The sequence below is a fragment of the Oncorhynchus mykiss genome, chromosome 17 (genome assembly GCF_013265735.2).
Source record: "Oncorhynchus mykiss isolate Arlee chromosome 17, USDA_OmykA_1.1, whole genome shotgun sequence".
Taxonomy (NCBI): domain Eukaryota; kingdom Metazoa; phylum Chordata; class Actinopteri; order Salmoniformes; family Salmonidae; genus Oncorhynchus; species Oncorhynchus mykiss.
In genome coordinates, this window is record NC_048581.1 from 21,071,437 (window position 1) to 21,187,476 (window position 116,040).

At 43.1% G+C, this 116,040-nt stretch overlaps 6 protein-coding genes across 16 annotated transcripts in view; 2 read left to right on the plus strand and 4 right to left on the minus strand.

Moving 5' to 3' along the window:
• LOC118940355 (filaggrin-2-like) overlaps nt 1–6,971 on the plus strand; it is a 10,493-nt gene extending 3,522 nt beyond the window's left edge. For both annotated transcript variants that reach the window (XM_036949329.1, XM_036949330.1), the window contains exon 2: nt 3,287–6,971. In XM_036949329.1, coding sequence (XP_036805224.1) covers nt 3,580–5,235 — 1,656 coding nt within the window. In that variant the 5' untranslated portion in view covers nt 3,287–3,579 and the 3' untranslated portion in view covers nt 5,236–6,971. The remainder of the gene's footprint in view (nt 1–3,286) is intronic.
• Nucleotides 6,972–31,680: 24,709 nt separating this feature from the next.
• Nucleotides 31,681–50,629, minus strand: LOC110487281 (ral guanine nucleotide dissociation stimulator-like 1). Of its 3 annotated transcripts, none has more exons than XM_036949333.1 (19): nt 50,461–50,629; nt 49,868–50,014; nt 48,086–48,296; nt 42,764–42,934; nt 42,432–42,580; nt 41,136–41,180; nt 40,873–41,042; nt 40,507–40,661; nt 40,128–40,415; nt 39,857–39,960; nt 39,574–39,658; nt 38,118–38,186; nt 37,088–37,174; nt 36,850–36,882; nt 36,527–36,744; nt 35,789–35,894; nt 35,235–35,507; nt 34,920–35,034; nt 31,681–34,689 (listed from the first exon to the last, which is right to left on the minus strand). In XM_036949333.1, the coding sequence occupies exons 3-19, from the start codon at nt 48,263–48,265 to the stop codon at nt 34,535–34,537; spliced, it is 2,403 nt and encodes an 800-aa protein (XP_036805228.1). In that variant the 5' UTR covers nt 48,266–48,296; nt 49,868–50,014; nt 50,461–50,629; the 3' UTR covers nt 31,681–34,534. The 3 variants fall into 3 exon arrangements, with proteins under 3 accessions (XP_036805228.1, XP_036805227.1, XP_036805229.1); XM_036949332.1 differs by having other exon boundaries at nt 35,789–35,897; XM_036949334.1 differs by lacking the exons at nt 48,086–48,296; nt 49,868–50,014; nt 50,461–50,629 and adding an exon at nt 45,378–45,762 and having other exon boundaries at nt 35,789–35,897.
• A 6,115-nt stretch (nt 50,630–56,744) lies between these two features.
• LOC110485685 (coiled-coil domain-containing protein 151) lies at nt 56,745–66,917 on the minus strand. Of its 2 annotated transcripts, XM_036949342.1 has the most exons (14): nt 66,652–66,917; nt 65,985–66,106; nt 65,685–65,762; nt 65,371–65,550; nt 65,155–65,190; nt 64,906–65,007; nt 64,598–64,723; nt 63,426–63,548; nt 60,941–61,087; nt 60,426–60,586; nt 59,982–60,138; nt 59,685–59,834; nt 58,592–58,676; nt 56,745–58,497 (listed from the first exon to the last, which is right to left on the minus strand). In XM_036949342.1, exons 1-14 carry the CDS (start codon nt 66,728–66,730, stop codon nt 58,367–58,369), a joined length of 1,677 nt encoding a protein of 558 aa, XP_036805237.1. In that variant the 5' UTR covers nt 66,731–66,917; the 3' UTR covers nt 56,745–58,366. The 2 variants fall into 2 exon arrangements, with proteins under 2 accessions (XP_036805237.1, XP_036805238.1); XM_036949343.1 differs by lacking the exon at nt 65,155–65,190.
• A 111-nt stretch (nt 66,918–67,028) lies between these two features.
• On the minus strand, nt 67,029–91,430 carry LOC110485676 (choline transporter-like protein 2). 6 transcript variants are annotated; one of them, XM_036949337.1, is made up of 22 exons: nt 91,397–91,430; nt 90,919–90,991; nt 82,887–82,935; nt 82,680–82,753; nt 82,203–82,287; nt 80,031–80,232; nt 79,880–79,940; nt 79,619–79,745; nt 77,881–77,964; nt 75,678–75,790; nt 75,143–75,274; nt 74,354–74,546; nt 73,922–74,006; nt 73,452–73,714; nt 73,140–73,234; nt 72,838–72,941; nt 72,323–72,396; nt 72,042–72,112; nt 71,827–71,915; nt 71,498–71,582; nt 70,696–71,247; nt 68,819–68,954 (listed from the first exon to the last, which is right to left on the minus strand). In XM_036949337.1, the coding sequence occupies exons 2-21, from the start codon at nt 90,959–90,961 to the stop codon at nt 70,745–70,747; spliced, it is 2,532 nt and encodes an 843-aa protein (XP_036805232.1). In that variant the 5' UTR covers nt 90,962–90,991; nt 91,397–91,430; the 3' UTR covers nt 68,819–68,954; nt 70,696–70,744. The 6 variants fall into 6 exon arrangements, with proteins under 6 accessions (XP_036805234.1, XP_036805235.1, XP_036805232.1 ...); XM_036949335.1 differs by lacking the exon at nt 91,397–91,430 and adding an exon at nt 91,093–91,306; XM_036949339.1 differs by lacking the exons at nt 70,696–71,247; nt 91,397–91,430 and adding an exon at nt 91,093–91,111 and having other exon boundaries at nt 67,029–68,954.
• A 5,201-nt stretch (nt 91,431–96,631) lies between these two features.
• LOC110485681 (glutaryl-CoA dehydrogenase, mitochondrial) lies at nt 96,632–102,203 on the plus strand. Its single transcript, XM_036949344.1, has 12 exons — nt 96,632–96,793; nt 97,271–97,389; nt 97,522–97,557; nt 97,767–97,907; nt 98,441–98,503; nt 98,625–98,795; nt 99,389–99,518; nt 100,183–100,399; nt 100,628–100,731; nt 100,952–101,077; nt 101,282–101,442; nt 101,933–102,203. Exons 2-12 carry the CDS (start codon nt 97,281–97,283, stop codon nt 102,004–102,006), a joined length of 1,332 nt encoding a protein of 443 aa, XP_036805239.1. The 5' UTR covers nt 96,632–96,793; nt 97,271–97,280; the 3' UTR covers nt 102,007–102,203.
• A 532-nt stretch (nt 102,204–102,735) lies between these two features.
• On the minus strand, nt 102,736–106,930 carry LOC118940356. 2 transcript variants are annotated; one of them, XM_036949349.1, is made up of 5 exons: nt 106,548–106,930; nt 105,966–106,048; nt 105,731–105,852; nt 105,408–105,522; nt 102,736–103,314 (listed from the first exon to the last, which is right to left on the minus strand). In XM_036949349.1, exons 2-5 carry the CDS (start codon nt 106,038–106,040, stop codon nt 103,117–103,119), a joined length of 510 nt encoding a protein of 169 aa, XP_036805244.1. In that variant the 5' UTR covers nt 106,041–106,048; nt 106,548–106,930; the 3' UTR covers nt 102,736–103,116. The 2 variants fall into 2 exon arrangements, with proteins under 2 accessions (XP_036805244.1, XP_036805243.1); XM_036949348.1 differs by having other exon boundaries at nt 106,780–106,922.
• Nucleotides 106,931–116,040: the final 9,110 nt, after the last annotated feature.

Genomic DNA, 116,040 nt, shown 5'->3' on the forward strand with positions numbered 1-116,040 from the left:
CAATCACCAGGGGTTTTATAATCCGATTTTGCGCTGCTGACGTAGGCTATTCAAGTTTTTTTTTAAATGTTTTTTACAACGTACCGCAGTGTCTGTAAAATTCCTTTAATGTCGTGTCCACCAATTGAATTCATCTAAGCCCTTCTCGTCAGCCTTCCTCCCCAATACCCCTTCTCTATCACTCTATTTTTAGAGCGCTCTGTAATCCCTCCCCCCTATCCATTTTCCTCCCTCTCCAGCTCTATTTACCTATTTTATGGCACGCAGTCAAAGGCAGAGAGCAAGCTCTTTTTTAAATCAAATCACATTCATTTGTCACGTGCGCCGGATAGAACTTTACCATGAAATGCTTACTTATGAGCCATTTCCCAACGATGCAGAGTAATAAAAAAACACAAGGAATCAAATACACAAGAATGAAGCTATATACAGGGAGTACCAGTACCATATCAATGAGGTAGAGGAAAATGCGCAGCGCTCCGTTTTTAGGTCAGTGGGACACGCAATGGCGCTCTCTCTCTCTCTCTCCCTTCTTTTGATCGATGAGTGGAAACATTGTGACATTCCTGACATTCTAGTTTTCTGTTTTCCCTCGCTACTTTGTTTCTAAAACATACTACACCCTCTAGTATTGTGTCTGGGCGAAAACCAAAACCGAGACAGAGAAAGAGATGGCTCATGTGGTGGCTGTGGTGATTCTTTGGGGGAAAGAAAGACAGCAGAGCAAAATATGAGGGAATTCCTATTTGGCTGTCTCCCACTGTGAAAAAAAGACAGAGAAAAGTGTCCTGGAAGGTGTAACCACTAAAAATATTATGCAAATGAAGAAAGGAGGAAGGGAGCTGCCACTGTGAGAAAGATATACTGTAAACTAGTATTATTATGTCATAAAATGGTCATACTCTAGATTGTTATGATGAGGTTGAAGCTAGGTCAAGTTGTTATGATGAGGTTGAGACTAGATCTATATTGTTATGAAGTTGAGACTAGGTCAGGTTGTTATGACAAGGTTGATACCAGGTCAGGTTGTTATGATGAGGTTGAGACTAGGTCAGGTTGTTATGAGGAGGTTGAGACTAGGTCAGGTTGTTATGACAAGGTTGAGACTAGGTCAGGTTGTTATGATGAGGTTGAGACTAGGTCAGGTTGTTATGATGAGGTTGATACTAGGTCAGGTTGTTATGACAAGGTTGAGACTAGGTCAGCTTGTGTAACCCAGACAAGCTCTATAGCCAAATGAAGTGGCTAGAAAGTACTCTACTTGGGCTGAGTTCAGTTAGTGTGTCAGTGACAGACGGAGTAGAGACAGCTTTAGATCAGATCCCAAAAATAAAACCAAACCTTATTTAGTCTTACTTGAGCTATTGTTAGATATAGTGGTGGTAGCCTGATAGTGGTAGCAAAGACCAGAAATTAACAGATTAAATACCTAACATTAGAAACAATTTTGAATCTATAGAAAAAGAGATAAGATAACAATATCTGACCAAAAGCTTCTGTTACTGATCTACAGGTTTTCCTGTTTGACTAAAATTTGAATCAATAAGACAGCAACCAATCAGAACAGGCATTCATGATTACCTCAGCGCTCTGTTTGATCTGTTATCAGAATCACAAACGGCAACGGACTCTGTCAATGTTTTGACTGATGCAGTCTTGTTGGCTCAGGGAGTTGCTTCAGAAAAAATAATGAACTAGTAATTGTAGCACAGTAATGACCTAGATAGATTATTACGTTGAATCCTCGCAGATCTGTTTTTCTAGTGGAGAAATAGAACATCTAGATAGGACACACTGCCCTGTTAAGTGATGCATAATTAATGTCTCTGAATCGTCAGCGCAACAGATCTAGAATTAGCGCATTTACGTTATGTAACATCTCGATGAGTCAACTGAACTGCTTATTTAGCAACACCACCGACCGATGTTGGTGACTTGTGAGAAAAGGGGATGTTGAGCAATGTTTCCCGTCGGTAGGGGCACAGAATGCACTCGATACATACTAACTAACTGTGGTTGTGTAATACCTGGCAGGCTCTCTAGCTGGCATTTTATAAAGGAAAAGAGACCTTGGCTCTCTCCTCTGGTGCCGTTGGGGAATCACAGCCAGTTGAATAACAAGTCATATGTCAGCTTCAGGACATCAGCCCACTGTTATGACACAGCAATAAGTCACAAGTTAGTGATTCTTTGAGTTGACCTCTTTGATGGATTATTGTAGACAATTGTGCCATAAGAGACCAGTGTGACCTCATAGCTACATTTAAAAAATATCCCGCCTGGCAACTGATAAAGGTTATAGAGGGACATTATTAGAGGTCGATACATAGATGGTTTGCGCTCCTTCCCTTTCTCCCTCCCTGAATGCCCGTCGCTCAGTAACCGCAGCCCTGGCACTAGGTCAGACTGGCCCTCTTATGTGACTGTCTGGTGCAGCGCTGTTACACAACACTGTACAGAGAGCACTTTAGACACTGCAGCTCAGAACCTCCCTTACCCACACAACCCGCCTATTTGTTTTATTTTATTTAACCTTTATTTAACTTGGCAAGTCAGTTAAGAACAAATTCTTACTTGCAATGACGGTCTACCGGGTTAACAGTGGGTTAACTGCCTTGTTCAGGGGCAGAACGACAGATTTTTACCTTGTTAGCTCGGGGATTCAATCCAGCAACCTTTCGGTTACTGGCCCAATGCTCTAGGCTACCTGCCGCCTAGCAGCCTCTGAGCAGAGTTGACCTATATCCCTGTGAGTGGAGTGGAAAGGGTACCGGTCGTGCTGCTGCCTTACTCACCCTCCCTCTCTGTATACCCCCAGGCTGGCCCACCTCAATACCCCGCCTTCTCCTCCACAGAACTCCAATAAGGGTTACGTCTAGCAAAGGAAAGTCCTTTTGAGTATGAGGGATTGTGAAAGGTGATCAAAAGGAATGTTCAGATTCAAATCCAAGATGAAACATTTTCTTACATAATGTTATGATTATGTCATAGTAGCTCGTATACTTTCTGGGCACAAGCAAATGGTGACATGCCAGTGTATGAGTGATGGCAGATCCATTGCAGTTTGGATCAAGTGTCAGATTCGCAGTTATGAAGTCATGTGAACTCAAGAATACCCTGAACTAATCACATTATGAGTTTCTAGGACTGTATGTTCTGTCTCGATCATCACCACTGTACAGTAACATTGAAATACATTGAATGCCTAATGTATGTCACAGTGGGAAGGCATAGTATTTATGGTAACTAATGAATGTTCTCTCTCTTATTCTCTCTCTTTCTATAGTGTGTTTCCTCGTGAGCGATCCCAGCCTACAAGAAAAAGTCTTCCAGTAGACCAACTGACCTACTTCACTTCTGCATCCTAGAGACTTCAAGGATTACAGAAGAACCTACTTTGAAACTCACATTTCACAAAACTTTGTCACGTAATTTAACCAATGAGGTTCAGCCTTAGAGAAGCACAAATACCTCACCCTGAGTTTTTCACAGATCCTGCGACTTAAAAGAGAAAGTTAATACAAATAAGTTATCTCTCCAGCGAACTTTCGTCCTCTCCCTTACCCCCATTTGGCCTTAATGCCAGATCACCAATCTGGTCAAAAGGACTCAACAATGGAAAGCCTGAATCTTCACTTTGCATCTCCCAACAACAACAACGACCTGGACATAGACACATACTCTAACTACAGCGAGAGCCTCCCGCCACTGTCTCCCAGACCCGGTGACGATGATGTCCCGCGCCGCCAGACCAAAGGCGGCTCAAAGAACAGCATGTCCAGCCGTCGCAAACGGGAGTTCATCTCCGACGAAAAGAAGGACGCCTCCTACTGGGAGAAGCGGCGCAAGAACAACGAGGCGGCCAAGCGTTCCAGAGAGAAGAGGAGGATGAACGACATGGTGCTGGAGAACCGTGTGATGGCGCTGAATGATGAGAACAGCCGTCTGAAGACGGAACTCCTGCAGCTGAAGCTTCGCTTCGGCCTCATCAGCACTGCTTCCTACATGGAGAAGAGCCAGCAGCTCTCCAACAGCGGAAACGGACAGTCCAGTGCTGGTAACCCCTACTTCTCCAGTAGCGGGTACTCCAGTGCCTGTGGTAACACTCTGCTGAACTCCGACTCGTCCGAAGCAGAACAGTCCACCAGAGGGGAACGCCACACCCCACTCCCAAAATACTCCCCAAGAGGATCCCTCTCCGACGGGTGCATGTCTGACGACTCTTCCAGCCCTGAGCCCATGGGCTATGAGATCAAGATGGAGTCCAACGACACTGACATGGATGCTGGTCTCCCCAGTGGGATCTCCTTCAACGGTGGCCACCAACACAGGTCCCAAGAGGCTGACTGTGCCATGGACTTCCACCACAACCACCAGAACAACTACCGCCAGGAGTCTGCCAGCCCAGCACCCCAGCAGGTAGCGGCCCCAGCCCAGAGGAGTGTGATCCAGATGTACCGCTCCCCCAGCTCCTCCTATATGGAGAGCCAGAACCAGAGGCAAGCAGAGGACATGGAACAACAACAGTCGCAGGTCCAACAAAGCAGACAGTCCGAGAACACAGAGACCATCACAGAGGAAGTCCAAAGGTACCGAGCCCGTGAGGAGCAGCAAAGACATCAGGAGACACAGAGAAGCCAGTACAGCCCTTATCAGACCCAAGATGGCGGCCACAAGGAAGGAATCGCACCAGAGCTCCTCCACCACAGTAGAGAAGAAGGCAACAAGTCAAGCCACTCCTCCAACCAGCACCACATCAACAACGCCTATCTCAGTACCCTGGATGAGGAGGAGCCCCCAGTGCTCACTTACGAGGGCGGCCCCAGGGCCGGAGAGGGCTTCTACACAGAGTCCCACTCTGGGAAAGACACTTCGTCCAGTGATGGTGATCAAAGGAGCTCAGACAAAGAAGGTGGTTCCACTACCGATGACGAGTCACCGTCATCTTCCTCTTCCGAGGTCGGAAGCTACAACCAGAGGGCGACATCACAGATGTCGGTGCCACAGAGTCAGAGTGGAGACGATCAGGCCACCTACCTGCCCCACAAGCTCCGCCTGAAATACAGAGCGCTGTCCAATCAGGGGGAGGTGCCAAACAGAAGCCCCACCTCCTCCACATCCCCCCCGCCCTCTCATCCCCAGCATCCCTACCTGGCCCTGCCTAGCAACCACCAACATGGCGGCCATAGCAATGGGGAAAACAAAGAGGCAGGGAACGAGTCAGAATTCTGCTAGCAGTGGGAAGCAAGAGAAAGAGAGGAGGTGTGGAAGGAATGCAAAAAGGGATGCAGCGCAGGGAGGAAGAATAAGAGGTGTGAATAAGGGAGCACCAAAGACTCTTTGAGATACTGCGACCAACAACCAACCTCAGCTTTGCTTCATCATCAGGTGTCTCGCTCCTTTTCACCTACCACTATGCCAACAGACACTCCTCTTCGATGATGATGATAATAATAACAAGGACAGTCAAAGTGATGTTCACAATCACCACTGACAGATTCAAAAGACTTGGTTCACTGTGTCACCATGTTTTTATATGGACCCTTCCCTCACTCCATCCATTTATCCAATCCATGAACAATGATAATAATAGATCACTTATTGGTTCAGCAAATGTGGTGGAGTGAAAAGAATGAGGGGAATGGAATGGATGGAACTCACATTTTCTTTCCTTCGGGAAAAGACAAACATCACATCACAATGGAAGGTTAGAATGAACGTTGAAATGGAAGGCTGTTTTCAGGCTCTGGTTTGAACTCTCAAGTGGCCAATTGCTTTGTGGGTGGTAAGGCATTCTGGGAACATTCCCATGACCAAAGAAACACGTCCAACCCCCCTGACAATGAGTTCCATTCTTCCTCCCCACCAACAAAACAGCTGTACCAGTTTCCGTTACTCCCTAAACACCTATCCCTGCTTTATGCAGAATAGGAAACCCAATCATTTTTCAAGCACTTGGATTGTAAATAACTGTGATATAGAAAATGTACATATATTTAAATATATTTTACAGAGAAAAAAATGAAAAACAACAAAAAATAACAAGGAGAAATGGAAGTGGAAAAAGAAAAGCTATCAGTTTGTCCTTGTGAGAAAGTTTTTGTACAGTCCGTTCTCAATGTCAATGAAATGCCTCAAGTTGTTTTCTTAAAAAATGTCTGTATGAACCACCGCTGCAAGAAACTCTTTCTTTTAGATTCCATGTCACTAGGAAATGCCTGGAGCAACCTACCGTCAATTGACCTTTTACTGACCTCTTACACACACACACACACACACACACAGAAAGCCCCTGTTAAGGCCAGTTACGAACATATCACAAGACTACACACTACACTTTTTGAACGGTAAAACCATGAATACAAAAGCACATTGCAATCCAGAGCTCAACAAATTCTCAATTCATTAGACTTACTGATCATAGGAATCAAGTAGTAATTGCACTTGAGAAGCAATGGGGGAAACGACTCTCTTCTCACTCAAAGGTGCCTCTACTTTTCATAGGTCAAAAGAACCAATCCCCAATCTTGGCCTTTACATTGAGTTGCTTTATCAGCTGTGGATCATACAGGCTGTACTAGTTAAACGTCTCACATCCACGTGCCTGCCTACTGGCCGTTCTGTATAAATGTATAGTTCTCTATCTCTCTTGGATACTGTTATTATTATTATTTTATTATTATTTTCTATTTGATTCAGTTCTTTTGGGGGGTTATTGTGTGTTTTTTCCGTCCCCTTGTATCTTCCTGATTGTGATGCTGTAATGTATGTATTTTACCCATGTCCTGATCCCTTGACATTTGTACTCTGTGATATTGTTCAACGTTTGTGGTTTGCCGGATGGTTAAGGAAAATGATTTTCCAGAAATGGGTAATGCAATGGTTATAATGACAACAACTCATTCTGATTGTTGAAAGATTGAAAACCTTGAAAAATAAAAGGATGTTGAAAAAAACATAAATTAAAAGTATTATTTCGTGTGATTTTCTTTAACTTTTGTTGCGCTCTTTCTGGTCTAATGGTGAAACATAATTCACACACATGATAAAATGGTCATAAATGGAACACCGGTGAAATTGAGGGGGAAAAAATATATTTCAATCAAGTTGGCAGATGACTTATGCAGTTTAAAAGTAGACATACATTATATGACATATAAAACATAAACATGTAGAAAACTCCCCAAAATATGATCTATTACAGGACACATCTTAGCACAGAACACACTGATCATTACGACTCTGTCCTGTACTCCTATAAACACAGCTACAACGCTGCAACATAAATAACTTCAGTATTTTAGTGTTCCTCCCCTCTTCTCCTCTGTCCCTTCCTCCCTTCGTCCAGTACTGTACCGAACGAAACTTTTAAAACGAGGCCGTCAAAATCTACACAGATACAAACACAAATAGCTTCAGTATTCTAGTGTTCCCCATCTCCTCTCCTTCTTTCCTCTCCTTCCTCCCTCCCAACTTTCCTGGCAAAGAGGATTAATAGTAATGTGAGGAGCATCAGTGTGACACACAAGCACACTGTGTCCCAACGGCCAGAAATACACAAACACACACACACACACACACACACACACACACACACACACACACACACACACACACATACACACATACACACACACACACACTGTGTCCCAACGGCCATGCCAGTTAGGGCACCGGAATCTAACATCCATGACGTAACCGTGGTGACCTACTTAGTCATGTCATAAACTCTAAACTCCACCAACGGACACACACACACAAGCCGCCGGGCAGCAGAGTCCTGAGTACAACAAATAAACACACACTAAGCTACTACACACTCTCACACTCTAGTCAGTAATCACATAATGGGTGAGAGGCTTTTGCTCCTCAACATTTTGCGGAAAACTTTTGGGTTCAGTTTATATAATAGTGTGGCTACAGTGTGTCATCTGTCTCTTGATAAACTAATATGCCTAACACAGTTATAATGTTGTACACTATAGGCCCAGGCTTCCTGTTATGGAAATATCCATGTAAACTCATTTGGAAATAGTATAAAGCTTGTCTCTAAATAGATGAACCTTTTACTGCATTGGGTTAAATCAGGGTCACACATGGTGTTTCTTTTCTTGAAACAAAAGTACACACCTCACACACATGGTTATGGGCTCAAAAACAAGAAGACACCTGTACCATGTCAGACACACAGTTGAAATGTATTACATTTGGAGTTTGCATCCCAATATTACATATCACAGAAGACTGAAACATGACAAAAACCGTTTGACATAGAAACACCGGATTTTCGGCTGCGTTTAAAAAATAATGTTTATGAACTATGAAAAATATGAATAACATTCCACCCATGACGCCACTAAGGTCATTTGACTGCAGGAAAGGGCTACTACATGTAATTCACACATCTTACAAAGTTACATAATATATATTTTTACAGTAGGTTTAGGCTGTTATGGAAATGTCCACACAATCAATCTCATGAGAGAATAAACTAATTTGTCACAGTTTATATTTATAATCACTGCATCAGCTATAATATAAAGCTGTGTCTCTTTGTAAAGAAATACATCTACAGAATGAGACTGTCCACAGAGCCCTGTAATCAGGAGTTATTACTGTAAACTCATTGGTCTCAGGTCAGGTTGTACAAGGTATGTCTCTTGATAAAAACTAATATGTCTAGTAAAGTCCTATATATCTACACCTACTTATACACATACACCCTATATAATGTACTGCATACATACATATGTGGTGTATGTGGTATATGTCGTGTATATACTGTACAGTATATAGGGTAGGTGTAGATTTTTTGCCCCCTGTTACATCATGATTAGATTTCTTGTATACGATCGTTAAGGGTCACTAGCTCTGAAACAGTAACGGCTTTTACGTGACCGACTGGGATCCGTCCCAGAATGCATCCCACCACGACGCGGATAACAAATTATATAACAGCTTGGAAGAAGAAAATGCCTCTAGAGGAATTTGAGTCGGTTGGCACCTCAGTTGGAACATGCTGTCGATGTAAGAAATAGCACAAGCGCTTCCTTTCACTGGGATGTCAGGAACAAGATGATATTTCACAGCATGGTTACGTGATAAACGTTATAAATAGACTGTTAGCAATTATGAGTAAGTCATCAGTAAATGATGTACAATAATATCAATCAAACATTGTCAAAAGCCACAAGTCACTTTGTTGCGGTGGTAACATTTCAAAGTATTCTTACATGATGAGAATAACAGTGACCAGCTCGTATTTATAGGTTCTGCTGTTCATCATTCATTACCTGAAATAATATAAATGAAACAGTCCAAGTGCCATTCACAAGTCAATTTAGAATCAATCTATTGGGAATATGGTAATATATACCCTAAAAGGTGTATTACATATTACATTCTATAACAAGCCTTGAACATAATTACAATAATCAAATCATTACGTAATAAGCAAACATGTAAATGCAAGTCATTGACTAACCACCACAATCATTAACCATTCATTTCCTGTAATAAAAAGAATAACATCCCTCCGTCTTCCTCCATCTTCTATCAGTGAATCTATAGATATAGTAGAGAGATTAAGACATAATGGTGTTCTGTGCATCAGTTCAGGAACACAGACACCCTGTTGCTGGTGATTAGTTACCAGACAGCTATGGGCTCCATCCTAGCTTGTACATTTCCCCTCTGGCTGGGCTTATAGACGTTGCCACGGCAGCCAGTCAGTCATAGCAAGGCTTTGTCCCAAATGGTATCATATTCCCTATATAGTCCATATATTTCTGGTCAAAAGGAGTGCACTATATAGGAAATAGAGTGCCGTTTGGGACGTGCTCATGGTGACATTCCGTAGAAAACCGCAGTGCTTTGTGTATGTAAGTATAGATAGACTCTACCGGTTCACTTCCCTTCTCTCTCCCTCTTTCCCCCCCATCGCTCCCCCTCTTTTTTTCAACCCTTTTTTTTCTAAAGCTGTAGTATGCAGAAGCTTGCGAAAGCAGCTCAATGGAAAAGTAGGTCATTAGGGAGGGGCAGAGAGGAGGATGAGGGTTGAGGGAAGAGAAGGGGAATTCAGAGTGAGTGGAGAGGGAGGGAGGGAGGTTACGTCACATGCCTCTGCAGTGTCAACTCGGACAAACTCATCAACGCACCCGCACGCGCACGCACGCGCGCACACGTACGCGCACATGCACGCACACGCACACACATCAGTGACTCAACCCCTATTAAACGCAGCCTCCTCACATTGTACATAGACAAATCACTATGGGTGAAACTACCTAATGCTAGAGGCCACAGACCTTGTTGACTTCCTGCTATTGTTACTGACGTAACTTCAGCTGAAGTAAAAGCAAAACAAAATGTGGGAGTCTTTGATGTTCACACTGATACCATCTGATAAGCTTGTGCATGTTTTGTGTGCACATTTTGATTAGGCTTGAAGGAAAGACATTTGAGCGGTTTGAGGCTAGGGGCAAAAGGTTGTAAGGAGTGCCACCATTTTGGTGCAAAGACATGTCATCATTGTAGAACAGGCAGGTTGACGTTTATTGTCGTGAGTCTTGTCCTGGAGTAAGAACCGAGCAATTTCCCATTAGATAGACAATTTTGACTTTGCAACTGATTATTTTTTGCTTTTTGGTCTTAATTTAAAGTTAGGGTTAGGCATTAGGGTTAACAGTGTGGTTACGGTTAGATTTAAAATCAGATTTTGTGGCTGTGCCAGCTAGTGACCACTCTGCAGAGCTGCCTCCAGAACAAGATTCATGGCAAAAAACAGTAACCTGTGTAGAACAGCCACAGGTGGGATTTGAAATGTTTGCCATGACCAGTAGCAGGAAATAAGGTAATAGGCCTACCAGTGTCCCGCCCTGTTACCCTGGGATACGCAGCACTAGAACACTGTTTTCTTTCATCAAGGAAGATTCTATTCTGCTATTCTATTATACTCTCTCTCACACACACACACACACACACACACACACACACACACACACACACACACACGTACACATGCACACGCACACACACACACACACACACATACACATACACATACACATACACATACACATACACACACGCACACGCACACGCACACACACTCACTCACACACACACACACACACACACACACACACACATACACATACACACACACACACACACACACAGGTGTACAGTAGCCTATAATATAGCATTAGTGGCCCTGGTGTGGTTTCTGGGCTCCCGGTCTACCCAACTTCCTGTCTGGAAATACAGTTTAATACCGTAGAACACAGTGTAGCTGACTGTAGGTTGTGTGTGTGTGTGTGTGTGTGTGTGTGTGTGTGTGTGTGTGTGTGTGTGTGTGTGTGTGTGTGTGTGTGTGTGAGTGACTGCAGAGTGTATAGAGATCCACCCCTCGGCGAAGTGAAGCCAATGCAATGGGTCTGGGTCTGGGTCTGAGCCTGTCGTGAATAACACAACCCAGAGTTACATAACCACCACTCTGATGCTGGATGTAGGTCAGAGGGGAGGGAGGGATGGAATGAGGAGGGAGGGAGGGAGGCAGGGAGGAAAAACACAGAGTGTTAACACTGTATGTTGGTGAGTGAGTGAGTATGGAGGGGGTGAGGGAGTTTGTGAGTGCATATGCATCTTGGGTTTCTACATGTTGTCTGGGTGTGACTCAATGCAGTAAAGTAAATCAACCACAAGTAAATTCTGTACTCTGTTCTATCTCTCATATTTCCCTCCTTCTAATCTAAACCAAAGCGTGTTCTCTCAAATCAACAATCTTTGCCACTGCCTCATCTTACATGTGACGGGTGTATGTTACGCAATAGTTACTTCTTTCCACAAACAACCTTTTCCACTCTCATCTGGCTGTCAGGTCATTAGGCTGTCAGGTCATCAGGCTGTCAGGTCATCAATTAATCAATCAATCAATTAATCAATCAAATGTATTTATAAAGCCCTTTTTGCATCAGCAGATGTCACAAAGTGCTTATACAGAAACCCAGCCTAAAACCCCAAAGAGCAAGCAATGCAGATGTAGAAAACTCCCTAGAAATGCAGGAACCTAGGAAGAAACCTAGAGAGGAACCAGGCTCTGAGGGGTGACCAGTCCTCTTCTGGCTGTGCCGGGTGGAGATTATAAGAGTACAACCAGTAATAATCATAGTGGTTATAGAGGGTGCAACAGGTCAGCACCTCAGGAGGAAATGTCAGGTGGATTTTCATAGCCAAGCATTCAGAGGTCGAGACAGCAGGTGCGGTAGGGAGGGACGGAGGGGGTTCAAAAACAGCAGTTCCGGGACAAGGTAGCACGTCTGGTAAACAGGTCAGGGTTCCATAGCTGCAGGCAGAACAGCAGAAACTGGGTTAGTAGCACGACTACTAACTGGGGACGGTGACAGCCAAGAGGACTGGGGACGGGGACAGCCAAGAGGACTGGGGACGGGGACAGCCAAGAGTCGTCAGGCCAGGCATGGTCCTAGGGCTCAGGTCCTCCAGGAGGGGAGAGAGAGAGAGATGGGAGAAGTAGAGGGACCATAATTAAATTCACACAGGACACCAGATAAGACAGGAGAATTACATCTGATAGGACAGACTGACCTTAGCCCCCCAGCACATAGACTATCGCAGCAGAGGCTGAGGCGGGGGACATGTTGCTAGTCATTTCCTCCTGGGTCCTAATGGTTCTACTGGTTAGAGAGAGGGACATGTCAACATGACTCAATTATTCAATCAAACGGATAGGAAACAAACTTTACAGTGATAGGAGAGGAACACTGTGGAACTGTTTTGTATACTGAGCCAGAATGAGTGAATTCATTTGTAGTACCATTCCTTGCTGGCAAACGTTCAACTTTTATAAATTGTATGATTTACAACAAGTTAAAACATCCCGAAACCCTTAGTTGCTTAGTTCCACATCCTGCTAATTTCCAATCTACTAACTTTTGTAAAAGCTTTATTTTCTAATTGTAGCACATACGCTTCAGTATTAAAACATCAGGTCCTGGTCAAAAGTAGTGTATTGGAAAGGGAATCGGGGGGCATTTGGGACAAACTCTTGGTGTAGTGTAGATGTGGGTCAGGGAGGGTTGGGGTTGTTGTTGTGTAGAAATAGAGACATGCCTCTCTAACATGCTTGGCTACATGCCTGACTGCTGAGCAGTTCAGCTTACCCCTGTCTGCTGCCTAGCACCACCCATCTCCCCAAACAGTTCTCTGTAACAGTTAGGTTAGATGGCTACACTCTTAGAAAGAAGGTGCTACCTAGAACCTAAAAATGGTTCTTAGGCTATCCCGTAGGATAACCCTTTGAAGAACCATTTTTGGTTCCATGTAGAAGCCTTTACACAGAGGGTTGGAACCAAAGCGGGTTCTAACTGGAACCAAAAACGGTTCTCCTATTAGCTAACAAACCCTTTTGTAACCCTTTTTTCTAAGAGTGTAGGTGTGTGTCTGGGGGTGTTAGTGTGAGTAGATGTATGAAAACAGCCAGTATAAGCCTTACCACAACCAATACTGATAGAAAGGAGGAGAGAGAGAGAGAGACAGAGAAGGAGAAACAGAAAGAGAGAATGAAGGAAACTAAGGGAGAGAGGGAGATGGAAAGGGAAATAGAGAGAGGGAGAGAGAGGGAGAGAGAGGGGTAGAGAGGTACAGTAGAGGAAGAGAGAGAGAAAGAGAGGTAGCGGTAGCGGTAAGTCGAGGGACAGAGAGAGATAGGGAAAGAGAGAGGAAGCGGGAGAGAGAGAGAGGGAGAGAGGGAGAGAGAGGGGTAGAGAGATAGCGTCTCATAAAAGCATTAAGGAGGGTAAGGCCTTGGGGGAGGGAGGGGCAAGGGGATATGAAGGGAGAGGGAGGAGGAGGGGGGGATCGAAGTGCTCAGTGAAATGTAGGTCAATCTTGGCCCTTCACACACAAACACTCCTTCAGATCCTAAATTGACCTTACAGTCGACAGATCTCCACGGATGTCTATTACATTAAGGGAAAGAAAGGGGGAAGAGGGGGAGAAAAGAGGGAGGAGTAGGGAGGGAAGAAAGACTTTAACCAGGCAACCCTCATCAGGCCTTACATTTTATCGGAGATGGAGAGGAAATAATTTGCTGTGACACTATGGACATAATGTGGAAACACTAAAAGCAGCACGCCAGACTAAAAATCATTTTGACTCTAACACTTTCAACTTAATGTGGGAGTGGGATCAAAAAGGACAGCAGGTGGCAGAACCAGAGTCTGCAAAAATAGAACTAGGGGAATAGGAAGTAGGCCACTGGGCTAACTGCTGGGCTGTGTGTGTGTGTGTGTGTGTGTGTGTGTGTGTGTGTGTGTGTGTGTGTGTGTGTGTGTGTGTGTGTGTGTGTGTGTGTGTGTGTGTGTGTGTGTGTGTGTGTGTGTGTGTGTGTGTGTGTGTGTGTGTGTGTGTGTGTGTAGTATGTCATGGAGAGGCACTAACACCATCCTAGGTATGTTGGCATTTACAGATCCAACACATGATACTCACACTATGCCCATTCCATGCCTACTGCCTCTAGGACTGCCAATCAACTGTATGTTCTACTCTGTCACTACAGCAGGAAAGTGTATAGAGAATGACCCAGCTATCTCATTCCAAACATTGATCTGTGTTTTTACGTTTTTGGAACATATTACTATTATATGTTTGTACCATATCCGTTGGCCTATACCAGGTTCTCCAATCCTGTTCCTGGAGAGTTAACCTCCTGTAGGTTCTCTTCAACCCCAGTTGTAACTAACCTGATTCAGCTTTTCAACCAGCTAATTATTATAATCATGTGTGCTAGATTTGGGTTGGAGTGAAAACCTACAGGATGGTAGCTCTCCAGGAACAGGGTTGGAGAGCCCTGGCATATACACTGAGTGTACAAAACAGTAAGAACACCAGTCTCAACGTCAACAGTGAAGAGGCGACTCCGGGATGCTGGCCTTCTAGGCAGAGTTCCTCTGTCCAGTGTCTGTGTTCTTTTGCCCATCTAAGTATTTTCTTTTTATTGGCCAGTCTGAGATATGGCTTTTTCTTTGCATCTGCCTAGAAGGCCAGCATCCTGGAGTTTCCTCTTCACTGTTGACGGTGAGACTGGTGTTCTGCGGGTACTATTTAATGAAGCTGCCAGTTGAGGACTTGTGAAGCGTCTGTTTCTCAAATTAGACATTCTATTGTACTTGTCCCCTTGCTCAGTTGTGCACCGGGGCCTCCCACTCCCCTTTCTATTCTGGTTAGAGCCTGTTTGCGCTGTTCTGTGAAGGGAGTAGTACACAGCGTTGTACGAGATCTTCAGTTTCTTGGCAAATTCTCCTATGGAATAGCCTTCATTTCACAGAACAAGAATAGACTGACGAGTTTCAGAAGAAAGTTATTTGTTTCTGGCCATTTTGAGCCTGTAATCAAACCCACAAATGCTAATGCTCCAGATACTCAACTAGTCTAACGAAGGCCAGTTTCATTGCTTCTTTAATCAGAACAACAATTTTCAGCTGTGCTAACATAATTGCAAAAGGGTTTTCTAATGATCAATTAGCCTTTTAAAATGATAAACTTGGATCAGCTAACACAACGTACCATTGGAACACAGGAGTGATGGTTGCTGATAATGGCCGTCTGTACGCCTATGTAGATATTCCATTAATGTGCTTTTCTGTTAAAAACAAGGACATTTCTAAGTGACGCCAAACTTTTGAATGGTAGTGTATATGTTTACATTACTTATTTGATTGATTTCCCACCATTTTATAAGTCAGAACACAGCAATCCATACCTTCCAAGGACCATGTAAACGTCCCCTGTCTAATAAACTTGTATTTGCCTCCCTCTGGTGGCCGACTACATCATTACATCCATTTCTATCACTTCACTGCAATGTTACTTCAAAGGGGTGATCCTTAGATAAACATTTATCCAGCTTGACAGCACAGACATGGCAGAGCAGTCTTTCATAGCTCTACGAGAAACAATGCCACCTACGAACTTCCTTAAACTTAAAATAAGTAAATAAGTAATTTTGTGTGGAAGTCAAACAATTGCTTTATGTCGGCGGCAGAACGACAAAATCGAGACATTTACATAGCCCTTCTCCTCTTGTCTATAGGAGGAAAGAACGCTGTTTAAATGGCCCAAATGTTGATTTAGACTTTCACAAATTTGATAGAATTTGACTATCACTAATGTGATGTGTGTTTGGTAAAGTAATAAACAAGGTAGATGTAGATGTTTTAAAACAGATTAGAACTATATATGGACATATTATAAAGGATGAAAAGGCTTATTCATTCACAATGTTTTTCTAATATCATATCATCATATTTCTATGCTTTATGGTACTTTTATTGTGTACTAGATCATATGGGTTGAAAAGTGTTTTTTTTCTGAGACAAACAATCCCAGTTGAAAGCCAAGGGGGGACACTAATTCTTTAATAAAATATTGCCCTCTTGCTAGATTGATGACTAAAACCATAGCGAAACAGTGCAAAAGGGCTGGTTTCCTCCCCTTCATCTACACTGATTGAAGTGGATTTAACAAGTGACATCAATGAGCTTTCTCCTGGATTCACCTGGTCAGTCTATGTCATGCTCTTAATGTTTTGTACAGTCACTATATATGCCCATATGACTCAATCTGCTGTATATTGTCAATAATAACCCACATATCTGCTGTAGTTATGTATTACACAATTGTAATGTGTAGATATAAATATGTATTTAGGTCTGTAATGTATTGCATTTCCATTGGCCTATATACAGTATATTTGTATGTACAGTAACAGTATGACCCCATTCCAATATCTACACTAGCATATTCATTTGAATGAAGCAATGTATTGGGCATGCTGCTGCATGCATTTTAAGTGGCATGCTAGTGTGAAGACAGGAACGTACTGTAACTTCTGAAATTGAAGCGTGTTAACCCTCACAACGTCGCCGGCCCAGATGGCGTCCCAAGCCGCATCCTCAGAGCATGTGCAGACCAGCCCGCTGGAGTGTTGCGGACATATTCAATCTCTCCCTATCCCAATCAGTTGTCCCTACCTGCTTCAAGATGTCCACCATTGTTCCTGTATCCAAGAAAGCAAAGGTAACTGAACTAAATGACTATCGTCCCGTAGTACTCACTTCGGTCATCATGAAGTGCTTTAAGAGGCTAGTTAAGGATCATATCACCTCCACATTACCCTACACCCTAGACCTACTACAATTTTCATGCCGCCCAAACAGATCCCAAGGATGATGCCATCGCACTGCCCTATTAAATCTGGACAAGAGGAATATCTACAGTGTGCAAGAATGCTGTTCAATGACTACAGCTCAGCGTTCAACACCATAGTCCCCTTCAAGCTCATCCCTAAGCTCAGGGCCCTGGGTCTGAACCCCGCCCTATCTCACTGGGACCTGGACTTCGAGGTGGTGAAGGTAGGAAACAACACCTCCGCTATGCTGATCCTCAACACGGGGGCCCCACAAGGGTGTGTGCTCAGCCCCCTCCTGTACTCCCTGTTCACCCATGACTGCGTGGCCATGCACGTCTCCAACTCAATCATCAAGTTTGCAGATGACATTACAGTGGTACGTCAGATTACCACAACGACAAGAAAGCCTACAGGGAGGAGGTGAGGGCCAGGAAAATAACCTTTCCCTAAAAGTAAACTAAACTAAAAGAGCTGAACATGGATTACAAGAGACAGCAGAGAAAGTACACCCTATCCACATTGACAGGGCCGCAGTGGAGGGTGAAAAGCTTCAAGTTCCTCAGTATGCACATCACTGACAACCTGAAATTGTCCATCCACACAGGCAGTGTGGTAAGAGGAACTGTTGCGCCTTCTTTACCACACTGTCTAGGACCCCCTAGGAAACTCACAAACTTCTACAGATGCACCATTGAGAGCATCCTGTCGGGCTGTAGCACCGCCTGGTATGCCAATTTGTCAGTCCGCAACCGCAGAGCTCTCCAGAGGGTGGTGCGGTCAGCCCAACGTATAACCAGGGGAACACTAGCTTCAGGATATCTACAGCAGTGGTTCCCAAACTGTCAGCCATTGCATACCATAGATAGCTATTTATAACTTGTCAGAAATGTCCAGATCAACTAGCCCAAGTCAGCTATCATGTTTTAGCTAGATTTTTTATCCCACACATTTTGTTGTAATGTTTGAGTCACACAAACATGGCGAAATGTATAGAATTGCAAAAAAAATAGCTTATAAACAGCAAAAAAATTGTGCGCCCCACAACAAAATGTGTAGAATTGCAGGAAATAAGCTATAAACCTGCAGAATGTTATTTCTACCAATAAGAGGGTTGTGAACAGTTTGTGTCATGAACAGTGCTTGTGCCGATAGAAATGCACGTGCGCAGAGGCGGGATGTTCCCCAATGCTGGAAGGTGGACCTGAGTGAAACAGTTTGGGAACCCCCAATCTACAGCACCTGTTGTCACAGGGAGGCCAAGAAGATCATCAAGGACCTCAGCCACCCAAACCACTGCCTGTTCACCCTGCACAACCTAGAAGGCGGAGACAGTACAGGTGCATCAAAGCTGGGAGAGAGAGACTGAAAAACAGCTTCTATCTCCAGGCCTGTTAAATAGTCACCACTAGCCGGCCTCTGCCCAGTAACCTGCCCTGAACTTACTCAGCAACCACCCAGTACTCCACCCTGCACCTTAAAGACTGCTGCGTCATGCTTGGAATTGCGCATTGCGATCTTAGGTTTGTGTGCGACTACTCGGCCATGGAAACCCATTTCATGAAGCTCCTGATGAACAGTTATTATGCCGATGTTGCTTCCAGGGCTGTTTGGAATTCTGTAGTTAGTGTTGCAAGCGAGGACCATTTCTAGACGCTACACGCTACACGCTTCAGCACTCAGCGGGCCCATTCTGCGAGCTTGTGTGGCCTACCATGTCGCGGCTGAGCTGTTGTTGCTCCTAGACATTTCCACTTCACATTAACAGCACTTACAGTTGACCGGGGCAGCTCTAGCAGGGCAGAAATGTGACAAACGGACTTGTTGGAAAAGGTGGCATCCTATGGCAGTGCCACATTGAAATTCGCTGAACTCTTCAGTACGGCCATTCTACTACCAATGTTTGTCTTTGGAGATTGCATGGCTGTGTGCTTGATTGTATACACCTGTCAGCAATGGGAGTGGCTGAAATAGCCGAATCCACTAATTTGACGAGGCGTCCACATCATTTTGGTGATTTACTGTAGTTTCAAGCATAGTGTTAGCTGCATCATGTTATGAGTATGCTTGTAATCGTTAAGGACTGAGGAGTTTTTCTGGATATTTTTTTTTAACAGAATGTAGGTAAGCACAGGCATAAACCTGGATCAGTCTGCTTTCCACCAGACACTGGGAGAATAATTCACCTTACAGCAGGACAATCGCCTAAAACACAAGACCAAATCTTGACTGGAGTTGGTTACCAAGAAGACAGTGAATGTTCCTGAGTGTCCGAGATACAGTTTTGACTTAAATCTGCAATGAAAATCTATGGCAAGACCTGAAAATGGTTGTCTAGCAATGACCAACAACCACTTTGACAGAGTTTGAAGAATTTTGAAAATAATAAAAAGGCAAATGTTGCACAATCCAGGTGTGTAAAAATCTTAGAGACTTACCCGGAAAGACTCACAGCTGTAATCACTGCCAAAGGTGATTTTAACATGTATTGACACAGGGGGTTGAATACTTGTCTAACCAAGATACAGTATATCAGTGTTTTATTGTTCACCTTTTATTTTACAAATGTTAGAATTTTACTTTGACTTTGACAGAGTATTGTGTGTAAATCGTTGACGAAAAAATGTAAATGAAATCCATTTTAATCCCACTTTGTAACACAACAAAATATGGAAAAAGAGTGTGAATACTTTCTGAAGGCACTGCAGTCATTAACACTGGTCACTTTAATAAGGTTTACCCACTGGCTTACACAGTGATTTCTATACTGTATTCTAGTGAAGGCTCATCCTATATAACTAATGCTGTACACATATTTTCTATTCATATACTGTCCATACAGTATATACACACCGGCATTTATTCTGGACTCTGATATATTCTGGACTCTGATATATTCTGGACTCTGATATATTCTGGACTCTGATATATTCTGGACTCTGATATATTCTGGACTCTGATATATTGCTCATTCTGATATTTCTTCATTTTGATTTGGGTAATTTGTGTGTATTGTATTGTTTGGTATTTACTTCACTGTTGGAGCTAGAAACATAAGCATTTCGCTGCACTGGGGATAACATCTGCAAAATATGTTTAAGCGGCAAATCAAATTGGATTTGGCTCCATCTATTAGCCAACGGTAACCTACAGTAAGACCAGTCAGTGTAAGTGGGTGCTAATAGTCATGTGTCTAAGTAGTGTCAGCCTGTTGACAGTGATGGACTCCATGAGGTTATGCAATGTTATCTCCAAAAGCCTAAGTACATGTAGGCCTTCAGTATAAGTCAGCCTATTAGCCAGCAGAAGCTTATGTCTTATGTGTTGAAGTTCTAGTAGTAACCAGGGCTGGACTAACGTATTTGGGGCCCCGGGGCATCTACCGCTAGAGGGCCCCCCAACTCCCAAAACTTCCTGCATTTCAACACATTTTGCCATTGGGCAGAGTGAGAAATTTGCGGTTATATACTGCTATTCTACAAATTTTTCCATGAAGCTGAGAGAAAATGGTGCTGTTTTACAGCCAATTTCCTGCAAATCTACACATTTTGTCAGGAGGCGGAGAGAAAAAGTTGCAGTTTTAAGCTAATTTCCTACAATTCTACACATTTTGGCATTATGCTTATGACGTGTTCATATGCTATCTGGGTGGCCCCCAACCATCAACTAAAAACCCTGCTTGGCCTTTCGGTAATCCAGCGCTGGTAGTAACCAGCCAGCGTGTTGACAGTCAGTGATGGAATCCATGATGTTCGCTGAATTCTCTATAAGCCTAAGTAGGCCTACAGTACATTTGTATGTACAGTATATGTCTCAACCTACTTGCCAGCAGTACACAGTATATTCCATGGTTAAGTAGTAGCCAGCCTGAACACAGTCAGTGATGGACTATATTTGTATGCACAGTACAAGTCAACTTAATAGCCCGCGGTAGCTTATGTGTTGAAGTAGTAACCAGCGTGTTGACAGTCAGTGATGGATACCATGGTGGGTCTATAACCAGATTATCTGTTTAGATTAGTCTCAGCCTTCTACTCCATCTGGCTGTTACACACACACACGTCATGAAAAGACACATCCACAGGCCCCAACCACCCGCTGTTACGGGACATAACAGGCGCTTACAACAGGCGTTTTGCTCTCGCCCCATATCTGCATCATGCAACTAAACAAGCACACACACACACCATCAGCAGACACGTGTATCCAGCCACACATGCACCCAGGCATACAAAGATGTACATGAAAGGGACACACACACACGTAAACGCACCACCCACTCGCACACACACACAGGCCTACAGACACACAGGCCTACAGACACACAGGCCTACAAACACACATGGACAGACACATAGACAGAAACACACACACGCACACAGGCCTACAGACACACACACACACACACAGGCCTACAGACACACACACACACACATAGACTGATCTCTGATTAAGACTGGTCCTGAGTTTTCAATCATGGTTGAATAAATTAGAGACATTATAAATACAGGTCTACTTTAAATAAAGGTCAGCGCCCCAAACACCACTCTATTCCCTATACACTGAGTATACAAAACATTTAGGACACCTGCTCTTTCCATGACATACAGTGCATTCAGAACCCTTCCCTTTTCCCACATTTTGTTACATTACAGCCTTGCTTGTAGTGTCATACCCAAGAGGCTGTAATCGCTGCCAAAGCTGCTTCAACAAAATAAGTAAAAGGTCTGAAAACTCTTTTTACTTGTAATGAACGTGCAAACATTTCTAAAAAACCTTTCCTTTGTCATTATGAGGTACTGTGTGTAATTGATGAGGGGAAAAAAACATGTTATACATTTTATAATAAGGCCGGTAACGTAACAAAATGTAGAGAAATTCAATGGGTCTGCATACTTTACGAATGCACGGTAGACTGACCAGGTGACAGCTATGACCCCTTATTGACATCACTTGTTAAATCCACTTCAATCAGTGTAGATGAAGGGGAGGAGACAAGTTAGAGAATGATTTTTAAACCTTGAGACATGGATTGTGTCTGTGTGCCGTTACAGAGGGTCAATGGGCAAGACAAGAGATTTAAGTGCTTTTGAACGGGGTACTGTATGGTAGTAGGTGCCAGGCGCACCGGTTTGTTTCAACAACTGCAACACGGCTGGGTTTTTCACACTCAACAGTTTCCTGTGTGTATCAAGAATGGTCCACCAGCCAAAGGACATCCAGTCAACTTGATACAATTGTGTGAAGGACTGGAGTCAACATGGGCCAGCATCCCTGTGGAACGCTTTCGACACCTTGTAGAGTACGTCTCGACGAATTGAGGCTGTTTTGAGGGCAAAAGGGGGTGCAACTCAATATTAGGAAAGTGTTCCTAATGTTTGGTATACTTTTGACAATGGCCCTGGTAAAAAAAAAAGTTGTGCACTATATTGGGAATAGGGTGCCATTTGGGACACAAGCATGATCAGTGTGTTAGGGTCCAACTGGCTGGAATAAGTGACGCACGACTCTGGACCACAGCTGTCAGTCTGTCTCTATGGACAGAAATAGAGCACTGGGGCACAAAGGCAGGCGCGCGTGTGTGTGTGATGGACACACACACTCTCTCTCCCAGTAATGGAAGCAGCCTAACTGGGTTAGAGCAGGCATGTTCACGTGGAGCGAGGAGGAGGCCAGTCAGTCATTATGTCAGTGGGGCAGCCTGACACGGATCCACGTACAGGTAATAAGGTGACGTTACACAGTGGGAAGGATAAAGGAGGTTACATACACAGATTACACACACCAGTGGTGTAGCGGAGGGTAAATGCATGTATATGCCTCTTACGCACCTTTTGTATTGAGCATCACTGTTTACCCTCCAACCGTGGAAAAATGCTATGAAAACAGAAGGACGGTTACTTTATTCACCATGAAAACCGCAAACGGCCAGAAGCGCTTACCCACCTATTTTTATTTTTACTGATATACACACACACACTCACGACCACACACACACACACTAAAAGTCAGTCAGTGGGGCAGCCTGATACTGATCTGTAAAATGACACACTGGGAGCTCTAAAATAGGCTACATAAATACACACAGACTCCCACACAATCAGACGGAACAGAACTACTCCTACAAAGGCCCAGGTAGTCAGTCAGTCAGTGGGGCAGCCTGATACTGATCTGTAAAATGACACACTGGTAGCTTTAAAAGAGGCTACATAAACACACACAGACTCCCACACAATCAGACGGAACATAACTACTCCTACAAAGGCCCAGGTAGTCAGTCAGTCAGTGGGGCAGCCTGATACTGATCTGTAAAATGACACACTGGTAGCTTTAAAATAGGCTACATAAATACACACAGACTCCCACACAATCAGACGGAACAGAACTACTCCTACAAAGGCCCAGGTAGTCAGTCAGTCAGTGGGGCAGCCTGATACTGATCTGTAAAATGACACACTGTTAGCTTTAAAATAGGCTACATAAACACACACAGACTCCCACACAATCAGACGGAACATAACTACTCCTACAAAGGCCCAGGTAGTCAGTCAGTCAGTGGCTCAGTGTCAGTAGGGCAGCTTCACACCGATCCACAGGTAGTCAGTCAGTCAGTGGCTCAGTGTCAGTAGGGCAGCTTCACACCGATCCACAGGTAGTCATATAAAGTCACACTCTCCATAGAGGCTACATATGACCCACAAACTCTCTCTAACACACACGTTCAAACCTCACAGAAATACACAATACAAAAGCACAACACAAATACAAACCACATACAGAATATTATCCTATCAATTATCTTCCAATGTAATTTTTCCTTTTTTCCAAATCTTACCCAAACAAGCTTGAACACCTGCCTACAGACTGTTCATAAGCCCACACACCGAGTTTAAATAGAAAGATGAAGGTAGAAGGGGAGTGGGGATAGGGGAAAGGTTAGAGGGAGACAGAGAGCAGGTTGGGTTAGAGAGGGGGTAGAGAGAGGGATAGGGGAAAGGTTGGAGGGAGACAGAGAGCAGGCTGGGTTAGAGGGGGGTAGAGAGAGGGATAGGGGAAAGGTTGGAGGGAGACAGAGAGCAGGCTGGGTTAGAGGGGGGTAGAGAGAGGGATAGGGGAAAGGTTAGAGAGGGATAGAGAGAGGGATAGGGGAAAGGTTGAGGGGACAGAGAGCGGGCTGGGTTAGAGAGGGGTAGAGAGAGGGATAGGGGAAAGGTTGGAGGGAGACAGAGAGCGGGCTGGGTTAGAGGGGGATAGAGAGAGGGATAGGGGAAAGGTTGGAGGGAGACAGAGAGTGGGCTGGGTTAGAGGGGGATAGAGAGAGGGATAGGGGAAAGGTTAGAGAGGGATAGGGGAAAGGTTAGAGAGGGATAGAGAGCGGGCTGGGTTAGAGGGGGGTAGAGAGAGGGATAGGGGAAAGGTTAGAGGGGGACAGAGAGCGGGCTGGGTTAGAGAGGGATAGAGAGAGGGATAGGGGAAAGGTTAGAGAGGGATAGAGAGAGGGATAGGGGAAAGGTTGGAGGGAGACAGAGAGAGGGCAGGGTTAGAGAGAGGTAGAGAGAGGGATAGGGGAAAGGTTGGAGGGAGACAGAGAGCGGGCTGGGTTAGAGGGGGATAGAGAGAGGGATAGGGGAAAGGTTGGAGGGAGACAGAGAGCGGGCTGGGTTAGAGGGGGATAGAGAGAGGGATAGGGGAAAGGTTAGAGAGGAATAGGGGAAAGGTTAGAGAGGGATAGAGAGCGGGCTGGGTTAGAGGGGGGTAGAGAGAGGGATAGGGGAAAGGTTAGAGGGGGACAGAGAGCGGGCTGGGTTAGAGGGGGTAGAGAGAGGGATAGGGGAAAGGTTAGAGGGGGACAGAGAGCGGGCTGGGTTAGAGGGGAATAGAGAGAGGGATAGGGGAAAGGTTAGAGAGGGATAGAGAGCGGGCTGGGTTAGAGGGGGGTAGAGAGAGGGATGGGGGAAAGGTTAGAGGGGGACAGGGAGCGGGCTGGGTTAGAGGGGGATAGAGAGAGGGATAGGGGAAAGGTTAGAGGGGGACAGAGAGCGGGCTGGGTTAGAGGGGGATAGAGAGAGGGATAGGGGAAAGGTTAGAGAGGGATAGGGGAAAGGTTAGACAGCGAAGGGGAAAGGTTAGAGGGGGACAGAGAGGGCTGGGTTAGAGGGGGGTAGAGAGAGGGATAGGGGAAAGGTTAGAGAGGGAAGGGGAAAGGTTAGAGAGGGATAGGGGAAAGGTTGGAGAGGGATAGGGGAAAGGTTAGAGGGGGACAGAGAGCGGGCTGGGTTAGAGGGGGGTAGAGAGAGGGATAGGGGAAAGGTTAGAGAGGGATAGGGGAAAGGTTGGAGAGGGATAGAGAGGGGGAAAGGTTTGAGGGGGATAGAGAGAGGGATAGGGGAAAGGTTAGAGAGGGATAGGGGAAAGGTTAGAGAGGGAAGGGGAAAGGTTAGAGAGGGATAGGGGAAAGGTTGGAGAGGGATAGGGGAAAGGTTAGAGAGGGACAGAGAGCGGGCTGGGTTAGAGGGGGTAGAGAGAGGTATAGGGGAAAGGTTAGAGAGGGATAGGGGAAAGGTTGGAGAGGGATAGAGAGAGGGAAAGGTTTGAGGGGGATAGAGAGAAGGATAGGGGAAAGGTTAGAAAGGGATAGGGGAAAGGTTAGAGAGGGACAGAGAGCGGGCTGGGTTAGAGGGGGGTAGAGAGAGGGATAGGGGAAAGGTTGGAGAGGGATAGAGAGAGGGAAAGGTTTGAGGGGGATAGAGAGAAGGATAGGGGAAAGGTTAGAGAGGGATAGGGGAAAGGTTAGAGAGGGATAGGGGAAAGGTTGGAGAGGGATAGAGAGAGGGATATGGGAAAGGTTGGAGAGGGATAGAGAGAGGGATAGGGGAAAGGTTTGAGAGGGATAGAGAGAGGGATAGGGGAAAGGTTGGAGAGGGATAGAGAGAGAGGGATAGGGGAAAGGTTAGAGGGGGGAGAAGACACATGAGGTCAAAGTCTGTTTTAGGTGGGCGCCAATGTGCCGAGGGTGAGTGTGAGGCAAGTGTTTACAGTAAAGAGGCAAGTACTTTGCATCAGGGTTGTGTAAACCCCTCCCACTCACCCTCACAAACTGCACACATACTGCCTCCCTCCATTCACTCCAAAAAGTGAATTCAATTCCATTTTTATTTTTACAACTTCAAAATCAAACAGCATTCTTCACACTAATCTGCAACCCCAACCCTAACCCTGACCTAAACCCATGTTTTACATTCATACAAAACCCCAACCCTAACCCTGATCTAAACCCATGTTTTACATTCATACACAACCCAACCCTAACCCTGACCTAAACCAATGTTTTACATCCATACACAACCCAACCCTAAACCTGACCTAAACCCATGTTTTACATCCATACACAACCCAACCCCAACCCTAACCCTGACCTAAACCCATGTTTTACATTCATACACAACCCAACCCTAACCCTGACCTAAACCAATGTTTTACATCCATACACACCCCAACCCTAAACCTGACCTAAACCCATGTTTTACATCCATACACAACCCAACCCTAAACCTGACCTAAACGCATGTTTTACATCCATACACAACCCCAACCCTAAACCTGACCTAAACCCATGTTTTACATCCATACACAACCCTAACCCTAAACCTGACCTAAAACCATTTTTTACATCCATACACAACCTTACCCTAACCCTAAACCTGACCTAAACCCATGTTTTACATCCATACACAACCTCAACCCTAAACCTGACCTAAACCCATGTTTTACATCCATACACAACCCAACCCTAAACCTGACCTAAAACCATGTTTTACATTCATACACAACCCCAACCCTAAACCTGACCTAAACCCATGTTTTACATTCATACACAACCCCAACCCTAAACCTGACCTAAACCAATGTTTTACATCCATACACAACCCCAACCCTAACCCTGACCTAAACCAATGTTTTACATCCATACACAACCCAACCCTAACCCTGACCTAAACCCATGTTTTACATCCATACACAACCCCAACCCTGACCTAAACCAATGTTTTACATCCATACACAACCCCAACCTCAACCCTAAACCTGACCTAAACCCATGTTTTACATCCATACACAACCCAACCCAACCCTGACCTAAACCAATGTTTTACATCCATACACAACCCTAACCCTAAACCTGACCTAAACCCATGTTTTACATCCACACACAACCCCAACCCTAAACCTGACCTAAACCAATGTTTTACATCCATACACAACCCCAACCCTAAACCTGACCTAAACCCATGTTTTACATCCATACACAACCCAACCCTAAACCTGACCTAAACCAATGTTTTACATCCATACAAAACCCAACCCTAAACCTGACCTAAACCCATGTTTTACATCCATACACAACCCAACCCTAAACCTGACCTAAACCCATGTTTTACATCCATACACAACCCTAACCCTAAACCTGATCTAAACCCATGTTTTACATCCATACACAACCCAACCCTAAACCTGACCTAAACCCATGTTTTACATCCATACACAACCCCAACCCTAAACCTGACCTAAACCAATGTTTTACATCCAAACACAACCCTAACCCTAAACCTAGCTAACCTAAACCCATGTTTTACATCCATACACAACCCCAACCCTAACCCTGACCTAAACCAATGTTTTACATCCATACACAACCCTAACCCTAAACCTGACCTAAACCCATGTTTTACATTCATACACAACCCCAACCCTAACCCTGACCTAAACCAATGTTTTACATCCATACACAACCCCAACCTCAACCCTAAACCTGACCTAAACCCATGTTTTACATCCATACACAACCCCAACCCTAAACCTGACCTAAACCCATGTTTTACATCCATACACAACCCTAACCCTAAACCTAGCTAACCTAAACCCATGTTTTACATCCATACACAACCCCAACCCTAACCCTGACCTAAACCCATGTTTTACATCCATACACAACCCAACCCTAAACCTGACCTAAAACCATGTTTTACATTCATACACAACCCCAACCCTAAACCTGACCTAAACCCATGTTTTACATTCATACACAACCCCAACCCTAAACCTGACCTAAACCCATGTTTTACATCCATACACAACCCAACCCTAAACCTGACCTAAAACCATGTTTTACATTCATACACAACCCCAACCCTAAACCTGACCTAAACCCATGTTTTACATTCATACACAACCCAACCCTAACCCTGACCTAAACCCATGTTTTACATCCATACACAACCCCAACCCTGACCTAAACCAATGTTTTACATCCATACACAACCCCAACCTCAAACCTAAACCTGACCTAAACCCATGTTTTACATCCATACACAACCCAACCCAACCCTGACCTAAACCAATGTTTAACATCCATACACAACCCAACCCTAACCCTGACCTAAACCCATGTTTTACATCCATACACAACCCCAACCCTAACCCTGACCTAAACCCATGTTTTACATCCATACACAACCCAACCCTAAACCTGACCTAAACCAATGTTTTACATCCATACACAACCCCAACCTCAACCCTAAACCTGACCTAAACCCATGTTTTACATCCATACACAACCCAACCCAACCCTGACCTAAACCAATGTTTTACATCCATACACAACCCCAACCCTAAACCTGACCTAAACCCATGTTTTACATCCATACACAACCCAACCCTAAACCTGACCTAAACCAATGTTTTACATCCATACAAAACCCAACCCTAAACCTGACCTAAACCCATGTTTTACATCCATACACAACCCCAACCCTAAACCTGACCTAAACCCATGTTTTACATCCATACACAACCCAACCCTAAACCTGACCTAAACCAATGTTTTACATCCATACAAAACCCAACCCTAAACCTGACCTAAACCCATGTTTTACATCCATACACAACCCAACCCTAAACCTGACCTAAACCCATGTTTTACATCCATACACAACCCTAACCCTAAACCTGACCTAAACCCATGTTTTACATCCATACACAACCCAACCCTAAACCTGACCTAAACCCATGTTTTACATCCATACACAACCCCAACCCTAAACCTGACCTAAACCAATGTTTTACATCCAAACACAACCCTAACCCTAAACCTAGCTAACCTAAACCCATGTTTTACATCCATACACAACCCCAACCCTAACCCTGACCTAAACCAATGTTTTACATCCATACACAACCCTAACCCTAAACCTGACCTAAACCCATGTTTTACATTCATACACAACCCCAACCCTAACCCTGACCTAAACCAATGTTTTACATCCATACACAACCCCAACCTCAACCCTAAACCCATGTTTTACATCCACACACAACCCCAACCCTAAACCTGACCTACATCCACACACACACGATGAGCATTCAGAGGTTAAAATGGAGGCCTGGTTCATGGTAATGAGGACCTGTGAAGACCACAACATCGACCACCACCAAGAAGGACCACCACCACCCCCCCTCACACAAGGAATGTGCTAGACAGGATCATGACCTTTGGAATGCTGCGGTCGCCAGACAGCGGTCACAGGGGGGAAGGGAGGCCCTTATTTCCTTATTTGGGGTGGATACTTAGAAGAGGCGTGTGATGTCTCGGCCCTGACGGACGGTCATTTGGTTTGTTTCTATCTATAAGGGGCTCACATGAGCATCTGTCACTTTGACCTCTGACCTCTGTTTGGTATCCATGATGAGAAGGTCAGAGTGGAGGAGGGGGAGGGAGAGTGGCTGAGACGGGTGTCGTTCTTTCTCCTTCCTCCATGGCCTTCAGCTTATCGTTGAGGATGTGTTATGATGTTATTTCAATTATGGAACATTGACGTCAACTGACTGACTAGGCTTTCGGCTTCTTTGTGAATACGGTATGAAAGTTAGTAGCCTTGTCGTTTTTGAACTTTTCTATGCTTTTTGAATTGTATTCAATGTGCAAAAACGTTGCGAAATAGACTTCGGTGGCAAAACTTCATAAAAGGCATCTGGCAGATGTAAATTCATCCAGCCACAAATGTTTTTTTATTAAATTACAGATTTGTCCTGAATTTGATATAATCAAAGCCATTCAAAAGATTAGGGGACAGCAACCGGAAGGATGATGTGGTAGGAAAATATCACTTTCACATCGTGTATTGGTCATTTTAATGCCAAGGCTGTGCTTGCCGTAGGCCATTTTAGAAAACATTAGTTAAATCCAGACTCGCCCTGTTTCAGTCTGTCCTCTGTCCTACAATTAAAAAGAACAGCCAGTGCTGTACAAAGTGGTTAGATCACAGTGCACTTCACATTCCCTCATGGGGTTGTGGTGTGCCTGTCTGTTGATGTTTGTTTAGGCAGCACAATAAGGCTGTGAATGGTGCACATTTCAAGATTTATAGTTTCATGTGCACAAAACATTAAAAACACCTGCTCTTTCCACGACAGACTGTCCAGGTAAAGGCTAAGATCCCATATTGATGTCACTTGTTAGATCCACTTCAAATCAGTGTAGGTGAAGGGGAGGATACAGGTTAAAGAAGGATTTTTAAGCCTCGAGACAGTTGAGAAATTGATTGTGTGTGTGTGTGCCATTCAGAAAGAGCAAGACAAAAGATGGACGTGCCTTTGAACGGGGTATGGTAGCAGGTGCCAGGCGCACTGGTTTGTGTCAAGAACTGCAACGCTGATGGATTTCACACTCAACAGTTTCCCGTGTGTATTAAGAATGGTCCACCACCCAAAGGACCTCCAGCAAACTTGACAATGCGTTCAACACCTTGTAGAGTCCATGCCCCAATGAACCGCGGCTGTTCTGAGAGCAGGTTCTTAATGTTTTGTGAACTCAGTGTATGTACATTCCAGTGGTGTTGAAATGGATTTGGAACAGTCTTACATTCTCTTCATTGTTCTTTGTCTCCAATAGACTTCATAAAGCGCTTCTGCCCACTAGTGGTTGAAATACAGACTGGAGTCAGCAGATCGTCAGAACAGTCTCCTATCACCCCTCCCTACTCAACAACCGGACCCAGAACGGGGGAAATACTGGACGCGATTCAAGACTAAAAATACAAAAATGTGGGCGAACTCAGTCGGGCTTCGATCCCTAGTATCATATGAACATACATAAGACATGGACAACTGTGTGGAATTGCCAACAAAAGGTATGTAAACATGTTTGGATAGCATGGTTTGCGAGGGGTGGGTGTTTTACTACACCGATACTTTTCAATATCCATTTGGATCTTTGTCAAATACTTCACCCCGGCCGGCTCTATCGGTTTCATAGTTCCACTCAGACTGTAGTGCCACCATGTGGCGAGAAAGAGCATAGCCCATATTAAATGTCATACATTATTTATTCAATGCTCAAAGTCAGCCACCACATTTCAATGGAGGACAGGTTCAAAATCACATCTCTATAAAACAGAATAAACTTCAAAGATACTACTGCAGTGACAGTAAGGTATTTTAATTGATAAAGCAATAAATAATGCAATAGTCTGTCAAACTCAAACAAAAACACTAACAATCAAAGTAAACAGTGGAATTACCTTTCCACACCCAAGACATTTCTTCAAACAGCATGGTTCTCCAAATGGTTCTCAGACACAGCATAGCAACGACACCACACAGACTCTACAAACTTCAGGTACAGAAATGCTCACCTGCATAGGTCTAAGGGACGCTTTTGTTTTAACCAGTCCCTCCCTATTTATAGTCCCAGAACGGTGGCAATACGGACCTCAATCATGAAAAATAAAGCTACATTTTTTGCATGGACTAGGTGACAAATAGCATGGACTAGGTGACTAGTGCGTAAGATATAATGCAAAGTCAACATGAGTTGAGTATATTAAATCTTTATTAATTAATATCCCATAGTTTAAAACAAAGTGACATTGAAAGAAAAGTGCTTGAATTAAAACACCCAACTATGTCTTACTAAACTCGTGAGGATGTTTTGGGGACCAACAATGATTCCCATTCAAAATCCTATTTTCCCTAACCCTATTTTCCCTAACCCCAACCCTAAAATAGCCTTTTTATAAGTGAGGACCGGCCAAACGTCCTCACTTCTCTGAAGTTGTTGGTTTACTATTCTAGTAAGGACTTCTGGTCCTCACAAGTTTAGTAAAATGTACAAATGACAAATGACTCTGAGTAAAACACTGATAGGGATTTCAGCTAAATCTTAAGCAGCACAAAAGGTCAATTCATGCTTGTTCTCTGTTGTCTCCCCATCTGACTTGTAAACAGTTCTACACCTCACAACACTATCAGCAATACCCACATTCACCAACCACCCACTGCCCTCACACCGGCTAATGAATTCACCATAAATAACACCATCACATTCTGTGTCTTTCAACATCCACATTCAATAGTCATTCTCATCCCCACTGAAATCAAATGGGCCTTTAACCACGAGGGGGGGGGGGGGGGGGGTTAGGGGTTTGTTATCAGACATTGTTTGGGGGAAACCCTCTCCCTCCTCCTCTCTCTTTTTCTGCATTTCTTCAGAAAGCCTGTAGTCACGTATAGAAAAACACAGTGTACAAAACAGTAAGAACACCCTCCTAATATTGAGTTGCACCACCTCCTTTCCCCTCAAAACAGCCTAAATTTATTGGGGCATGGACTCTACAAGGGGCCAATAGCATTCCACAGGGATGCTGGCCCATGACTCCAATGCTTCCCACAGTTATGTCAAGTTGGTTGGTGGACAATTCTTGATACACACAAGAAACTGTTGAGCGTGAAAAACCCAGCAGTGTTGCAGTTCTTGACACACACAAACCGGTGTGCCTGCAATCTACTACCATATCCTGTTGAAAGGCATTTAAATCTTGTCTTGCCATTTACCCTGTGACACATAGAAAATCCAAGGCTTAAAAATCCATGAAGCTTCATCTCCATTGATTGAAGTGGATTTAAGAGGTGACATCAGGGATTATATCTTTCACCTGGTCAGTGTGAGTCATTAATGTTCTGTACACTGTTTATATCCTTCATTTGACATTCAAAACAAACGGTCTGATAAGAGACTTAAAGTGCCATCATCCCATTATAGTTAAGACATTAAACATACTGTACATTTACCAGGCACTCCATTGAACAATTCAAATTACAAACAAATATCACCTTATAATTTGTAAAATAAAAAAAAATCCCTCGCTCAAAGCTGAAACACTGAAATGCAACATAGCATTGAGAATCATTTCTGAAACGATCTGGTCTATATTCATATTGCTAATAACACTATCATATCTACCGTTGTTAATTATTTCTGTCTCGGTCTGTGTGTGTGTGTGTGTGTGTGTGTGTGTGTGTGTATATATATATATATATACATACACACGTATATCTAAAGCCTATGGAACACATCCTGCTTCAACACTTTAAATGTACCTTTCCTTCCTCACTTTCTGAAATGTTAGAACCGCGTACCCAGGGGTGTGGACCATGTGAATGGTCATCCCCTCAGCCCATAAGGACTGCATCATTATGTGAGACCTACACACCCCCCTCAATCATGTTGGACACTTCCATCGACCCAGGGTCAATGACCTGCATGCCCTTTATGTTGGAAGATAACACACCTATTTAGAGTAGAAAGGGAGATTTCCTGCCTCCAGGTTCCTTTTCTCCACAAATAAGTAGATGCATAGTCACTTGTGTTGATAATAGTCTTTGCTGTTCGGAGCTAAATTAATGACATGCAGTGCTGGTTCGATACACTGGTCTAAAGTGCCATAGCATATTTGTTGACATTAGCTGATGTTAGTCTTGTGTAGAAAATAAAAATGGTTGTGGTTGATTTCTCATTTCTTCCATTGACATCCAGATGGCTTCAATCCACCGAAGTGGATATAAGGCCACAAAATGTCTGCTTGCGTCACTTCAATTCACCTGTTCAGTTTCAATCTCTGAGTACTCCATCTTCCACATACTTATCCCCTCAAAACAGCACCTCTTGGCATATTTATCTCTCTTGGTTTTCCATCCTTCAATATGGAACCTCCTGGAATGCATCTATTCCCATCCTTGAATCCATGAGTATCAAAATAATCTCCTTTCCAATGATGAGTCAACCACGTCCTGGTGCAGAAGCTTCATAATGGTGTTCACAATGCAAGTTCTCAGGCTGTGGCCAATGAAAGGCTTAAATGCGCATTTCTACCAAGCATCAGCAGCTAGCTCAGTTACAGTGACTACGCCATGGTTCCAGTGGGGCACAATTCCACTTCCACCCTTTTCTATTGCTGTAGTTCTCCCTCCAGACTAGAGGTGGAGCTGTGGTGCCGTCTACTTGGTATGGCATCCCCTGGCCTGGGCCCCGGGGCTAGAAGAAGTGCCCAGGCATCTGCTATGGCTCCTCCAGCGCTGGCGGAGGACAAAGTCATAGTTGGCTGAGGTGGCCATGGCGTAGAACACGTTGGCCTTGTCAGGGATCTGGAGTTCTGGTGGGAGAGGAAGGGAATATATAGATCAGTATGGGGATTATATTGAGTGCCATGCACATTTGGGGTGTATCTCCATTGTCTATGGTGGCTTCTTTTCCTCGTCTCCTCTCCTTTATCTGTACTGATCAACAACAGAGGTGAACACAATACAACATGTAGTTTAAAAGTGCAGAGGAAGAAAGGAGACAAGGGAGAGTAAGCTTCTTTCCTACTCTGACTGCGCTCACCTTTGTCCTGGGACAGCAGCTGTGTGAGGCTGAAGTCTGTACAGCTCATGTTCTCCAGGTTGTGTTTGTCCAGGGCCCTCTGGATCACCTGAGGAGTGTGGTCCTGACTGGTCAGCTGGACAAGAGGAACAGAGAGACAAGGTTAGCAGAACACACTGGACTTATAAGCTGCTTCAAGTGTACACTCTTATAGGAGGTGGAAATCCCAATTATTATTATTACTACAATCTAGAAAATCAACTACCATCCCTAAGCAGTGAAGAGAGAGATCTACATTGGGGCACTTTAAGGGAGTATTTGTTAGAGTTCACTCACCAGAATGCTCTTATAGACATTGCCGTTGTTGCCGCACTCCACGCTCACCCTCACGATGCAGGAGTCGGCTACCTGCTTGTTATAGACGGGCTTAGAGCACGGAGGAGAGGAGGAGGAGCAACAGGAGGAGGAGGAAGAGCAGTCAGGGCTCATGGCCATAGAGGAGTAGGAGAGGTCGGGCTGGGAGGAGCTGCAGGAGGCGTCGGAGGGAGTGGGGGAGGTGGTGTTGGAGGAGAGGCCTTCAGACACGTTGTGGAGGGAGCCTGACAGAGACTGGGAGAGAGGAGGCATAATAAATGCTCCATGCTAACTGGCTAATAGCTGTTATACGTAAACAAGGTCAACATAGAACTTCAGACCTGGATTCAAAGAGTACTTTAGCTGTGCTTTATTGAGCTTGCCTGGCACATTGGAACCACATTGGAATACTCCCCAAAGTGCAAACCCCACCCAAAAGGCTCTCCAGGCAGGCTCAATCAAAACGCAAAAAAATATTTGAAAGAAATCAAATATTTGAACCCAGATCTGATTGAATCCTGAACATGGTTATCTACCTTGAGTTTGACTCTGAGGGGCGAGGGCTGTGATGAGGACAGATCCTCCATCTCTGAACCACTGGAGCCTGATGACGACACACTGAGCTGGTCTGAATGGGTCTTTCTGCTGGAGACATCAGTGCCCGACAGCAACCGACACACACATGAAAAAGGAAAGAGTTAATTAAAGTGCTCACAAATACCTCAAAAACACTCACATGTTCAATAGAGATGAGGTATAGACAGACACCCCGATGAAGGCATTAGCCAAGACACGCTGGTGTGTTTTAATAATGCTGTAGCCCACACAAAGGCTTTTTAACTTTCAAACCCACATGAGTGCCTGGACTGATTTTCTTTACCAACACTTAACCATTTGTGGATATCATTTTTCCTTTAGCTTTTGAAATGACTATTCCCCTCCAAGAGCACCTGCAGTTGTTTGGGAATACCTGCAGGACTCTTGCTACTTCTTTTCTCTCAATAGATAAAGTATATTCCTAACATAGTCTTTGGCCAATGACAGGAGTGTATTCTGTATTTATTAGTATCCCCATTAAATCACTAAATATACTCCTGTCATTGGCTGAAGACAAAGAGATGACAGGAGTGGAATGTTAGCTAGAAAAAGACTGGTACCCAGCCTAGCTACAACACAGTAGAGTATTGTATTTGGGTAGAGAGTGGCACAGGGTAAATAATAAATTATGTGAGAAAGGATTCTTGACATTTTGGCCATAGGAAGGCCAGACTTACGAGGGGAGCTTCTTGTTGAGCAGGCGCTGGCTCCAGGAAGAGGGCGAGTTTGGACAAGGGTCGACCGGATGCTCCAGAGCACGGGACAGCTCATAACTCTCCTGGTCATTGAGCATGGTGTGGTTCTGCAGCCAGGCTGAGATGGTCTGGTCTACCGGGAGGCTGTAGCAGGAGCAGAACGCCTGCAGCTGGCCAATCTGAGACAGGATCTCAAACTCCTGATAGAGGGAGAGAATGTCATGATACAGCCCACACACACAGCACTGTATGGTTACTGAGATTGGTTGCATTTCTTTTAAAAACCACTAGGGGGTGACACTTACCCGTCTACGTTTCTCAAAGTTAATGAGGCGACCCTGTGAATTAAAATACAAATAGGATTGAAATGAGCTCACATACCAGACCATTGTAAATGCAGACAAATAATAGACAAGGAAAGTGGGTCATAAATAGGAGTGAGAAGTTGGGATGTTCTGACCACCAAAAGGTCTAGGAAGGCCACATCACAAAGCCACACTCGTATTGAATACATTGGGTTAGATATTAGAATTGTGATCTCACCTCTACTGTGTCTGTGAGTGCAGTATCCAGCATGGTGAGGACTGTCAGGTAGGTGCCCAGGTAGGGGACTACACCACTGTTAGGGCTCTGTTTGAGGGACGATAAGACACTACGTCATACAGCAGCCTATCCTGTATTATACATTTGTCCCAAATGGCACCCTATTCCTGCCTAGTGCACTCATTTTTCACCAGAGCCTTGGTCAAAAGAAGTGCACTAAATAAGGAGCCATTGGGGCACGTTCTAAACAATGTAAACAGTTTATATTGTGTGAACGACAATGGGATGGTACGTCATAAAACAGTTCACAGCGATCGTGTTTATACAGAAAGCATCACCTAACCTTTATATAACATTGACCTGATGATGATCCACAATGACTAAAAAGGGTCTAAGTTAAGTTAACTTTGTACAATGTAAATTCAAGTGTCATTAAAGTGTGCAAAAGGCAAGTGTTGTGATTTGAGCTGACTAAAAGTTTCCACTGGAAGAGAGGATGGAAATTAAAAGGAGGAAGGTTGGAACGGAGAGAGATCTATATTATGGAATTACTGTGGAACCCAAATGGCACCCTATTCCCTAAATAGTGCACTACTTTTGACCAGAAAGTATTGCACTATATAGAAAATAGGGTGCCATTCAGGAAGCATCCAGTATCACAGACAGAGGCTGCATGTAACTTGTTTCAGAGAAGTCGAAACTAGGACGGGTCAGGACCATTAAGGGGTATTCCTACCTCACTTCCTCTTTTCGCTCTAAAGCATTAGGAAGAGACTTGTTTGCTGAGCTAACAGTATTATTTTAGTCTTCTCCACGTATCTCGTGCTCTGTGGTCCAAAGTCAAAGAATAAGGAAGCTACATAATGTCGGCAGATTTGAATGGATTTGCACGATTGTTGTGGACAGTAACTGAATATTATCAGCATGCTAGCTGTTCATACAATATACTGTAGGTGCTCAGACAAAAGTTCTATAATTTTAGTACAAATCATGTTAGAACACCAAAAGCACGGGCAGGAAGTAGTCTTACCATCTGTTTAGATATGGGGCACAGCTGGGGTGACTTGGGGGTGACGTTGTCATCCGGCTGGCTGCCATCCTAAAGAACAGCAAAAACAACAGTCACATTAGGCTTGGTATAAAATGGGCACGGAAAAGCATTCATTCAATTGCCAACCATTAGCCAAGAATCAATAAAGTCCTCTAAAGGTTCCTACACATGAGAGTGCTTGAAATAGTGTGCATTATTCACGGTCACACTACCTGCATCTACTTGTTTTGGGCTTAAACAAGTACATAGAGTTTGAGATGGGTGGGGAAATCAGAGCCAGTGCATAGTTAAGTTAATTAAATTAGAACTACTTAGTTCTTGTTATTATTGGGTGTGGTGTCTGATTGGTTGTCCCCCGTCATGATAAGGCTGAGATTGAGCATTGAATCACCTATAAAACCCAAGCACACACCCTTCTTTAGATAAGCAGCCAGTGGTGGCTGGTGGTACTTGAAATGGGAGGACGGGTTAATAGTAATGGCTGGAACGGAATTAATGGAATTGTATCAAACACCTGGTTTTCCATGTGCTTAATACCATTCCATTAAATCCATTCCATCCATTATGAGCCATCCTCCCCTCACCAGCCTCCTCTGGAATCAACACATACCAAGTCACCTCCGCCTGGTAATCGGTGTTGCTAGCTTTACCCGGAGGCATGTGTGGGTTCAGTCAAAGCAGTGTGACTCAATGTGCCCAGCCCGACACTGGCAGTCATATTGAATACGCCACCTTAGATGTGGGCCGTTTACAAAGCCAACAAGTAAAAGTGAATATAATATGATAGACAGTGCTATCGGATATGACTGACCCTATTTGATTGTGTGGCCAAAGTATAAAGTACAATGGCTCTTTTGTGCTGAAGTGTACACTTCCGATATGATAACAGCCCTATCATTATACTGTATTAACACCCATATCAGTCTTTTAGTTGGTGGCAGGTAGCCTAGAAGTTAAGAGGGTTGGGCCAATAACTGGAAGGTCGCTGGTTCGGATCCCTGAGCGGACTAGGTGAAAAATCTGTCAATATGCCCTTGAGGATGTCACTTAACCCTAATTGCTCCGGATAAGTGCATCTGCTAAATTACTAAAATGTAAATGAAAAAAAAATGCTTATGGAACAGAACAGTAAATGTTGCTACTCAGGTGGAAAATGTATTTTTAAGTGGTGTTCTTACTGTTGAACTCTACGGTTGTGGTGCCCTTCTGTGTTTATTTTTTTTTTCAATTGAACCTTCATTTAACTAGGCAAGTCAGTTAACAACAAATTCTTATTTACAATGACGGCCTACCCGGGAACAGTGGATTAACTGCCATGTTCAGAACAGATTTTTTTTTTACCTTGTCAGCTCGGGGATTCGATCCAGCGACCTTTCGGTAACTGGCCCAACGCTCTAACCACTACCATTCTTTGGTTCTATACTGTGGTTCTTACCTCCACCAGGATCTCTCTGCTGGTCAGAAAACAGTTCTCATCTGGGAACGTCTCACACAGCTGGTCAAAACAGGCCATACAATCCCTAAAATAAAATGTATTGTCAGTTTTCAGAAATGTGCAGTATGCATCTCAGCCACCATATTCAGGGTTGCTTTCCGCTCAAAGAAGAATATCCAAGTGGTTCAGTTCAGAAGTAGAGTAAATCTGGGTCTGAGAACTTACCCTCAGAATCACTGGCTGAGAAAATATAAACCTGCTACCGTGCCTCTGCATATCTTACCTGTTGACGGCAGCCCAGGTCTTCTTGAGGCGGTACACAGCGTTGGACTGCAGGGCTGACAGGATGGCTCTCAGAGAGGAGAAGTTCTTCAGCGTTCTGCACTCCTACAGAGGACAGGACCGAACACAATGCCTACATTTAGCCACTTAAGAAACAGTTTCTGTTGCTTTCCTAAATATCTACATTTTAAAAAAAAAAGCTAAACATGTCTCTAAAGATCTTAAAATGTAGATATGTATATGTTCTATGTATACCATCTGGGCTTGCTGACCTGTGCTATGGCGATCCACCGCTCTAGCACCCTGGCCCTGAGGGTAGGGCTGGTGTGGGGGAGTAGAGGGGAGCTAGGGGCCGTAGATGGACTCAGGGTTGAGGAGGAGACAGAGATCGGAGACGTTGACGAGGAGCACAGCAGGGAGGTGATGACCCGGTTGGTGACAGCGTTGAACTGGGCGATGGTGGCACGGACGGTGGGCGCCACGTTGCGGTTCTCCTTCTTGTCCCGCTGAGACCAGACACAGCCCAGGCACTGGAACGGGACCACCTTGATGAAGAGGTCCTATAGAAAGGAGGGAAATACACTAAGATTTGTCATTCATGCAGAGTGATTGAACAGAAAGGGTTGGGTCATAAAGATGATTAACACTTACAGCGTCCAATCGTGTCAGTTGCTTTGCCACTTCAATGACAGGGAAGTCCATAAAGTCTCCAGTCGCCTCCTTCGGTACTTCCTCTCCTGACCCCTCCTCTTTCTGCTGACAATCACCATTATCTATTGGTGCAGACTGATGCAGACAAATGCGATCTAGGAAGAAAATAAGCAAAAAATAAGCATAATCACAACTTGTAAGACTTCTGCTGGTGAGGTAGGATGACGTTTTTTGCTTGTGAGAGAAAGGGGCAAGGATAAAAACTTGAAACAGCGTGTTCTACCTACATTTGTCCAATAAAAACCCAGAGTTTGATTTCTGTTGAAAAACATTTTTCTACGGTTTGCCTTACTGAATGCTACCAACCTTCTTCCTGGAGCTTCTTGAGCAGCGTCTCAGCTGTTTGTGCGAGGCGACGGAAGGCGAGGCGGTGGCGGAGGTGGAAACAGAGCAGCCTCAGGGAGGGGTGCCGAGGGGGTTCCCTGAAGTCCTCCCTGTGTTCCTCTAGCCAGGTTCTGATCAGGGGCACCAGGGTGCTGGAGGAGGGGGGGGGGGGGTGATTAATATCAAGGGCGTTTTATGGTAAGAAGACATTGTAGAAGTAGTTGAGAGAGTGAAGTTCCTCATACCTCCTTGGGCAGACTGTGTTGTCCAGGTTGGCAATCATATCATCCCTATGGAAAGAGAGACATGCAGTACTTAGAAAAAACCTGAATGTTTGCTCAATGGTTACTGCTCCTACAAGGGATTTAGGGGTACAAAGCAATGTTTTGACCAACATGGTCTTTGTCAAAGAAATAGTTGGCCCTCTGCTACTCTCCTCCCACACCATGAATCTGACAAGCAAGAGTAGCCCTTTACTAACATATAAACTACAGAGACCTGACCTTCGGCGGAAAGCCCATTGCTGTCAATTACAATCCATGTGCCCTGGGGCTAGCATATGGTGACATCAGTTTCATAAGGTAGCCTGTTGCTACCAGCGCTGCAGAAATTATGATGACAGCTTAACAACCAATTAATCATTATCTCTAGGGTTCTAAATGTCATAGGTCAAAGCAGATAGCATTAAACTCCAGTAAAAAGCTAACTACTGTACTGGTTAAGGGTCTTACTAGTCGATAACATAGTATTTAACTTTTCTGAGCTATCACAGAATAAGGTTCCCAGATTTTCCAGAAATTCCAGTTAGAGAATTCCTGGATATCATGAGGGAATAAGCAGGAGTTCCAGGAATACTCAAACTATGATATCTGGAAAACCTTTTTATTTATTTTGCATAAAATATTATTAATAACCTATGAGGCAGCATTTTTAAAAAGGAGTCTTTAGACATTCTTGTTGGACCCGTCATGTGGTAGGTAATTAGGAACCGGTTAGGCAAACTCATAACTGAGTGACTGTCGCCTCCCACGACGTCACACAAATATGTATGGGGTGAAACTGAATTATTCAAACTAGGAAAGACTTACAACATTAGACTGGTAGTCCTACATCATGCCAGATGCCTTCCAAATATTGTTGAAAGAGGTGCAACCAAAGTGCAGCCTCAGAGATTAGTCAGAGGTTATTAGTCTGATAAGAATTCAGGTCATTTTGTATGGGTCCTATCTAGGCCAAGGACTCCAGGCAAGACTCAAGGGTTTACTTCACAAGATGACTTTAGTCAACTGCTTTCAATGACTTTTCCCACTTACAAAAAACACATGCATTTAAAAGTTATCTTAACAGTAAGTGTCTGCTAAATACACTATCATATCACAAAACATTCAGAAGTAACATAGCATCATATAATCTCTGTAACCATCTCACCTCTGGAAGAGCAACAGCACAGTGCCACATACTGAATTACATTTGTGTTAAATGTATGTTGCTCTGAATAACAAAAAACAAGAACCACCATGAAATTCTATTCTGTGTCTCACCTCTGGAAGAGCAGTTCTATGAGTGTGTTGGAGGTGGTGAAGGTTCTGTAGGTGGACAGAAACACTCTGACGTAGTCAGATTCCTGGTGTTCTGAGTCCAGCAGGTGGGTTATCAGGCGCTCCAGGGTCCCCGCTTTCAACCGACGCACCTTCAATCAAATACAAATCCACTTTATTCATAATGAACTTTTTACATTAGCAGTTGTCGCAAAGTGCTTTTCTCCCTCTCCCTAGATCTTTCCCTTTCTCAGCCTCTCTTGTCCTTTGTCTATCCCCAGTCTTTCCTTCTCCACATCTCTCTCTGATCATTCATTCTCTCAAAGTGCTTTTACCTTCACTGTGTGGTACTGGATGAAGTTGAAAGCTGATGGAGTCGACGGGGACATAGTGAGAGGCTCTGAGGGGACCTGGGTGGAGGGGCTGGGGAGCACAGGCTCCCTACATAGCGTTATGCCGAACACGGCCCCCTCTTCCACCTCCTCCCCCCACTCCTGCACTGGGTCCTGGTGGGAGACAAAGGGAGTGGAGGTGAGACTTCAATAGACTAGAATAGTAATTGCACATTAAGGGTTGTTGGCATTAGCCAAAAGTGCCATAACACACAGAATTAATCAAAATGGGTTTGCCAGTTCTACTAAATTCACAGACGTTCAACTTCAACTGCAGTGAAGCGGCCTACATTTTCCTCATGCTTTGTGACACAAACACCACCAGCCACATTCAAAGCATTCAGGAAATGAGCAGTTTAAGTGAGAAGGTTAAGCACAGCTACGTCAATAGCACCGTTCCACAGACGCTGCTTTCAAACATAGAATTCTCAGTTCAATCTACGCAGGCACTGCAGAGGCATCAATTAGTCTGTCTAGCAGTTGGTATGAGAGCTTTTTAAACATTGATTGTGAGCTGTGCAATGTTAAGGGACCAAATGTAAAACGTGTGGCACATTTTTAGCTAGACATCCATCTATGCAAATGTAAATGCTGCAGAGGTACCTGCTATTAGACTGAATGCCTGTACAGCAACAGGTATGTGACATCATTAAATAGATATTATACATTCACAATGTATAGGGACATAAATGTCAATGTGTTGCATGTTTTCAGCTAGACATGTTTTTACTATACTGTATGATTATATCCCATCTGACTGGTATGAGAGCACATTATACATTTTGAAATGTATAATTGCTAGTTATAGACCTGTATGTCTAAAATGTGGAACGTTTTCAGCAAGACATGTGCAACATCGTTGCACCCTCCACTCAAGCTATACTACATCAACTCACATTCCATCACCCAGAGCAAAGTAAAGATAATATTCTCCATCAAAGAGAACCACAATGGAAATACGTTTAAGTTCTCAACGTTTCTTAAATGCATTGCATTCAAACACCATTTCACACAGAGGGTACATGCCAAATGGCAGCCTAAATGCATTGCATTCAAACACCATTTCACACAGAGGGTACATGCCAAATGGCAGCCTATTCCCTATGGGCCTTGGTCAAAAGTAGTTCAATTGTGCTATTAAAATGGTCAAAAAAATACAATTGCAAAAAAACAATATGGCATTTCCTTCACTTTTGAAGAAGTCGCCAATGTATGGTGTAAAAACCAACCAAACACCATTTCACACAGAGGGTACATGCCAAATGGCAGCCTATTCCCTATGGGCCTTGGTCAAAAGTAGTGTACTATATAGTGAATAGGGTGCCATTTGACACACAGCCAGACACTTCCTGACATACAGAAGGAGACCCACATAGCCCATATTAGCCCAAGATCCCATAGACTAGACAGAGGTTATACCCTCACAATGTAACCAGAGGATGAAGTTTCAGTTTCACTGATAGGGCAGAGTGTAGAGTGGGTAGGGTGTGGCGCTACCAGCTCTGTAGGCCCTAGACTTTGACCCGACTGGGTGGGTAGACAGAAGACCCTACCTAGACCTGTAGCTTTTAGGCAAAGCAGAACTCACTGTATCCATGAGGCCTGCCTACCCATGCACTGGAGAGCACTACAGTACCTCTCAGTATCGCTGTGTTCTGTTCAAGTCGGTAACAAAAAACGGAGTAACACATTTCAGTAACATCTAGATGTTCTCAGTCACTGGAGATCCCATGAATTCCATATAATAACTTCTAGGGTGAAGATTCTAGCTAGTATCCTACTGACACACAAAGGAGAATCAAGCCATAAATAGAGGATGAGGAAACAAGGAAGTTTCCACACGGTCAGACATATTGGATGTGAGTCATATAGATGGCAACGTCCAAACTCTCCCTATCTCTGTCTCTGGTTGATGCTATTCACAGCCACTAAAAGCCTGTCGATATCCATAGTCTGTCGTAAAGAACATTGACAGGTTCCAAATGACTGTTTGTTGTCATTATACAACACCTAATGGAGTCTGGCTGGCTGCAGAGGGAATGAGAACAAGAGCCACTATTTACTGTGCCCTCCATATCTGTGTCCTCCATATGCCAGACATGCAAGTTTTGTTGATAACTCTCCATGGTACACTGATCTGGACCAATAGGCACCCTCAATGTTCTGTCCCTGTCTGGTGGGTGAACACACACACACAAATGCACCTTCAAAAGAATAAAAAAATGACAACCAAAATATTAAATCTTGAAGACAATATTGAGTTAAAGTTGTGATTACACTATATGGAAAACAAAATGATATTAGCAAGAAAAATCACAATATGTTCCTATAATAATACGTTTTACTCTTTGCTGTGTCAGTAAAGGTATTCATTATTTGAAATATTATGGTTTCATTATTTTAGGCTATTATTTTTTTTAAATATTAAAATCTCACAGGATAAAAGGCTGTGTAATTAATTGATTGCATGCGACAAAAGTAGACCAAGTAGCCTAAAAAGAACAGAGACATTTCAGAAGAAGTACAGTAAGCAATGAATAAAGGTAAAAACTAATACCATTGACAAACGCCATTTCCCCATATTCCCAGTCGTTTTAGTTGATGAAAGAAGTTAAAGTTTCCAGTAGTTTAGGGAGCCATTTCTTCTGTTTGCTGCTGGTAGATACCGATATTCCAATGAAGTAATCCGTGAGTAACCGAAATAAGTATTGGATGGCCAGTAGCCCAGTTCCGCAAATTACATGGGATGTCGCTGATCCGACCAAAAGAACAATTCTGAATTGCGTATAATAGAGTATATTTTATATACTGTATCAACTCAAACGACATTGATAGATTAATATACTTCTAAGCAGGCGTCAAACTCGATAGCCTAACCGCTACACAGCCTGTCTGTGTGAGCTTCGCTGTGAGCTGTGCGACAGCCGGTTTCTGTTCAAAGTCGCAGTGACTAATTGCACCTGAGCGCGAGAGCAGAGGCTGTACTAGCAGGTGAGGGCAGGGCGGGAATCTTGTTACCACGCGCTTTTACGTGAACATATTTGGTGATCGCAGTGTCACAAACTGACGGTAACAGGTCATGTCCTTCACAACTTTCACACTTGTAATGTTTTTTTCTGATTATTTAGGTAAATTAAAATAATTTAAAACAATGTAATAAACAAACATTTGCACCATCTTAGTAGGTATAGACGATGTCTGGTTACTGTAGGCCTACTATTGCCATAAAGGGAACATTAGCATTTTTTCCTTAAATGCATTAATCCACTTTCTATTATCTAGGCACAGTATGAGCTTTTTGCTATTAGTGTTTTGGGAATTCTTAAACCATCACAAGTCTGAGAATTCTTCAGGCAAGAACCATGGGCATGTAATGTGCTTCTCAGGTGACTGCTCCTGGTATCTCCTTCATACCTTACTGCCACTATTCTAAAATCCAGTCGGGACAGTTCTCAGGACTGCTCTCAACCCATGGTGTCTGTAAGAGGTATGGCATGGTTGGAAATTCCACAGGAAAACTAGTCTGTTTTGTTCCTATTGAGTGTTCCAAGCGAGTGTCACCTGTTGCTGTCCTGTTCTACTGGCTGGCTGAAAGTTCCAAAATGACTTAGAAGCAGACCATATTTATCACATGTAGAAACATGTAGGGTTTCTGTTGAGCTGAACAGTAGCTCTTTAGTCCCAATGTTCTTATAGCCTTGGCTTGTGCAAGCCAGAGCTAACAGCTCATATAGCAGGATCCTATCGCCTGTTTCTGTAGCGTGAGGCAGCTTAATGTACAAGTCCCCCCCCCCCCCCCCCGGGCAGGACACTAGTCTATTGCAGGGCCTTACCCCCAACATATCTCCTTAATTCTGAGTACCACTCGAGACGCATCGGGTCCCGTTTTTACAGTCTTTGGTATGACTCGGCCAGGGATCGACTTCCCAACCTTTCACTACTCACATTTGATTATAAAATTGTCACTGTAGTCTAATCTACTTTTACCCCTAAATTGTCCCAATGAGAAAGCGCCTTGACCGCCCAATGATAAAGTGTCAACCATCTCTAGCTCAGCAGATGGCGTTTGATCAATGGCAGTTTCTATTATAAACCCCCCTCATTAGCAAACATTGGGTTTCAAAAGGAGAGAATGGGTAACTGTTGCTTAATGAGTCCCCCCCCCCCCCCCCCTCCTCATCTGAATATCTGAACCATGGCCATCCAATGCCACACTGCCAGTCCAGAGGCACAAAGAGAATGAGAGGGGGTAGCAGAGGGGGCAGGGTGAATAATTAACGTTAATGAGACACAGTGAATTCACAACAACGCACAACAATTGTCCGATTAGATGACTTCAAAACAAATTCATCTCGATTTTGTATAATCGACGACATGAGTAAACTGTCTTTTTGGAACAATATTTTTGTTGGTATGAAATACGGTTTACAACTGTGGGATATGTCCAAATGATAGCCCTTATCAGAAGAGGCGTGTTAAAACCAACACGCTTCAGAAGTGACAGACACACTTCCTGGTGGACTTCCTTCCTCCTCAGGGTCAAAATAGCTACTGTGTTCAACAACACAAACTACTGAAGAAAAAGGAAACAAAAGCAGCAGCATACATGAGAACCACATCTGTTCTGACGTAAAACCACCTCACACCGAGGTACAACATGACAGCTGTTATACAGCACAGTGATGACCCCTCCCTCTTACCATTTACGCAGTAACCGAACCTAGACAGTAAAGCTGGCACCTATAAATCTCAACCCTAGCTCTGCAACTGACGTCACTGGAGATGTCAGGCTCTTATAAATCAATCCTGGTAAGCGGAAGCTTCCAAAAGTAAGGCAACTGGATATTCTGACACAAGAAAAGTGTTTTCATGTCATATTCAGGAGGCTCCCACTCACTGGTTTCACTTGCCAATTCCCTGTAGGTCTAATACCTGACATTTATATGGTTTTAACGGAGCTACCAATCTAACTGACTGCTCAAATGTGTATGCACAATAACTATATAGGGTATCAGTCAGACAAAACCCTTCAGCCTCTACACATTCAGACTCAAGCAACTCTTTACCTAACTGGAAGGGGGAAAACACCATGCCACCAAATCTAACCTCCTAAATGAATACATTACCATTTGATAGGTACTTTACACAATACTGAGTCAGACAGACGTTTAATCCTCTACGCATTGACACGCAATGCAACCCACTCCACTCTCTTTGGCCCTTAGCTATAACGAAAGGTCAAACATCACCTTTCCACCAACTCACCTCAGTGACCTCTGTGTCCAGCAGCTGGAAGCGCCTCAGCCAGAGCCCCGGCTCCATGTCCGTCAGGACATCCACACGGTGGGTGTGTCGAAGGCACAGCAGTCTCTTCATCCTGCCTACCCGGGCTCTCAGGCCTCTGCCCTCCCCTCCACAGAGAGATAGTGTAGAACGCATCCTCATCCACAGGTAGTAGAGTCATCAAGGTTCTCACCTGACAAGGGGAGAGTAGAGAGAGCCCTTAACCACCACACTATAGTACAGCTATGTAGGACAAGGGACAACGAATGAATGATAGGTCTACAGGACAGAATGAAAGTCATCCTTTGTTATATGTTACAGTCCGATACTTTATTGCCAATTGTCCAGGAAATTCAGTAATCTTATGTTGCAAGGAAGAGGTTCAATAAAGAAGACAAAGGAGTCATTCAACATGGGAATTTCTTAGTGGTATTTAGAGGTCTGGATAGCAATTCCTGTACATTACCCTAACATATTCATTGGTTCATAGACGCACAATGACATCCATTTTCTGACCCAATTCCATGAAAAGGGAAAGTTGTGTACTTTTAGGGAAGAGGAAAAATACCTAAATTAAATTTTAGAAAACTCCTCCAGTCAATCTATGAAACCATGACCAAGTCAATCAAGAAGTCACCGTCCGTCCGCTTTGTTAATTCTAAACCCATATAATCCTTTGTTGACTCCACACCTTTGAGGCATTAACATAAGTGACAAAATATTATGGTTACAGTTTTGTCGTCACTTAAGTTGATCTAAATAATGGTCCACAATAGTGTACTGTGTGAACATGAGTGAGGCTGGTCATACACACCAATCTGATTCACTATAGTCTTTCACATGTATCTCAACCCGTCCCTTCACCCAAACGTGTAGACAACACATAGCCTGGTGCTAGACTATGTTCTGTAGCCAACAACATGGCAATGAACACACAGAGGAGTTGACTGAAGAACAAACAGACTATATTACCAGGCTAGGAAACACAAATAGAAAGTACAGTAACTTAATGCATTTGATTGGTGAGCTTTTCCTTAACCACAGTTTAACAGATCCGCCCAGATTCCTCTTTGGAGCCATAATGGCTGTACAGTTTCTCTCTGAGTCATGAAAATAACATTCCATATAGGGAAACTGTGTTGAGATGCCATATGATTTGGCAAGACTACAAACAGATCTGAGAACCACCCAACCTTTTCTTGCTAAGACAGATGAAGTAAATACAAACAGTACAGGAGATATATGTTGTGCCAACAAGAAGATGCCAGACAACATGTGTTGTCACAACATGCCCTTTTATAAATGGGGCTTCTTTTACCAGCTTTACGGAGAAATAGGGACAGGAGGCATAGCATGACTTAGGCTACCTATAACAATAATACCACAGCCATTTTTACCCATATAATCCTTTGACTCCACGCCTCCATCTTTGAGTCATTAACATAAGTGGTGCCAAAAATAAACACAATCAAATATTTAGAAGACAAAATGGAATGCTTCACAATAATAATGCTTCACAATAATGTATGAACATGAATGACACTATTGGTCATACCAATCTGATTGACCATAATATTTCACATGCATCTCAACCTGTCCCTTCCCCCAAAAGGTCTAGACAACACATCGCCTGGACCTAGGACTTTAAGAGTTCCTTAGCCAACTCTTCATGGCAATGAATGAACACAAGAGAGGAGTTGGCTAAAGCAAAAACAGACAAGCTTCCCAAGCTAGGAAACACAAATAGACAGTACAGTAACTTACTGCGTTCGATTGGCGAGTGTTTCCTAAACCGCAGTTTGACAGATCAGCTCAGATTGATCTCTGGAGCCATGATGGTTGTACAGTTTCTCTCAGAGTGATGACAAGAGCATTCCAGACAGGGAAACTGTGTTGATGGGGAGCTTGGAGCTGGAGAGAGTGGCATTGAATGGTCACTCAGTGATTGTTGATTGTACTGGTTGGAGCTTTAACAGCTGAACTATGGAGAGAGAGAGAGGGAAAGAGAGAAAGAAGGGCGGGTGGTCCCCTTTTTCCTCTTTCCCTGCTCCCCTCTTCTCCATTGTGTAATACGGTCCTGTATAAGTAATCTGTTGATTACAGATCTGTCAGGTCCAATATCTTTCCGCTTAACTTATCTCTTCATTAAAAGTGAGCGAGCCCCCAACTCCCTTTTGTTTTCTTGTTGGCAAACCATCACCACTGGAGAGATGAGCCATGCTACTGGCTCTCTGTGTGCATCCGGCCTGTATTTCTGACAATTAATATATAAGGAAATACTAGGCCTAAGGCCTACAACTATTAAGATTAAACAGTTTTTTGACCGTCAACTATATAGACAATAGTTTGTTTCTTACCTGCGAATTTCCCCACATTACACATTTGCATTGATTTCTAACCAGGGCTGATAGCATGTTTCATTATCATTTCACATGATGGTCATTTAATAAACATTGTTTTGATTAGAAGTCCATCCATACACACTGGCCTAATTGAGGGTGTGTGGAGTGGAAAGGGTAGTTCAATTTAGGAAAACACAGGTGTACAATGACTAATTGATTGCCTAGCTAATTATCTTAAAGAGGGAGGGTACCTGTTGGTTTCCCTCTCGCTCTCTCTCAAGTCATCAGGTTGAATAAGGGCATGAGGTAGCGTGCCTTGAATGATGTTCAGACAGGTTGTTAGAACGTACTCTTCAAGAGAATGAAGACATTTGGGAGGTGTGTCTCATTGGCTACGTTCACACAGGCAGCCTAATTCACAAAATATCTGAATTAGGCTGCCTGTGTGAACCTATGAGTTTTATATCCAAAACTAAGATTCAAAGCACACAAATCATGAATATTTTGAAGCTTAGATTAACGGTATAGGCCTATACATGAAAAGTGAAAATGCTTCCAAATCTTATTCCTTATGATGTATTCGTTTACAGGTATTTTTTTGTGCCATTTATGAATGTCATTCAATTAGTTTTTATTGGCTATAGAAGAAAAGGCCAAATTCAATATATTTTTTTATACAGTTACACTTTTAAGAATGAAAAGCCTGTTGTATTAGATGAAGTGCCCTTTAACCTCTATAGACCACATGGAGAATTCAATAAAACTGCAAAAAATGTATGTCACATTCGATCTATACATTTCATGTGTAGGCTAATGGGTGTGTCTGTGTGTATGGTGTGAGAGCAACCAATGGAAATATGGCCCGAGCTCTTTATTAGGCCCTTTGACATGAAGTCAATATTGTTTCCTGTTAGGAGAAAAAATATCAAGAATAACAAATATACACACCCATTATGCCCTGGCCTTTGTTCTGTCTCTCTGCTTGACATTCAGCTCTTACCCTCTGTAACTGCGTCATAACTTCAGAAACGTCAAACGCCCAATCTAAAGCGAGCACATCCTTCTTTCTTGTTGCGTCTTTCTTGTACCTCTTAAACATTGGTTGCTAAGGCCTGTTCCAGCCCTTTGAGTATCAATAATGAAATATCAGATAGATTTGCCGGTGCTACAAAACTACAAAAACTACTAATTGAAGCCTGTTCTCATTAACCAAGCAGGACTAAAGCGATTTCCAAGTACGTTTCTCCTCTGTACTCTTACAGTACACTGTCTGAAACATGTTGTGCACCATGCATGCCAGACACTCATACTGTCATACTGTCAAACTCACACAAACACACACAACAAAGAATGCTTAATCCCAATGACTCATTGTGCTGGTTTGAAAAAGCTTTTGTCCCTCTGCATGTCCCTCACCCCCAGCTGTCTGTCTGTCTGTTTCGTTACATAAGTCACACAGCCAGCATCATGTGAGCGAGCATGGAGAGAAGAAGGAAGAGAGAGAGGGACGGAGGGGAAGAGAGAGAGGGAAGGAGGGGAAGAGATAGGGAAGGAGGGGAAGAGAGAGAGAGAGAGGGAAGGAGGGGAAGAGAGATAGAGCACAACTCAAGCACAAACAACTGGGTTGTTACACCAAATGAGTGCCTTTGCATCCCTTTGATATTTTAAGTAGACATTGTGCATCAATATTGAATTTTAAAAGCCTGTTATATTAAATGAAGTGCCCTTTAGTATAGACCACATGGAGAATTCAATAAATCTGACTCACTAGTGCCAAAATGTCTCTCCGTGCATCCTCTGTGACATCTAGGAAGATTTTAACTCACTTAACCCCAACATTTCAAGTTTCTCTTGTTTTAATATGGTGAAACTTTAAATAAAAATATATATAAATACAATTCTCCAAAGAAACATTGAACATCTAATAGTCAAATCATAGTGTAAAAGTGGAGGCCTCCCGAGTGGAGCACTAGTGCCACTAGAGATCCTGGTTTGAGTCCAGGCTCAGTCACAGCCATCCGCAAACGGGAGACCCATGTGCTGTACACAATTGGCCCAGTGTCATCTGGGTTAGGGGATGGTCTGTCCTGCAGGGATGCTCTTGTCCCATTGTGCACTAGAGACTCCTGTGGCGGGCTGGGTGCAATGCACCCAATGCCAGGTGTACAGTGTTTCCTCTGACACATTGGTGCGGCTGGCTTCCGGGTTAAGCGGGTAATGTGTCAAGAAGCAATGTGGCTTGGCTGGGTTGTGTTTCTGAGGACACACACCTCCCCAAGTCTGTACGGGAGTTGCAGCGATGGGACGAGACTGTAACTACCAATTGGATACCACAAAAAAGGGGTAAAAATAAACGAAAGTAGAAGAGCTTTGTAGTAACCTGGTATATTTATGTTTACCAATAGATGGCAGTATTGACTCAAGACAGGTTTCTTTCCGCATCAGTAGCCGTTTTCTGTCTGTCATATATACCCATGCTTGAGAAAGCCTCAGGTAGCTTACGCCAGGTGCATTAGGGAATGTTATTCTAAGTTACAATTAAATACTAAATGTACTTATGTGTCCGGTGTCATCAATCTAAGAAGCATTTTAAGATACTGTTATACTCTTTTTGGCCAATTTTTGGGTGTTTTGTGGTGGAAAACTGAGTGGCTCAAGCAATAACACATCAACCCTCTTACCCAACTTGCATTCAATTGCACCTCCCTGTGGTTCACAACAAGCTTCCATTCCCCCTGCCACAAGGGAATATATGGCTGATTTAAGATGAAATTGTCAACCCTGTCACGGTCGACCCTGTTACTTTATTTGGCACTTAATAGGCATTTAGTATAGTATTCTTATGGTGGGAAAATGTGTTTTTATGAAGTTTTTATGAAGTTTTTATGAAGTTGAAAATGTTCAAATTAGGTGACCAAGTTACACTTCTCAAAAGGCAACGGATTGGTGGAACGACCCGCTTTAGATCAGTAGCGCGAGGTTCCCTGTAGTTCCTCAGAGGTGAGGTGTGTGTCTTTCCCGTAAGCCCACTGATGTTATACAGGATCTCATGTCAAACATGGACAACGGCACTCGTTTGTTAAGTAGTGTAGTGCATTGGATCGTAAGGTGACCCCTTTATTCACAATAGATGTGTTTAGACCATAAAGAGAGAAAAAGTCAAGAACAGAAAGAGGTGACCTGTTCTTATGAAACCAAGTGATGCTTTCATACTATTCACAATACCTTAGGTATATAGTGGATGTGTCAATATACTTGGTACCGGTAGTTTCATTCAAATACAGTATATTGTCAGGGTAAACACTTATTCAATTATTTTCAGTTTCAGAGTGTGTACAGTACACTAATTAAAGTTGGTGTTTGGTTTCATATTGTAAAGACATACAGTACAGAATGGCGTGATTGATGTGTAAAGACAGTGGGTCCAACATTCTAATGAAGCCAGAATATTATTTATATGTTTTATTTATTTAACCAGGCAAGTCAGTTAAGAACAAATGATTATTTACAATGACGGCCTACCCCGCCCAAACTCGGACAATTGTACGCCGCCCTATGGGACTCCCTATCACGGCCGGATGTGATTTGAACGAGGGACTCGCTGTGACGCCTCTTGCACTGAGATGCAGTGCCTTAGACCGCCGGGCCACTCCAGAGACCCAAGTGTGAGTAATAGTGAAGGAAATGTTTTCGTGGGTAGGCTACCATGTTTGGCATGACAATGACCATATGATTTGGCAAGACAGTACAAACAGATCTGAGAACAGCCTAGCTTTTCTTGCTAAAACAGAGGAAGTAAATAAGCAGTACAAAATAGAGAGAATATCTGTTGTGCCAACAAGATGCCGTATAACATTTCTGTTGTAACAACATGGCCTGTTATAAATGGAGTTTCTTTTACCAACTTTACGGAGAAATAGGGAAATGAACAGTGGTGGGCCGTCAGGGCCAGCAAGGCCTTCTCTGCTGGCCTAAACATCATCAGAATATATATATATTTTTAAATATATTTTCCCACAAATATGTATTAAATTATTCCCCAGAGTAAGAGCTATACTCTTAATTTCATAGCTTTCCTCTTGGTTGCACTGCTTCCAGCCCCAGGTTGAGATTTGGAGGGCTGGTCTTTATGTTAGATCTTTTATCCAATCATATTCAGCCATCATGTGTTGCCAGGGGTCTAAAATCTGCCCTCAGGCCTTCAGAATCAACAGTGCGGGCGCTTGTGGCTTAAAGTGAATGGAAATGAAAATTTAGTGTCAACCAATCAGCTTTAGAGTTGGCTATTGTACGCCTGCTGGCTGGCTCCAGTGTTACACAGGAGCCAGCTAGCAGGCGTAGTGCGTTGATTGGATTACCAATATTGAGAGGCAGGTCCTATATGGGCAGGTCTATGCAGAACCTCAGAACTAGGAAACTGAATTTGATAAACAAATTCATTTGCGTACTACTAAACTGTTTTTTCAACCCACAATGGCGGAAGGAGGAGAAGATATCGATTTGGTCGAGGATATAATTATAACGCCATTCTCAAGACAAACATTTCAAGAAAAGTTAGACATTGTCAGGAGAGGTCGCCCGACGCCGACGCTACAAAGCCTGTCACAGGCGGGAAAGGGGTTCGTTCACCACTTTCAAAGTTCCAACTACGAGCGCTATCAATGGCTTGCAGGCTCCGAGAAGCACTGCAAACTGTACTGCTGGGAATGCCTGTTATTTGCAAGTGATTGATTTGGTGTTTGGAGCCACACTGGCTTTGCAAACTTGAGTTGTCTAACCAAGGCAGCAACGAGACACCAAAGTACGGCTGGGCACTTACAAGCAATGGTGCTTTTGAAAACTTTTGGGGACACCCGAGTGGATCTACAGCTCAACGAACAAGCGCGCAGGGCAACGGAGCTGCACAATGAAAAGGTATTGTACTCTTCCCCTGCAATTCTCTGAATAAAAATGTCAATTTCAAGGTGACGCAACGTCTGGTTATACTGTGTTTCTGTCTAAATGTATAGTTTCTAGAGCCATGGCATCATAATGATGGTAATAAGAGGTGGATTAATTCGGGTGGGACTGTGTAGGACCTCACTGAAGGCCCAGGCCCCTGGCCCACGGCACGCCACTGGAACTTAAGCATAGCATGACTAATTCAACCGTTTTTTCTATTGTATATTCTACTAAATGAGGGATCATCAAGTAGATTCAGCCGCAGGAAGATTTTTTTCCTGAGTGGATGGTCAGGAGATCGGAACATAATTACAAATAAATTGAGGACCCGCAGTTGGGAAACCCTGTACAAAATTAGAGCAGGAGTGCCGCATTCAGTCTTCCCCGAGGTCAAGAGGGCCTCACTTTAAATTGATTATGTTTCCTCGCAGTCAAATTAGCAAAAATCTCTATCCATTGCTTTTGGAATTTTCCCATGCTCCCTGACTGTCTAGCTTTCGTTTCCGATGACGGTTATGAATCTGGGCAGAGTGAAGAGACTTCAGATGTAGGGCCATTATCATTTCCAAGGCTCAACTTTAAGGTTTGTCCACTTGCATGGTGCAAGTTTTAAAAAATCGGACAACCAGAATATATAGATTTCAGTAAAAAAATCACAATATCAAACCATTACTCCGATCAGAATTGGATCAGACAGCAGGGTATTTGCTATAGCCTATTTCAATAAATGTTATATTTACAAAAAGCAAGAGGACAATGTAGACAGCTAAGAGTCAGAATCTTTTTTTTAATCTTTATTGAATATCAGATGATCTGGGCCAATAGTCAAAGTATTTTTTTATAGCGGACACTCCGGTGTTTTATTGTTACAGAATCCCAAATGTTCTATTTCCTCTCCATTTTATATGAATATGACTTGGCCTAGTACACCATTCTTTCAGCTAAATGCATGCTAGGTTTCTCCTGCCGCGCAATTTCATGATCAAACATTGAATTCATCTAACGGAGTTCTAGGCTATCTCAGAAAGTTTGAAGTTGTTTTTGAATAACCCAAACACGTGGAAGGCCTAAGGTAATAATGAGAGAGATATAAGATACAATAGAAAGATATAAAAATCGAATGAGAATTTCGAACAAACCTTGACAGTTGACCAACGCATTATAAGACAGAAATGATGCATGCATTCTAGGAATGCGAACCCGAACGACCAAAAGCCTAATCCTACTAAGTGAAATATCATAAAAGCATGGACAAATTAAAGTTATGAAGAGTATTTTCCAAACGATTCTAATGAAGTGTTTAATGTCCTAAAGTTGCAGCTTTCAAATGGGAATAATTATGAAAGTCGGAGTCTATGCTATTTTCATTCTTAGCTTTATTTTGAATTACATATATTTTAGGCCACAAGAACAGAAATTGAGCAATACCAAGATGGACAAATATAATGAGTCAAAAGAAAACTTAGGCTTCCGCTGAGGAAAGCTTATGAAAGAAATGATGCATAGTTGGCCTAGACCTATTTCCATGTTATCCTAGCAATGTGAAACCTACCTACAACACATACTGGCATATAGTAAGTAGCCGAGATGTGAATCAGTGTATAGTTATCCAGTTGTGAGGAGAGCAGAGTTGCTCTGCAGTCCATGATGATTTACAACCCATCACAAGACCCACAGCCAGCGATCCTTGACTGTGTCACTGCTCCATCTGCACACTTCCGCACACACAGGGTCATACAGCAGTAATCATACAGGAGTAATCATACAGCATTAATCATACAACAGTAATCATACAGCAGTATTCATACAGCAGTAATCATACAGCAGTAATCATACAGCAGTAATCATACAGGAGTAATCATACAGGAGTAATCATACAGCAGTAATCATACAGCAGTAATCATACAGCAGTAATCATACAGGAGTAATCATACAGCATTAATCATACAACAGTAATCATACAGCAGTATTCATACAGCAGTAATCATACAGCAGTAATCATACAGCAGTAATCATACAGGAGTAATCATACAGGAGTAATCATACAGCAGTAATCATACAGCAGTAATCATACAGCAGTAATCATACAGCAGTAATCATACAGGAGTAATCATACAGGAGTAATCATACAGGAGTAATCAAAGAGGAGTAATAAAGGCCTAGTGCACTAATTTAATCACTCATTTATTAATAAAGTGATTTATTAGGGGGTGCTGCTGCACCCTCAGCACCCCTAATTCCCACGGATATGTGTACTTCACTCATTTTCACTCACCCTTTTGGCCTGTGATAAAGACCTTTTTGGGGGGGGACAAGTGACTTCAGTAAACAAGTAAAAAAATCTGTCCTACTTGTCCAAAGGCTAAAAAGGTTCATGTCAAGCCCTGATTCCTACAGTTTCAATATTTAAGTCATTTCAATGCAGATTAAAAAAAAGATATATTATACAAAAAAACCATCCCACGGGCTGTGTGTATGACACCCCTGCATTAGAGCGGTCTTACCTATCCAAAGATTGAGTCATTCTTCAAATCAAGCTTTTTATTGATTTTCATTCCTATTTTGATTACAATTTTATAATCTACAAATCAGTGGTGCAAGTGGGAAATTATTTTGTGTTGAACTGCTGTGTGATAAAATCAAATCTTGCTTCCATAAAGTAGGTAATGTGATGACTGCAAGGTACTATATGATCTGCCACCACAACGTTCCCCTAGCTACAGTATCATCCCAAATATACAATATACATTTACTGTGCATTCCATTAGTTAATAAGGAATATAATTATTTAGCTAACTGAAGAATTATATGTGAGGAGTAAGATTTCACTCAAGTCCCCTATGCCATCTAAGCAAATGTATTTTCACTCAATCCAGGGCATAAATATGACCTATGACCTCACACTAAACACAAACTCCCCATTCTAGCAATTATATTTCTATGGCTCTTGTGGCCTCTAGCCAGCCTAACTGATCTAGGATCAGAGCTTGCCCTTTTTCTTCTTGGTCCTGGTCTTCCTCTTAGTCTTGGAGTCGATGATGAGCTGAGACTGGTGCTTCAGTATCGCCCTGGTGATAATGTCACCTTCATCGTCCCCGCTCTCCTCCTCTTCTGAAAGAGAGGGAAAAGGGAGAGGGATCGCGAGATAAAGTGTGTCTGTGTATCTGTGGGTGTGTATGCAATTATGCGTCTGATCCCATCTCACCATCATATGGGTCCTGTCTCTGAGCCTCAGGCAGCTTGATGCGGGTGTTGCAATGGGGCAGCTTCCCCTCGATGCTGGCATGGAACTGACAGACACAAAACCACAGACACAGAGAGACATTTGTTCTCATCATAATAAGATGTCAAAGGGAACATGTTAGTCAAGAAGATCTGTTTATTCAACCATAGGAGTTGGCTATAAAGCACAAAGATCTGGGACCAGGGCTTATGCCTTAAAAATGTAAAGGCATACAACTTGAGACCAGTCAAAGCCAGCGTCATTAGAGAATCCCAGACAGACATTGCTACATCACAAGAGCTAATGGTGTACCACTACCCGCACCCTCTGACTCCTGAACAAACCGTACCCTCTGACTCCTGAACAAACCGTACCCTCTGACTCCTGAACAAACCGTACCCTCTGACTCCTGAACAAACCGTACCCTCTGACTCCTGAACAACCCGCACCCTCTGACTCCTGAACAACCCGCACCCTCTGACTCCTGAACAACCCGTACCCTCTGACTCCTGAACACAGTGTTCTCAAACACACACCAGGGGGTGACTTCAAGGTGGCCGGCTGGCTGTGACTCGTTAATAATCAAGATCAAACACCTAATGGCCGTATTTCCATCCAGGAACAGATAAGCTATTCAAGCACCAGTGCACAGATTAAAGAACATGGTCTGTATGTAGCATCTAGTCTGCCTGGCGTGGCTGGCAAAAACCTTGGAGTACAGTAGCGAATGGACGGAAAATAAGAAGATGGTTTCAGGTCACAAAGCTTTACCCTGGCAGGACCTATTTGAGTAGATGCTCCATGTACTGTCTGAAACACCTGTCTGTCTCTACAATACCACATTCACTGTTGGGAGCAGCAACCACCGAAAAAATAATGAGTTTACACATGTGTACTGTCAAATTGCCCTGGTCTAAGGGGCTTTTCCATTCATTCAATTTCTATGGCAACAACAGTCAATGTTTAACGAATAAGGAAGAGTCCTATCTCTGATCCTCTCCTCCATCATGGCAGCCATGTCCTTCCCTTCTCCCTCCCCTTACCCCCACCTCTCCTCCTCTCCCCTCCTCCTCACCTCCTCTTCCTCCATCTCCTTCATGATGGCGGCCAGGTCCTTCCCCTGGAGCTCCTCCTGCAATAACAGCAGCTTCTGCTCTGACTGGGACAGCAGTTCCACCACGTACTCCTCTGAGCCGGGGGGCAGCTGGGGCTCCGGTCGCTCACCCTGGAGGAGGGGAGGTGTTTGAGGACACAATTGACGTAATGTTTCTGAGCACCTTCACATTTATTTACGAGGTTTCAACTTGATCTAAAGAATCTGACAGGTCTCAGGTCAGTGTACATTATATTGTTAATGGAGTCTTCTCTGTACCAGCTTGATGTGCTGCAGTTTGTCAGATAGGTGTTCCACCCCGGCCCGGACCGTGTTCAGGGTACGGGTCAGCCAGTCCAGACGCTCCTTGGTGGCGTCGCGTCTCCCCTGCTCCGCCTGCAGGTGGCGCTTACAGTCCTCCAGCATCTGCTGACCACTGTAGAAGACAGTAAGAAATATCCATCAGAATGACTTTACAGACACACTCAACTCAACACTAGGAGAGGAACCTTTCAGACCAACTTCTGTACCACAAGTTGCTTGATTGGTCTTCTCCCACAAGTTCTCCCACAATTTACAATCTTCAAGGATCTGTTCTGAGGGTCACTGTTTTAATAAATAATACCTTCCATTGAAGGTGTCAGCATCCGCTTACAACTTCTCTGGTCTGCTACGTTTGCTGTGTAATCCCTAACCCTTGACCTCTAACCCCTGCCCACTGACCTGGAGAGCTTAGTCTCCCCGGAGTACTTGATGTCCTGGAAGTGTTCCTGCAGATGGTCCCTGTCCTCCTTCAGCTGTAGCAGGGTTCTCTGGTTCTCCTTCTTCAGATCCTCCAGGTGCTGCTGGGTGTCTCCCTGGGAGATGAACCTCTCCACCACCTCCTGCATAGGGACACGGATCAACACACACACACACACACACAGATATAGATTAATACACACACACACACACATACAGATATAGATTAATACACACACACACAGATATAGATTAATACACACACACACAAATATAGATTAATACACACACACATACAGATATAGATTGATACACACACACACAGATATAGATTAATACACACACACACACAAATAGCTGAAGAACACACAACACTTGCATACACACACATGGATACAGTAGGTGCATAGACAAACTAACACACATGTACCACGCACACACTTGCATACAAAGACACACAAAATGAAAGAATAATTTAAATGACCTCCTCTCCGTACCCGTGTGTCAGTGACCCCCGTGGCCTCCTTGATGCGTCTGAAGGCCTCTTCGAAGGTGGAGATGGCCCTCTCCTCCTCCCCTAGCCCGGTGGCACTGCGCTGGGCATCGCTACTCAGCTCGTCAGGCTGCATGGCTGCCCGCTGGGCCTGGAGGGAAGGGGGCAGACGTCAGGACATTTACTCTGTAGACTAAGTGATATGTAAGAAGTGTAGATACAGTGCCTTGCGAAAATATTCGGCCCCCTTGAACTTTGCGACCTTTTGCCACATTTCAGGCTTCAAACATAAAGATATAAAACAGTCTTTTTTTGTGAAGAATCAACAACAAGTGGGACACAATCATGAAGTGGAACGACATTTATTGGATATTTCAAACTTTTTTAACAATCAAAAACTGAAAAATTGGGCGTGCAAAATTATTCAGCCCCTTTACTTTCAGTGCAGCAAACTCTCTCCAGAAGTTCAGTGAGGATCTCTGAATGATCCAATGTTGACCTAAATGACTAATGATGATAAATACAATCCACCTGTGTGTAATCAAGTCTCCGTATAAATGCACCTGCACTGTGATAGTCTCAGAGGTCCGTTAAAAGCGCAGAGAGCATCATGAAGAACAAGGAACACACCAGGCAGGTCCGAGATACTGTTGTGAAGAAGTTTAAAGCCGGATTTGGATCCAAAAAGATTTCCCAAGCTTTAAACATCCCAAGGAGCACTGTGCAAGCGATAATATTGAAATGGAAGGAGTATCAGACCACTGCAAATCTACCAAGACCTGGCCGTCCCTCTAAACTTTCAGCTCATACAAGGAGAAGACTGATCAGAGATGCAGCCAAGAGGCCCATGATCACTCTGGATGAACTGCAGAGATCTACAGCTGAGGTGGGAGACTCTGTCCATAGGACAACAATCAGTCGTATATTGCACAAATCTGGCCTTTATGGAAGAGTGGCAAGAAGAAAGACATTTCTTAAAGATATCCATAAAAAGTGTAGTTTAAAGTTTGCCACAAGCCACCTGGGAGACACACCAAACATGTGGAAGAAGGTGCTCTGGTCAGATGAAACCAAAATTGAACTTTTTGGCAACAATGCAAAACGTTATGTTTGGCGTAAAAGCAACACAGCTGAACACACCATCCCCACTGTCAAACATGGTGGTGGCAGCATCATGGTTTGGGCCTGCTTTTCTTCAGCAGGGACAGTGAAGATGGTTAAAATTGATGGGAAGATGTATGGAGCCAAATACAGGACCATTCTGGAAGAAAACCTGATGGAGTCTGCAAAAGACCTGAGACTGGGACGGAGATTTGTCTTCCAACAAGACAATGATCCAAAACATAAAGCAAAATCTACAATGGAATGGTTCAAAAATAAACATATCCAGGCGTTAGAATGGCCAAGTCAAAGTCCAGACCTGAATCCAATCGAGAATCTGTGGAAAGAACTGAAAACTGCTGTTCACAAATGCTCTCCATCCAACCTCACTGAGCTCGAGCTGTTTTGCAAGGAGGAATGGGAAAAAATGTCTGTCTCTCGATGTGCAAAACTGATAGAGACATACCCCAAGCTACTTACAGCTGTAATCACAGCAAAAGGTGGCGCTACAAAGTATTAACTTAAGGGGGCTGAATAATTTTGCACGCCCAATTTTTCAGTTTTTGATTTGTTAAAAAAGTTTGAAATATCCAATAAATGTCGTTCCACTTCATGATTGTGTCCCACTTGTTGTTGATTCTTCACAAAAAAATACAGTTTTATATCTTTGTTTGAAGCCTGAAATGTGGCAAAAGGTCGCAAAGTTCAAGGGGGCCGAATACTTTCGCAAGGCACTGTATATAGCTAAATAGAATGGACACAGCACCTCATGTTATATTCCTTGATATGGGTACACCCAGTGCCGCGTCTCTATGCATAACACAACATTTATTTAGATTTGTTTTAGGAAGTCAGTCGGGGTCTTAACTTACTGTTAGTTACAATAGTAGAACACACAAGGTGCAATTTTGATATGTGGTTGTGTATCAGCAGTTTTTCTCTTGTTATGTCAGTCACTGACAGTCACTCAATTATCCATGTCAGCTAACATGTTAAGATTGTTAGGTAAGTTTCTATCTAAACCTTGTAGTATTCCTGGCTGAATTACTGACCGGGCACGCAAGGCACCTGCCCAGGGGCCAAAATTAGTAGAATCACATAAGTTTTAAAACGGCTAAATATTCTCTCTGCCCCATGGAAAAACATGTAGAATTGCAGGTCATTAACTTGACAATTTTCCAAGAGGGTGGCCACTGAAATGTTTTGCCCGCTAGGTGGGGGAAGCCCCCAACCAAATCTCGCATAGGGCCCCCGAAATGCTAGAAACGGCCCTGGGTACACCGTATATGGCAGCCGGTCCAGCCATCATGGAACGTTGACTTGAATAGGAAAATCCCTTCTTGTCATTGTTATTCTATGGATGTAAGTGTAAAGTGGTGGGGACCAACCCTTCTCTCCACTCTCTCAGCCTGAGCCTTACGGTCCTCTGCCTCTTTCTTGTAACGGGTGAGGATACACTCTCTGTCCTTCCTCTCCCTATACATCTGTTCTTCTTGACGCTGCAGCTCTGCCTGAGAGAGAGAGAAAGAGAGAGACCGAGAGAGTCAATTAACTACTGTCAATCGTACAAACAGCAAAGAAAAGCATTCAACTCACAACAAATAGCCGTAAACTCAGACAGCTGGACTTTACACGATGGACACATCAATGACTGTACGGTGATGCATGAGGGGGAGAGGTACGGGACAGTCCTCAGTTACAATAATAATACCCATGCTGGTCACCTTGGCAGTGTCTTTGGAGAGGAGTGTGTATGTGTGCTGGTCACCTTGGCAGTGTCTTTGGAGAGGCGTGTGTATGTGTGCTGGTCACCTTGACAGTGTCCCTGGAGAGGAGTGTGCATGTGTGCTGGTCACCTTGGCAGTGTCTTTGGAGAGGAGTGTGTATGTGTGCTGGTCACCTTGGCAGTGTCTTTGGAGAGGAGTGTGTATGTGTGCTGGTCACCTTGACAGTGTCTTTGGAGAGGAGTATGTATGTGTGCTGGTCACCTTGGCAGTGTATTTGGAGAGGAGTGTGTATGTGTGCTGGTCACCTTGGCAGTGTCTTTGGAGAGGAGTGTGTATGTGTGCTGGTCACCTTGGCAGTGTCTTTAGAGAGGAGTGTGTATGTGTGCTGGTCACCTTGGCAGTGTCTTTGGAGAGGAGTGTGTATGTGTGCTGGTCACCTTGGCAGTGTCTTTGGAGAGGAGTGTGTATGTGTGCTGGTCACCTTGGCAGTGTCTTTGGAGAGGAGTGTGTATGTGTGCTGGTCACCTTGCCAGTGTCTTTAGAGAGGAGTGTGTATGTGTGCTGGTCACCTTGGCAGTGTCTTTGGCGAGGAGTGTGTATGTGTGCTGGTCACCTTGACAGTGTCTTTAGAGAGGAGTGTGTATGTGTGCTGGTCACCTTGGCAGTGTCTTTGGAGAGGAGTGTGTATGTGTGCTGGTCACCTTGGCAGTGTCTTTGGAGAGGAGTGTGTATGTGTGCTGGTCACCTTGGCAGTGTCTTTGGAGAGGAGTGTGTATGTGTGCTGGTCACCTTGGCAGTGTCTTTAGAGAGGAGTGTGTATGTGTGCTGGTCACCTTGGCAGTGTCTTTGGAGAGCAGTGCGTCACTGTTCAGGACCTGCAGGTCCTTCAGCTCCTGTCTCTGTCTCAGGATCTCAGCCTCTAGTTTATCCAGCTGGGACTGGAAGGTCAGGCTCTCCTCCTAATTATAATATATGCCAATTAGCACACGCCTTTCTCCAAAGCTACTTACGTAAGTGAGTGCATACGTTTCCGTATGGGTAGCCCCAGCGGGAATTGAACCCACGACTTAGCCACTGAGCCACACAGGACAAAGAGATCTGGGACCAGCACAAAGAGATCTGGGACCAGGCTAGGACTAACCTGTAGGTGGGCCTTTAGTTTCAGATAGCCTCTCATGATGTGTTCAGCCTCCTGGCACTTCAGCTGGGCTTTCTCCAGACGATTCTCCAGCACCCGCAAGTTCTGGAAGACGACACACACACACACACACACTTATAGACGGTTGATTGATCCTGAGCAAGGCATGCTAAGTGTTTGAAAAGTTTCTGATTGTAGATAAGACTGGCTAGAATCAGAGGGGTGAGGCAGCGTGGAAGGAAAGAGCGTAACCTTTTGGGGATGCTCCTCAGCCGCCTCTCCTTCACTCTGTGGACCAAGGGCAACACATCAGTCACCTCCACTATATTTACTATTTTGTGTGTGTGTGTGTCTGTCAGTCAGTCTGTCAGTTAATCAATCAGTCAGTCAGTCGGTCCTGCACTACATAGAGAATAGGGTTCCATTCCAGTCGCACCCTCTGCTGCACTGTTTGTCTCTAAATAGTACCTTGGCCTCCTCGCTGCGTCTCTCCGTGTCTCTCTCTGGTCCCCTGTTCTCTAGCTTCATACTCTGGTACAGTGTCTGTAGGTCCTCCAGGCGACGACGGTGCGTCTGGGTGGTGTGCTTTAGAGCGTTCAGCTTCTTCATCTTGTCACACACCTTCTGGTCCAGCACCTTGAGAGCAGCCTGCTCACCAGGATGTAAAGTAGATCATCTTGATTATCCCCAATGGGCAATTTGCATTACAGATGATAGTCAATAATACATAAAAAATACACATACATCAAACTAACACAGCTATGTGTTTGCGATGTCCCCACCTTCCCTGACATGTTTCTGAAGGCAGCTTTCTCCATGCCTCGGCTTTGGAAGGCCTCCTTTATCACCTGCTCGTCCCCCTGGAAGAGAGAAAGAAAACGGTCTGTAACAGGGAAGGACTACCTCAACTTTTCCAATAATAAAGGCTTCTTTTCATTTTCAGTTCCAAAATGTTTTGTTACGATGTGCACTATTGAATATGACCATGCACTCCAACATTCTAACAGGGAAAAACAACCTGGGAAGTACAAGCTGGGCATTGAAACCAAAACATTTTTGATAGAATAACCGGTTTTACTTACAGCAAGAGCGTTAGCCAACTTCTTATGTAGTCTCTTGTTCTCCTGCCTCAGCTGAAGGATAGAATTCCTGTTTTTCTTGATGCTTGACTGAGACATTTCATAGTATGCACTTCTGTCGCCCTCTGTTGGGCGAATTCACAAATTCGTTATTTCAGCATTCTCTGACTGACTTTTGGCCTTCTCTTAGCCTTATTCAAAGAAACAGGGAACTTAACTAGCTGTTACATAAAAAGTTGAATGCCATTTATATTGTTGTGTCTCAAACTGTTCTCCATTACTCAGGGGGTGTTAATGGCTAGAAAGGTAGGCTAAATATCTCAACAGGCATTTTACTATTTCTAGCTAAGCCCATTTTGCTGGCAACATAGCCTACACATCACCTGACCTTGCAAAATGATTGCAACAAAGTAGCTAGTAGTTAACGTTCTATCGTTCATCATAGCTTCATGTGGCCATACATTTCTCAGCGAGAGTAAATGAACCTGTAAGTAACCTCACAGATGGAGGTAACGTTGGCGAAGAATCTTTAGTATAATGTTAGCAAGATAGCGCTAATGCAAAGTCTGAATTTGCTATTCAACATGGCGTTTACACACACAACTAGGCCTAGCTAGTTAACAAGCATAAGTTACCGGTCCTAGCTAGCCTGCTGCAAGTCTTAACCTACCAAGAAGTTGAATTTTCCTCTGCAGTTCTGTTATTTGGTCATGAAGGGGCAGCTTAATGGCCTCGGCGCTAAACGGCATTGTCAGTGTGCACTAGTCACAAACTAATAGTCGACTTTAGAAGTAGCTAGCTAGCATTAGATGCAAACTGACGCACTTTTAGGTAGTTTTGTCCTTGTATGAGCGGAATTCGCGTGAAAACACCGTCGTTCGGATGGCCTCTCGTTGCCTAGCAACATGTACACTGACTTTCCTATCAGGTCGAGGCTGGAGACCGAACACGAACCTGGAGAGCAAACCACAAAGCAGCACCGACTTGACTTCAGCTCACTTTAATTATGTATTTTTCTAGATACAATAACTTTAAATAATAATTTAGTATGTAGCAGTAAAAAAAACAACTTTATTATTTACAACACATCCTGCTCCAAAAACACACGTTAACACAATCCTTCTCTTGAAAATGAAATATACAAAAGCTTGCATTTGAGGTTAAGTAAATAGTCCATGGGCCAGCAGGCCAAATTTCACATATTTGTCTACTTTGGGGTGGCAAAGTCTAATGAGGATTTTCATTTAGGTTACATGTTGGTATGATACCCATGATTCTGAGGTAGGTAAATGTGTGCATTTTATGTTTTGACTTCTATGTGGTTAGTTGGTGCCACAGGATTGATGGTATGAAATAATGTTGTATTATCGGGGAACAATCTTTTCAAACAAATGGAATTTTCTACGTTATTCACTTCATAATACAACATATTAAGGTATGAAAAAAATGGAATGGTAATGACATCTCTATGGTCCAATCTTTCGGGGGTCAAAGGTCATAAATGTATGCATTTTGGGGTATATCAGGACAGAATGGGAAGTATAGAAATATCTAGTTCCGCCATTTGTAACAGTGTTGTTTCAACGATGAGTCAGTCTAGGTAAATCATTTCGAAGAGATGGCAAAAATGTACCAAATACCATGTTTTTACGATGAGATCCACCCAATGGAATGTTCTATTGTTGTTTGGTACAGTCATTTTCAATGAGCATGTGAACATTCCAACTTGCCTTAAAATGTATTTATCAGCCTGCAAACATTCTATTGCATAGATTCCCAAACAACAAGACATATAAAGGTGTGAAAAGCTTGGAAAGCTACTCTTTTGGAGTGGGCATCATATCTATTTGTTCTTAGGAATGGGGGGAATAAGATGAGACTATTAAACCTTTACCACTCCAAAGTGGACTACATTTTTCACTGGCCCATGGACTCCTTAACAAACCTTCAGTCCCAAAACTAATACTGCATTAGAACATGTTTTCTTTACTTTGGTAAGTTACAGTAAATCTACACTGCAATATGCAGCCATTATGCAAAGATCAACAGCAGCAATAGTGACAAATAATATTATTAACAAACCTGATGCAAAAATGATTTAGCATTTAAGCAAAACATTTTTGTAAATTAAACGTGAGAAAATCTATGTAATTCATTATACATTTGAGAAAACTGACAAAAACTTGGAGAATTCTCATGTAAAACGTGTGCTCAAATTGAACACATTATACAGAGTCAGCCACAAAACCCCAAAAAGGTAGCAAAGTTTTGTATATTCAAAGAGAGTTTCAAGAGGACTGCAGAAAGTAAAACGGCCTAGCCAAAGTAAAACGGCCTAGCCAAAGTAAAACGGCCTAGCCAAAGTAAAACGGCCTAGCCAAAGTAAAACGGCCTAGCCAAAGTAAAACGGCCTAGCCAAAGTAAAACGGCCTAGCCAAAGTAAAACGGCCTAGCCAAAGTAAAACAGCCTAGCCAAAGTAAAACAGCCTAGCCAAAGTAAAACGGCCTAGCCAAAGTAAAACGGCCTAGCCAAAGTAAAACAGCCTAGCCAAAGTAAAACAGCCTAGCCAAACAAAAGGCACAACAAAAAGCAACAACAAAAATGATAATAAAACAAGAACAGATTTACATCTTTTAAAAAAACCAAATACTATAAGCTCTGTCATAGACACCTTCTGTGGGAAACACAACGGATTATGTTGGCTACTCATTCAGCCCTCTCCGTTTGTGACGATGGCATCCTTCTGTAGCCGTACAGTATCATGATCACATTCGACACACACAGCACACTGCGCAGGCAAGGCGGCTTGACCGCATCTTTCTCTGTTCTCCTCACACGTACGCACGCACACACCAACAGCTAGTCTACAGTCTTGGCCTGATCCTCGTTGGACTTCTTCAGAATGGTGAGAAGGTTCTGAGACATGAAGTAGGGTCTCTCTGCAGTTCCGTCATTGCGTTCCAGGTCTTCCACTGGAAAATCAATGGATTGATGAGACAACAATAAGAGAAGCAACCATTGTCAAACTCAACATCTCTTCAGGTAAAACAGCATCCTATTCCTAACAACATAAAGGTTACCCAGACACCGTCTAAACTTAATCCTGTACTGAAAAGCATACGTTGATGAAAGTGCTTGTGTAGTCCAGGACTAAATTTATTAAATCTGTATCTGGGAAACTGTCCCAAAGTGAATAGAAACTCACCATTGTGTCATTCTCCCACTGTCCTATCGTCATTCAACATGATTACATTTGTCATTTACATGCAAAAAAAAAAACTATATATTGATCCATACAACAAACTTTAATCAACAGCTGCACCCAACAGAAGCAAACTGAGTGGAATGTATCATATATAAGTGAAATACTACATCAGCTAACATGTTTACAATGTGACACACACTGACAGAAACAGGTAGAAAACATTGACAGAAGGTTGCAAGGTTAGTTTTGATAAAGCACTCAAAGGCAATGTTACTGAAACACCATGCAGCACAGAGATAGGAAGAAGAGAAAGAGAGAGAGAGAGCGAGCGAGAAGGAGAGACAGATCGAGAGAAAGAAGAAAACAAAGGCAAATAGGGTCAGTAAACATTGAACAGGGCTTGCAGGGTCGTATTCATTAGGCCATGCAGCGGAAAACGTTTAAAAACATTTTGCAACGGGAAACAAAAACAAGTTCAGGTACGCCTCATAATGAGGCCGGAATGGAGTAAATGGAATGGCATCAAATACATGGAAACAATGTTTTTGATGTATTTGATACCATTCCACTGATTCCGCTCCAGCTATTACCAAGAGTCTGTCCTCCCCAATTAAGGTGCCACCAACCTCCTGTGGTTAATACGACCTAGATCTGAGAGGTTAAAACGATTGCGTCACAGCAACACAATCACAGCAGTTAAGCCAGTCTGAAATTCCAAGGCAAGTAGTTTGTGGAATTTCCCTACAATACATGTGTTCTTGGCTGGAAGAATCGTCTATATAATTGATACAGAACTTAATAAGCTAAATAAATAATTACACACAGATGTAATAAGACATAATAAGCATACCCTATTAATAAATACATACTATACATACACATTGATTCCATTGGAAATCACATTTTCATATCAAAGGATATCAAAGGATTTACCATTTGGTGTCAGCTGGTATCAATGTAAACATTGCTCATTTTCACCGTTAGTTGAAGTTTTGTTTTGATTGACTGTAAACATTGTAATAGTGAATTCATAGTGCATTCATTACTCATTACTTCATGATATTAAGACAATTAAATATTCATAATAACAATTGTAGTAGTCAGGCACAGGTTCAGCACTCACATATCTACAGATCCTCACGATAAAAAAAAACATCACTGTCTAAAACCAAACCAACACAATAAATGAATAATCAATAAATAAACATTATATTTTCAAGCTACAGAGATGCACTGGGTTTTTGATCAGCCTTTTACAACCACAGGACCTTATTAAAACCATCTACCTTTATGTTAAAACAACCCTATGTGTGAATACAATACATTAGCACTGTGAAAAGTCTTGCATTTAAAAGCTGGTCACACATTTAACTGGTTCAAATCACACAGTCGTTAGCATAGAATTACATATTAGCATAGAATTACATATTACGTCGTTAGTAACAGGTAGTGTATACTGGCTCCATACGGCACATGTTATATGAGGAAGGCCAGGAGCATTTCCTGACCTAGTTATGAGGTTTACCAAGCTTCACGTCTCCATGACAACGTAAACCACTACTCCTGGGGTGTAGAAGGATGGTCTTTAGGCTCCGCCTCTTGAGGTTTCTTTTCCTCTATCTCTTCCTTTTTAGGTTTTGTCGGCTGGTGATCCTTCTCTCCAGGCTTGCCCTCCTTTGATCCCTTTTCTTCCACTTCTTCCTCCTCTTCTGGTCCCTTCTCTTCCTCCTCCTCCTTCACTTCAGATTTCTCCTCTTGTGTTTCTTCCACTTCCGCCTCTTCGGTCTTCTCCTTCAGAGGTTGCTCCTCTTCGTTGGCCTGCATGAACACATCTTGGTGTTTCAGTTGTATCTCTCCATCTTGTTCTTTCAGCGGTACTTCCTCCTCCAGGCGAACTTCGTCCATCAGTGTAGGTTCTCTTGGGTCAGCGTCTGGCTGTTCCGTACCATCTTTGTTGTCCTCTTCCTCCGCCATTTTGGTTTTGGAGAGAATCTCGTGAAGCTCCGGAGACATGAAGTACGGCCTTTCTGGAGAGCCGTCGTTTCTCTCCAGGTCTTCGCCTTCGTTGTGTGTGTGTTTGATGAGTATTATGGGGTTATGTTTGTTCGGGTTAGTGGAAAAAAATAACAGAAGCAAAAAGTGTGGAATAAGAAATAGTGAAGTGTGGAATAAGGAGGGAAGAGACAAAGAGAAGGAAAAGTCAGAAACATGGCAGGCAAAAGAGGAATCTCAGGTAAAAAAGAGCATTTCCGATTTGGAAAGTTGTGTGAGTGACTAAAGAGTATACCAATAAAATAGGATATTACTTACAGAAGCAGAGGAAGAGTGTGTCCACACACATAGCATACACACTGAAGAATCCATGGGCAATCAGGTAGGATCCCACCACCACCGTCTAGGAAGAGAGAAACAGGCACACACACAGTGTTGGAATCAATACAAACAACACTTAGACACTCAAAGGCAGTATTTCTCAGCCTTGAGTCAGTAGACCGGCCCTGGGATAATGTTGACCAGTTTTAATGTAAGGATCCTATAAATAAGTATGACCTTTAGCTTACCAATCCCTAGCACAAAAAAACATTGAGAAACATGGATTGAAGTAACAGTATAAGAGTTCATTCAGGCTTGTCTCTCACCAGAATGGGAACCCAGTAGTAGTTGAGAGAGGGGGCAGTCTGCTCCACAGCCTTAATCCTCCCAGAGAAGAAGAAGAAAGAACAGATTCCTAGCAAGAGAAGAAGAGATGCATATTATTAGGATATGAGGGCTCACTGAAAAGTATCACAGATGGTGGGAAACTGTACAAGGTGTAAAGCAAGTCTCTCTGCTTGTGTTTCTGAGGATCACTTACCCACAATTCCAACGATGAGGAGCTTCCCCAAAAACAATAGGAAGTCAGTCACCTTGTCCAAGACAGCCACCCTGAGAAGCCAACAGAGAAATGAATCAAAAGAGACAGAAACCCAAAGAGATACATGAATACTGTCTATATGAATAGAGACGTGGAGTTAAAGATGCTATTGCTCTTCAGAAAAGGTCCCAGAGACTTGGGTTTGAGAAGGAGATGTGAAGGGTTTATGGAGGGTTTATGTAGGGTTTATGAAGGGCGTCTCAGTAGTCAACAACACTCACCTGATTATATTTCTCATGAGGAGGAAGAAGGCATCTCTGGCTGAGGTACAGAAGCTTTTACCATATATTGCCACCTAGGGGAAACGTGGTGTTACATACAGTGTCAATTCACACAGTCTTCAATTCACACAGTTCACAGTATCTTCAATTCACACAGTCTTCAATTCACACAGTCTTCAATTCACACAGTTCACACTGTCTTCAATTCACACAGTTCACACAGTCTTCAATTCACACAGTTCACAGTATCTTCAATTCACACAGTCTTCAATTCACACAGTTCACACAGTCTTCAATTCACACAGTTCACACAGTCTTCAATTCACACAGCTCACACTGCCTTCAATTCACACAGTTCACACTGCCTTTAATTCACACAGTTCACATTGCCTTCAATTCACACAGTTCACACTGTATTCAATTCACACAGTTCACATTGCCTTCAATTCACACAGTTCACACTGCCTTTAACACACAAATAACTTACATTCACACAGTTAGGTTGATGAACTCACCATGATGTAGGCGTTTCTGTTGAGGAACTTGATGAATTTCTCCAGGCACCAGAAGCAGCACTTCAGGCAGCTGAGCAGGAACTTGGCAAAGCGATTCTGGGCAGCTAGCGTGGTACATAACAACAAACAGGAGATCATGACATCTGTTCCTGTTCATTTAGATAACAACCACCTATTACAATGTAATAATTAGTAGTGACATTTTTTTTGTTGTCCATTTCCCACTGTATGATGTCAATGAGGAAGTATCCCAGTCATTCACATCTGAGAATGGAACAGGATATGTGAGAACACCACCTTACCTTTCAGCTTCTGGTCCAGGTACTCCAGCAGAACCCTGATGACCTGAACCAGAGACAGGATGAGGGAACCGAAGGCAAGGGAGCCTGTATGGTATCTAGACAGGGGGAAGAAGGTAAAATATTGTGTCCAAATGATTGGTCTCTCACTAACTCTCCATGCAACCCTTCTTTCTTTCTTTCTATCTTTCTTTCTTTCACCCTATCACTCACTCACGCCCCCCCCGCCCCCCACCCCACCCACGTGCACTGCTTACACACACACACACATGCATCCAAACCCCCACCCCCCATCCCACACACTACCCCTCCTACCTGAGGGCTCGACCAAGTGAGGAGCAGATGGGGTTGGCTGGGATGTCGTCGGGCTTCTTGAAGGCCCAGTAGTAGGATGCGAAGGCCCCAGCCAGGGTCACCTGACCCAGCGCCGTCACAAAGTTAGCACACCAGAAGAAGAGGAACACGTTGTAGAACTGGAACAGGATGAGGTATTTATGGTAGTAGGTCTCGCCTCCGTAGAAGGCAAACAGGCACTCGGCGTCCGGGCACTGGGCTGTGATGTTGGTGGTGTTGAACGTCTGAGGAAAGAGAGGGGAAATCTCTGTGATATTAGCACTTCTGCTGGTATTAAAGGAGTAGTCCACTTATATTCAATAAATTAGAAAAAAGGCTGTTTTTGAACACTATATACAGATAGAATAGAAGGAACATATAAAAGTTTACAAAAAATAAGCCTGATGTGTAAACAGGCAGATATGGAAGAACAGAGACATCTTGTGGCTCACCTCGGGATTGCAGGTGTTTCTGGAGTAATCGCACTCAGTGGTGTTGAACACTTTGTACACCTGCTCATTGGAGGTGGACAGGAAGCTGGGAAAGGTGGTCAAGGAGGTTCCATCACTAAGGAAGTAGATACTGAGACATGTCATACAGACGTGACCATCTGCATGGAAACTTTATGGCTACATTTAGATTCCGCAGTGATGACTTGTGGAGGAGTCGTCCTAGTTATTTTCCTTGACGGTCTCAGTCTGTCCACATTTCAATCTGCACGGTTCCCTTCACCATCTACAGCTATCTAGGCTAGCGCTACAACAAAACCTATAACTAAAAGTAATCTAGCACATTTCACACCATTACAAGGACCAATACAGGAACATTTCTTTCCCTTGACAGACATGTAAACATGAATAACATGATTGACAGCTGAAGGATACACAGCGGTGATGGCCCAGTAGGCTATGACCAGGGCCAGCAGGGCAAAGGTCAACAGTGGGTAGAACAGTGATGACATCACATGGCCAACAGCCCTGCTGGCCTCCTTGATGAGGGCGATGGCGATGAGGACTCTCTTCCTGAGGAAGATGAGCAGCAGGATGACAACCACCTCCACGATGGACAGGATGATCACTGACGAAGGAGCGGAGTGCAGTTAGAGTGTTGGTGTGTGTGTGTGTCTCAACTTGAGTTGAATGAGTTGATGTGAGAGAGTGAGGGAGAAAGAGTATAGAGAGGGAGAGATAGGGAGAGAGAGAGAGTGTGTAATTTCCCCAAATTTGACATCCTTATTCAAGGTTACAAAGACCTCTCTGATGAGAGTAGGCTGCCCGTCCTGTTGGGGGAGGATGCAGAGAGCTGTGGGTTGGCAGCGCACTACATTGCTGCCTGCCATAACATGAGGGACAGTGTCTGACAGACCAACCAACCTGCACATGTCCTCTATGCTTATTGTTATTGTTCAATGTATAGTTATTTTGACCCTTGACTATGGTTGTTACTGTTGTCCTGTTGACTACATTGATTATTATTATTTTAATTATGTTTATATTGTAAATCTCCAAAGTAAGCTTTGGCAATATGTACATTGTCACATCATGCCAATGAAGCAAATTCAAATGAATTGAGAGAGAAAGAGAAAGTGAGAGAGCAGAAGAGAGAGAAAAATAAATAGAGAGGGAAAGAGAAAGAGGGAGAGAGAAAGAGGGGGAATGAGTGCATGTACTCACTGAAAGCCAGCCAGGTCTGTCTGATCTGCAGGTAAACAGAGAAGTCTGTCTGCAGTCCCAGATCACGGATAGTGACGTCAGAACCCGGCTCTCCCTTCAGGCTGCGGTACTCCATGGCACAATGGAAGATCCCTAAACGTTTTAAAGGTAAGAGTCAGTGAAATGACGTTGCACAAGCAGCACCGCAGATATTGCGATGAGCAAGATTAAATACTTGGCTCTCACACAGTGACACAGTATCTGTACACGTGTACGGGGTTTTCTTCACACCGTTACAGCCTGGTAGCCATGGGACCAAATCAGCCGAGAAGTTTAGCCTTGCACTTCAACGCTCTTAGTTGTTTTGCGGAAATTGACCCACTCTGATGTTTACTTAGTGCACCTACGTCATATCACTGAGCCTACCTCTAACATTTCTTAATGGTTAACTTGATAAAGCACAATGTTGATTTTATTATTTTTAATGGTACTTTAAATAGGTAAAACAACAGTATGTTTTCAGTTAGATAGGTTTCGGGAAAGGGGAATATAATACCATATCCGATGACCAGTATCACCATGACGATCATGACCCAGATCATGATCCCAGCCAGGTAGCGCAGGAGGATTATGAAGATGAGACTGACCACCATGGCTATCACCAGACCACTGGAGGAGAGACAGGAAACCACATTCACATTCACAGAACCTTATTAAGATGAGACTGACCCCCCTCCCACACACTGTCACCAGACCACTGGAGGAGAGACAGGAAATAACATTCACAGAACCTTATTAAGATGAGACTGACCCCCCTCCCACACACTGTCACCAGACCACTGGAGGAGAGACAGGAAATCACATTCACAGAATCTTATTAAGATGAGACTGACCCCCCTCCCACACACTGTCACCAGACCACTGGAGGAGAGACAGGAAATCCCATTCACATTCACAGAACCTTATTAAGATGAGACTGACCCCCCTCCCACACACTGTCACCAGACCACTGGAGGAGAGACAGGAAATCCCATTCACATTCACAGAACCTTATTAAGATGAGACTGACCCCCCTCCCACACACTGTCACCAGACCACTGGAGGAGAGACAGGAAATAACATTCACAGAACCTTATTAAGATGAGACTGACCCCCCTCCCACACACTGTCACCAGACCACTGGAGGAGAGACAGGAAATAACATTCACAGAACCTTATTAAGATGAGACTGACCCCCCTCCCACACACTGTCACCAGACCACTGGAGGAGAGACAGGAAATAACATTCACAGAACCTTATTAAGATGAGACTGACCCCCTCCCACACACTGTCACCAGACCACTGGAGGAGAGACAGGAAATAACATTCACAGAACCTTATTAAGATGAGACTGACCCCCTCCCACACACTGTCACCAGACCACTGGAGGAGAGACAGGAAATAACATTCACAGAATCTTATTAAGATGAGACTGACCCCCCTCCCACACACTGTCACCAGACCACTGGAGGAGAGACAGGAAATAACATTCACAGAACCTTATTAAGATGAGACTGACCCCCTCCCACACACTGTCACCAGACCACTGGAGGAGAGACAGGAAATAACATTCACAGAACCTTATTAAGATGAGACTGACCCCCTCCCACACACTGTCACCAGACCACTGGAGGAGAGACAGGAAATAACATTCACAGAACCTTATTAAGATGAGACTGACCCCCTCCCACACACTGTCACCAGACCACTGGAGGAGAGACAGGAAATCACATTCACAGAACCTTATTAAGATGAGACTGACCCCCCTCCCACACACTGTCACCAGACCACTGGAGGAGAGACAGGAAATAACATTCACAGAACCTTATTAAGATGAGACTGACCCCACTCCCACACACTGTCACCAGACCACTGGAGGAGAGACAGGAAATAACATTCACAGAACCTTATTAAGATGAGACTGACCCCCTCCCACACACTGTCACCAGACCACTGGAGGAGAGACAGGAAATAACATTCACAGAACCTTATTAAGATGAGACTGACCCCCTCCCACACACTGTCACCAGACCACTGGAGGAGAGACAGGAAATCACATTCACAGAACCTTATTAAGATGAGACTGACCCCCCTCCCACACACTGTCACCAGACCACTGGAGGAGAGACAGGAAATAACATTCACAGAACCTTATTAAGATGAGACTGACCCCCCTCCCACACACTGTCACCAGACCACTGGAGGAATACAGATAATATTCAAATTCACAGAACCTTATTAAGATGAGACTGACCCCCCTCCCACACACTGTCACCAGACCACTGGAGGAGAGACAGGAAATAACATTCACAGAACCTTATTAAGATGAGACTGACCCCCCTCCCACACACTGTCACCAGACCACTGGAGGAATACAGATAATATTCAAATTCACAGAACCTTATTAAGATGAGACTGACCCCCCTCCCACACACTGTCACCAGACCACTGGAGGAGAGACAGGAAATCCCATTCACATTCACAGAACCTTATTAAGATGAGACTGACCCCCCTCCCACACACTGTCACCAGACCACTGGAGGAATACAGATAATATTCAAATTCACAGAACTTTGTTATTCCTGTGAGGGAACATTTATCTCTATGGGGAAATGTTGGCTCAGCAATACATTATTGGGATAATACAGGTAACTATAGAGTGTGCAACTTTCTTTATTGTCTTGTGTCATGAGTGTGTTTACCACGGAGAGACACTCACATCAGTATCCAGTACCAGGACACAGTGTAGTCCTCAAAGATCCTCATGGCTACCTGGCGAGCCTCAACAACCACATTGGACTTCCTGTAAGAACAACAAGTCCACTTAACACTTTGCTAACAATTGACAGACAGACAGGCGGGCGGACAGACAGACAGATTGATAGGTTGGTTGGTGGGTAGGTTGATTGATTGATTAATTCATACAGTACCAGTCAAAAGTTTGGACACACCTACTCATTCAAGGGTTTTTCTTTATTTTTACTATTTTCGACATTGTAGAATAATAGTGAAGACATCAAAACTATGAAATAACACATATGGAATCATGTAGTAACCAAATAAGTGTTTTCAAAGTAGACACACTTTGCCTTGATGACAGCATTGCACACTCTTGGCATTCTCTCAACCAGCTTCATGAGGTAGTCACCTGGAATGTATTTCAATGAACAGGTGTGGAAAGTTAAATTGTGGAATTTCTTTCCTTCTTAATGCATTTGAACCAATCAGTTGTGTTGTGACAAGATAGGGGTGGTATACAGAAGACCAAATCCATATCATGGCAAGAACAGCTTAAATAAGCAAAGTGAAACGACAGTCCATCATTACTTTAAGGCATGAAGGTCAGTCAATCAGGAACATTTCAAGAACTTTGAAAGTTTCTTCAAGTGTAGTTGCAAAAACAATCAAGCGTTATGATGAAACTGGCTCTCATGATGACAGCCACAGGAAAGGAAGACTCAGAGGATAAAGTCATTAGAGTTAACTGCACGTCAGAATGCAGCCCAAATAAATGCTTCATAGAGTTCAAGTAACAGACACGTCTCAACATCAGCTGTTCAGAGGAGACTGCGTGAATCAGGCCTTCATGGTCAAATTGCTGCAAAGAAACCACTACTAAAATACACCAATAATAAGAAAAAACTTGCTTAGGCCAAGAAACACAAGCAATGGGCATTAGACCAGTGGAAATCTCTCCTTTGGTCTGATGAGTCCAATTTTTAGGTTTTTGGTTCCAACCTCCATGTCTTTGTGAGACGCAGAGTGGGTGAACGAATGATCTCCACATGTGTGGTTCCCACCGTGAAGCATGGAGGAGGAGGTGTGATGTTGTGGGGGTGCTTTGCTGTTGACACTGTCAGTGATTTATTTAGAATTCAAGGCACACTTATCCAGCATGGCTACCATAGCATTCGGCAGCGATTCACCATCCCATCTGGTTTGCACTTAGTGGGACTATCGTTTGTTTTTCAACAGAACAATGACCCAATACACCTCCAGGCTGCGTAAGGGCTATTTGACCAAGGAGAGTGATGGAGTGATACATTAGATGACCTGGCCTCCACAATCCCCCGACCTCAACCCAATTGAGATGGTTTGGGATGAGTTGGACCGCAGAGTGAAGGAAAAGCAGCCAACAAATGCTCAGCATATGTGGGAACTCCTTCAAGACTGTTGGAAAAGCATTGCAGGTGAAGCTGGTTAAGAGAATGCCAAGAGTGTGCAAAGCTGTCCTCAAGGCAAAGGGTGGCTACTTTGAAGAATCTAATTTGTTTTTTTTTTAAATGTTTACTACATGATTCCTTATGTGTTATTTCATAGTTTTGATGTCTTCACTATTACACTACAATGTAGAAAACAGTCAAAATAAAGAAAAACCCTTGAATGAGTAGGTGTGTCCAAACTTTTGACTGGTACTGTACATTGACGGTGTTTCAGGTTGAGGCATGAGGACTCACTTTGAAGCGTCCAGAAAATCAGTGGCGTTCACCTTCTCTCCCTCCCCGTTGTCAAAAATAGTCTCGTTGCCAACGACAACCACACCACCTTTCATGGTACTGAGAGCTGGAAGGCACCGACGAGTGACTGGAGGGAGAGGAGAGAGAGTGGAGATCAAGAATCACTAACTGTGTGGCCACTATACATTTACTAAGTCTTTATAAAAACACACACACACACATACACATACAGTGCACGCTATGGCTCCTGAGAAGACTTACATGGTTTGCTGGACATGAGCATGGAAGGACACAGGCCATCCCTCAGGATCTCGGGAGCACTCTGCGAAACAAAACAAAGTCACCCTTAGTTACACATTATTTCCCTAACTACATACTTTGCCACTGCAAATGTATCTCCTCTGTCACCCACCATTTTGGAGAAGTCCACTCCTTCCTTGCAGAACTGCTTGTAGTACTCCTGCTCTCCTTTGTTCAGGTAGGCTTTCAGCAACGTCATGTGTTTGGTAGGACAGCTTTCCACACATAACTGAGTGGTGGGGCACTGGAACTCCAGCAGGGTCAGGGGACTGGCACACTTCAGGATGTTGAAGTAGAACAGGAGAGGTTTCTTCCTGTTAGAGACAGTTACAGTTGCAGTTGGAAGTTTACATACACCTTAACCAAATACATTTCAACTCAGTTTTCACAATTCCTGACATTTAATCCCAATAAAAATTCCCTGTCTTAGGTCAGTTAGGATCACCACTTTATTTTAAGAATGTGAAATTTCAGAATAGTAGTAGAGATAATTATTTATTTCAGCTTTTATTTCTGTCATCACATTCCCAGTGGGTCAGAAGTTCACATACACTCAATTAGTATTCAGTAGCATTGCCTTTAAATTGTTTAACTGGGTCAAACATTTCGGGTAGCCTTCCACAAGCTTCCCACAATATTGTCCATTTGGAAGACCCATTTGCGACCAAGCAAATGATGTCATGGCTTTAGAAGCTTTTGATAGGCTAATTGACATCATTTGAGTGTACCTTCAGACTCAGTGCCTCTTTGCTTGACATCATGGGAAAATCAAAAGAAATCAGCCAAGACCTCAGAAAAAAAAGTTGTAGACCTCCACAAGTCCGGTTCATCCTTGGGAGCAATTTCCAAACATCTGAATGTACCACGTTCATCTGTACAAACAATAGTACGCAAGTATAAACACCATGGGACCACGCAGCCGTCATACCGCTCAGGAAGGAGATGCGTTCTGTCTCCTAGAGATTAATGTACTTTGGTGCGAAAACTGCAAATCAATCCATGATCAACAGCAAAGGACCTTGTGAAGATGCTGGAGGAAACAGGTACAAAAGTATCTATATGCACAGTAAAACAAGTCCTATATCGACATGACCTGAAAGGCCGCTTAGCAAGGAAGAAGCCACTTCTCCAAATCCGCCATAAAAAAGCCAGACGGCAGTTTGCAACGACACATGGGGACAAAGATCGTACTTTTTGGAGAAATGTCCTCTGGTCTGATGAAACAAAAATAGAACTGTTTGGTCATAATGACCATTGTTATGTTTGGAGGAAAAAGGGGGAGGCTTGCAAGCTGAAAAACACCATCCCAACCGTGAAGCACGGGGGTGGCATCATCATGTTGTGGGGATGCTTTGCCGCAGGAGGGACTGGTGCACTTCACAAAATAGATGGCTCCATGAGGAACGAAAATTATGTGGATATATTGAAGCAACATCTGAAGACATCAGTCAGGAAGTTAAAGCTTGGTCGCAAATGGGTCTTCCAAATGGACAATGACACCAAGAATACTTCCAAAGTTGTGGCAAAATGGCTTAAGGACAACAAAGTCAAGGTATTTCTGTGGCCATCACAAAGCCCTGACCTCAATCCTATAGACAATTTGTGGGCAGAACTGAAAAATCGTGTGCGAGCAAGGAGGCCTACAATCCTGACTCAGTTACACCAGCTCTGTCTGGAGGAATGAGCCAAAATTCCCCTAACTTATTGTGGGAAGCTTGTGGAAGGCTACCCGAAACGTTTGACTCAAGTTAAACAATTTTAAGGCAATGCTACCAAAAACGAATTGAGTGTATGTAAACTTCTGATCCACTGGGAATGTGATGAAAGAAATAAAAGCTGAAATAAATCATTCTCTCTACTATTATTCTGACATTTCACATTCTTAAAATAAAGTGGTGATCCTAACTGACCTAAGACAGGGAATTTTTACTAGGATTAAACGTCATGAATTGTGAAAAACTGAGTTTAAATGTATTTGGCTAAGGTGTATGTAAACTTCCGACTTCAACTGTAGTAGTTCATATGTAGAGACAGTTATATAGTAGTTCATATTTACAGGAAGTACATATACAGCGGTTATAACACATCCTTCAGGATGTTCTTTTTTATCTTCACACAACAGGCTCCCCACAGAGCATCAGGATGATACCACAAAAGTCATATTAACACAAAGAGACAGATAATATCTTGACATGTGAATGGACAAGAGGAATTCTAAAGGATCAGTATTGAAGAGAGATGTTCAAAGGCAGAATAAATAGGGGGGGTAACGGAAGGTGCTTACTCAAGGGGGGTCCCGGCCTGGCCACAGAACTGTCCTCTGCTGTCAGTCGGGTAGATAACCTTCCTGGGGTCCCCCTGAGACCAGGCTGAAGTAGGAGGAAGTATAACAACACTGTAGTTCAGATACTGTCCAGTTATCATAACGACACACGATGGAATAGAATAGAATCACTTCAAATAGAATAGAATATCACTTTACTGTGTCTTGTTTGGGCCTTGTGTTTTGGTTAACCATGTCACATGACCTGGAATTGAAACTTTATTTAAAGCTTTTTCATCAAACTGCCCCCTTTTCTTTTTATGTCCGACGGCCCAGCACCATCCTCAGACAATTTCTTACATTTTTGGTCCAATTATCATTTCTGGAAAAGGCTTACAATAAAAGTGCAAATCCAGGTCATGTGACATGATTAACCAAAACACAGGGCCCTAGAACTGATGTAATGGCCAGTAATAGTGTAGTTGTGGAGACACTGACCCAGGATCCCCACAGCAAAGTATCCCAGGATGGCCAAGATGAAGAGAATACAGCAGAACACATCTGTGCAGCCCCTGGCAACCAGAGAGGGACGGAGAGAGAGATGGTTCGACTGCTATTTTTTGACGTTGAGCTTTATTAAGCTTTGCTATGTGGGTAATTGATAGAGTGAGGTTTGGCTGTCAAAGCTGATAATGAGATGATTACCTGTTGTGGATGGGTCCTTTGAAGGTAGGGTCAAACTTCCGTGCTTCACCTGTGAACAAGCAAAGAGAGAGACTTTATTATTTGTCTTTATATTTATACACAGGTGTGTGTGTGTGTGTGTGTGTTTATATGTGTGTATCAGTATATCTGTAAGTGTGTGTACACATTAACAACGCTGAGACATATTTTCCATAACAAAAGGATTCTCCCGCAAGACTGACATGCCTAGCAACCCACAAAATGGCTCCCTGGTGACTCAGAGCTCCCGGTGGACATTCTTAGGCGCCATAGTAACGCTATGGTAACACTTCAGAGACTAGGCAGGCGCCACATCAGACAGCGCATCTACTCAATTCACCATAGTCTGGTAGCAGAGCAAGACAATTACAATGTTGTAATACAGTCTGAATGGTCCTGATACAATGTATTCTACATAACATCTAGAAACCAACACAAAAAGCTCAATCACCCAAGAACATTTTTAGTTCTTACCAAGAGTGACTTACAGTACTGAGTGCGTACAGTGTCATTCTCCCCCCCCCCCCCCCCGTGGGAATTAAACCCACAACCCTGGCATTGCCAACGCCATGCTCTACTAACTGAGCTACACAGTTCCACAATACGCAAATGATGTGGGGCAACATTGTATTTCCTGTTTTGCATCTAAGATCTTGACCCTTATCCTGTTATGACATATGGCCATGTGTCTTGTTAACGAACGTGTCACATTATTTTCTGAACATAGAGCACAGTGTGACTGAGAACATTGTTGCAGCTTCTTGTGGACATGATATACTGTTCTGTCAACGTGTGATATAACAGTGAGTCAGGCTTTCCATCCTGCTCAACAAAAAAATAGGAAACACCCCTTTTCTTCAGATGGCAGAACAGTTAGTTTGACTGTACAGTATTTAAGAACATTATTGTATGAGTGTTGGAAATCCCATTGTACACAACGGCTGCAATGTGATGACACACTGTAGCCTACACTCCTTGAAAAAAGGGTTCCAAAATAGTTATTCGGCTGTCCCCATAGGAGAACCCTTTTTGGTTCCAGGTAGAACCCTTTTTGGTTCTAAGAGTGTACACTATTTCACTGTGTCATCAGATCACACACGTTGCAACCATCGAACACCCAGTGTCCCATAGAATAAACCATATTGGTTTGTAAACAAAAGTGAGTTGCCTCAATCTCATTCATTTACTGTCTTTAATTACAGCCCATAATGTTCAGTTCAAAACATAAACAACGTCACAGACAACAACTGCAAAGGCTACTCCCATCATGCCCTCAATCAGTGAGAAGTGAAAGAAACAACAGGCACAAAGAAAACCGTTACACCGCCCTCCTGAATATTTACAATACCTTTATTCTTTGTCATTCTCACTCCTCAGTCACTCCTTTTCTGTCTTTTTCATCAACAGGTTGGCTGTATTCATGTGTTGTGCTGTGTTGCCTATATTTATTTCAGTACACTTTTAATGCGTTAAGTGTGTCTCGACTCCAGACCACCACCTCAGACCTCACTTCCTTCTTCCTGTGTATTGCAAAATAAAGAACGAGTCAAATCTTGTATCTCGCAGAGATACGCTCCCTCCATTCCCTCGCTCTCTTCATTTCTCCCTCTCTTTGCCTATTTTACTGGGCTGTTATCATGGGAATGGGTGGCACACAGGAGGGTTGGAGAGGTGAGAGAGAGAGAGAGAGGTAACAGTGTTTTTCTTTTCCCTCGACCAGGCATAACTTAACCTTTTTCACTCCTAAAATGACTTTGGTGAGTTCACCCTAATAGAGGGGATTTTAAAAGCTTTACAGGACTTGCATCTATCCTAAAATAGATGGGTGTGGATGCAAAAGTCTAGAAGACTAGAAAACGAAGCTAAACATCTATCACTCTCATGTAGGTCAAGTATGTAGACACTGATATAATATGATAATTCGTAAAACTCAACTGAAGTTCCTTCCTATTCAGGGGATAGCAACAGGCTATGCACCTAACTGGGTCGACTGCAAACACACAGTGTGTGGTGCACTGTGCATGACTTAGTTAGGTCTAGTGGTTCATCCAGAATGTTCCTTCAAATAACACATGCAACCTTATATCTGTAAAAAGCCTACAGGAAGAGGATCCTTCATATGAGTCGGCAGTTCTCTCGCTAGCCAGCGATGATGGGACTTCTCTGAACTTTCTAACTTCTTGTTTCAAAGTTAAGATGTATTTTTTTAACTTTTCACTCCTGATTGCCTTCACAACCGTGCTGAAAGTATCTATAACTAGACTACATATGATTTACAAACAATTGATTAACTATCAAATATATGATCTATAAGTCTATAGTCTATAAATGAGTTTTCAACAAAACACTGGCAATGTTTGTAGTCTACCCAGCATTTTATTTTGTACTGTATTGTATTTGAATGTCTATTTTAATGTGTATTTTATATTGCATTAGACAGGGCGCATTTGGAAAAGAGAGCTCTCAATATGTCTTCCCAGTCAAAATAAAGGTTCAATCAAAAATGAAAATGCAGCCTGCATAGACCACCATACATATCTGTGTCTGTTCTAGAAGGACATATGCCCTCCTACATGCTCTCCCTGGTCTGGCCATGACACCTTCCCGCCTTCCAACCTCCAAGGCCATGTGATAGACACACAGCTGATAGACACACACAATACTGACTAGTGTGTATTGACAGACTTCAGTCTGACAATGGGACCTAGAGTGGGAGAAGCCTGGAAGCAGATCTGTGCTGTCTTGTCAATTGTCACATGACATAAGCAATAAAGTTCAAACAGATCTGAGGCCAGCCTAGAAGAAAGCTTTTATCCAAAACGCTCAGTTCAGTGAGTCCTTTCACTATGTGACCGCAGCGGGAATTGAACCCACAACCCTGACATTGCTGGCATAACGCCCTTACCAGCTGAGCCACACAGTGCTGTCATGATGGACATGTTCCAGTTAAAGACCCAGTGGGACTATTGAATGTCCACTACCTAGACACTCTTAATGGGGTTGTGGTCTTAGTGATCTAATGGTTTAGTGTCTGCTGGTCTGTTGTGGTCTTAGTGATCTAATGGTTTAGTGTCTGCTGGTCTGTTGTGGTCTTAGTGATCTAATGGTTTAGTGTCTGCTGGTCTGTTGTGGTCTTAGTGATCTAATGGTTTAGTGTCTGCTGGTCTGTTGTGGTCTAGTGATCTAATGGTTTAGTGTCTGCTGGTCTGTTGTGGTCTAGTGATCTAATGGTTTAGTGTCTGCTGGTCTGTTGTGGTCTAGTGATCTAATGGTTTAGTGTCTGCTGGTCTGTTGTGGTCTAGTGATCTAATGGTTTAGTGTCTGCTGGTCTGTTGTGGTCTAGTGATCTAATGGTTTAGTGTCTGCTGGTCTGTTGTGGTCTAGTGATCTAATGGTTTAGTGTCTGCTGGTCTGTTGTGGTCTAGTGATCTAATGGTTTAGTGTCTGCTGGTCTGTTGTGGTCTAGCACACAGAGACAGGGCATTACTGCCATGGCTGGATGGCCATCATAACAGTAGCAGCAGATAGAAAGCCTCTCGTTCCAATTTTACTCAAAAACATGGCATTTGAGTGTCGATATGAATCTTGTATATTGATGAGTTATTACTAATTCCATGTGTCTGTACAGGAATAGTTTGGAAGGACTTCGCTAATAACACAGGCTACTATAGTGGCAGGTAGCCTAGTGGTTAAATTGTTGGGTCAGTATCAAAAGGTCACTGGTTCTAATACCTGAGCAGACAAGATGAAAAATATGTTGATGTGCCCTTGAGCAATGCACTTACACCTAACTTGCTCCAGGGGTGCTGTACTACTATGGCTGACCCTGTAAAACAACCCATTTCATTGCACCTATCTGGTGTAGGTGACAATTCAACAACAGTACATCATATTGATGTGTATATGGAATAGGTCATGGTGTAGTTTATACTGCACAACTCAACTGCTTCCAGAGTAAACTCTTCTTTGGCAGTAGCCTGAGAGAAGCCATCAGATATTCCTGAGACTGAAGGGGGGGGGGGGGGGGGGGGGCGTGTCCAATTCCCTTTTCTGAAGTGTCTATACTTGCCGCTGGTTGCCAAATAAATCCAGCCCAAATCCTGCCTGCCGCTCCCCTCTCATTCCCCTACATGGCTCACTACGATCACACTAAGCAACTCTGTCTAACAGTTTTGCTGTGACCTGACAGCCAGAAACAGCATGACAAAGGATCATTGTGAAACAACACACTCACTCATATGCTGTGTGTGTGTGTGTGCCACTTGAGTTCATGAGTTGACTCAGTGCCCCTAGACTCAGTGTGATAAGTGGGTACATCAGACACTCAGCAACAGGCCTGTGCATGCTGCTACCGGCGGGTGCTTTAGACTAGACAAGACATCCAGCCGGCACACTGGCCCACTCATACACAGTCAGAGGATATTCATATAGACAAACAACATGGCAGGAAACTAGCCTGGTCCCTGGGCTGTTTGGTCTGTTTTGCTGTCTCCAGGTTGTTGGCAAAACAGCACAATGAGACATGATACCAGGGCCTGTATGTGTGCTGATCTAGGATCAGTTTCAATACTCCTACTCCAAGATAAACACTTCTAACTCCTAAATCAACACTCCTACCTCCTAGATCAGCACTCCTCCTCCTAGATCAGCACTCCTACCTCATAGATCAGTACTCCTTCCCCTAGACCAGCACTCCTTCCCTAGATCAGCACTCCTACCTCCTAGATCAGCACTCCTACCTCCTAGATCAGTACTCCTTCGCCTAGATCAGCACTCCTACCTCCTAGATCAGCACTCCTACCTCCTAGATCAGCACTCCTACCTCCTAGATCAGCATTCTACCTCCTAGATCAGCACTCTACCTCCTAGATCAGCACTCCTACCTCCTAGATCAGCACTCCTACCTCCTAGATCAGCACTCCTTCGCCTAGATCAGCACTCCTACCTCCTAGATCAGCACTCCTACCTCCTAGATCAGCACTCTACCTCCTAGATCAGCACTCTACCTCCTAGATCAGCACTCTACCTCCTAGATCAGCACTCTTACCTCCTAGATCAGCACTCCTACCTCCTAGATCAGCACTCTGACCTCCTAGATCAGCACTCCTCCTCCTAGATCAGCACTACTACCTCCTAGATCAGCACTCCTAGCTCCTAGATCAGCACTCCTCCTCCTAGATCAGCACTCCTCCTCCTAGATCAGCACTCCTACCTCCTAGATCAGCACTCCTCCTCCTAGATCAGCACTCCTCCTCCTATATCTGCACTCCTCCTCCTAGATCAGCACTCCTCTTTCTAGATCAGCACTCCTACCTTCTAGATCAGCACTCCTACCTTCTAGATCAGCACTCCTACCTCCTAGATCAGCACTCCTACCTCCTAGATCAGCACTCCTACCTCCTAGATCAGCACTCCTCCTCCTATATCAGCACTCCTCCTCCTATATCAGCACTCCTCCTCCTATATCAGCACTCCTCCTCCTAGATCAGCACTCCTCCTCTTAGATCAGCACTCCTCCTCTTAGATCAGCACTCCTACCTCCTAGATCAGCACTCCTACCTCCTAGATCAGCACTCCTCCTCCTAGATCAGCACTCCTACCTCATAGATCAGCACTCCTCCTCCTAGAGCAGCACTCCTACCTCCTAGATCAGCACTCCTCCTCCTAGATCAGCACTCCTCCTCCTATATCTGCACTCCTCCTCCTAGATCAGCACTCCTCTTTCTAGATCAGCACTCCTACCTTCTAGATCAGCACTCCTACCTTCTAGATCAGCACTCCTACCTCCTAGATCAGCACTCCTACCTCCTAGATCAGCACTCCTACCTCCTAGATCAGCACTCCTCCTCCTATATCAGCACTCCTCCTCCTATATCAGCACTCCTCCTCCTATATCAGCACTCCTCCTCTTAGATCAGCACTCCTCCTCTTAGATCAGCACTCCTACCTCCTAGATCAGCACTCCTACCTCCTAGATCAGCACTCCTCCTCCTAGATCAGCACTCCTACCTCATAGATCAGCACTCCTCCTCCTAGAGCAGCACTCCTACCTCCTAGATCAGCACTTCTACTCTGAGACACTTTATGGATACAGGCCCAGGCTAGCAGAAAACTGGGATCCAGGCTTTGACTCTCTATAGGTACCTGAAACATTGGTTTAAAGGCCTTCTGTTCAGTTTATGACATTTCTGGCTGATGTGTGATGTGGGGGCAGGGAGCTGGCTGAGGACAAGGCCTGTTTACATGGCAACAGGAAAGTCACAAGGATACTGTACTGACATCAGTGGCTCCTTAGATAAACCATAGAGCAGGGATCATCAACTAGATTCAGGACAATGTTTTCTTGAGCGGATGGTCGGTGGGCCGGAACATAGATACAAATCCTTTGTAGACTGCAAATTGACTGCAAGAAGCCCAAACAGATAATAGCATAATAATTTCAAACCTTGCTTACATTTGTATACGATCATGTCTCTCTATTATGCGTGGGAATACTTTGTAACAGATTTCCCAAATTAAAATCACTTGGAGCTGATTTTCTGGTGTTTTTACAGTCTTATGTCCACCAATGAAAATTCCAACAAAAAATGATGATTATTCAAATACATTTTTGTTTGGCTCAGATAACTTGGGTGGCCAAATAAAATCACCTGCCAGTTGGGGAACCCTGCCATAGAGAATGTGCCTAAAAGGCAACTATTGTCTGTCTCTCACTCCCTTTCTTACAAACTAGTCATACTGAATGGATATCAGTGAATCCAATTTAACATGACTTAGATTACATTGGAATTAATGACTGTAAGTCGCTTTGGATAAAAGTGTCTGTTAAATGGCATATATATATTATATATATTATTACAAACCTAGGCCTCTATCTTCATCATAATATGACTAGGGTGGGGCCTAAATGCTGAATTACCGACAACGTATTGTAAGCCTGCTATGTTGGTAATCAGTTGAGGTTTGAAGTGCAGGTCTATTCCAACATGTGATGACATTGACTGGAGGGATTAAGGCTAAACAGGATGGAGGACCTCGATGACTCAACAAATCTTCTGAACAACAACTCAACCCAAAGTCCAACCACCATTTGGAAGTGCAACTGCAGCGAAGGACAGGCTGACTATCTGTCTACCTCTTGAGAGACATGTGACATGCCACGCAGTGAGTGACGTTTTAGAAAGTCGTTATGGCAAAACTTAAATAAATCAGTGTTAATGATGCACTATAGCTGAGGGCCAATTGTTTCCGCTGCAGTGGTGTGTGTGTGAGTGTGTGTGTGTGAGTGTGAGTGTGTGTGTGTGTGAGTGTGTGTGTGAGTAATAACCATATGGCATTCTAGATATCACCACATGGGTGTTGTCACACAAACAACTTCTGCTTCTGTGAGAGAGCAGACTGAGCAAACCTCACCGTTATAAGCTGTCAATACACATCCACTCTATTGATTATTCTGTTATAGAAATGAATTGGCAATGAATTAATCATTGCCCGCAAAGCAACATTTGACTAATAGCTTTGTCCTATATACGTGTTCAAGTCAAATGGGCAAAGGCTGTAGAATAGACTATCCGACTTTGCTTTCTGATTCTTCTGATTCCATTTAGTGGGAACAATGGACCATGTGGGAGACATACTGGCCTAGGCCATAGGGGGGTATTCATTTCCATATGATCAGTGTACATAATAGGGCAACAATGAATATCACTTAGTCCTTAAATTGAACATAAACAGCGCATCTCTTGATAGATGTAGGCTGAAGCAGCACAGCTGCAAGCCTTTGATAAATGCAGGATTGATTATTTGTAAAGGGTATTTTTAATGGGAAACGTAAAATATTTTTCTGCACGCTGATTATGATGATGTTGCGATATAAATCTGTTTGGGAGTGGGACACACGCGGCCGGTCCCCACCCATCATTCACGAGTCATTGTTTCCATTTTTTTCCACCCACAACCCTTTTTTCAAAAATAACGGTGCGAAGAGAATGCGAAGAAAGGGAACATTTCTTACCATATTTCGAGTCCGGAGTCGGGTTCTTCTCGTTTAGCTCCATGGTTGAATACTTGGGTGTTCTCGCTGCTGCCTGCGGATCAAATTTTGGACAGTTACCATGGAAATGTCGAAGAAAAAAAACATCAATAACACAGTGAGCGATTCCCTATTCGCCGTCAAAACCGAACGTACTGTGTGTGGCAAGACCCATCCCAAATCATGATACATTCCATACCACGAGAGAGAGAGACAGTGGCCAATCAGCTATAAAAACTAACAACTGACAGCTTGCTCGGCCAATTAAATAATCCTGAAGGCCGGACCAAAACTATTTATTTCTTGCTGCCACTTCAAAGGAATGTGAAGAAGGGTTGTGCTGTCAGACACTGTGAATAGCCTATTTTAATGTACAAATCACTAGGCAAAAGTATTCTTTACAACATGCAAATAACATATAGAGACTGTAAGTTGTTAAAACTTAAAGGAAATCTCTCACAGCTTTGAGTGGAAAAATTCACTTGATAGCAAACAAAATCTAAAAGAATGCAAACAGTAAAAAGGTGCATGCAGTGAAGAGAGGAAGATAGAGAGCACTTAACAGAGAGAGAGAAAGCGAGAGAGAGAGAGTGAGAGAGAGGAAGAGATAGAGCACTTGTGTTAAAATAACAGAGAGAGAGAGAGAGAGAGAGAGAGAGAGAGAGAGGGAGGGGTTTCTGAGGCTTTTCACCTAAAGAGCAGAAACCCAGACTTCACCAAGGAAATCAGGAATATAGACATTGTCATCCTGCAAGAAACATGGTATAAAGGAGATGGACCGACTGGTTGCCCTCTAGGTGTTACACAGGGAAGAGACTCAGGGGGTATGCTAATTCCCACATTTTTGGGGGTCTTGCCTGTTTTGCATGTAATTTTGTCATTAATATGTGTTACATATCAGTTTGCAAACAATGTAAAATATATATATATATAATGGAGTTAATAGAGCCACATACAAACATGGTCTATTTTTGTTTTCTTGAGTAAGGCAGCTCCATAATGACAGTGTTTCAGCCTAGCTAAGTGCTTTCTGTGGTGGTGGATCAAGCCAACAGAACATACAGAGCTTTACGCCGCGATTGGCTCAGTGTTCTGTCACTCATGGGGACACTACTTCACCTCCAAGGCTAAGGGTAGACCTCGAACATTCTAGCACTTTGGATGCTGCCATAGAGTTAAATTAGAAGTTCCCATCCAAGAAGGCTCAAGGTCATTGGCCACAGATAAAATGACATCAAATCATGTTATATCTACAGTAGCATTGATCGGACTGATCATGTCAACTTCATACTTTCAAAATCTTAGCTAGCAGTCATCATCATGAATGAAGTCAACAATCTACTAGCAAATCCTTTTTAATCCTTGTCATACAAAGATATATAATGAAGAAAAAGTATAGATGAAACGTATTGGTGCTCATCGGGCCATTGGACATAAACATTACACAACAAGTTGGAAATCGTAAATTCAACAATGAGTGGTTTGGAAGGAATCAGTGACAGTGGCTGTGGGGTCCCAATTCTGGGATTTTCCAAATTTAAAATGATAAACGTTCAACATGGTCAATGAAGTGTGATTTGTGTCGTGCTCAAAACAACTGTTAACTCGTAACTGCAAAAACTTGACTTCAGTGAGTTCAAGACAACTGGGAAGTCGGGAATAAACAAGCTCTGACTGGGAAAATAAGTTTTGAACGGTCATCCAACTCGGAATTGTAAATCTGGCCTCTTTCTAGAACTACGACCTGAAGATCAATGATGTCATCATATTTCGACTGTGTTTTTTTCAGAGTTTCCAGATGTTTTGAAAGCACCATAAATCCAGAGAATGCCAAATTTTGATAGCAAAATTTGCCCACAAAGGACCCCCACACCACCTTCCTGTTCAAGTGAGCACAGCACAACAAGGTGAGTCCAAAAATGTATTGTATGCTGCTGTTAGTAGCCAATGTGCCTCACCCTAATAATTTGGTCTATTTACCCCTCTTAATTTCGCCTACTGTTCTGACTTGGTGGTGCACATGTAGCCTATAGCCTGTTTTAGAGAAAGATTTTAGAGAATATTGTAAGAGCTTTCATTGTGTGTTTATATTCCCCCTTTATTTATTCTATGGTTCTGACTTGGTGTACAGGGAGAACACTGTAAGAACGGCCCATGTTCTGAATTCTGTCGCTGTACATTTCAAAAGTGCTTAAAAAATGGTCATATTGACTATGTCCGTCCTAGCTCGCTCATTAATGTCTTAATCGAAATCACGGATTGCCTTTTATCCACTTGTCGTCCCCTTATGCCACAGTTTGTACATCTCAATTGTCATTAAAAACCATATTTGTTTAATAGCAGCTATGTTTTTTTAAGTCAGTAAATAAAGCTGAATTAACTGTTTCGCTGCCAGACAAGGCTCCGCTGATAGCCAGGTGTAGCAGTGGTAAGGTGTTGGGACTGCTGTTGGGACAGCTTTATGTAGGCCCTAACAGTTTGTGGGAACCGTTTGTCATCGTTATAGTACAGTTAATGTATTGTTTAGTGTTGTGTTGTGGCTTTGCTGGCATGCATCCCACTTTATTTATTTTTGCCCCACCAAGATTTACATGCTAAAATCGCCACTGCAAAGAACTATACCTACCTCGCCCTAAACATCAACACCACAGGTAACTTCAACCAGGCTGTGAACAATCTAAAAGACAAGGCAAGGGCCTTCTACGCCATCAAAAGGAACATAAAACTCGACATCACAATCAGGATCTGGCTAAAAATATTTCAATCAGTTATAGAACCCATTGCCCTCTATGGTTGTGTGGTCTGGGGTCCACTCAGCAACCAATAATTCACAAAATGGAACAAACACCGCAAAATATACTTTGTGTACAACGGAAAACCCCAAACAATGCATGCAGAGTATTAGGACTATACCCACCAGAAAAGAGCTGTTCAACTATACGACCACCTAAAAGGAAACAATGTCGACACGTTCCACCACAAAGCTCTCACCTGCAGAGAGACAAAACTAAAGAAAAGTCTCCTCAGCCAGCTGGCTCTGTTCACAAACATAAAACGACCCAACAGAGCTTCAGGACAGCAACACAATTACTTGACACACTGGAAATAATCAACCAATAAACAGAGAAAATTGGAACGCTATCTGTCCCTAAACAGAGAGTAAACAGTGGCAGAATACAGGACCACTGTGACTGACCCAAAATTAAGAAAATCCTTGACTATGTACAGACATTGAGCATAGCCTTGCTATTGATAGAGGTCGCCGTAGGCAGACCTGGCTCTCTCTCTCTCTCTCTCTCAGAGAGAGAGAGAGAGAGAGGACAGGCTATGTGCTCACTGCCCACAAAATGAGGTGGAAACTAAGCTGCACTTCCTAACCTTCCAAATGAATGACCACATTAGACATACATATTTCCCACAGATCACACAGACCCACAAAGAATTTGAAAACAATCAAACATTGATAAACTCCCATATTTGGTAGGTGAAATACTGCAGTGTGCATTCATAGCAACACGATTTGTGGCCCATTGCCTTGAGAAAAGGGCAACCAGTGGAGCACAAACAACATTGTAAATACCACCAATTTCATATTTATCTTCCCCTACTATTTGTACTACAATTATTTTGCACATTGCTAAAACACTGTACATAGCTGATAATATAACACTTGAAATGTCTTTATCTTTTTTAAAACCTTTTTCAGTGCAATATTTACTGTTAAATTCAAATAGTTTTTTGTTGATGTTGTTTTGTATCTTCTCACTTTTGTTTGTTGTTTATTTCACGTGTTTTGGCAATGTAAACACATGTTTCCCATGCCAATAAAGCCCCTTTCAATTGATTTAAGAGAGAGAGAGATCCTACCTCGGCAACCGTGTAGGCCGGGTGACATAGCAATTAGAGGCTATTGTGGTCAGCCCTAACAACCCTATCCTTGCTTTCAGGGGTGTCATGTGGATGAACTATGCCAAGATTCGTCTAACATAACATACCATGAATAATGAATGAGGTTACACTTCTTATATTTAGTTTCCTGGCCTTTGAATGCTTGGAAGTAATCATGTTTGCCTAATTAATCATTTCTGCATAGTGCATTTTATGTTGTTGTTCATTTGCATTGACAACTGTAATCATTATACACACATTTCATTCAGCAAACCGATCTATTCAAAGTATCGTGTTGAGCTATTTACTTTTTCTATATGAAAATATCCCAACCACACATGTTGTTCACCAAACAAACACATTTAGGCTTATGTCATTCAATTCTGATTAATGCCACATAGCCTAATATCAGTGGCGTAAAGTACTTCAGTAAAAATACTTTAAAGTACTACTTAAGTAGTTTTTGTGGGTATCTGTACTTTACTATTTATATTTTGGACAACTTTTACTTTTACTTCACTACATTCCTAAAGAAAAGTATATCATTTTTACTCCATACATTTTCCCTGACACCCAAAAGTACTCATTACATTAGCAGGACAGGAAAATTGTTATCAAGAGAACATCCCAGGTCATCCCTACTTATCTGGAGGACTCCTTAACACAAATGCTTTGTTTGTAAACTATTGCCTAAGTGTTCGAGTGTTCCCCTGGCTATCCATAAATTTAATAAACAAGAACATCGTGCTGTCTGGTTGCTTACTGTAGGGAATTTGAAACGATTTATACTTTTACTTTTGTTTGCAATTACATGTACTTTTGATACTTAAGTATATTTATAACCAAATACTTTTAGACTTTACTCAAGTAGTATTTTACTGGGTGACTTTCACTTTTACTTGAGTAATGTTCTATTAAAGATATCATTACTTTTACTCAAGTATGACAATTGTGTACTTTTTCCACCACTGCCTAATATAAAGCCTACATTTCACTTCTCAATATGTTTAATTAAAAACGTTCAACAAATATGTTTTTTGTTTTGTTTTTTAACAAATATGTGTATGATTATGGTAAATAAACCCTATAATTGCATAATACTTTTAATATTACACTCCTATACAGTTGTGGTCTCTTCGGGCTTGGTTTAAGATACAGTATTTTGAACCTAGTCTTCAGAAGCACATGGCCATTTGGCCATTTGTCACCTGTACCTATTTTTTAAAATAATCTAGTGGTGCATTCACGACAACTGGGAACTCTGAAATATACGAGGTCAAATAATCACGTCAGTGATCTTCAAGTCGGCCCTCTAGGCCGAGTTGGAATTCCGAGTTGGATGACCGTTCAAAATAATATTTCCCAGTCGGAGATCGTTTTTTTCCGAGTTTTCAGTTTTCTTGACCCCACTGAAGTCGGAGATTTACGAATTCCCAGTTGCCAGTTGTTTTGAAGGCGGCATATGACGAACATATTTAACGAATTGGCAAATCAAAAAATTCCGAGTAGCATTTGAACGCGGCATTTATAAACTCACAGCCAATGAGATGGGAAGGAAGTGTGCCAACGCCCCTCGGTCAGATGGCTATACATTAGCGCCATTTTGAGTGTGGCATTCTTCACTTTTGGAAAAAAGTCCAAAAAGAAAAATCAATGACAAAAAGTATTTAACCCACACATAACTTTATAAATCATTACACTCTAAATAGTTTTATAATGAAAATATATATGCATTTGTTTTTATGCTTTAATTCAAGGTTAACAAAATCAAAGTTTCATAACGCACTCTGTTGCATAATCTTCTAGGTGTCGTGTCTATTGGCTTGACTCGCTTATGATGAAAAGCTGTCTTCACGCAGCCATTTGACGTCACATTGCCGCGATTACAAAACAACCAGCATTGCATGAGATAAGGCCATCATCATTCGACGTTATCAGATCCTCGGAAATAATTATCAGACAAGAACAGGTACAGTAATGATACTATGTTGTGCATGAAGTTGCTCACTGCAATGTTACATTGTTGCGGAGGAAGACTTGTTTTTACTGCTACTGTTTAGACCCTGGTGTTCAACATGTGTTATACAATGTTTTGTAACAGGCTTGTGTAATGAAGGACAGCTACCATAACACATGACATTTCTTATCTTATTCGTTCAAATAGAGCTATGGGAGGAACACCAGGAAATTGATATTAAAACAAGAATCTGTACCATAGGATTTTCCCTTTTGATTATAACTGCCATTATTGGTACAGTATCTTACAGTATTGTCACTAAAATGCTTCAAATGTGATTGTTGACCATCACATTGTTTTAAATGTCATACATTTTTCTCAAAATAAATAATTCACTTGATAATATGATAATATCATGTTTTGTAAATGTATAATCTTTACTCTCCTTAGTGTACCATTAAATGTGTCCTGTGTTGTGATTTCTTTCAGACTGTGTACCATGGCTCTCAGAGGTGCTGTGACTCGTTTGCTCTCCAACGCTAGGAAACGTGCTGCAGTCTCAGCCTCCCGGGCACAGGGCACAGCAGCAGCGTCACTAGCCCAAAACGGTGAGTTTACATGTGAGCAACAAATAACATAGAATGGGATTGTATTAAAGTGACATTTTTAAGTTTTTAGAATGTATTGCTGCTTTTGTGTTGGTCTCGGTTGATGACTTATTGTGCCGTTGACTCTTTCAGAAGCCGAAGTGGTCGCCAAGAAGCCAGTAAAAGCACGTAAGTCATTTATACAAGTTAAACTCGTAAAGCTACAGTATTGGACAAACCGCATCTTGTGTACATTACCAATGTATTACATATGTAAACTTAACCGCTAGATGCCACTGGCTACACATGGTGTATTATATTATGAAACGTGGTGGTGGACAGTATGACATCACCATGTTTGTGTCACCTCATGTTCTAATTCCCATGGCCCTCTACAGCCAAGGTGCAGTTTAACTGGCGTGACGCCCTGGAGCTGGACGGCCTGCTGACAGAGGAGGAGGTGATGATCAGAGACTCTTTCAGGACCTACTGCCAGGAGAAACTAATGCCACGCATCATCATGGCCAACAGACACGAACGTAAGAACTGGCACAGTGTGTAAGCACAGACACAGGCTGAGGCATGGTCATGGCCAACAGACACGAACGTAAGCACTGGCACAGTGTGTAAGCACAGACATAGGCTGAGGCATGGTCATGGCCAACAGACACGAACGTAAGCACTGGCACAGTGTGTAAGCACAGACATAGGCTGAGGCATGGTCATGGCCAACAGACACGAACGTAAGCACTGGCACAGTGTGTAAGCACAGACATAGGCTGAGGCATGGTCATGGCCAACAGCGACAAGCTGAGGCACTGACAAATGGCCAGCGGACACGAACGTCAGCACTGACACATGGCCAACGGAGATAAATGTCAGCACTGACACATGGCCAACAGAGACACACGTAAACACTGACATTTGGCCAACAGACACAAATGTAAACACAGGCTGAGGTGCTATTCCTGGAGAGAAGACTTCTCATGTCACACAATGAACTTCTCTATAAACTATTTATTCATGCTCACTTTTTGTTTGTTTATTTCCCCCCCCCCCCCCCCCCCCACAGATTTCCACCGTGAGATTGTCTCAGAGATGGGAGAGCTGGGTGTCTTGGGGCCAACCATCCAAGGTAAATAACACATGAAACATGCATCATCCTGTTATTGATGTGTTCATACTCAATCTTCATGCTCAACTCGATTAGTCCACTAACTGTCCATCTTCCTCAACTTTGTCTCTTCTTCACCCAGGTTATGGTTGTGCCGGAACCAGCTACGTGGCCTACGGGCTCATTGCCAGGGAGGTGGAGAGGGTGGACAGTGGCTACCGGTCAGTCATGAGTGTCCAGTCCTCACTGGTCATGCACCCCATCAACGCCTACGGCACAGAGGAACAGAAGGAGAAGTGGCTACCCAGGCTAGGTAAGCAATAACTACTATATATTCCATAGTAAAATGACACATAGTATAGAAACTAGATCTGGGCGATATGGAAAAAAATCCATATCCGGATAAATTGACTGAAGTATCACAATAACAATAAATTCATAACTTTTTTACATTACCCTTAAAACTACTACTTCTTTAGATGTTGTAGCTATCGATTGAAGAAAGGAAAAACCCGCACTCGCTCAACTATCAATTGTCCCATTAGCAATAGCCCATATTAGCAGACTTACTTCATTTCAAACTTCACATTCCTCTAGTAAAGGATTCTTATCGTTATTATCGATATCAATGTCCTCAATAAATGGTTGGTTCGGTCAGTATCAATAATTTTCGGTTTAGAAACGGTGTTGCGTTTCAGTTCATAAGTATGTAGAAAAATAACATAGATGAACAAACAACAAGTGTTTATACATAGTTCATATTGGCACATAGACAAAAGTCTAAGTTGTTGTACAAAGTAAATGTGGTGTGAAAGTGAGAATGAAACTAATGCAGACTGAAGCAGAGCTCATATTCCAGTTAGATAAGGCCTCTTCGTAATCCCATCTCTCTCTGTAATGCTGCAGCTCGTGGGGAGATCTTGGGCTGTTTCGGCCTGACTGAGCCCAACCACGGCAGTGACCCCGCGGGCATGGAGACCAAGGCCAAGTACAACCCCTCCAGTAGCACCTTCACCATCAGCGGAGCCAAGACATGGTAAGGTTCTTCTAACCTGGGTACCAGTCCATCTATCTGACCAGTCGGCATGTATGTCTGACTGGGGAGGTTCTAGTCTGGGTTAACATACGTTTCTGCTTTAGTTCACTTCTTTGAAAGGCCAGGCTAGGTAGGTAGAGTAGTTATGAGTCAACTATAAAATGTCCCAATGGGGAGACATATCCCTTCAGTTATATGGCTGCTGAAAAAGGCAGGTGTAACAAACAGTACTTCCACAATGTTTGTTGTCTCCACTGTGGGAACCTTAGGTGGCATGACATGAAGGTTAGATGTACGTGTGACCGTCTCATTATGGAAAGAACGCTATGAGAGGGACCTCATGCACAGCTTCATGCATAGCCATCCATATATAGATGCAGTAACCTTACACCAGTTGTTGGCAAAGCCCACGCCAGACTGTTGGCACTGTTACGTCTCTATATATGTTTCGTAATGCAAGCAGTAACCCCATTGCCCTTGTATTAAAACTCAGGGCCATAATTATGAGCTCTTCTAGTTGGCCCTTTAGCTTTTCCCTGCCTGCCCCCCCCCCCCCCCACCATATTATATACGCTTACCCTCATATATGCTGTAGTTGAACCTATAATACCCTAACTCTCACTATGGGTAACTGACTTAGCGTATTCTCTCCCCTATTCCCCAGGATCACCAACTCACCCGTGGCAGACATCGCGGTGGTCTGGGCCAAGTGTGAGGATGGCAGGATCAGAGGCTTCATCCTGGAGCGTGGCATGAAGGGCCTGGCAACGCCTAAGATCGAGGGCAAGTTCTCTCTGCGGGCGTCGGCCACGGGCATGATCCTGATGGACGAGGTGGAGGTGCCCCAAGAGAATATGTTGCCCAACGTCTCTGGACTGGCTGTGAGTAAGCCTAACTGTTGGACTCAAACACATAATGCTGTTTAGAAATACTGTAAATAAAATGATGTACTATCGGAACAATTCTGACTCAATCAAAGTTACTGGCCGAGATACTGTATGTTTAGAGAACTCTTGAGATGTGACCTAGAAAACACAGTCAGTTCTCTAAAGATGAAGAAAGGGTGCTCTGTTAAAATATAATACTGTACATGTCTCATTTCTGGTCAGGGTCCCTTCGGCTGCCTGAATAACGCCCGCTACGGTATCGCCTGGGGAGCTCTAGGTGCTGCCGAGTTCTGCTTCCACGCTGCCCGCCAGTACACACTGGACAGGTAAACACCTCTCTCCCTACTCATTATGTCATCAACTCTATTCATTCAGAGCACTTTTTGGTATGAACGGATGAAGTAGCTTGTTCAGGAAGACATTAGCTCAGTAGTAAAGAGTATTGAAGGGAGTCAAGCTGCCATTCTGACTCTTCTTACAGTATTTTAGGACCCTATTCTATGTCGCTGACATCTGATTCGTTCTCTTTTGTTTTGGTCCATTCAGGATCCAGTTTGGCGTGCCCCTGGCCAGGAACCAGCTGATGCAGAAGAAGATGGCTGACATGCTGACAGAGATCACCATCGGCCTGCAGTCCTGTCTGGCCCTAGGCAGACTCATCGACGACAAGAAGTGAGTGGAGTCCCCACTGAGTGAGCGAAATGTTTGCTTTTGGATGTGAGGAGAGACTGCAGTGTGTGTTTATGCATTGGTCTGTGTACTAGTTTCAGTTTTAATATGTGAAGAGAGACTATCTCTGTGTGTGTACTGTATGTGTCCATCTTTCTTCATTATATTAAACACCGACCTCTATCCTGTGTGTCTTCCCTCCCTCAGAGCGGCCCCTGAGATGATCTCCATGCTGAAGAGGAACAGCTGTGGGAAGTCCCTGGACATCGCCAGGCAGGCCCGAGACATGTTGGGAGGCAACGGCATCGCAGACGAGTACCACATTATCAGACACGTCATGAACCTGGAGGCCGTCAACACATACGAAGGTGAGGAGAAGATTGATTGAATATGGTATTTAAAGGATGGAAAGGTTGGATAGGAGAACAGGTGATTGGAACATGAGCAGAAAGTAGTCTGGCTTGGAGAGGGACAATGAGACTGGATGACCAACAGAGGTCAGTAGTGTACAAATGAAGTGTTACAGTTACTTGTTGGTTTTGTGGTATAATTCTCAGTCAGTGGAGGCTGCTGAGGGAAGGACGGCTCATAATAATGTCTGGAACGGAGTCAATGGAATGGTATCAACCACATGGAAACCATGTCTTTGATACCATTCCACTTATTCAGCTCCAGCCATTACCACGAGCCTGTCCTCCTCAATTAAGATGCCACCAACCTCCTGTGCTCTCAGTATGTATGTATAATATAGCCCTACAATATCTAATGTAATTTAAATTAAAAAGTTTAGCCTTAATTGCACATTTCTCTTATCAAATAATCTACCCACAATGCCGTTGTGTTTGCTTGTTCTTCTAGGTACCCATGACATCCATGCCTTGATCCTGGGCCGAGCCATCACTGGACTGCAGTCATTCACTGTTGAGAAGTAAACTCTCCTCCTTGTCCTCCTATTACAACGGACTGAATAACGGACTTAAAGTAGACTGGGAAAGCCTTGAGCTGCCCATCTATCTGCCTTCTGAGAAGTAATCACTGAGGGTGTTGTGCCTGACTGCTGATGGACTTCCATCCCCAAGTGCCTCTGTTTGGTGAGAGAATATTAAAGTACAAGTCAACCTGAAAGAAACACTGGGTCCAAATATGAGACGGTTTTGTTTTGCTTATGTACCTGTACTCAATCAATCTACGATTGAAATACAATGTCAGCTTGAATGTTGATACAGTAGCTTCAGTCTCCTACTACGAAGGGATGTCACAATGGCATGTAGCATGTTGATAAGGGATCTGTATCGATTAGAAAGATATGTTATGGAATAAGTTCACTTAATGGGTGAGAGGTTGTACAGTATGTATGTGTATCTTTAGAGATTTGTTCACAACTGGTCTATTTGATTTATTTCTAGGTGAAAGAAATTAACTGTACATAAAGCATATTTTGAAATTATGAATTGTACAATTTCGTAATTGTGATACCGAAATCAGTGCCCTGTTTGAGGACAGAGAATATCCCAATTCAATGATCTGCCATATCGAAATAGTCATAGGATTAGGGACTAATTTGCAAATGATTTTTTTTCTCATTATTTCACATTATCTGGTCAAAAAAGCCATTGACACACAATCACACTAACTGAAATGACAAAGAAGCGAGCCTTGGCTTTGTAACAACACACTCAGGTTTATTAACCAAAACAGCACTTACAAAAGCACCAGACTTAAAACTACAGAGCAGGTATATTTAATCAGCTAGTTAACCCTTGAACCAGCACCGTTATACTATAACCAACCACTGCACGGGGCTGGCACAGTACAGTGGGGTCATCAATGGCTTTCCAAAGGCTGTCAAACTACATTTAGAAAAAAGGGTTCCAAAAGTGTTCTTCGGCTGTCCCCACAGGAGAACCCTTTTTGGTTTCCATGTAGAACCCTCTGTGTAAAGGGTTCTTTATGGAACCCAAAAGGGTACTACAACCAAGAAGGGTTCTCCTATGGGGACAGGCAAAGAACCCCTTTGGAACCCTTTATTTCTAAGAGTGTAGTCACTCAGTACTCCGGTGCAGAGTCAGGCCCCTGTTGAGTCCTGCCAGGGCCTGGGAGACGGTGTGGAGCTCAGTGTTGAGCTTACTGCAGCTCTCCAGCACCAGAGTCAGCTCCCGGAGCGTGGCCTGCATGGCATGGCTGTTTTCCTCATAGACAGTGTACATGTGCTCCTTCATCTGCCCGCAGATCTCACCCACCTGATGGAGAGCATTGACATGGAATAGTATGTAGAGTACGCTATAATGAAACTGTTGGACACTCTATGACAATGTAGTACAACACAACGGCCTACAAATATAACATAATATAACACTCATTTATACATATGTGCATTTAGTTACTTGAAGTAAATACACATTGGGAAAGTACATTTTGAATTGTTGAGCAACTGGTGTGATAACTATGCCCTATGTACATAGTCATTGAAAACTGGTCACTTTAATGATGTTTACATACTGTTTTACCCACTTCATATGTATATACAGTATTCTAGTCTAGGCTTTTACTATATACAGTGCCTTGCGAAAGTATTCGGCCCCCTTGAACTTTGCGACCTTTTGCCACATTTCAGGCTTCAAACATAAAGATATAAAACTGTATTTTTTTTGTGAAGAATCAACAACAAGTGGGACACAATCATGAAGTGGAACGACATTTATTGGATATTTCAAAATTTTTTAACAAATCAAAAACTGAAAAATTGGGCGTGCAAAATTATTCAGCCCCCTTAAGTTAATACTTTGTAGCGCCACCTTTTGCTGCGATTACAGCTGTAAGTCAGGTCTGGACTTCTGGACTTTGACTTGGCCATTCTAACACCTGGATATGTTTATTTTTGAACCATTCCATTGTAGATTTTGCTTTATGTTTTGGATCATTGTCTTGTTGGAAGACAACTCTCCGTCCCAGTCTCAGGTCTTTTGCAGACTCCATCAGGTTTTCTTCCAGAATGGTCCTGTATTTGGCTCCATCCATCTTCCCATCAATTTTAACCATCTTCCCTGTCCCTGCTGAAGAAAAGCAGGCCCAAACCATGATGCTGCCACCACCATGTTTGACAGTGGGGATGGTGTGTTCAGGGTGATGAGCTGTGTTGCTTTTACGCCAAACATAACGTTTTGCATTGTTGCCAAAAAGTTCAATTTTGGTTTCATCTGACCAGAGCACCTTCTTCCACATGTTTGGTGTGTCTCCCAGGTGGCTTGTGGTAAACTTTAAACAACACTTTTTATGGATATCTTTAAGAAATGGCTTTCTTCTTGCCACTCTTCCATAAAGGCCAGATTTGTGCAATATACAACTGATTGTTGTCCTATGGACAGAGTCTCCCACTTCAGTTATAGATCCTGCAGTTCATCCAGAGTGATCATGGGCCTCTTGGCTGCATCTCTGATCAGTCTTCTCCTTGTATGAGCTGAAAGTTTAGAGGGACGGCCAGGTCTTGGTAGATTTGCAGTGGTCTGATACTCCTTCCATTTCAATATTATCGCTTGCACAGTGCTCCTTGGGATGTTTAAAGCTTGGGAAATCTTTTTGTATCCAAATACGGCTTTAAACTTCTTCACAACAGTATCTCGGACCTGCCTGGTGTGTTCCTTGTTCTTCATGATGCTCTCTGCGCTTTTAACGGACCTCTGAGACTATCACAGTGCAGGTGCATTTATACGGAGACTTGATTACACACAGGTGGATTGTATTTATCATCATTAGTCATTTAGGTCAACATTGGATCATTCAGAGATCCTCACTGAACTTCTGGAGAGAGTTTGCTGCACTGAAAGTAAAGGGGCTGAATAATTTTGCACGCCCAATTTTTCAGTTTTTGATTGTTAAAAAAGTTTGAAATATCCAATAAATGTTGTTCCACTTCATGATTGTGTCCCACTTGTTGTTGATTCTTCACAAAAAAATACAGTTTTATATCTTTATGTTTGAAGCCTGAAATGTGGCAAAAGGTCGCAAAGTTCAAGGGGGCCGAATACTTTCGCAAGGCACTGTAACTACTACTTTACACACCTTTTCTATGCATATACTGTCCATAATGCCTATACACACCAACACATACATATATATTTATATTCTGGACTCTGACATTGCTCGTTGTAATATTTTTATATTTCTTAATTCCTTTTTTATTTTGGGGATTTGCGTGTATTGTTAGGTATTACTACACTGTTGGAGCTAGGAACATAAGCATTTTGCTACACCCGCAATAACATCTGCTAAATATGTGTACACGACCAATAAAATGTGGTTTGATAAACCGTGATGTTGGCAGTTAGCTACATACCTTTTCCACTAGCTTGTCCTGAAAGTTGTCCATAATCGTCTGGTCCATGGTGCGGCTGTCGTTTATCTTCCCAACCAGGTCCTGGACCTTCTTGCCAATGTCATCTATCCTGGAACTTAAAGCAAAAAAGAACATTTAGTTAATTCATCTTAAATCAACATTAACGCATTGGTTGACTTTCCACAGATGACGGGACTTTCCTTTGAGTTTCTTCCTTTACTATATGTCCCCAAACCGCGCAATAAATGAGCTGAAACGGAGACCGGAGTAGGACTTGAACTATTCATAAACAAATAAAGAGTCTTGGCTAGGGACTTAAATACCTTATCTGGTGTTCCTGACTCTCATCCGTGCTCATGGTCATGGATGAAGATCTCTCACTGGTTGAGTCGTGGTCAGTGCCAAGACCTTCATCAGGGTCCACCTGGGAGCAGGAGACATTCATCTGCAATCACAAGAACATACAGCGGAACTATTAGAATCAACGATGTAAATCCGATTTAACTATCTACTGTAACTAGATATATAATGTCAGAAAAGGTCAATCAATAGCTGTACCTGGGTCGTCTCATGTCTGGGTTTAGGAGTTGATTGTGAGGTGGAAGGCAGCTTGTCAAAGAAAAAGGCATCCATTTGCAGATCTTCAGATTACATATGAGAAGTAAATGTGAATGTTCAGACTTTCGCCTTATATCTGGAGGTACAATGGCAATGCACTTCGCGTGACAGGACAGTGGGGGTCGCTATTTCAGCTAACGTTAACTAACTGTTAGGTAGGTAACGTTAGTGGGTGGATAAGAAATGAACTAGCCAGCTGTGACAGTAGGTTGGACAGGAAACATTTGACTAAATGCACTGGAATGAAAAACGACGAACCCTATAGAAGACAGCTATTTGAAAAGTATGCTTCTACAGGTAACATTACTTAGTTGGCTAGCTTACGTTATTGCATTTTGTCTTGTACTGCCGTTACATTGATTAAAACCTGTAGCTCGCTTACAGCAACGATGCGACTTGTTTACAAGCTAACGTTAGCTAGCTAGTTTTGGTACTATATCCTGGCTTGCAAGCTAGTTAATAATGGTACGACCTTGTTACAATTCTCTGAGTATAATGTTTCAAAAATAGCTAGCTACTTACTACAAACGTCGTGTAAGAAAAATAAGCCTTTGATTTTGAGATGGAATGTCAAATTGCGCGCCTGTTTGTTTCCCGGGAAAATAGCTACCTAACATTAGCCTCGAGCGCTACTCGGGCAATACTGAGAGCCTTTCAGGGTCAGCTTTTTATTTTGAGGGAATAACATTTGATTTGAGTTAACACAACCACAGTCGGACATTATACAATTCTGCTGATTGTTAATCTAGCTTACCTATAAGTAAAATTCTGTAGTGAATGAAGTAAAACATTTCCTGTTTTACTTCTGAATAGTGTACCAAAGTATGAGACCTAATACCCATAAAACCTGGCAGCAATTGTTTTTCCACCATACATTTTTTTCCATAGGGGATTTTTAGAAACACTTAAAATAAGGGCTGTGTTTTGTGTAGGCTTAAATATTTGTGTTATTTGTTTAAGTTAACCTCTATTTAACTAGGCAAGTCAGTTTAGAACAAATTCTTATTTACAATGACGACCTATGCCAGACAGCACTGTGCAAATTGTGTACCACCCTATGGGACTATAGAATTATCACATCTATATGTGATACGGCCTGGATTTGAACCAGGGACTATAGTGAAACCTCTTGCACTGAGATGCAGTGCCTTAATCCGCTGCTCCACTCGGGCTTACCCAGGCATGACTTTTCATAACCATGTAAATCTCTCTAGGACAAGGTGACTACTATTACAACTTTCCAGAGTAAGTTGAAAGCTGGACTGAGTTCCCCCCCTGCCGAGCCCGCTCCCCACAGTTTGGGAACCGCTGGTCTAGTGGACTCCACTCCATAGTGAAGGAAGTTTATGTTGATTCCACCAACGGAGTGGTGCAGAGACCAGGCTTTGTGGAATCTAGCTCAGACTACATTGATATGCCCCAAGGTCAATAAAATAATAATGAAACGCCTACCTTGTACTTATGTTTGTCCTCTGTAGTTGCATGCCTGTATTTTTTTGGTGAAATCCATATTTTTTCAATATTTCAGCAAACAAAGAAATACACACAACTACAGAGGACAAACATAGGTACAAGGTAGTCATTTCATAATATATATATATATTTTAAGTATTCACCTTGGGGGAATCAATGTAGTCGCAGCTAGATTCCAGTCATCAGAAACTTTTCACAATGGAGTGGAGTTTAGTCCGCTATCCGTTGTCATGTGTTGCTGATAACTCAGGGTGACTTCCAGAGCGTGACGAGGGGATGAGTAAACTCATCAACTTCGAGACAGAATCGTGACTTGAATGATACAATTCATGTTCCACTTATAAATAATGAAATGAGCATGAAACTCAAATGAACAAATCCCCCCTGTCGTTTTACAAGATATAACCCTTGGAAATAGTTAATCATTTCATTTGGGAGGTATTTCATCTTTTACACGTGAAATATAGAAATATGACAGTCAAATGCACAAGGCATATAATTAGGCACACCTCTCAATTTTTGTGTGAAATTACGCAAACTCAAAAATACTGCGGTGCCTTATGGGATTCCACTTCGTTCTGGTCGAAGTGGTTGTTGGAGGGTCTAATTTAGAGCTGGGCGAAATATGGAGAAAAATCCATATTGCAAAAAATTGCCTAAATTGATGCGATAACAATACATAGAACAATAAGTTTATAATGATGTGCAGCACAGTTTTTTTTTAAATCATCCTTTAAACTACTACTAGTTTGATGGTTGTAGCCATTGTCCCATTTACAATCACACATATTAGCAAACATATTTAATTTCAAACTTCACATTTTAGTATAGGCTACTTATCATAATGAACGTTATCAGCAAAATAGCTGCGATAAGTTATCGGTATGGTCGGTGTTCGGTTTATTGTCCCAGCTCTAGTCTAATTAGGCCCTTCCGTACTCCCTACATCATTTTCACTCCCTCAGCTTTGAGGGACACTTGTGCATATGGTGGAGGCGTGTGTGAACGCAAATGGAGGCCCGAGGGGAATGGGGAAGGGGGTGATTTGGGAATCGATCATTACCTTTGTGCTAAGGAAGGAAGCAAATTTAGCCAATTCTGACTTTGTAGCTGTGGAATCTAGTGGAAATCACTGCACCATCTTAAGCACCGCCTTCAGTGAATAATAAATGACGAAAACCAAAAACCAGGAACTACTGCTGCTCGTAATCACAATTCTACGTGAGCCTTGACAGATTCTCACCGTTTCATTTGTCCACGAGAGATTATCTGATTGTCAACCGACACTACCTTCTTTTGCATTGACTTCTGTTCTGATCCTCTGGTTTGATCATGGGGGAGTGGATTAGGGGGCGGGACTACCCGAGGTTTCTTGTTCTCTCACAGTAATCCGCCAATCCTGTCTCGGTGAGCTATTCTCTCATCACTGTTACCAGAGGGTACTGCCAGAGCGCCTTCAGCACCCTGGACAGTGACCTACGCTAGATCAAGCTCTCCTGCTAAGGAACCTCCCCTGCTTGCTCACCTAGGCAACACTGGAACACTTTTTCAAAGGGTTATATGTGATCACATATCCCAATATGATCGAACATAAAAGAACAGGTGGTTGTGAAGACATGATCAAAGTTGAGGATTTTGGTGGACAGCATTCACTTTACAATTGAATAACTGGAATTCCAAGGTGAGCGTTTGATGTTTTTCCCCCAGCCTATTTGTGTTTAGAGGTGGTACTTGAAATCAGTCTCTATCAATGACTCATTTTCTTTTCATGATATTGAGTGAATAATATGCCACACATTTGCTTTTGTGTCCATTTGTTGAAATTAATACACAGTCAGTTAATGTACTTCTTATTCTGTGAATTTAAGTCTGCATGCAGCATTGACTCATTGAAAGGCTTGGATAAGAGAATCCTACAACCTCGGGACATTGTGGAGTAACTTTGTGGACGTTGTGAAGGAACTCATCGCAGAAAACATCCAGCATTACAAAGCAGCGGATCACCGCCAACATGGACGTCGTGAAAAGTTTGAACTTAACAGACAAAGCAGGACATTTGATCAAAATCCTTATTAATGATGAGGATATTCTCTATAAGGAATATAAGCCTCCTCCTAGGGACATTATCCAGCTGCCTAAATCCATGCTATATCTGCTGATGGCAGCTGTCGTGGTGGTGGCTGTGGCTTACGCTATTGTCGGTCACCTCATCAAGGACCTGGCCCTGGACATAGCAGGTAGTTGGGGGGGGTTGGGGGACTTTAAGGACAAGGGATGTTACTTGAGATTGGGATTAACCTAACGGGTTACCTGCGCTCAGTACTATATTGATCAGAGTTTTAAAGAAAATCAAGGACCTGGCCCTGCAAATAGCTGACAGTTAATCTCTTGGGGGGGAATTTAAGGACAAGGAATGTTACTCGAGATTGTGATTAGCTTAACAGGTAACCCGCACATACTGTGATAGTGTTCTAGTTTAAAGTTCCAGTACTATATTGATCAGAGTTTTAAGTAGAAAGAACATACTGTATGTAGTGTACACTGGAGTGTATCAATCTATTGATGGATAATTGTACATTTGAGATATGTTTTAGCCTATTAGGTTTCTGACTGTACAGCAGTTGAAAGGGGGTTACCTAGAGGATAAGGAATGAGATTCAGACTAACATGTTGACTGCACACATCAGCACTGTAGGTTAGAGTGGAGTATTAATAGATCATTGCAATTGCAGAATTTCTTAGAGAAGATACTTTAGCCTAGTGATACTTAGCCTAGTGGTTAGAGCGTTGGACTAGTAACCGGAAGGTTGTGAGTTCAAACCCCCGAGCTGACAAGGTACAAATCTGTCGTTCTGCCCCTGAACAGGCAGTTAACCCACTGTTCCCAGGCCGTCATTGAAAATAAGAATTTGTTCTTAACTGACTTGCCTGGTTAAAATAAAGGTAAAATAAATAAAAAAACTTTGGACCCATTGACTTTATGTTAGCAGGTCTCTGGGAAACGATTTTGACTTAAAGCAAATGTAATGCTTTTGTGGGAGAATCTACTGTATAGGAGGGATTGTGTAATACCGGCCCCCATTCGTTTCTATCCTACTAATCACAGAGAGCCGCGGATAGCCTATGCTCCTTGAGGCATGATCGGCCTAAGTAGGTTCAAAGTAGGCCCTAAATCACACCATCCACCTCTCTCTATCCAAAGACTGCCTGCTGAAGACAATTTGTACCCATTGAGTTTCTATTGTTTATCAGGCCTCTGTGAAAGATTTGGATGTGATAATAGCCTACATTTTATGAACTGCAGAAACCTAGGAGAAAGGAGTCATATCTCTAACCCCCATTCATTTATATGCTACTAATCACACCATCTATCCCCACTTCTCTCTCTCCACACAGACTGCCTTCTGGGTCCCGTGGAGCCTGATCCCCTGAAGGATGGTGACCTGAAGCCCTGTGGTCCTTCCCACATGCCCCCCATCATGACCAACTCCCACCACAACGCCTTCCACGTCTGGGACACAGACAACATCATCATCCCCATGACCCCCATCGAGGGGAGCCCTCTGGCCAGCCCGCTGCTGAATGTCATAACCCACATACCCTCCTTCTTCCCGCACTCGCTCAGCGTCAACAGCCCTGCGTTGAGCCATTCCCTACATGGCCGAGAGATGAGAGAGTCGGACGCCTAAGGCCGACCACTGGAGGCAGGTAGCCAAGCGGTATGAGCTTTGGGCCAGTAACCGAAATGTCGCTAGTAATGGCCAACTCTGGCCTTGACCCCATTCTCCGAGGGTGTCTCAGGGAAAGTGGGATATGCAAAATCACATTTTCCAATTCACACACTTGTACATGTGCGAATTAGGACAAATATTAGCACCCACCCACAAGATATGGTGAAATAGCCACAGAGAGAGCAAGAGGCCTAGGGACCACCCATGGGATGATGCAATAAGTACTTTATCAAAGGTGACCCACCTGCTCTAAAGATGGAGGATTGTTTAGCATGAGTGTCTTGTCTAAAATCATCTGAAGCCATTCAAGGCACGGTGCAATAACACTCATTTTAATGGTTATTTTGAGGACAGTAGGATTACAGTCAGAAAGGTACATTTTAATCCAGTAAACCATATTTAGTTAGCTATTCCATTAGCGGTTATTCTGGTGTTCATCTTAATTTGATTAATATGGCTCATGTCATTTCCAGTACCAAACCTGTAGCATTCTAGCAGATCTCTATGCTGTACAAATCCTGTAGCATGCTAGCAGATCCCCATAGACTTCCAGTCATTGCGCTAACGCTTGTTAGCATTGGCTTGTGAAACTACCTCTAACTTCCTTCATACTCTTACTGGACACAGACATAAAAGTGGTATCCACAAGTTCATCTAACTCGGGGGAAGTAGATAAAGGGCCTCATTTCCAAAATCCCGAAGTATAACCGTACCAAACTTCCTTGTTTAGCCTCAACACATTCCATCCCAAAATGTCAGAGGAACAAAAGAAAGACTTTTGAATGTTTTGGGCACATCATTGTGTATTCACCAGGTGAAAAGAAAATCACGGGACATCGTAGGACTGCACACAATCGATTGACGGTTTCATGACCCTTTTGTAATTTCACCAACTTGGTTGGAGAATTACAGATATCGGCCAAGCTTAATGTATATGGATGGACCTTTTCTGGAGTTGGCCCAAGTGGACATATTCTTCACATCTTTCCTATCAAGGAAACCCCAGTTGAACAGGCAGGGATACTGCCTCACTTGGCCAGGTTTCCCTTGGCAAAGAGGTCTTCTGATCTCAATGGAACAATCTGGTTAACAAAAGGTGAAACTAAAGGGGGTTCTGATTTAAAACCAAAGTTGGTGGGAGCAGTGCAATGATGGAAACGGAGTGATGGAAGCGTTACCTATCATCCCTCTTTAAAGCCTGAAGGGATAGCTTCAGATTGACTGGCTGTTGTGTATTAATGGCCATGGGACAAGGAGAGGGATGCCAGACTTCCCCTGTGAACTGTCCATCGGATTTGTGCCAAGTCACCACACTTCCTTCCTCTCTTTGACACCAACAGACTAGTGACTTCCTCCTCGAGCATTTAAACATTAAAACTACCAATAAACACAGAAAAATAGCCACATCTGAGTATTTTATAATGAATCTGTTCAGTAGGCCTATATATCTATTATCTATATCTATCTATATCTGTTATTTCTTTACCCGTTCTTTACCCGTGTCAAAGGCAGATGGTGGCATCTTCTTTGGGGAGAACGGTCTCATAACTATGTCTAGAACAGAATGAATGGAATGGTATCAACCACATGGTTTCCATGTGTTTGTTACCATTACATTGACTCCATTGCAGCCATTATTATGAGCACTCCTCCCCTCACCAGCCTCCTGTAGTCAAACGTTATGGTAAAGTGAGTGTGGGTTAGCCATTCAAAACTTTCAACTTAAAGAGGACTTTGTGTAAATATATGTTCGTGCGAATATGGTATTAGATTTGTTCTGTTTGATAACACCTGATACTAAGGTTATTTCCAGGCTTCAGCAGGATTAGATTAGTTGATTTACTAATTAACTAGTAGGGTTGAATTAATTCAGTTAGTAGGGGTGAGGTTAGGTTAAGGTGAGTCTGTGTGATTCCCATACAGGTGGCCTGGGAAGATGTTCGTGATAGGCCTATCTAAACAGTATTTTAAGTGGAAACACACTACCTTAAGCAAACAAATATTAGAGGGTAATCACACAGTAGTAGAATTAAAGTACAGTGTAGTATATTTCAATCCTGTTGCTTCCTGTGGCTAGTTATGTTCCATAATTTATGTAGTTCTCCAGAAAGGCATAGTGTTACACAACTTAAAACAAACAATTATTATTTAAGCTGGATGTTACCTGATATTGCATGTAGGATTTGATACTGTTATGCTATTTTATAGCTTTTATCGTCAAGCATGATGCCGACTGCGCTCATCCATCTGTGCGGGTCTTTCAAGTGCCTGTCTTCCTTTATTGAGAGAGCAGAAGAGGGGGATTAAAGAGTAAAGATTACACACACAGCTTAGCCCTCTATAATACAGACTCCTTTTATTACTTTTCAGCCAGGGAATTAGAGGCTCAGAGAGCAGTTTAATCTGAGGCAGAAGCTCAGAACCTCACAGACAGCTGTTATAGAATGATCTTATCAGGACTGCAGCTTAGTGTACCAACGGGAAATGAGATGTATTGTCACGTTAGTCTTGATGAATCCATACACAGTGTTCTCCCATCTCAACTATTGACTGAACTCTGGCATAGTCTGCCATCCTAACTGAGCTTCTGGAGAGGAAGGTAACTAACTGTTCAGGGATGTGACCATGAGACCAATGGTGATTAAAACGGCTGTTTCCTTCCTCTCTGGCAGCTCAGTTAGGATGGCAGAACGTCACACTATTACTATGGAGACAGAACAGAAGTTCATCTGAGTTCATTTCATCCCCAGTTTTGGAGGACAAAGCTCAATCTCATATAGGTTAAACCTATCAAACTATTAGTGTTACTGTCAATTGGATTATAAGCCTTGACTCAGCTGTTTGACCATGACCAGATGATATGAACCAACTACTCTGTGCACATTTTAATAGGAAACTATATATGAGAGAATGTGTGTAAATTGACAAGAAATATCAAAGACGACACCTGCAGGACCTCTTGGGGTGGTGAGGTATATCACATTGTCTTGGGCAGTCAGCACATGCCTGAAGCTACCTGCAGTATTAAGAGCAGATCAAGGCCTAATAAAAATCAAAAGCCCAGCAGTGACACTGTTTAGACACGTTGGTGTTGGGAATAGGTATCGCCCCACACCGCTAAAGAGGGCTTAATGCAGGACTAATGAGGACTCCGCAAAGGTCGTTCTGACTCAGACTAACTGGGACACCGCTGGAGTCCCACTTGAATGTTCTAGAACTTATTCTAGAATTTTTATGTCAAATTTCTAGAATGTCAATGTGCGAGAGACAGTCTTACTGGATTTTTAACCACTCATAAACGTGTTTATACAAGGAAAATTAATGTTAAACTTGGTTATCCAGTAAAGATCAGGCCCGGATGTCAGTCCACAGTGGGAGAATAGGCCTGCTAGGTAGAGATACAGTATAACCAAGTGCGGCAGAGGACATTTTGGGATAATCCTAAAACGGATTGGAGATTGGAACATGTGACGAGTGGATTACCGATCCCTGCAGTTTGGGACATTGTAGTGACTGGCAGGTTTGGCCAAACTGGAGGATTCACATTTTTCTACACCTGTGATGGTGCATGGAAAGTCGTGCTGTGATTTAACTATTGTAGTGACTGCCAAATTATAGAAAAAGCACAGCTGGTTTGGGGGAACATTGTGTTTAAACAAGTGGTCTTTGACATCCTCAGCTATATGAGTAATGAAAAGTCTTCATAATGTTGCAGTTAACATAATACTGGAAGAGATAAAGTTTCATGGCGTTGCAGTAAACATGCTACAGTATCTAATAATGTAAACATGCTACAGTATCTAATAATGTAAACATGCTATAGTACCTAATAATGTAAATGTTACAGTACCTAATGTAAACATTCTACAGTATCTAATAATGTAAACGTGCTACTGTATCTAATGTAAACGTGCTATAGTACCTAATAATGTAAACATGCTACAGTACCTAAATAATGTAAACTTGCTAAAGTACCTAATAATGTAGACATGCTACAGTACCTAAATAATGTAAACTTGCTAAAGTACCTAATAATGTAAACATGCTACAGTGTTTAACAATATAAGGGGCGTCAGGTAACCTAGTGGTTAGAGCGTTGGACTAGTAACCGAAAGGTTGCAAGACGGAATTCCACGAGCTGACAAGGTAAAAATCAGTTGTTCTGCACCTGAACAAGACAGTTAACCCACTGTTCCTAACCTGAACAAGACAGTTAACCCACTGTTCCTAACCTGAACAAGACAGTTAACCCACTGTTCCTAACCTGAACAAGACAGTTAACCCACTGTTCCTAACCCATCATTGAAAATAATTTGTTCTGAACTGACTTGCCTAGTTAAACATGCTACAGTATCTAATAGTGTTTCACAAGGGCTACAAAGTCAGGTTGAAAAACATTAATTAAATGTATCTATTCATTAATTACATTAACAATTCAGACATCTCGATATCGTCTCAGATTAGTCGAAACAGAATGTTGTAACAAACCCTACCCATGACCCTCAAAGGGTCATCACTCAACTCTTGTTTGGTATTTAAACTTGACTGCTGATATGCAAAACATTTTGGGACTGAATCAACAGTGGACTAATGAAAAACATACCAAAATATCATTTTGGAGTGGAATTCCACTTTAAGGTTTTGACCCCATGCTATGAGGACCTGGTTCCATGGTGTGACTGACTCAGCCATCTGGCTACATGACCTGTTCTCGGTAAGTCTCTGGCCCTATCCCGTTCTGTCCCTGTCCTGCTCTCAGGTCCACTAAGCTCAGCTCCCTACTGTACCTGCCAATACCGTGACGTGACGAT

What these genes read in the sequence shown, in the direction of transcription:
- LOC110485681 (XM_036949344.1), top strand. Translation starts at nt 97,281, where the DNA reads ATGGCTCTCAGAGGTGCTGTGACTCGTTTGCTCTCCAACGCTAGGAAA. An exon ending in AGCGTCACTAGCCCAAAACG is followed by an intron (nt 97,390 to 97,521) that starts GTGAGTTTACAT and finishes TGACTCTTTCAG; the next exon opens with AAGCCGAAGTGGTCGCCAAG. An exon ending in CAAGAAGCCAGTAAAAGCAC is followed by an intron (nt 97,558 to 97,766) that starts GTAAGTCATTTA and finishes GGCCCTCTACAG; the next exon opens with CCAAGGTGCAGTTTAACTGG.
- LOC118940356 (XM_036949348.1), bottom strand. Translation starts at nt 106,897, where the DNA reads ATGGTGGAAAAACAATTGCTGCCAGGTTTTATGGGTATTAGGTCTCAT. An exon ending in CTACAGAATTTTACTTATAG is followed by an intron (nt 106,049 to 106,779) that starts GTAAGCTAGATT and finishes TGTAATCTGAAG; the next exon opens with ATCTGCAAATGGATGCCTTT. An exon ending in CCAGACATGAGACGACCCAG is followed by an intron (nt 105,853 to 105,965) that starts GTACAGCTATTG and finishes TTGTGATTGCAG; the next exon opens with ATGAATGTCTCCTGCTCCCA.
- LOC110487281 (XM_036949332.1), bottom strand. Translation starts at nt 48,265, where the DNA reads ATGAGGATGCGTTCTACACTATCTCTCTGTGGAGGGGAGGGCAGAGGC. An exon ending in TGGACACAGAGGTCACTGAG is followed by an intron (nt 42,935 to 48,085) that starts GTGAGTTGGTGG and finishes GTCTCCCACCAG; the next exon opens with GACCCAGTGCAGGAGTGGGG. An exon ending in GCAGAGAGATCCTGGTGGAG is followed by an intron (nt 38,187 to 39,573) that starts GTAAGAACCACA and finishes GCTGTTCTTTAG; the next exon opens with GATGGCAGCCAGCCGGATGA.
- LOC110485676 (XM_036949335.1), bottom strand. Translation starts at nt 91,128, where the DNA reads ATGTATCATGATTTGGGATGGGTCTTGCCACACACA. An exon ending in CTTTGCTGTGGGGATCCTGG is followed by an intron (nt 82,288 to 82,679) that starts GTCAGTGTCTCC and finishes CTCCTACTTCAG; the next exon opens with CCTGGTCTCAGGGGGACCCC. An exon ending in ACTACTGGGTTCCCATTCTG is followed by an intron (nt 71,583 to 71,826) that starts GTGAGAGACAAG and finishes CTCTCTTCCTAG; the next exon opens with ACGGTGGTGGTGGGATCCTA.
- LOC110485685 (XM_036949342.1), bottom strand. Translation starts at nt 66,730, where the DNA reads ATGCCGTTTAGCGCCGAGGCCATTAAGCTGCCCCTTCATGACCAAATA. An exon ending in GACGCAGCGAGGAGGCCAAG is followed by an intron (nt 65,191 to 65,370) that starts GTACTATTTAGA and finishes CTTGGTCCACAG; the next exon opens with AGTGAAGGAGAGGCGGCTGA. An exon ending in TCTCCAAAGACACTGCCAAG is followed by an intron (nt 63,549 to 64,597) that starts GTGACCAGCACA and finishes TCTCTCTCTCAG; the next exon opens with GCAGAGCTGCAGCGTCAAGA.